General features: G+C 44.4%; 1 protein-coding gene across 1 annotated transcript; it reads left to right on the top strand.

The window, feature by feature from the left end:
• Window positions 1–10,597: 10,597 nt before the first annotated feature.
• LOC113489936 (metalloprotease TIKI1-like) lies at window positions 10,598–101,829 on the top strand. Its single transcript, XM_026866018.1, has 7 exons — window positions 10,598–10,666; window positions 10,767–11,327; window positions 67,551–67,697; window positions 69,860–70,034; window positions 84,295–84,385; window positions 91,813–92,082; window positions 101,185–101,829. Exons 1-7 carry the CDS (start codon window positions 10,598–10,600, stop codon window positions 101,363–101,365), a joined length of 1,494 nt encoding a protein of 497 aa, XP_026721819.1. The 3' UTR covers window positions 101,366–101,829.
• The last annotated feature ends 14,975 nt before the right edge of the window (window positions 101,830–116,804 follow it).

Below are 116,804 nucleotides of genomic sequence, written 5' to 3'. Positions count from 1 at the left end.
CGGGGCGGGAGGGAGGGACGGGAGGGCACAGCTCAGCTGTTTGTTGCCTCGGGGGACAGTGGCTTGAGAGTGCGGTGCGCGGAGCCGCCGTGGGCGCGGGGTGCAGATCTTGGGCAGCGGCCGCGTGTGGCTGCCGGGAGCGGAGCAAGGGAGCGGGGCGGGTAGGAGGGCGGTTTCTTGGGGCTGTGCGCCAGGTGGGTCGACCAGCGCTGGGTGCTGACGGAGGAGCGTGACGGAGGAGGAACACCCAGGGATGAACCCTTTTCCCCGCGCCGTGCGGGTTGAGCTACGCCGCTTGCAACAGGACGGGCTCGCCTGCAGTGACTTGCTGCCAGCACACCTCGCAGGGGGCGGCCTTGCTGCTGAACGCCGAGCGTGGTGGAGCAGGTTCGGACCAGAAAAATGGCCGTGCCCCTGAAGGGGGAACACGGCTATAAATTGTGTTAGGTTTTGCACGTCCTCTAACCTCGTCATCCTGACTGATAACCAGGAGCAGCATAGGCTGACCTGACTTCAGTGGGTGGGAAGCACAGCTGAGGGTCCCAGCTGCGAGTTAGGGGTGATGTTCTGGCCAGTGTGAAGCTTGCGAGCCGGGTGTCATTTCCACTAAAAATCAAACTGAGAAAAAGCAGTTCTCACTGAAGTTTCTGAGATAAAAGTACCAAAAATCACGCAGGAAAAGCCTTCCTGAACTTTGTGTTAATGCATCTCTTCGTGTTAACAAACCATCCGTGCTATCTGTAGGCATCTGCTTGGACCTGGAAGCAGCCTGACTGGAGGTGCTGTGCACCCAAGACACTCATTGGGACATGTGTCTTGCCATTTGTGTTCATCTCCTGCCCCAGGCAGGGTTACCTCCTCCAGCACAGCTGTTAAGGGAACTGGAAGCCCTTAGAATTAAATGCAGACTTAGTGCATTGGAAAGGTGCCAAAATCACCGTGGGCTCACTGCGGGGCAGGTGTGAGAATGCTTTGCAACTATGAAGAAGGTGTTGTGGATGATTGTTTTATGATCTTGCCAATTTGTTGCAGATCCTAATACATGGTCACTTAAAGTGACTTAGAGTTCGATGACAAGGTTCACTCTTATTACTTACTACCTGGAGAAAACATACAAAGGAAAATCGAGCTAAAATCTATTTAGAATGATTTACACAGAGATTGGAGGTGTAAAAAGGTAAGGGAGATCCTCCCATTGAGTGACAAGGTTCAGAGTGGATCCCCTAAACTACTGATGGAACCTAGGTGTGGCTGAATCCAGACTTAGTCACAGACTTGGTCAGTGGTTTCTGGCTAAAGGATCGTATGTGCACACCCAATTCTTTAGATCACTTGCGACTGAGATTTCAAAGTTTCATCATTCTTATTCCCAATTCAGTTGTCTTCTGTCTGGGCATCCGGTATTAGTTTGCACTGAAGTTCAAACCACTCAGTCTGGGCATCTGATGGTAGTAGTTTACTCCAAGGACTGAGATTTACCGGCACAGACAGAGGCATCAGATTTTATTAAAATAAGTAATTTAGTTGCTTCTGGAGCAGTACCTTTGAAGAGGGGGGACTCAAAGAAATCTCTGGGCAATTATTACCCTTATGGACTATTCACACCCCCCTCACTTTCACACTCCTTCCACACACCCTTTGGTCCAGTAGTGATTCTGGTCTAAGTTCTTCTGAGATCTTATTGGATTCCTTCACTGTCTTCAGACAGGCCGTTTTTTATATTGTTGAATTGCTGTTGATGATTGCAGCCTTGAAGCCTTCTTATCTTATGATTTATACTGGCTCTGGAGGCCCCTGTTTTGAGTAAGTAGGTACACATTCAGTAAATTGAAGTGAAAATTTTCAGCTTGCAGCCTAAGGTTTCAGCAAGTCTAGCAATTCATGCTAAGTAAGTAAGGCTAAGCAAACAGCACACTGATAGAGTCATCCCTGGTCAAGGGGAGAGTTGCCTGGTGTGCAGTTCAGTCGCTGTCCAGGGAGAACTCAAACTGGGCTTATCCAGTGATCTGTCACTGGTAAAAGATCTCTCTGTCTTGAGAAGGAACCTTGAAAGGTGTCCCGGCTCAAGGGGAGATCACCACCATGCAGCCACATTGCCTAGCAGGGAGAGCTCAAAAAAGGCTCACTCAGGATGTCATATTTATGGGATAAAGTGGCTGGCTGGTAGTCAAATTGCATATAGTGGGAGAGGTATGTGCAAGACCTCTTGTTGCTCTGCTCCTTTGTGGGTTTCCTACTGGAGTTCTTGGCCTGGCTACAGCTCAGGACTTTATCTTCTGTGGAGCTTGTACCAAACTGATGCTGGTTTGGGTTAAGCAGGGGGCAGGTTGAGTGCATCTGTTACAGGTCTGCACTGTGACCTTCTCTTTCTCAGCTGCACATGCACATGTAGCCCCTGGTCTAGGGGCCTTGCTGCATCCAGCTGAGCATGGCAGCCCTACTGCAGTTGTAGAGGCTGAGATGTCTCCTCCTAGGGTTTAAGGCACTGCTGATTCAACCATATGCTAAGCTACATGTGCCTCACTAGAGGTGTCTGCCTGACACAGCTGTGGGTTTGACACAGCTAAACTCTACTTTGGGGAACAGTACTTACCAATTTGCTTGTGCCTGGAACCAGTTTGTCAACTGGATTTGTAGGCAGCCAGCTGTGACACTGCCGTAAAGCCAGGTAAAGCCTCACCCCCTTCCTCTTGAGGGCATGAAGTGCAAAAGCTGTGGGCTGGCCTTAATCTACTGCAAGGAGCTACTGAGAGCAAGAAGGAAGGGGATGGCTGCTGAGAACCTGAGCAGAAGTCAAACTTGTGGACATTGGGTAATTCACTGATTTGGTGGGACCCAGGAAGTTTTTCTCAGGAGGCATTGACTGGACTTCTGCCAGTTATCAGCAAAACTGGAGGTGAAATGTGTTAATGGTACTTCATTATCTGTTAATTACTCTGTCATTAAAATGTGAGACTACTTGTAGTTCTGGGTCATAAGGACAGTGGTGGTAACCACACTGTCTAGGAATGGCTCTGCCTTATTTGCAAAGCTGTTGAGTGTATCCTTATGAATATTTACCTGACCACTTGGGAAAAAATATTCCTCTTTGCCCCTGCATCAGGGAAGGTTTTTTTGTTTATCTTAATTCTTTATGTGATCTCTTTTCTTACCTCTCTAGATGACAGGTATATCATTCTTCTTTTTGTCCAATTGCCTAAAGCTTCTGAGGTGAAAGAAATATATGTATCAGTACCTGAAAGAGAGAAGCTGCTATTTCAAGGAATGACCGTACAATAGGGCTCTCTCATCATCACTCCAAATTATAGTTAAAGCTGCAACTAATAATGTGCCCCATCATTTTTTTTTTAATAGGAAGAACAAAAGACTTTGAAAACAGTTAATCTAAAATAAAGTATGCTGGAATTCATATGCAAAATGCTTGTGGCTGTAGCTTGTTAGTATTTTATGTATATATATGTATATATTAGGCTAGTTAGTATTTCCTGATGGGGAGCCAATTCATTTAAATGGGTACCTTTCCCCATATACCAGATGCTCAGGCCCAGTCAGCATGTGTTTATGAAAGGCAGGTCCTGCTTGACAAACCTGATCTCCTTCTATGACAGGGTGACCTGCTTATTGGAGGAAGGAAAGGCTGTGGATGTTCTTTACCTTGACTTTAGAAAGGCCTTTGAAACCATTTCCCACAGCATTCTGACAAACCTGGCTGCTCGTGGCTTGGAGGGCACAGGCTTTACTGGGTAAAAAACTGTCTGGATGGCCGGGCCCAAAGAGTTGTGGTGAATGGAGTTAAATCCAGTTGGCGGCCGGTCACGAGTGGTGTCCCCCAGGGCTCGGTTTTGGGGCCACTCCTGTTTAACATCTTAATTGATGATCTAGATGAGGGGATCGAGTGCACCCTCAGTCAGTTTGCAGATGACACCCAGTTGATCTGCTCGAGGGTAGGGAGGCTCTGCAGAGAGACCTGGACAGGCTGGAGCCATGGGCTGAGGCCAACTGGAGAAGTTTCCATAAGGCCAAATGCCAGGGGCTGCCCTTGGTCCACAACAACCCCCAGCAGCGCTACAGGCTTGGGGAGGAGTGGCTGGAGAGCTGCCAGTCAGAGAGGGACCTGGGGTCTTGATTGATAGCCGGCTGAACAGGAGCCAGCAGTGTGCCCAGGGGGCCAAGAAGGCCAACAGCATCCTGGCTTGTGTCAGCAATAGCGTGGCCAGCAGGGACAGGGAAGGGATCTTACCCCTGTACTCGGCACTGGTGAGGCCGCACCTCGATTCCTGTGTTCAGTTTTGGGCCCCTCACTACACAAAGGACATTGAATGACTTGAACATGTCCAGAGAAGGGCAACGAAGCTGGTGCAGGGTCTGGAGCACAGGTCATAAGGGGAGCAGCTGAGGGAACTGGGGGTGTTTAGTCTGGAGAAGAGGAGGCTGAGGCCTCATGGCCCTCTACAGCTACCTGAAAGGAGGGTGCAGAGAGGTGGGAATGAGTCTCCCTGATGAAGTAACAAGTGATAGGACAAGAGGGAATGGCCTCAAGCTGCGCCAGGGAAGGTTTAGACTGGATATTAGGAAGCATTTCTTTACAGATGTGTTGTTGGGTGTTGGTATGGGCTGCCGCACTGCCCAGGGCAGTGGTGGAGACTCCATCCCTGGAGGTGTTTAAGAGTAGATTCGACACAGTGCTGAGGGATTTGGTGTAATGGGGAACTGTCAATGTTAGGTTAATGGTTGGACTAGATGATCTTCAAAGTCTTTTCCAACATAGACAATTCTGTGTGATATATGCACTTCATCAGAGCTAGTAACCTGCCTGCTCTCAACCCTTGGCTTTTTAGTTAAAAATTCGATTTTTTTTTTAATTTCTTGTAAATGGAGACTGAATGTATGTTCTTTTAATAGTTGTAGCCAGTGCAGTGTTTATCCCCAGGTGAATTCTGCTTACAATCTTAAGCTGAGTTTGAGCTGTCAGTAATTCAGGTGGTCAAAAGCTCAAGGAATGACTACTGAAAATTTCTGTGTGCATTACCATAGATGCCTGGGGCATTTTACTTGGTGACTAAAGGCACAATACCTCAATTACATATAAATGAACATGACAAGGTACAACACCAAGATAGATAAGAGGGAGGGAGTAAGGCATATAGGGAGTGTTATAGGGCACCCTCCTTGGTGAAATATTGTGTGCCACATGCTCTAGATTCCATAGGAAGCAAAACATTTTAAGAGAATTTTTGGATTGAGAAACAGTGCAATCCTGAGCTGAGGTTTGGAAGATGTGGCTGTGGGGCCAAGTGGTGAGTATGATGGTTAGGGGTCCTGAAGGACACTGAAGCCACAGAGCTCACCTAGGTGCATAGCAAGTTATACACTTTGTGCTGCAAAATATATAGTCTACAGTGATGGGACTGACAAGAAGGAAGGAAGCAGAGTGATGTAGAAGAAAGAAGACCAGGGTAGGTTTCTCATGTCTGGAGTTCACACCTGGTTCCTCAGTCATTGGACAGCAGTTTTCCTTTCCCTCTGAGTCTCTGTTCCCCATATTGTTACTGATTGTTACTGATTGTTACTGATTTATTATTTGAGTTGATGATTTTTGGTGATTTTGATAAGGAGACGTTAGGAGTAATCGGTTAAATTGAATTCCATAGGAATATCATTTTTATAGAATATAGTGTGTAATATTTTAAGTAGTCATAGAGATATTGTATTTAGTTTAAAGTAACCATACAGCCAGTTATGCTGCTAGATGAGGTACCATTGTTAAGAGTGTTTAGTAAGGATGATTTATTGCCCTGTAGACGAGGTGTTTTAAGAGTTGCTTTGTGAAAGGGCCTTAAAGCATGTTTAAATCACAATGTGAGCCAAAGTCCTTGAGTCAGGGGCATCGGAGGGTCTTTCTTTTAGGTCAGTAGTCCGTGGTGGTTGCAAAAGCACCCCCCAACTCATTTCAGGACTCAAGTGTGGGAATAAGAAAATAAGTGACAAGAATTATTATGTTTATGTATGAGAACTTGTTTATTATGTATTATATATGTTTATTATGTATCCGATATAATCAGCATCCTGCATGAGTTAGGTGTGTGTTGATGGTGAGACAACTCCCCTACACACCCAGCCATTAATAAAGGAGTGTCTGCTTATCTACATCACATTGGTGTCAACAGGTTCTTCTATCCTGTTTTGGCTGACAATATCACTATGACATTCTCGATTTTTTTTGTTTTTAAACTCCCATGCTCTTCTGGATGTTCAGAGTGCTGCCACTAGATGCATTCTTTGTTCCTCCTGTTATTTGCTGCATTATTTTCTGGATGTTTACCATAATTTTACTCTTGACAGCCAGTACATCATTTGGCCCAATTTGATCTAGTTTCTCAGAAGAAAGACAACGCTTTCTCTGATCCTCTTTGGCACCGCTCTTCCAGCAGAATCATTTCTGCCTCACCTGAAATGATGCATGATGTCTGACAGATGTGGTAGTATTTGTGTATTTGAAGACTACAGGTTGCAGTCTATGTTGGACCTGTAAGTACTGCTGGAAAAGCAAGCTTCTAGGGGTAGTTAAAATGAATAGAATCTGAGGCTTGTTTCTTTTTTTTTAATCTTAAAAGAAGAAACCTGTTGGAAGGATAAAGAAAATGCCTCTCAGTCAGAGTCTGTGTTCTGCTGAAGCAGATAGAAGGAAGGCAGGAGATCATGGGAGTTCCTAGTGCCACCTGTGGACAACCAGCTAGCTATGTGATTAGAGTGGAGATGTTGGATTATGGGTCTAGCATGCTCAGGTTTCAGCTATGATCTGTGATACATCACTTTCCCTTTCTTCAATTTTTTTTTTGTTCTTGCATAGACTCTCCCCCAGCTCCTGATGTGCATCATGCTTTTGCAGGATTTCTGCAATGCCTGGCACTGTTGTCCGTTCATTTTGGGGAAGCATTGTCTGGCCTTAGATGCCTCCATTGCATCTCACAATGGGCAGTGGAGTTTGCTCCTGTGCAGCCCTGGGTTTCCCAGTCTCATGACATGGAGTATAGATCCCACAGTGTGTTGTCTCTGTGACAGTGTCAGCTTGAGCAGACCCTTTTCCTTCTTACTCATTCCTCTGCTGGCTAGAGAAAAGCTTCTCTTTCTCCTTTTTTGTTCCAAGCAATTTTTTGGCTGTTCTGATACCCTGAATCTGTTCACAACCAGCTGTTGTTCACCTGGGGAGGTGAAGCAGGGGAGGGGTTACTGTGCCGTAGTGCTGAGCACTCAGAAATGCCTTGATCTGGGACTATGTAGTGGGAAGTTAAACTTGAGGCACAGAGAAGTTGTGGCATGGCTAGTGTGATGCTGCCTCAGATCTTGGTGTGGCAGCAGATTGGGAGACCTGTGTTCTCATGTGGGACTGCTGCTCTCTTTTTAGGCTCGCCTTCCATTCTTATCCCTTGCTCCTATTTTTCCCATCATGAGTAATGCACTGAGTACCACCTGTAAACTGGGGAGTGGAGGCAGAAATATGCCTCTTGATCTATATGTGAACCTGACTTTTTGTTGTTATGCTGCTGAAAGTGAAATTCCTGGAGGTATACAAGTCACCTGTCTTAAGTCCGCAGGACACGCCTTTGACTGTAATTTATGTTTGTTTTAAGCACCCCTTTCTAATGTAACAGTTGTGTAGGAGGATCCTGCTGCAAAGGAAAATTGGGTTGTAACACCTTTATCCACTGAATATTCTCAGGGAAGTAAGGTGAGAGAAAGGTGCTGTCGGTGACTGTGTACTGAGATGCTGAACAAGCCTTGGTGCTGCTCCTGTGCTATCTCACAGCCACCTAGAGCACTTTTTAACAGATCCCATTTTATGGTCTTGGGGAGAGATTATACCCTTGCTTTTAGCTCTTTAAAGCTGCAGTGAGACATGTGTGAGCTCTAGGAGGTGCACAGGGGCAGGAGAGTGCCAGAAGGTACTGCAGGGGAAGCACAGACCTGTTCAGGCACACCAAGGGCTTTGCTCCATCTCTTACGCAGAGTAGTAGCGGGCTGTTTGCAGGGGTCAAGCGTGGAAGCAGAGCAGTGCTGGGACCTCAGTCTCCACCTCCTGAAGGTAAAGGAGCCGCTGAATGAGTGTGAGGCACTATCATGTCCCGAACAGCTGTAATGCTGCCTTTTGGCTGAAGGTGTGAGCTCCTGTTGTAAGATCACTTGGTGATCATACTCAACTGCTGGTGCCCAGAAACTGGCTCTGCAGGGTCTGGAGAGGTTTTCCCAAGTGGGAAACTAAGGCCTCTTTCTCTGGCCCCTATGCTGGCTCAAGCAGTTCTGAGAAGGGAGGTCTGAATGGTGCTTGGAGTGAGTTGCCAAGTTCATGACCACTTCTGTTTGCCAACAAGAGCGCTCAGCCACTTTGCTTTATAAGGTTTCAATCTCCAGGACTGTGTGAGAAGTTTTGTTACGTTTCAGCCTGCTTTCTTCTGCCTGTGCTGCAGGCTATTTAAAGGAAGACTTTATGCCTGATGGCCTGTGTGGTTTCCTCAGTAGTACCACTAATAACTGGCAGTATTACTCTGCTTTCAGCATCAGACTGTGAAAGCTGGGGGGATTTACAGAGTGAAAAAAGTGAGAGTGCAGTTCCAAACACCTTTCTGGCTTGGCTGTGTGCAGTAGTCTGGAGCAGTGCTGATGATCCATGTTAAAGCCCGGTACTATCTTTCTGGTCTTGAGTCTTCTGACTAGGTTTATTCAGGCGCTGAATTGAAGTTTTAAGCTGGCTGATGACCACTTGTTCCTTATGATTCCTTGCAGCTGCGTGTGTTCTTGTGCATTGCCATGTACATGATCAGACTTGTGTTAAGTGAAGGAGTGTTGACCTCCTGACCTTGTGTCTGTCCTAGGTGCATCTTCTGTCTTTTTGCTTGCTTGTAGATAGAAGACAGAACTGGTCCTTCCTCCTTGTTCTCTGATGACTATTTCTAGTTCTCACTTCAGTGGTGTATCCTTCAACTTTTCCTTCCTATCATTTGTCAGGAGGGAACCCTGTCTCATTTTCTTTCTTGTTTTACTTTGTGTATTCATTTTCCTATGTTCTTCCTGAGTCTGTGTCAGATTCATACTCACTTTTTGCTCTGTATCTTCTTTAAGTGCTGCATCATGTTTGTTGTCCATTCTTACTGTGGTCTTCAGAAGAGTTTTTATGGTCTGTAATTTAGGAGTGCATTCTAGGGCTGTCCTAGGACTGTCCTGGAGTTGTAGCATGGCATTACGGAGTTCTGAGGTATCCTTCAGACTCTAGACATGCTGCAGAAGTATCTGAAGAGCTCTTTGGAGTATACACAGTTTGTTGGTTTGTGCTGGTAAGCTGGACTAGTGGTAGCACTTTGCTGAAGTGCTGCTCCATCTGTGGCCTGGGTTTGATGTAGAGAGCTGTTGGAGAAGGTTGTTCAGGATGAGCCACCACAGAGCAGTCTTTAAGATTAACCTTTCTGACCCTCGGTGTTTAGTGTCAGAAAGTTACAGGCCATGTGGTTCCAACAAATTCCTCCAAGCAGCATGTTCTGCATTTGGCAGTCAGGCAGGCCTCTTGGACCAGCATACATGCACACTTTTCCTCAGAGCTGAGATTAGAGTTATCTGCTGGCTGAAAGCTGACCAGATGTTTGATTGCATCTGGAAACCTGTCCTCTTACTTAGACATACAAGGACTACTTCTTCCTGTCTGTGCAGACAGATAGAAACTGTTTTGTCCATTGCTCTAGTAAGGACCACTGTAGCAGTGGGGTGCATGCTGTTGGTGATGGAGGTCATGCCTGCTGCTGGTCTAAAGTGACTTGGCAGGATCCAAGCAGGATCCATTTTGCCCCATCTGTTCTCCTGTCCTGTGGGATTGCTTAGGGCTTGAGTACAGCCCTGTGCTCAGGCATTCCTGAGGATGCTGTGAGGCACATTTTGCAGCAGAACAAACTTAAAAGTCTGATTCTGACTTCCTTATGACTGTGTTTTTTGAGAGATTAAAAAAACCTTAATTTAAAGAAATAAGATTTTTCCTCCTCTGTGTTTAAAAGAGCGTGCCCTGGAACCACAGGCCAAGTTCAGCCTGCAGAATTTCCTCCCTTATTGTCCAAAGTATTGCATGCACTTCTCTGCTCCTTAAGAAGGGGGACAACTGAGCTGTGAGGGGTCTTGACTGTGTGTCTGTCTGCTCTCTGCTACTTCCATGTAAAATTGTATTTCCGCCTGCTCCAGGAAGTCTGCCAGCTGTGTTTTATATTTTTCGGTGTCTTGCTCAGAGTGGAAAGTTCTCCCAAGATGCTGCAGTACCATCTAAGTGTCACAGCAATTTCTTTGACAAAAGGTGCCTTACTGTGCTGAAGTGAGAGGCATCAAGGTGAAGGTGATTGAGACTCTGCTGTCCTGTACTTCAGCAAAGTGATGACAGCTTTTGACTTGATAAAAGGTGAAAGCTGGTAAAGTGTCTTGCATGGACCATGGGCTGCTTGGGCTGTGGTTTTGGCTGAAGACCCAGTGTTGCATTTCAGGAGGAGAAACCCAAGGCCAATCTTCTTGTGCTTTTAATCAAATTTTTTTTTTAATTGAATTTTTACCTCAAGACCTGAGAAAAAAGATGGTCAAAGAGGATTCTGTGTCCAAAGACACTTTAGGAAAAGTCTGTGCTGGCAAGCTGCTGAGCCAGGTGACCTGCTGGCTTGGCACCATATTTTTCTTAAGCCCTGTACTGCAGTGGCCTGGTGTAAATGTTTGTGCTTACTCAGCTGTGTCTCCCTCTCCCCCAGCAAAGTGAGCTGAACTCTTTCTTGTGGACCATCAAGAGAGATCCCCCGTCTTACTTCTTTGGCACCATCCATGTCCCATACACACGGGTCTGGGATTTCATCCCAGAGAACTCCAAGAAGGCCTTCCAGCAGAGCCACATCATATACTTCGAGCTGGACCTCACTGACCCCTACACCATCTCAGCTCTCAACAGCTGCCAGCTCCTACCACAGGGAGAGAACCTCCAGGACGTGCTGCCCCACGACATCTACCACCGGCTTAAGCGACACTTGGAGTATGTTAAACTCATGATGCCGTCCTGGATGACACCAGACCAGCGGGGCAAAGGGCTGTACGCAGACTACCTTTTCAACGCCATTGCTGGCAACTGGGAGCGGAAGAGGCCAGTGTGGGTGATGCTGATGGTGAACTCTCTGACAGAGGTAGATGTCAAGTCACGAGGTGTCCCCGTTCTGGATCTGTACCTGGCCCAGGAAGCAGAGCGGCTGAAGAAGCAAACAGGTGCTGTGGAGAAAGTGGAGGAGCAGTGCCACCCGCTCAATGGTCTGAACTTTTCCCAGGTGAGATGGAGTGGTGTGCAGGGTGCCAATCTGGCTGCTTGGGTGGATATCACAGCAGCAAGAGCATGGGCTGGGACATGGAGTAAGTGCTGTCTGCTCAGAGTCTCGTGTTTGCTCTCAGCAACCCATGTTTTGCATGTGCCCCCAGGAAGGTTTGCTATCTGTAGTTTAGGCCATGTCTTAAATTCATTTAGACCTGGCCTGGGGAGACCCCTGTCTTCTTCCCTGGTCATCCTTGAGCAGGCTCCACCCTAAGAGACACTGGACCTTTGGATGGCTGCTCTCTTACCCTGACTGGGCTGCCCTGAAGAAGCCTGAGGCAGGCTTGGGCTCAATGTCTAAACTTGCTTTTGTAATAGATAGTTAAGAAAGGTGTAATCACTGGGGGGAAGCAGGGGTGCTGTGAGTAAAGCTGAAAAGTAAGTACTGGTTGGAAAAGTATCCCTGTGGACCTGTCAGTGCCCTCAGAAATAGGGTCCTATCCTCTGCATTGAGAGAAGTGTTTTTTGGGTTGGTTTGTTGGTGGTTTTTTTGTTGTTTTTTTTTTTCTCTTCCTTTGAGACCTGGTTTTGGCCAGCACAGCAAAGCTTACTGCAGGGAGCTCTGCAGACTAGTTAGTGCAGGCCCTTGTGTGAGTGTCTGTGTTTGCAAACCAGACGGAGTTTAGCACAGTTGTTTATGCAGTGTCAAACCAGACAAGTAGAACAACCTCTGTGTTGTCCATGTGTTGGGTGGGGCAGTCATGGGCTCTACTCTCTGAACTAAATACACCAGGGAGCAGCATCTGTTGCTGTCTCTGCCTGCCTGGTGGGATCACAAGCAGTCATAAACTTGCTCTTGGTGTGGAGTACCTTTGCTGACGGGAGGTGCTAGTTTGGGGCAAGGAAATGGCATTGTTTAGCAATAGGTGAGACCTGCTGATGCAGCATTCCCTGGTAGCCCAAGGTGGGAAGGCTTTTAGCCATGAGGCTGGGGAGTTTTGAATGATGTCTGACCCTTTCCCCTGCATCCTGAAGCTTGTCCAGTCACTGATGCAGAGTTTACACTGCAGAAGGGGAGGCGCAGACCAGCAAGGGCAGGGACAGCAGTTTAGGGCAGGTGTCAGAAGTGCTTCTATCCCAACCAATCTTGGTGGGGGACCACAGTGTGGGGAATAGCACGTTAGCCCAGGGTGCAGTTCTTAATGGCAGGCAGGGCATCTGTGTGCCTCTCTTCCCTTGTTTGGAGCTGGGCAGCCTCATTTGTATCTCTAAGGTTTTGCTTGACTGTTCTTTGAATACTTGTGCTTTTGCTGTTTGCTTGCAGCCTCCCTAGGAATGGGCTGGGAAGTTCTACCTCCTCCATCTCTTAGCTGGTTGGGGCTTTATTAACATTATTGCCCATGTTTTTATTTGGCTGATGCTGCCTCTCTGGTTTAGCATGATAGAAGGTAGGGGTGTGGGGGAGGGCATGTGCTTTCTCCACTGTCCTGTGAGAAAGTGATTGGGAAACTGAGAAATATATGTTGCAAATCATGTCTCTCTTAAGCTCATGCAACTGTTGACACTTACTTTAGGCCTTCGCACAGCTTTCTTCTAAGAAGGGTTGTTGCTGTGCTGTTTTGCAAGTGGAATAAATACCATATAAACCAGGAAGCTGCATGAGGTGGGGGGACAGAGCTACAACATCCAGAGTTACCCAACCAGGGGACATTTATGTTGAGAGCCCAGCTGAGGGGGTCAGGGTAACCAGAACTACAGGAGAAATTTAGCTCTAGTCAGGAAAATTGCAGCCCTTGGTTATCCCACAGTGGGTGGAGATGTGCAAGTGCATCATGCGTGCTGTGACTCTTCCCATGCCTGCTCACTTCCAGGGGAAAATAGCACACTGTCCCTTGTGGGAAGAGGTCTGGAGCAGCTACTGCACCACAAATTCACACCCTCACTTCTGCCCTTCTAGATTTGCGATACAGGCATCTCGAGGAAAAGGAGATCCAGAGGCAGATGATTTTTATGTTTCTAAGCCAATTTCATGGTTGTTTCAGAACCTGACTTGTGAAATTTCATGGTTGACAATTCTGTAAATCTTTGATTTCAGAGCTTTCTTCACAGTTTGTTCAGGCAATTCAGTTAGTTATGTGTTTAATATAAAACAAAGACTTAAAATAGTCTGTCTGAAAATTATTTCCTTTGGTATTGTGCCGTTGTCTGGGAACCCCCAGTATCAGACCACTTCTGTGTCTGACTTTCAAGTGAGCAAACAGACAGGGATGACTTAAAAACTTCTGCTGGGAAAAATGGGGACACAAAACCATGAATAGTCTAATCCTGTGAAAGAAATGCCTTTTTTTGTTTCAGTAGAGTCTCAGAGAGATGATTATGTGGTACAGAAGCAAGTTGAGTGCTCTCAGTTTATGTTTCTGCATAGAGTTTGCTCTTTCTTTCACTTAGGACATGGTTGTACTACCTGTTGAGGGGGACTTCCTGGCTACTTAAAAGCAATACATTGTTATTAGTTAGGTCCCTCTTCTGATCTATACTATTGGACAAGGCCTGGCTGGTGTTGAGTATGTTAATGAAGGAGAAGATCTGTAACAGTTTATCACCGATTGTCTCCATGGAGTTGCACAATGCTCAGTAACTGTAAAGTGCAGACAAACCCAAGCTAGGGATTTTCTTCTTCTCCTGTAAGGAGAAAATAAAATAAGCAACTCCCACTCTTCCACATATAACAGCTAAACACTGCCTGTCATGGACTTCTGTGTTGGCATGTATTTGTTCAAGTTTCCTCTTTATCTTTTGTTTTATGACTCTCTCATTTTACCTGCCACATCTCCCTGTTCTTGCTCAACTCAGGCTGGCTGCCCACATAGCCAGGCCTTAAAAGTATCATTTCTGTATGATACACAATGGTGTGTACATGATCTGTCAAATAGTTTACTGCCTCTGCAATCACCCTCTCTTGTTCCAAGATCTGTGCAACATTAGGGAGTATGGAAAGATTAGCCTGTCTCCATACCAGGGCCATAGTGTTACTTTGCCTGTTTTGTGCTGTTTCTGTCCTAGTTTCTCGTAAAGACTTTTTTTTCACACCCCACCTTCTTTCACCGGTAGTGCCTCTCTTGTTGCAGTACCCTATAAGGATGCATGTTTCATTCCTAGCAGCATCTGGGCTTCTAGAAGATAACAGGCTTTGTCGCTATACACAATCTGACTTCCAGCATTGGAGTCAGTCCTTCAAACCTTCCAGTTGTTCCTCTGAAGTTATGCATGTGCTTACATGTTTGCTGGATTAGAGGCATTAGTGCTCTGGCCAAAAGCCCATGCAGCTTTGCTGTTGACTCAAGCAGTAGTGTCATGAACATCAGTTTGTTATTAGCTCAGAATATGAGCTGGCCTTGGCTTGTAACATGCCATGCACTTGTACACAGACTGTGCTTTCGCACGCTTGCATGGTGTCCAGGTTGTGTTTCTCACAGACTAGTTTAAGCTTGAACACAAAAAGTCTGGACTTGTGTCCACCCTCTGCATGGGATTAAGCTTTAAGTGTATAAACACTGTCCAACCATCACCCTTCCTAGCTAAGACCCTGGCCAATTTGACTTGTCCAAGCTTGGGAGACTTGATGGAAGACTTTACCTGTTAGCTGTTCTTGATTTGAGAATTGTTTTACCCATGTACTTCCCTGTGTTCAGACCTTGCCACAACACACTTCCTATCTGAGCACCTGAATACATGGCTACATCTTCAAAGTAATCTTCAAAGCTGCTTGGGTGGCAGTAGAAAGCAGGGAGCCACTAAGGACTAACTGCTCCTGAAATCCTGGCTCCAGCTCTGGGACTGAGCACTTGGAAATCTTGTCTTTTCCATCTCTCAACAACTTCCTCATACAGTTAGATGCAGATAGAAAATGAAGCAAAGGCTTATGGAATTGATCATTTTCTGTTAATTATGATATGAATTTTTTTCATGGTTCTACTCAAAGAGCAACATCTGCAAACAACAAAGCACTGAGAAATTCTGCTTGACAGGATCCCTTGGGAGACAATCCTGAAGGGTATAGGGATCCAGGAAGGCTGGGAAATCTTTAAGAAGAGAGTCTTAATGGTACAGGAGCAGGCTGTCCCCAGGTGCTGTAAGGGAAGCCGACACCAGAGACAACCACCCTGGCTGAAGAGGGAGCTTGGAAGGGGCTAGCTACTCATAATTACAAACACACGATTACACACGATTACAAAGATGCTGTGAAGCTATGCAGGGTAGAAATCAGGAGGTCTAAAGCCCAACTAGTAATTAATCTGGCTTCAGCAATCAAGGAGAAAAAAAATGTTTCTATAAGTATGTGAGCAGAAAAAGAAAGGTGAGGGAGAGCCTCCATCCCCTGCTAGATGCAGGAGGAAACATGGTAACAAGTGATGAGGAAAAGGCTAAGGTGATTAATGCCTTCTTTGCCTCAGTCTTTAATAACAAGACTAGTTATACTGAGGGAATCCAGCCTCCTCAGCCAGAAGACAGAGACTGGGAGAACGACCCCCCTGCAGTCCAGGAGGAGACAGTCAGTGACCTGCTGCATCACATAGGCACACACAAGTCTGTGGGACAAGATGGGATCCAACCGAGGGTGCTGAAGGAGCTGGCTGGGGTGCTCACCAAGCTGCTTTCTATCATTTGCCAGCAGTCCTGGCTGACCAGGGGAGGTCCCATCAGATTGGAAATTGGCCAGTGTGATGCCCATATATAAGAATAGTTGGAAGGATGATCTGGGAAATTACAGGCCTGTCAGCTTGACTTTGGTGCCCGGGATGCTGATGGAGCAGCTCACCCTGAGTACCATCACACAGCACACGAGGGACAAGCAGATGCTCAGGCCCAGTCAGCATGGGTTTATGAAAGGCAGGTCCTGCCTGACAAACCTGATCTCTTCTACAACAATGCGACCTCCTTACTGGATGGGGGAAAGGCTGTCGATATTGCTTACCTTGATATTAGTAAGGCCTTTAAAACTGTTTCCCACAGCATTCTCCTGGTGAAACTGACTGATCATGGCTTGGATGGGCACACGCTTTACTGGGTAAAAAACTGTCTGGATGGCCGGGCCCAAAGAGTTGTGGTGAATGGAGTTAAATCCAGTTGGCGGCCGGTCACGAGTGGTGTCCCCCAGGGCTCGGTTTTGGGGCCACTCCTGTTTAACATCTTAATTGATGATCTAGATGAGGGGATCGAGTGCACCCTCAGTCAGTTTGCAGATGACACCCAGTTGGGTGGGAGTGTTGATCTGCTCGAGGGTAGGGAGGCTCTGCAGAGAGACCTGGACAGGCTGGAGCCATGGGCTGAGGCCAACTGGAGGAGTTTCCATAAGGCCAAATGCCAGGGGCTGCCCTTGGTCCACAACAACCCCCAGCAGCGCTACAGGCTTGGGGAGGAGTGGCTGGAGAGCTGTCAGTCAGAGAGGGACCTGGGGGTGCTGATTGACAGCCGGCTGAACAGGAGCCAGCAGTGTGCCCAGGTGGCCAAGAAGGCCAATGGCATCCTAGCTTGTGTCAGCAATAGCATGGCCAGCAGGGACAGGGAAGGGATCTTACCCCTGTACTTGGCACTGGTGAGGCTGCACCTTGATTTCTGTGTTCAGTTTTGGGCCCCTCACTACACAAAGGACATTGAATGACTTGAGCATGTCCAGAGAAGGGCAAAAAAGCTGGTGCAGGGTCTGGAGCACAAGTTGTACGGGGAGCAGCTGAGGGAACTGGGGGTGTTTAGTCTGGAGAAGAGGAGGCTGAGGGGAGACCTCATCACCCTCTACAGCTACCTGAAAGGAGGGTACAGAGAGGTGGGAGTGAATCTCCCTGATGAAGTAACAAGTGATAGGACAAGAGGGAATGGCCTCAAGTTGCGCCAGGGAAGGTTTAGACTAGATATTAGGAAGTATTTCTTTACAGAACGGGTTGTTGGGTGTTGGAATGGGCTGCCCAGGGAGGTGGTGGAGTCCCCATCCCTGGAAGCGTTTAAGAGTTGGGTTGACATAGCACTGAGGGATATGGTGTAGTGGGGAAGTGTCAGTGTTAGGTTAGTGGTTGGACTGGATGATCTTCAAGGTCTTTTCCAACCTAGGTGATTCTGTGTTTCTTGCTTTTCACTAAAGGGTTTCCAGTTCTTCATTGTTCTGGACCACTAATACAACTCTGAGAGCTGTAGGGTCCTGCTTAGCAAATACAACTCTCCTGACATAACAGCAGCATCATTTTTCTTGCTTCATCTGTGTATCTTCTTGGGTGAAAGGGCCACCCTTGGTAGCCTTTGGTATAAAATTGTTATTTAGGAGAAGTCCACATCTGTGCGTAAAGTAGGAAGAGAAGACACCACTGCCTTGTTATATGTGGAGGTGTTATAAAATGGTAGAAGTGAAAAAAAATGGCAAAAGACAAAAAAGCAGTGCTTCTTATATGATATGCAGCTCAGAATTTAAGTTTTGTTTTGTAACCAGGATCACTATTGCAATAAAAAAATTTATGGTTGCCTAGTTCTAGGGTAGAACTATTGTATTGTGAAGGTTTATGGCCAACAGAATGGTGATTTGAAACCGTGCTGTGGAAAGTACCCATTTATATGTCCTTTACATGAACTTAGCTCATATAATATGAAAACTGCACCTCTATAGCTTAAGTTACGCACCTTCATGAAGCCCCTCACTCTTTGAGCATGCATATATTAAGAGGTAGATACTGTGATTTTAAATTAAAGAGAGGAATAAAAGTAGCTAATAGATGATAGTGTGATGAAATCTAAGCAATAGTTTTGTATATGTGCGCTTGTGTGTTTAGAATCAAATAAATATGGTGTGTGCTGGTCATTTGTGATGCCTAGCACCCTTTCCTGCACAGAGCTATAATCAATACAGGTATCTTGATTCTCTGTGTTAATTGGCTCTTTGCACACAGGGCGCAGAACCCTTTTTTGGGAACAACACGGTAGAGGGTGCTGTGTTGGTTGATCTGTTTTCCCCTTCTAGTGGAGTTAGAGAATACCGCGGTTTGGGCCGGGATGGCATTAACTCTCCGTGGGCTGGGCGGGAGCGTGTGTCCTGTGATGGTAGAGCCCCGCACCCCAGCACACACTCCCTGCTGTGGTTTGGTATGTTTTCAGTTTACGGATCGGCGGGGTGCTCTGGGGATCACCTCTGTGCCAGTCGCCATTCGGGGAGCCACTACTGCACTTTACCCATTTTAGACTACTATCGTTACTGTTCTTTGTTTGCTAAGTAAATTTTTGTTTTTTCACCTAAAAATGTTTAAATTTTTTTTTTCTGTCCCTCCCCTATTTCACCAGGGGGCAGGGGTGAAGCTTAGTAAACAACTGGCCACAGGGCAATTTGGTACTGGCTGAGTTGAAACCATAACAGAAAAACAACAGTGATGGCTTGAAATTAGGCCTAAAAGATATGGTATGAAATTGGAGAGAATTGTGCTAGTCTCCTCATTTCAAATAAAGGGCACTTTTTTTTAATACATTAAGTTGATCAATTATAATGTTTGTCTTTAATTGCCCGGGTGATGAAATCAGATCTGTCAGTGTTTCCATTCATGACACCCCAGTTCAGGTTCACCTTTGACAACAGCAGTAACAGAGAACCTCAGAGAAAGAGAGAGCAAGGAGGGGCATGTGGTGGGAGCTTTGCAAGGAGTGGTTCAGATCCAAGCTTGGAGCAAAGGGAAAAGCAGCTGCTTGATGAAGGAGCTAACAGAGAAGCACAGCTGAACAAGTTGGACGGGACACTACTTTCAGTAACCTGGTTGCGTCTTCTGCCCCAAGGGTGTAACTTCAGTAACAGCCCTCCCTCTTCAGGTGATGGGAATGTCAGGGTTTTCTGCACATCAGCTGGAGCTGAAACAACTGAATTGATCCTATTTGCATCTTTGGCTGCTGGAGTCTGTGACCTAGATTTGGTTTTGTTTTCAGTTTGTGTGTAGGCACATCTGTAGCCTCCACATCTGTACATCAGGGATGACAAATGGCCTGGCTGCTGGGAACTAAAATAGCTAAGGCTTTGCATTTCTATTGTCATAATTAAGATTTTATCAACTACCTGCGGAGTTCAGGGTTCTTCCGTCAGTGAAAGTCAAAGGGAAATTCAGTTGTTGATCTGCTGTCAGTGCATTTAGAAGTGTGGACACTTTGTTTCAAACAGCCTGGACTCTGCAGTAGGGCTTTGAAATCCCAAATGGTGGATTTTTCTGTGGCACTGGTTTGCACTGGTCATATATGGCATTTTAAGCTTCTATACTCTGTACACCTATCAACTAGCTGGATTTTTCCATTAAAAATGTCTTTTGCTTGGCATATTACACAGCAGAAACAGAAGACATCAGGTGCTAAATGTGTCTTGGTCTCTCCTTGTGTCTTCTGTAGACAGCCCCTTATCTGTGGCTGGCTCCCAGTGTTACAATGGGATCATGCCAATACACTTTCCTCTTTTCCCAGTTAGTGAGGGGTGGGCAATGACTTGTGTACAATGTTCTGAGTGCTCACAACTGGGTTATCCCACTCCCTTCTGGCAAGTCAGTAATAGGCTGGTGGGCTGGTTGACACACTTTGTGACACTTGAGATCCTCTAGTTTTGGGTGAGAGTACTGTGGTCCTGGGCATCAGAGGCCCCTCAAGGAAGCACAGAGAAGCTCTGGGTTGGATGCTTTTTGAAGCAACTGAAACAACAGTGAAGAGTGTGGTTCAGGGAGGGGATGTGGGCTTGGCTTATTCAGCTGTTCAGGCAGTTGGGTGCCTTCGTGCTAAGCTTTGGTGTCATGGTTTGAACTTGGCTGGTAGCCAATCACCACGTGGCCAGTCTTGTATTTCCCACCTCCTACACCCTTTGATGAATTACGAGAGGGACAAAAAAGAATTTCATATGTTGAATTAAAAAAAAAAAAAAGTAACTAAACAACAGTAACAATAGTAAGTCCAAACAGGTAAAAATACAGCAATGGCTCACCAACCAGCAACTGGTACGCAGCCTGTTCCCAGCAGCAATCTGACTGCACCAGAAATCCTGCCATGCTGACCAGGAAACCGAAACCAAAAAAGGGTGTGAGAGAGCATGTGTCCACCTATACTCTGAGCATTATGTCATATGATATGGAATACTCCAGTGACCAATCCGGGCCTGGCCCTCTAGCTGCCATCCTTCTTAGCTCACGGAAAGTTAACTCTATCCTGGCTGAAAGCAGGACATTTGGTCTGCACATTCTCAGATCTTGGTGCACAGTAATCGGTCACAGTGGCCTGATGCTATGGCTCCATCTGATGCCTGATTCTGAGGGCCTGCTATGTTTTGACCATTACTAAACCCAAAGTGTGAGACTTTTCCCTTAGACAGCAAGGTTCCAACTTCTCTGGACAGTGCCTGCATAGTTGTAGAAGACAACTTCCTTTCAAGTCTAAGAACTGGAGTGCACAGCTGTCACCTTCTTGTCTAGCAGCTGTAGGACAGTTACTTTTCGGCCCAGGCTGGATTGTGAGGTCCATGGGACCCCACATGGCTCTCATGTCTTGGTGACAGGATTTCTGTTCCATGGCAGTGGTTCTGAAGACTAATTTTTAGTTTTCTTCAACAAACCCAGACACATTCAGACTGAGAATATAGCCTAGCTTCAGCTTTCAGCTGTTTGGCAAGTGCCTCTGCTGTCAACTTTCTCTACCTTGTGTGGGTACTACAACTGCAATCAGTTTGTCCTTTAATTTTTTTTTGTTGTTGTTGTTAAATGAAGCTAAAAGGAGCCTGTTAAACCTTTCCCACTGGGACATGTTTTCTATGTGTTAACTATTCCTTCAGCTCTTCCAGGGCTTAACAGAATCTGTCTTGTGTTGTGGCAGTCATGTGCATGCTTGGTGCAGTGGTATTGTTGCTATCCTCATCTTTCTGAGTTTGTCAGTGGTTCTTCCATGCTTGCAGGATTAAAGACCTTTTTACTCTCACTGCTTCCCAGGAAAGAGAGGGTGATACCTTGTTGTGATGCAGTCCCTGTCTGCTTTATGGTCAAGATGAACTGCAAGCCAGCAGACAATACTTGTTTTGACAAGAGATCCAGATTACACAGCACCTGTGCTCTTTCCCTAATAATTTTGCTCCTCTGACCTTTGTTTTATCTGCAAAATGCATTAATGATAGAATTGGGGTTTGTTGGGGTTTTTTTGCCCTCTGGGCTGTTGACATGTATGTTGAATGCTGTATGGCAAAGAACTACCCCTGCAGAGGTCTTCAGTAATTTACACAGTTGTTTCTCCTCTGTGTTCACATTTTCAGGTCTACTAACTACCTTTCCCATGTCTTCAGTACGTGATGTGTTGGGTTTGTATTTCTCTAAATTCCTACTGCCATACACTGTATTCAGAGGTCTGTTTACTGATGCTATTGCCTTTACAGAGTAAACTTAAAAGCTCACAAAAAGTGATCAGGATTTTTGGAAAGGGTATATTTTCCATTATCCTTGTTGACTTGCATTTTTTTTTTTAATCCTATAATTATTTTCTATAATCTTCATGAAGGTTTTTACTAGCTAGTTAGAAAAGTTGATTGTAAGTAGGATGAGGGGGCTAAAACACAACTTTAAGATGTCTATTGCTTTATCTGGCCTAATGTAGAAAGGGAGCATCAGGAACAAGTCATTGTTTTTGAGAACAGAGGAAAGATTGGGTCCCTCAATAAAATTATTATCAGACAGCAGGCTTAGCAGGTAAATACACATCCACACAAGATATCATTAATTTCCAGCATGCCTGAATGAAGGATGCTTGGACATCAAGATGTGTGAACAGTTTCAAAGGGATTAGAAAGGTGGATGAAGGATAACTATCCAGGCAATCTCATACATGTCCCAAGTGCCACCTTTGGCTCAAGTTACCCCTCGGCCCCTGAGAGCTTGAATTGAGGGCAGGTGCCAGGGGAAGAACCACTCTGTAGGTGCTCTGCTGTCATTGGAGATAGGGTGTTGGGTTTCTGCCCCACTGGGCAGGTGTGGGAAGGTCTTTCCTAAAACTTAACTGAAACTGCATGCTTGGAGATTCAACCTGAGACAAGTGGTAGTAAAAGTTGATGCTTAGACACAATGGCCTTCAAGATTCCTTGGCTCACTGGGAACAGGAAGGAGGTGGGCTTTGAAGTTGATAAGGAACAGGTCAGCCGACCTACACCTGGCACTGTCCCTGCTGGAGCACTCAGATGTCCGCATTTGCCTCTTTTTTGTGACACTTATCTTTTTTGAGCATGCAGAGGTCAAATGTGAACAAACAAATTGTAGGGAGCAGTTGACTGTGAAGTCTGAAACCAGGGAGGTTTAATGAAGGTATCCATCCATGCTACTTAAGTAATTGTTACTGTCAATTAAAACCAGTAACAGTAACAATAACAGTGTAACAGTCTTTAGTCTGCACTATAGTGTGATCACAATTCTGTCATATAACTGTAAGGGAAGATTCAGGTAGCAAGCTTTGTGCATTTCTCAGTCTCTTTACTCTGCTCTAACAAGATTAGTAGGATTGCTAGTTTTGGTCAGAACTCAAATTAATCGTTGGCAGAAAAAGATACACTGTTTCAAGACTTGATTTACCTGAAGCATCTGGTAAATGCATTACAAGAACATTCTATTTTTTTTTTTTTTTCCTTTTTAATGGCTGCTTTTATGTGGTTTTGTGTTGAACTGTTTTGCTTTCTGAGCATGTTCTTTTTGCACAGAGGCTTCATCATCAGCAGACTCAGAGCTAGAGTCTAATTTTCATCTTATTTACTCAAACTTGTAATTTCTGTGTGGATTAGTTAAAATTTATCAGTGTCTCAATCCCCTCGTGTCCCCCATACAGTACCATGTGAGAAAAATGTTTGTAAATCTTTATGGACCATCAGGCTGTCAAAGCTCAAATCAACTGGGTTTACAGCAGTGCATAAAATCTGGCTGATTTTACTGCAGATAAATTGGTGCTACCTAGTGCTACTCGATCCAAACAATAAGCATCATCCCATGGATGTTCCTGTCTCCCAAAGCTAAAAGCTGAGGAGCTAGCTGCCTTTGCTGGGTATGTCTGGTGGTCAGGTATCCCCCTGCTGGCCGCCTGCAGTAGCTGTAGTGAGAGACCCCTCTGAGATGCATGGCTCATGGGGAGAACATTGTGTCTTGATAACATCCAAAGAACAGTTAGCCCCATCCACCTCTCAGAAGTGGCAGTTGTTGGCTTACTGGGATGTCACACACTACAAGCCATCCTACGCCCACCAAAGAGATAGGTTTCATGGTGTGCTCCACTTGGCTGAGCAAGGAGCCTACTCCAAGCATGGCTCATCTATTTTAACTCATGCTTGAGGCAAGGCAGTACAGGACTGCATCACTACAACTCCCTGGCTTTGCTTTTCTGGCACTTGGTGGCATTTTGAAGACCTTCTTGCAAGCTCAGAGAAGTTTTTGGACTTCTTGTGGGAACCCATTATATAAATAACACCAGAAGCTCTAAACTAGCAGGAGAGGTGCATCTCTTCAGTAATGTGCTGCAGGTTGTGTCCCAGCACAGGGTATTGTCAAGGACCCTCCTGCTGATGCTACAGCCCTGGATTCCTCTGGTTTGGGGTAGGCCAAATTTTCAATTGCTTCAAGTAAAAGCTTTACCTTTACTGGGGGTCTTGGATTAACTGCTTTAAAGATTTCAACTGCTGAGAAATTTTGAACTTTGATTTGGACATTGTCCTAAGCATCCTCCTGCATGTACCTGCAAACCTTTCATCAGACCCTTGAATTCTGGCTTACCTGAAGAAACAGGGTGAAAAGCAGGTTCTGTTATTACTTTGGGATTCTCTTCTTGTTTTGCAGGGGGAAGCTGGCTAAATCACTCAGGTGCTTAAAATCCACTGGTCTCTTCCCACAGTTTTACTCCTTCTGCTGTGCCCCCAGAAGGACAGGTTAAGTTATGTCAGAATCTAATAGTAAAGAAGGCTAAAACAGCTTAGCTTTCCACAGTTGCACAGGATCAGCACAAAACTAACTCTCCTAGGTCTTTCACAAGATATTTGAGCGTTTGTTACGGATGCTCTCAAATAAACAACCAACCACCAAAAATAATATAAAAATTATTATTAACACAGATAACTAGCTCTCCATAAATTACAGGTTTGAATGTCTGTGAGAACAGAACAGCTTTCTAGGGTTTAACGGCAACCCAAAACACAGACAAAGCCCCGCTCCCTGGAGTTTAACGACAACCCCAAACGCTTCACAAAGCCGTGCTACCTAGGGTTTAACGACAACCCAAAACGCTTTATTACTCACCTGATAAGTGAGGGCTCTCAACCTTGAGGACCTGCTCAGGGCAGCATCCCGACCCAAGGCATCTCGAGGAGTTTCCTTGGGCAGCGTCCTGATCCAAGGGGAGAGTCCTCGACCACAGTGTGCTGCTCCAGGGGACGAGCTCCAAGTAGCCCCCCCAGGGGACTCCAGTGATCCCCAGGCTGAATCTGACCTGTAGTCTATAGCGGCTCTCATTGGCCAAAAGCCCCAATTGCTACAAGGCCCTGAGAACAAAGGCAGCCCAAAGCTGCTACACTTCAGCAGCCAAGAAGCTCTGCTTTCATTGGGCGGATGCACCTGCCACAGGGTTGTGCAGCTTCAGGAAGGGTTGACACTGTGATTGCTAGCCCTCTTGACCAGAGCTGCCCCAGCAGGGAAGACATGCCCTTAGCCAGCACTAGACAGACAGAGGTTTGCTGCTGAAGTTCTGAGGTCAGTTCTGAGGCTCTTACCTTATTCTGACTAAAGCAACCCATTATGCTGAGAATATTCAGCACTTAGACCACCTGTGTGTATTGATTAACCTCAACTTTGTGATATCCCATGCCTATAATCATACAAGAACTTCCCCCAGCTTCCATGCATGCCTGGGGAAATTCCTGCTCGTGGAGTGTCAGGGTATGCCCAAAAGTGCAAACATAACAAATTCCTATGTGGCTATTTGAGAGAGGAACTGAAGTCCTGTCACTGTTGGTATGTCTGGTAAAATGGTCTCTGGGGATTTTTAGGGCTGAGATTTCTATACTCAAGCAGTTGCAGACATCCTGAGGTGAGGTATATCTGTACTTGACATCATGGTGGGTATCTGGTAGTAGTGTACCTTTCAGTCTTGCATTGGTGACAGATGACTAAGCAGACCCATTCCTCCAAGTCTGGCTGCTTGCCTCCAGTGTCTCACCAGTCTGTGCTCTGTGACTGAGTGTTTCATCAAATTGCTCTGGGCACTGCAGTTCCAGTCTCTCAAATGAATTTCCAGTTTCCCAAATGCCTGCAAAAAAGCTTGACCCTGCAAAATGCAGGCATGTAAGGAGTGGTTGGGAGCTGCTCATGAAGGCATTACTGCTAAAATGATTCATGCAGTATGGCCTAAATATGGACTCCTCACAAGTCTGTGCTGATCAGCCAGTGTAGAATTACTTGTTAGGCTAGGGTAATGTGATCACAATTCTCATCTGTCCTGATTCAGCTAGGATGTGGTTAAGTTTGCCTAGCACAGGGAAGGGATCTACAGCCCGGTTATTCATACCATACTGACATCAGGTCCGGCGTGGCAGCGCGGGAAGCTTTCCTTTGTGGCTTTGGTCACAGGAAGCATGTGCGGTGGGCTAGATGTGTTCACTGTGGCATTTCTCTGTATATATTTTGTCTTGTTTACTGTTATTACTGTTTATTGTAGTTATTATTGCTATTGTTGTTGTTCAGATTGTTTATTACACTGTTGTATTAAATCTTGTCTTATTTCAACCCCGGGGTTTGTGCCTCACTTCCAACCTGACCGGCTGAGGGTGGGAGAGGGACAACAGCAACGTGGTCTCCAGTCCCGGCAGGACCTAAACCAGCACAGCCTTCTTTGGCGCAACAGTGTGGGGCACAAGAGGGTTGAAATAAGGCTAAAAAAGGGACAGACCCGGACCAGAGTGTGTTGGAGCAATCTGTTGGGTGTAATTTTTCTGTTTGTATTTGTACTGTTTGATAAGAAAATGCTTGCAATTGCGTAGTGGGGCTGGATTATTCCTTATATCCAGTGTATGATCCCAGTGCTGATGTTTGTTGTTGGTGGAAAATGTATAAAGGGGCTTGTTTTGCTGTACTGGCTCCTGACTGTTCATAAAGTGTTTGTATCACTGTTTGTGGGGGCAGGCCAGTACCTGTCTGCTGCCTGGGCTTTTGTTAGGGGTCTCACCCCTGCTATGGGTGAGCCAGGGGAAGAGATCCTCTCGGTTTTTGAGACTTTCAGTTATGCTTGGAGCATGCAGGGCAATGTATTTGTGGAACAATGCTTTCTGGGTGTCTGCCAGAACTTGTTTTGGGCAATGTGGCACTTCTCTAACAATAGCAGTATGTGGAAAACTGCCCCGAGGTCAGATAATACTGAGTCTCAAGGTGTGTGTGAAAAATGGGCAGTGGCCCATTTGGAATTTCACTTCAGAGCAAATGCAGAGCCCTCATAAACTGGCGGAATGCTTAGAAAGGGTGTGTTACCAAGCTGGAAAAACCCAGGAGACACAAATCACTGCAATGTGCTGGGGACTTGCCCATGCCTACCGTGTCCTCTTTAATACCACTCACTGCCCTCCAGGGGGAGAAAAGGCTGCAGGATCTGAGAGTGACCTTACTTGTACAGCAGCTGGGCCGGGGGGACAGGCAGACCCAGTATCAGTTGCATCCACCAGCACAGCAGCTGAGCCAGAGAGACAGCCAGTGCCGGTATCAGTCGTCATGATACAGAAAACAAAATATACCAGAAAGTCAGCTTGCAAAAGAGGGGATGGGGATGAGCCAGACCCAGCATGAGAACAGGAGGAAGGGACAGAGGTGATCATCCGATCTCTATACCCGACTGAGCTGTGAGATATGTGGAGAGATTTCAGCCGCCTGGGAGGTGAGCAGATTTGGACCTGGCTACTCCGATGCTGGGACAATGGAGCCAGTGCTTTTGAAACAGAAGGGAGAGAGGCCAAGCAGCTGGGATCTTTGGCAAAGGAGGCTGGCATTGGTAGGGAAATAGTGAACAGACTCAAACACTCAACCTTTGGAGGTGACTCCTGCTCAGTATAAGGGAGAGGTATCCCTGCAAGGATGATATCCTATGTCAGCTGGGCAAATGGACCAACATTGAGAAGGGCATTCAGAACCTCAGGGAACTGGCTGTGTTTTAGATGATCTATGGTGATCTGAATGATGAGCAGTCACCCATGGACCCAGATCAGGCCCCTTACACACACCTGATGTGGCAAAAGTTCCTGGAGAGTGCACCAGAAGCACACTCAAAAGCATTGGCAATAGTGTCCTGGTGGACAGACACCCCCACTCTAACAGTGGATGGAGTGGTTGGCAAGCTCCGGCAATATGAGGGAAATCTCCCTTCTTCCCAACATTCTTGGGTTTCAGCTGTAAATGAGCTGTCTCAGAGGCTCCAAAAAATGGAGGAGGACATCTACATTCCACCTGCACAGGCTGATGTCTCAGGCATTAGAAGTAAACGTTTCCCCGCCCTAGAGAAAGGCAGCAGAAGGTACACACCACAAGGTACCCTGTGTTTTTTCCTCCGTTGGAAAAAATCTCCTACCATGGAGAAAACATGAGGAGGTGGGATGGACAGCCCACTGCTGCCCTAGCTGCACAAGTAGAGCAACTGAAAGGGAAGGCCATCGCAGAAAGGGAGTCCTCCAAGAAGAGCACAGCTCAAGCGTCCAGTCAGAAATTCCCCAAGACAGAATAGAATGTCCAATGTTATGTCTGACCCTCTTGAGGGGATCAGTAAATCATTCTTACAAGAAGTGAGTGATGATGATCAAGATTAGAGGGGCCCTGCCTCCAGCCAGGTGGAGGAAAGGGATAATTGGATTTACTGGACAGTGTGGATCCAATGGCCTGGCACATCAGACCCACAAGAATATAAGGCTTTGGTGGATACTGGCGCACAGTGCACCCTGATGCCATCGAGCTACAGTGGGGTTGAATCCATTTGCATCTCCGGAGTGACAGGGGGATCCCAAAAGCTGACCCTATTGGAAGCTGAAGCGAGCCTGACTGGGAAGGACTGGCATAAGCACCCCATTGTGACTGGCCCAGATGCCCCGTGCATCCTGGGCATAGGCTATCTCAGGAGAGGATACTTCAAAGAGCCAAAAAGGGTACCAGTGGGCTTTTGGTGTAGCTGCCCTGGAGGAGGTTGAACAGTTGTCCACCTTACCTCTCTTCTCAGAGGATCCCTCAGTGGTGGGGCGGCTTAAGGTTGAGGAGCAGCGAGTGCCGATTGCTACCAGGACGGTGCAGCGGCGGCAGTACCGCACCAACCGAGATTCCCTGGTCCCCATCCATCAGCTGATCCGTCAACTAGAAAGCCAGAAGGTGATCAGCAAAACTCACTCACCCTTCAACAGCCCTATATGGCCAGTGAGAAAGCCTAATGGTGAATGGAGGCTAACTGTGGGTTACCATGGCCTGAATGAAGTTACACCAGCAATGAGTGCTGCAGTGCCAGACATGCTAGAGCTCCAGTATGAACTGGAGTCGAAGGCAACCATGTGGTACGCCACAACTGACACAGCACCCCAGAGAGAATTGAGTCAGACAACGGGACCCACTTCCGAAACAACCTCATAAATGCCTGGGCAGAAGAACAAGGCATCAAGTGGGTCTACCATATCCCCTAACACGCACCAGCTTCTGGGAAGATCAAGCGCTACAATGGACTGTTAAAAAGCACCTTGAAAGCACTGGGAGGTGGGACCTTCAAAGACTGGGACATGCATCTAGCAAAGGCCACATGGCTAGTCAACACAAGTGGATCTGCCAGTTGAGTTGGCCTGGCTCAGTCGAAACTTCCACATGCTGTAGATGAGGATAGATTCCCTGTGGTGCGCATGAGGAATATCTTGGGAAAAATGGTCTGGTTTAGTCCTGCGCCAGGCAAAATAAAGATCAGCCCATCCACGGGACTGCTTTTGCTCAAGGACCTGGGTGTACCTGATGGGTGATGCTGGACAATGGAGGCATCTGATGCGTACCACAGGGGGACTTGATTCTGTTTGAGAACACACCATGAATTATGTTGTGCCTTTGTAAATTGTTTTTTTTGTTATTTTTAACTGCTAAATAGCAGCTGGACGTGATGCAGATCGTCTAGAATAACGAGGTGGATTATGTCCTGGTTCAACTAGGATAGGGTTAAGTTTCTCTCCAGCAGGGGGAAGGGATCTCCAGACGGGTTATTCCTACTATGCTGGTGTCAGGTCCGGCATGGCAGTGCAGGAAGCTTTCCTTTGTGGCTTTGGTCACAGGAAGCACGCATGGTGGGCTGGCTGTGTTCACCGTAGTATATATTTTGTCTTGTTTACTCTTACTATTGTTTACTCTTTTTATTATTGTAATTGTTGTTGTTCGGATTGTTTATTACACTGTTGTATTAAATCTTTTCTTATTTCAACCTTGGGGTTTGTGCCTAACATCCAGCCCTGACCGGCTGAGTGTGGGGGAGGGACAACGCCAATGTGGTCTCTGGTCTCGGCAGGGCCTAAACTATCACATCATCCCTGTGTGAATCTCTGTTTATTAAGATGAATGGGCTGTTGCTACATCTGAAATCTGGTGGCATGAGTTGCATGTTTGGAATATTTAAAAAAGTAGCTTTAGTCATGCTTTCTAGGAAGGATGAAATGGAGAAAGAAAAGAGGGTGATACCACACATCTTTTTATTTGCTGTGAAACCATTGGTAAGTCAAAAGAAGAGGACATGGGAAGTTCCAGGTTATAGCTGACCAACACCACCACAGGGGATTGAAGTATTTATTACCAGTATTGCACAATGCTTGGGTGAACAGCTCCTTGAAACTCTTCTAGAGGAGAAGAAAGAGAAAAATTATACTTCCATTTAGGTATTTCAGGTGTGTTTTTGCAACACTGGAAGAAACCTATTCACCTAAACCAATCAGGTGTATAATGCTGTATCTAGAAGTTATGGCATCACAGCTGATAAAAATGAATTACTGAACTGAAAAGAGTATTTGCATAAGTACAAATAATTGTGACTGAACTTAATTTGCTATGTGAAAAGGGAATACATAATCTCAACTAATAGTACATATGATTGTTGCTTTAAGGAGCCCAATTTCCCCAAACTGAAAATAATTATAGGCCAAATAAAGTGGGAGTATCAGGGATTCTTGAAATCCTAGCAATGGTACAGGCTTCATACTGAACAGGGTTGCAAAATTGTTGCTTATGAAAAAGAAAATGCAGAAATAACCAGTCACTATTTCTTGGTGTTTGGAAAGGAGAAAACTGTACATTCATAGCTTGGTCATAAAGGAGTATTTTCTGCTCCAGTGAGAAATAACTTCCAGGAATTAGGAAAAATGTTAAATGTCACTGGTTTTAAATGTGCAAAACATTAACAATGGTTAATTTACAATCAGAATATTTAGAGACTAAGCCAAGGAGCAATTTGAATCATTAATGTAGGCACTTGAAAAACTTCAGGGGAATGGAAAAAACCTACTGTATCAGCATTATTCTGGGACAGTGAGTGAGGAGCAAACTTCAGTTTGCTTAAAGCATAAAAAGGCTGATAGGCTCTGCAACTGGTAAAGAGCTGAGAGAAGACAGGATGATGCTATCCAAGTTCCCTTGAATGGAAAACTGGCATTGTCAAACAAATGTGATCCTACTTCTTGATAAAAGTATGATTTTTGGTGATAAAAGTCATTATGTTGACATAATTGTATATAGATCTAAAGGCTTCTGACTTTGTTCCTGGTGATAACTCTGATATAGGAGTACACACTAGACAAAATCAAGTGCCTTATTATAAGCAGTCCCAGGAAGTGATCATTCTCATAAAATGGTTGCAGATGGTGAGTCATCCTCCACTAGGGAGGAGGGAGGCTAGAAGATGCTTGTAAAGAAGTAACTGAAGGTATCTGTTCATGGCCCTGCATTACCCAGTGGCATTCTCAGTGATGTAAATACCAGAACATGGAGATCCTTCAGACGGAGGGGAGATAAGCAATGGGTCAGTTGTGGGAGCACAGCTGAGTCACCTGGAAAGCTGTGCTTTAGTTCTATTAAATGCAAGGCTGTACATATAGGACGAAAGCATGGAGGTCAAGCTAGCACAGCTGGAGGACTTATCTGGAATACATTGGTGATACAGAGAGCTTGGAAGATAACTAGCTAACATGACTGCCAAGGCCAGTACTGCAGCTGAGAGAGAGATTGCAGTCCTTGGTTGAGTGGTAGGAACAGGGGAGAAATGTGCTGGGGAGTCCACTACAGGAACACTGCTTAGTTCTGGTGTCAGCACTTCAGAGGGCATTGAAGAATTGGAGCAAGGTTGTACAAGAGCTACACAATTTATGTGGGATGTGAAGACCATGCCTCTACATCAGGAGAGTAAAGAAACTTGGTGTACAAAGCTATAAACAAACTGATTAGTCATTTCATGAGCATGCTCAGGTATCTGTCAGAGAAAGAGGGACAATATAGCAAAAGCCCCAGGTCCAGTGGCCTCACTGCTGATTCACTATCAGAGTCAATATAATTGGTTTCTAGTGAAGGCAATCAGCCAGTTGAACAAATTTCTTTAGGACCTGGTCGAATTGCCATCATTCAGGCTTTGAATTGTTGCCAAATAGCTCTCTGAAACAGAAAAGATTGCTAGGTAGTGTTCAAGGGCTGCTGATTCATGCATGGAATCAATGTACATTTTGTTCTGTCTTATAAAATACCAGTTTGAGGCATTTAGACATCTACAATTAAAGCTAAACAAGCAGTTACAAGCAGCTTCCATATGTATTTTTTTTTAATCTTTGCCATAGATCAGGTTGAAGCTCCATAAGTTTGTTGTCAATGCCAGTGTGACTTTCTTTAGAATTTCTTTAATTCTTTCAGATTAGCATTGAAAACAGACTTTTTTATTATTTGACAGTTAGACATAGGACAAGAAATTATTATAAAAGAGAGGTACTGTGACTTTAGCGGGGGGGGGGAGGCAGGAGGGGGTGGTGCAGCTGCAGGTGAAAGCTGTGTGGTTTCTGCTGCACATTCTCTGCAAACAGAAGCCGTGAAACAGCAGTACCAATCAGAGGCTTCTGTTGTGTGCTTGAGGTCCTGGAGGCCTTTGCTAGACAGTTCCAAATGTCCTCAGGTATCAGCCAGATGTGTGTGTACATGTGAAAGGGACAAAGAGACGTGTAGGGCTGCATTCGTTATTTCAGTACCTGCAGAGTAAGATCCTTAAGGAGCAGGTACCAGCTCTTCTGGGCTCTGTTTACCTGCTTAACAAGGAGTGAAGTGGGATCATAAAGCCTTAACTCTGCCTGGAAGCCACATTCCTGCTCAGGCTAGTCAGGAGTGAGTAAAGTTCAATGCCTTCTTCATTTCACACATTTGGGCTTAACCTTTGTGGTTTATGTCTGTTCCAGGAGACTGTAAAGGGCAGGGACAGCTGTCCCTTCCTGGTGCAGGGCAGGGGATGGTCTCCAGGCCGTGGCTGCTCTGGGGATGCATGGTAGATAGGCACTGAGCTCCTTGCCCTGCAAGATTGCAGTATGGTGGTTGCCATACCCTGTGCTGTCAGGTGGAGGGCTGGGGTTTTGGTAAGTGATGGCAGCCCTTGCTGTTGGCTCCATCAGCTTGCCATTGTTTTGTGTCACCAAGCACAAGGAGCACCAGTCAGATGAAGAACCTTTTAAAAAGCACTTGTGTTGCCAGGTCCCTTTAGTCCGAGGCTATCCTGGAATGCAAGACGCTTTTCTGGGTGTTCCTGTGAAGATGGCTTGAGTTGGTCCCCGGAACAGTGTTTTGCAGTAGTTACTGTGATGCATACAGGTGGGAAACTGAGGCGTCAATGATGCTGGTAAGTAGAAGTCACCTCTCTTGTTCATGCTGTCTGGGAATGCTATGATATGTCTGCACAGTAGCATTATAATGAATTCTCTGGGAATAGTCTAGTTTCCTTTGCCTAAAATTTCTATCTTATTTTAGGCTAGTCCAGTTTGACATTAAGAGCTAAAATTTCCAGTCTTCACTAAATCCTGGCCAGCTGGCCAAAGCAAGAGTTGGACTTCATTACCACTATTGCAAAACTGCTTCCGAAATATCATTTTGGTGTCACTGTTAGAGATAACATCATGGATAGGTGGCAATGTCATCCCCATATTCAGTGAGGATTGGGAACCTAGCTAAATGCACCACCTTGCTCAGGCATTTTTCAGGGGAGTGGAATTGCAAGGCCATTAACAGTGTTTTGAAGACATGTCTTGAATGTATCCATTTCCTGTCATGCTGGATTAGGGAAGCTGGGTTTGTGGCTGCTGGAGTGTAATGTTTTTGTAACTTCCAGAAGTCATGGGCTTGCTGGGGAAAGTCCTTGAGAGAAGACACTGTTTTTCCAGTGCCATCATGTGTGATTGTGCATATGCAGTAGCTAACCAGACATCTAAAATTTAGAGGAACTGAATCCTTTGGCAGGTCAGGAATCTAAGTGAATCAGAGGCTGTGTGAATGTGAGACAGAGAAACAGAGGTGATTCCAAACATGGTTGTCCTTAAGAGGTGCTCTGGTCCATAATTCCAGATATCTTTCTGGAAGGAGCCACCATGCAGGCTCTTTGAGCTCAGTGCTGGTGGCTGTGGTTTGGAAGGGTGTGTGCAGGTCTGTATGCTGGCATATAGCACCTTCCCAGGCAATACAGTGGAGTGATGGTGGTGACTTGATGGTATCTGCCTAGCCTGCACAGCTGTGATCCCATGTGCCCCATGCTTTTCTGGTTTTGCTCTTTAGATCAAGGTGCTGGAGATCTCTTGAGAGGCTGTTTGTCCACATCTGTGGAAATTGATCAAGTGGCTGTAGAACTGCTGCATGGTGATAGATCTCCTTAAATAAGGGGATTTGTAATGTGGTACATCTACCAGAGTGGTGGATCCAGAATATGTCCCCCATGCCACAATAGGCGTGGCTTAGGGAAGACTGAAAAAGGAAACCTGCAGCTCTCAGGGCATCCTTGGAGGGTCCTGTGTAGCCAGACAGAAGGTTAGTTGCTTCAGATCTATTCTAAATTTTGCAGGGAAGCTGCCCTAGTCTGTTGTACCATTTTCCTTTTCCTTTGTGACTAGCCTTGGTGAAGCTCAGAGCCTGGCAAAGAGCTCCCTCTGCATGCAGACCAAGTTGGCCAAGGGTGGAAATTGGAATGGTAGTGATAGTCTTGTCTTAATGGATTTTGTGAAAAATCAGCTGCTGTTTCATGATGCAAAGCTTGCGTAAATCAGGAAATGATCTGCAGACGTCGGTGATTTTCTGCTTCAGTACTAAGTTCCTAAAGGAAGAAATGGGAAAAGTCCTAGGAATAAATTCTGATGTTAGATCTCTGTATGGGACCCATTTGCCTCACGGAGATTACCTCTCTCTGGAGAACACTGCAAGAGTATACTGAGTTTACAGCTGCTCCTCAGTGCAGGTGGTAGGGTTGACCTTCACTTTTTCTCCCTCCCTGCACACTGCCTTCCAGACATGTGTCCCAGCCAAGGGAAAGCACTGATTTCCTGCATCAAGCATGTTACACACATTTATGTAGTGTAACACTGCAGGGTATTAGTTCTGTGGTCACATGCTTTAGTCACACAGCCTTACATCAAGAAAACTACCTACTTATTCAAATGTTCAGGGGTTGCAAATCAGCACAGATTATTTGACTTTATTAGAAATATAGAAGTTTTTCACAGTCATCTCTTTTTAGTCTTTATATGGGCATGCATGCATGCAGTGCCTGAGTTTTGAAGGGGGGCTCAGTGACTATGTTATATGGGCTAGAATCATCCCAAATGATCTCAGCTCATTAGGAAACTGTTCAAGTGACCCTTTCCAGCTTCCTGTTGTTTCAGTCAATCAGCTTTTCCCTGCTGTTCCTAAAACTTCACTCATTCAGTTTATGTGGTTAAAACCTTTAGGCATAGCATCAAGAGAAATGGTCTACACTCAGTTCTTTTCTCTTGGCTTGTGTATTTTTCTTCTTGCTCTCACCCCATCTTAATATAAATGTGGTCTAGGGCAGACTTTGCTGCTCATGCAGAAGCTAAATGAAACGTTCCTTTACACTCATATGGTCCTATGCACAGCACCAGCCCCCAAGGTGTGTGTGCAACAAAAGGAGGGGCGAGGCAAAGGACTGGGGAATTGTGTTACTCCCAGTCTCTGCCTCAGACTGACATTCTGCTCTTTGTGCCACATCCAGCGTTTGGTTTTCCAGAAACTCTCATGTCTGGCTTGCCTGATACCTTATTACTGTGGCACTGTGTACAATTTTGCTGCTGTAGCTTTTCCTACTGCCTCTGAACTGCACAGGACTGGGAATTTCAGTCCTATGCCCCTTCATGGTAAGCAGACTTGTTACCCGTCCCTCCCTGTTCCCCCCCCAATATTGACCTCATGCCCTTTTTTGGAGTATGCACAAAGGGGCAGAGCTAGAACTGGTTTTTAACTGCATTCTTGCCAGACTCCTTTTCCCAGTTTAGTATCAACACTTGGCCAGCATTTTGGATTTTTTCCTTTTTTTTTTTTTTACACAGACACATTTGTTCCCAAGACAGTTAGGTCTAATGCAAACATGAGCAGGAGTACATGAGGACTGACTGCAAGCAAACAATCACTTTGGCCTCTACCAGGGTTCGTGTTTAAAACCAAAAACAACCATTAAACAAACTTTGCTGGACCTGGGAATGACATGAATCAGCTCTGCCAGAAGCATCGCTACTCAAACCAAGATGCTTCAGTTCTGTGCTGGAGCACCACAGGCCTCCTGGGAGTTGGGTGTGTGTTGGAGGTTTCCTCCTCCAGCATTGAGTGCAAGCATGTGTGATGTCACCACAATTGTGTGCAGAGCTGGGGGCAGCAAGGCCTCACTGCTATACTCCTGCCCTCAGCATGCATGCACCTGATGGTGGTCCTAGCTGCCAGGAGCTGACCAAGAGCAGATTCCTGTCAGTCCAACTACCTGTCTCCCATGATCTTGTTACATGCTTCATTGAAAAATGCCCTCTGGGCAGCACTGTGTTCCTGACTGGCTTCATATATCTGCATACTCCGCAGATTGCCCAGCCAGAGCTGCAAGGAGGCATCAAGAGGGTGAGGGTAGGGGCAGGATAAGGCTTAGGTTTCCACTCACTGGCCCTCCCATTGTTCTTTCCTCCAACTGGGAAACAGAACAGAGCATGAGGAGGTGAAATGGGTTCAGCAGGGCATGTACTGTACATAGACAATGCCATCCCACAGAGGCTTAAAGATTTTCCCAGGCTCTGCAGTGTGGGAGCTGCACAGGCAGATAATCAACTTCTACCTAGGGAAGAGAGCAAAAACGTAATTTGTTGCAAGGCTGGGAACAAGGCAGCTGCTCTGGTACTGCTGCATTTCCTCTGCATTTCCCCCCCAGCTCAGTTTTCTGGTTTCTGTTCCCACCTGCCTTTCTCAAGAATTTCCACAATGAACCAGGGGTGGTCCACCTTGCCTTTTTGTCCCTGGGGACAACACAGTGCTTGTGTTCAGAGCCTGTCTGTAAACACTTTCCTTCTTTTGTCATCCACGCCAGGCAGAGGTGCAAGTACTGCTGAATTAGGAGGAACATCTGCTTCAAAGCCGATTGAGAAAGATTTTCTTCAGCCCCAGCTTCTCTACTTGCAAATGCCTGCCCCTACAGTGCCAGAGCATGTGTGCTTCAGCACTGCTGGTCTGCTTGAACTCTAGTTTGTTTTCTGTTACCGCTGCTTCTTAATCCTGGCTTCCCTAGAAACTAGTCAATTTATCATCCAGGTCATGTAATGGAAACCTGGAGACCCACCAATGTATGAGTCTTCACCTTAAGTATTGTAAGTATTATGTGGGGCTTTCAAACATCCTGTAGACAACTGTTTCTAATTGCATTTGCCCTGGCGAAGATATTTTCCTCTATCCATTTCAGTCTCTAGAGGAGAGTAATGGCAGATTAGTTAGCTGATAACAAGAACTTTATCTGGACCACAGAAGGTTCCAGCAGAGCATTTTATTGATGGGCTTTCAGAGATGAAATTTAATGCTGTTGGGAAAGCATATTTCTGAAAGCTGTGCTGCATTTACTTTTGGTGAGGGCAGAAACTGTACTTGCTTCAGACTGATCTGAGTAGAAGCAGTTGTCTCTTCTCTCTGTGATGATTTCTAATACGTTTGGCAGGGGAAATTAAGGTACTATCTTGTTGCTAAGAGTCACAGGAATGAAAATCGGGTAAAGTCTCTAGGTCTCAAATAGTGATATCTGAAGCCAATCCATTTCTCAGCCTTAGCTCCTACTAGAAAGATGATATTATTTTCAGTCAATGCCATCTTATTATTGAGGAGCAGCAGAACTGCGGTAGGAAACAGCTCTTTCCCAGTGTGAGTCAAACAGCAAAGGGATTGTTGGGTTAGTCTTCAAAACTGCACAGCATGAGCAGCCATGGGAATATGGGTTATGAAAGGGTTGGTGAAGGAGTGGAGAAGTGACACGTGGAAACAAACTCTAAAATTCAGAGTTATAAAGCAGGTATGTTTATTGTGGCTGGGGTGCAAGGGGATTTCTTCACGAAGCTTGCACACCATCTCTGGCAAGTAGCCAAATATTTATTACACCAAAGCATACGTATTCATTAGGAAAGTCTGGGTAATTACAGTTAGTTTGAGGAATAGTTGTGATTATTATAATTATTTGTCAGAACTCCTTTGCATACTCTGAGCATGCGTAGTAGAAATAGGGTGAGGGTCTTTGGTGGTCAAGGGGGGAAGTATATGGTCTTCTTCACTGTGTCTGCTCTTTCCAGGACACACGCTATGAGGCAAAGTCCAGGTGTCTTCTTCCTAAATTGGTGAGATCATCCTCCCTAGATTGTATCTCTGTATCCTTTTGTTCAAGTTTAAGTTTGCCTAAGTGCCCATGGAGGGCTTTGAGTAAGTGCTTTGTGTCTGCTATCAGTGAGTTGTCTTTTTAATTCATACCCCAGGATTACCTGCTACTTTCTCCTCATAGCCAATCCCCAAGCTATCTGGTAAGCTACACTGAATCCACAAAATAGTGTGGGCAAGCAGGATACTTAGGCAGTGTTCAGAAATTATCATATGTTGCTATAAGTAAATAATTTGCAAGGGAAGTGGTCATTTCTCTGTATCAATTCCACTCTTTTCTTTCACCTGTGCAAATTCTTTTGCTATATCATGCCATTCCCTTTAAGGGTTTTGGCAAAGTATGCACCACTCTCCACCTTTTGGTGTAGCTGATGTCTTTTTCAGTCTTCAGAATGGTTGCAGGTATACTTGCATATCCACGTAAAACACATGCAACATAGCAATATTCCTAGAATAATTATTAAGATGCAGGCTATAAAGAGCTGCTTTAACCATGTTAGGTCTGGTAGCCAAGATGTGAGTTTCTCCTGTAGGTTTGTAAATCCTAATGATGTATTGTCCTGAGTTACTTGGTGTAGTATTTTTGACTGCTTCCATATTTGGGTCATATCTATTTCAATTCTTTTATCTTGGTTGATGTATGAGCAGCAACTTTGAATTACTGTCAAACATAGTCCTCCCTCTTTAGCCAATATTAAATCTAAACCTATATGGTTTTGTAAGACTACTTTCCTGAGGAAATTTCCACTTGTAGCCCCTGGATGGCATCTACAGTGAAATTTATTATTTGGCCAAAATATTTACTATGGCCTTTTCTAATTCACTGACTGCTAATTGAGGAAAGAACCATCTTACAAAACTGTGATAAGCTGTCGGTCTTTTTATAAGGGGATTTTCTAGAGCCCTACGCATCTTCTGCCAAAGGCTCTGTATAAATCCAGGTGGGGGATGTGAGTGGTTATATATTTTGTCCTGGGGAATCACATATGTCCTGGGCAATCCCCATCCCAATATTTAGTCAAGAGATTTCCTGGCCCTTCCATCCCCATACAAACACCAGTTACCATCAGGGATACAGTCATAAGAACAGTTGAACCGCAGTCCTTTCAGTATAGTTGGTGGACAACTGCTGTTAAGGTTGTCATGGAGGGTTTCTCTTATTTTACATTTGGTTATTTTTTCTAAAGGAAATCTTCCAAACTTCAGAGCAGTCTTATCATTTTGTCTGATGATGATTGGGTTTTCTAATATTTGCAAATCAAATTTAAGTGGATAGCCATTTTTGTTCCCACAAGAATGATTGAGAACTGATTCCTTGGGGGCACTGGGCTCTGGGAACCTCAATACATGGTTTCTCCTGAGGGTGATGGGCTCTCCTGTTGGTCAGGGCCACAACTAGTACCCACGTTCCAGATTATGTTATCCCCTGAGAGCAGAGTGGATTTATTTAAGCTATCGTGGGGCCAATTTATTTGTTATAAGACACAGGAATTCCAAGGAGTGGAATCTCTAAATTTCCTCTGGGGAGAGCAGTGCATACCCAGCAGTCAGAGAGGTTAAATCTTTCTGTGATTGTTTGAGTCATTTTCACATTCCATACCCGTAGTCCCTACCCGTAGTCCAGTCATGTTGATAATCAGTGTCCATCCTTTTGTTGGATTCAGAGTCTTAGGCGCTGTGTTGGTTTAAGCCCTGCTGGGACCGGAAACCACATGTCTGTTGCCCCTCCTCCACCTTCAGCCGGTTGGGCTGGAAGTGAGGCACAAACCCCTGGTTAAAATAAAAAGAAATTTAATACAACAGTTTGATAAACAATCTGAACAACAACAGTGGCAATGATAGCAACAATGAACAGTAATAACAGTAAACAAGACAAAACATATACAGAGGAATACTGCAATGGTTACAAACAGCCCCGTGCTCCCCGCGACCAAGGCCACAAAGGAAAAAATTCCTGTGCTCGCGCGCCCAGACCTGATATCAGCATGGTGTGAATAACCTGGCTGGAGATCCCTCGCCCCTCTCTGCTGGGGAAATTTAACCCTATCCTAGCTGAACCAGGACATAATCCACCCCTTTATTCTATACCATCTGTGTCATGTCCAGATGCCATTTAGCAGTTAACAATAACACAACTATAGTTAACAAAGGCACAGCATAATTCATGGCATGTTCTCACCAAGAATCAAGTCCCCCTGTGGTACACATCGGACCTCTCCATTGTCCAGCATCACCCACCAGGTACAACCAGGTCTTTGAGCAAAAGCAATCTCGTGGATGGGTTTGCCTTTATGTTTGCCTGGCACAGGACTAAACCAGACCATATTCCCCAATATATTCCTCATGCGCACCACAGGGACTTTATCCCCATCTACAGCACATGGAGGTTTCGACTGAGCCGGGCCAGCTCAACTGGCAGATCCTCTTGTGTTGACTAGCCAGGTGGCCTTTGCTAGATGCATGTCCCAGTCTCTGAAGGTACCACCTCCCAGTGCTTTCAAGGTGGTTTTTAACAGTCCATTGTAGCGCTTGATCTTCCCAGAGGCTGGTGCGTGGTAGAGGATATGGTAGACCCACTTGATGCCGTGTTCTTCTGCCCAGGCATTTATGAGGTTGTTTCAGAAGTGGGTCCCGTTGTCTGACTCAATTCTCTCTGGGGTGCCGTGTCGCCACAGGACTTGGGTTTCAAGGCCCAGGATGGTGTTTCAGGCGGTGGTGTGGGGCGCTGGGTAAGTTTCAAGCCATCCAGTGGTTACTTCCTCCATTGTGAGCACATGGCACTTCCTGTGGCGGGTCTGTGGCAGTGTGATGTAGTTGATCTGCCAGGCCTCTCCAAATCTATATTTCAGACATCGCTCTCCATTTCGCTGGGGCTTCACCCACTTGGCATGTTTGATTGTAGCACGTGTCTCACATCCGTGGATGATCTCTGCAATGGTGTCAATGGTGAGGTCCACCCCTCGATCTCGAGCCCACCTGTATGTTGCATCTCTACCTTGGTGCCCCGAGGTCTCATGGGCCCACCGGGCTATGAAAAGTTCACCTTTGCACTTCCAGTCCAAGTCCACCTGAGCCACTCTAATCTTAGCAGCTTGGTCTGCCTGTTGGTTGTGTCGATGTTCATCAGTGGCCCGACTCTTGGGTATATGGGCATCCACATGGCGCACCTTCACAACAAGGCTCTCAACACGGGCTGCAATGCCCTGCCACACCTCAGCAGCCCAGATGGTTTTACCCTTACGTTGCAAGTTGTTCTGTTTCCATTGCTGCAACCATTTCCATAGGGTATTCACCACCGCCCACAAGTCATGTGGAGCCTTGGCCACTTTTCCCGCTCAGCAATATCCAAATGAAGCTGACTGGCTTTCACCTCTGCAAACTGGCTCGATTCACCCTGTCCCTCAGCAGCTTCAGTGACCCATCATCTGGGACTCCATACAGCAGCCTTCCATCATCGATGTTTAGTCACAATGTAACAAGACCCATCAGTGAACAGGGCATATAGGTTGTCCTCATCTGGCAGCTCGTTATATGGTGGGGCCTCCTTAGCATGTGTCACCTCCTGTTCTTGTGACATCGCAGAATCTTTGATCTCTGGCCAGTTCGTGATCACCTCTAGTATCCCTGGGCGGCTGGGGTTCCCTATTCGAGCCCGTTGTGTTATCAACACAACCCATTTACTCCACGTGGCATCTGTTGCATGATGTGTGGAGGAGGCCTTTCCTTTGAACATCCATCCTAGCACCAGCAGTTGGGGTGCCAGGAGGAGCTGTGTTTCAGTGCTGACCACTTCTGAGGCATCCTGAACTCCATCATACGCTGCCAGTATTGTAACAAGACAAAAGATATACAGAGAAATACTGCAATGGTTGCGGACAGCCCGCTGTGTGCTCCCTTTCACCAAATCCACAAAGGAAAAAGTTCCCCCCCTCCCTGTGCTGGACCTGACATCAGCATGGTATGTATAACCCGGCTGTTGATCCCTTCCCCCTCTCTGCTGGGGAAACTTATACCCTATCCTAGCTGAACCAGGACACCGCCCAGTGGAACTTGATTCCCAGCGCTGTTTAAGGGCTCATTTGACTTGTGCTTTATCCACGATGATTGTTCTTTGCTGGGCTGATATAACACCTGAAATAGACCCCCCCACTTTGGTTCCAGAGGTGAATCTGAAAAATATCTATATATCATCACCCGGTTTAATATTGTGTACAGGCCCATCCAGACCTTGAGCTCTGGTCCCTAGGACCAATTTATCTATTTCCCACAAATGCTTTTGTAGGCTTATAACATAAGCAGTTAGTATTTCATTCCCAATGCGTGTTGATGTCCCCGCCTGTATCATATATGGTCTTCCATATACTATTTCAAAAGCACTTAATAATCCCTTCTTAGTTCTGGGTTCGGTTCTGATTCTCAAAAGTGCTAAAGCAATGATTGGGGCCAAGGCAATCTGGCATCCTGGCCTAGTTTTACTATTTGTAATTTAATTAAATGATTCATTTTTTTCTACTTGACCACTTGCTTGTGGATTATATGGGGTATGTAATCGCTAGTCCATTCCTAAAAGTTTACTGCTGGACAATTTTTGCCACAAAATGTAATCCCTGATTTGATGACATTGTTGCTGGAACTCCAAACCTTGGTATTATTTTTTGTAACAATACTTTAGTTATTTCCCTAGCTTTATTAGTTTGGCCAGGGAATGCTTCTGGCCACCCAGAAAAGGTATCTGACAGGACCAAAAGGTACCAAAATACCCCTTTTTTTGGAAGTCCAGAAAAGTCAATGTGACGTTGTTGTCCTGGGTAATTTCCTTTTCTGATCCGCCCGGGGTTGGGTCTTCAGTCGTGTTTTAGGATTATTTTTTAAACAGATTTTTCATTGCTGTGTCACCTGCTTGATGGTGGTATACAGATTTAGATACTTATATGAGATCTCTACACCTCAATGGGATTTTCTGTGTTCAGCTATAACTACAGCCCATAATAATGCAAATGGTACTATTATTTTACCTTGAGGAGTCTTTGCCCACCTGCCCTTTTCTCTCCTCCCACCTAAATCTTCAATAAGTTTTTGATCCTCTCTAGAATATTGAGGCTTACAATCAGTTTTTATTTTACCGTCTGGAACCAAAGACTGCACTTCTACCTCGCCTTCTTCAGCCACTCTTTTGCCCTCATGATCTGCCATAGTGTTGCCGAGTTCAAGGGTGGAGTTTTCTTTTTGGTGAGCCTTATGGCCATCTTTTCAGGCAGTTGCACTGCTTCCAGGAGTTCGAGGATTTCTTCAGCATGCTTTCTATATTTTCCTTTTGCGGGCAAGAGTTCTCTCTCTTTCCATACTGCCCCATGAGCATGGACCACTCTGAAAGCATATTTAGAGTCTGTCCATACATTGATTTTCATGCCCATGGCCATTTCCAGTGCCTGTGTTAGAGCTATTATTTCTGCCTTTTGTGCTGAGGTATTTGGAGGAAGGGCTTTAGATTCTGCTACCGGATCTTCAGTGGTTATCACATATCTTGCCTTGCAGATACCTTGTCGGACAAAGCTGCTCCCATCTGTAGACCAGGATTCATCATCTTCCCCTAATGATTCCTCTTTGAGGTCTGGCCAGCTGGAATAGACGGCTTCAATCGTTTCCAGGCGGTTGTGCATCACAGATTCTCCTGTGATCCCACTGAGGAAAGAAGCTGGGTTGACAATATTAGTAACTTCTATTTTTATATCATCCTGTTCCACTAGGATGGCTTGGTATTTCAGGTACGCATGAGGTGAAAGCCAGTGTCCTCCTTTCACATCTAGTACTGTAGGCACTGTGTGAGTTACTAATATTGTGATTTTCTGCCCCAGTGTGAATTTCCATGCTTTCTGGATATTTAAAACTACTGCTGCTGCTTCTCTTAAGCAACTAGACCATCCTTTGCTTACTTCATCAAGTGTTTTAAAGACACTGTTTCCCACAGCATTCTCCTGGTGAAACTGGCTGCCCATGGCTTGGATAGCACATGCTTTGCTGGGTAAAAACTGGCTGGATAGCCAGGCCCAAAGAGTTGTGGTGAGTGGAGTTAAATCCAGTTGGCGGCCGGTCACAAGTGGTGTTCCCCAGGGCTCAGTTTTGGGGCCACTCCAGTTCAACATCTTCTGTCCCCATCTGACCACTTTTTAAAATTTTCACACTAAAAATCATTCCCAAACCCAACCCAAACGTAACTGTCACAAGTAAAATACTCAAACAAATATTGGGTGACATGAAAAATCCCGACAACCATGTATAGGACACCAGCAGTTGACAATAGGTTCAGTTAACACCATTACAGAGTCTGCCCTGTGCTTCATTCATCTCCAGCTGCTTCCCTATCAGGATAACTGAACTGCGGGTCAGAACTTCACACTCGCTTTGCAGCTGGGCTGTGTCTCACACAGGCAAAACAATCACACAAAGAGAGGTGTGTGTTGTAAAGAAGCAGTTTGGTAGTGGTGTTGAGAGATGGGGATGGAGCATACTTCAGAAACAGATACAAGAGGTAGCCCATTATGCTTTCTATTTGAGTGCAAGCTTATAATGCTGTACAGCAAGCTGGCTGGAGAGGTGGGCCAAAGATTGCCTACTCTTTCATCAGTAATTATTAGGGGTGTGGCCTGTGACAGCAGAGAGTCCTCTTACTGTGTGGATGGCAAAAGTCTCTCTCACCTTTTCAGGCTCGTGTTTTGTGCTGAAACAACTCATCTGGCTGTCACTGATTTGTAGCCTGCTACCCTGTGGACTCACCTGAATGTAACATGTAGTCCACACAGTTCCCTTCTTTGGGGATAGGATTGTTTGCAGCTGTGCTAGGACTGTTTGCACTGCAAATTGTGCAACAATACAAATTTTATTCCTTTGCATTCTTTCCAGTGAGCAGTGAAACATGAAATTTCTGGTCAGAGAGTGAACATAGCAGTTTCCACTGTCCCAGCTTGGCTGGACTCTTTAATGACAGCTTTACATTCACTGCTTAACTATAAAAATTAGGAATCATGGTTTCAGCTAGATTTCACCCACGGGGTATTTAGGGAATGCCAACACATCCAGTTTAACTGTTCGCATATAATCTAGGCTGGCCTGGGCCCTGCACTGCAGTGTATCATATTTAGCAAGTGTCCTACTTATGCAAAACGCATCTTCCCTTGCAAAGAGCATAGAGCACCTGTGCTGTTGTAGGAGTGGGGTATGTGAAGTGGGGGAGGAGAGATCAGATGCTCCAAACACATACTCTAGGTGTCAGGACATCCAGTTGCGTGGCTTCTTCTCCCTTACCTTGCTCTGTGTTTGTCTCCTCAGAGTGAGTAGTTCTCACATACACCAGAGTTGTCACCAGATATAAATGAAAGGAGGCAGACCCCAGAGGTCATGTACAAGGATGCCAAGCAGAGCTTGCAAGACAAGGTCTGGAGTAGAGGCAGGCTTTGATAATCAGGAGGAGATGGAAAGCCTTACTTGCAAGGGGTGGGTGGAGTTTCTTCTGCAAGAAACTACCGCAAATTTATGCAAACAGGTCCTGTGGGCTAGAGGGGAAGCAGTTGCTGTTGTGCTCCTGTGACCTTCCATATATCTTGTTCAGGATGGTAATGTGGTGTAGTGCCCTCCACATCTCACCCATGACTGTTTTCTGAGCCAGCTCTGTGGTAGCACTAATTCCTCATTGGCAGTTCTGTAGACAGCATTGACTATGTTTGCTCTGAGGATTTGTGGTGGACTGTTTTCTACCAAAAGCTTTGTCAAAAGTTCAGGGAGTCTTCAGTTTGAAAAAAAACCCTTCAAATATATTCTTGATGATGGTTTGAAAGAGAGAATTTCTAGGACTGTTACTTGGGGTTTTTTTGGCAAAAGCATTCTTGTCCTTTGAAAGATGCCATGGCTTGCTATGTGTTGGAAAAAGCCTGGTTTCTCTAGGCTGAAACCTTATAATCTGCCTCTTCTGTGTCTTTTGTTCCTTGTATAACATCAGGATTAACAGTACTGTGCAGAGCCTTTATGAACATGTTGCAGTGTTCCAGTACTTCAAAACAGCAGTAGCAGAAGAGTTTACAGGAAGCGGGGGTCGTAGCACACTGCTGCTGCTGTTAGCTTTCCAAAACAGGATAGCTTGTTGACATGCTTTAGTCACACTCTTAAAATTCATTTTTTTAAGGAATCCTGAGAAGCTGATCCTTTCCTATCTTGAGAATTCAATTTCCTGAGGAGTAATGAGCCATTTCAGTAGCTGTGTAGAGCGGTGGAAGTGGGGTTGTTACAGCAAAGCAAGCTAAGGAGAGGTGAGGTAGTCTGACTACTTTGAATGAAGGTGGATTTAACCACCCAGTAAGTCTACATTTTTCATATCCATTGAAGCTATGTTAATAAAATAATTCCAAATCTTTTCTTTCAGGTGCTAAGAATGTCTTTTTGGAATGAGGAGAAGTAGAAAACATGCATCAGAATTACAAGAGTGAATGGATACAAAATCTGTTGTGTAAACAACCACATAATTGCCTAGGAGAAAAGGAAGTACCAGGATAGGGTCGTTTTTCTTTCTCCACTATGCTGTATATGTGCCTCATCACTCTTCAGGTGATGTTGCTCTTGCTTGTGATGTTTCTATTTAAAAAAATATTTTCCAGTTAAATTATTTACTGAAGGTGGATTTTATTAATTTCTGATTGTTAAATTTTAGCACAGACTTTATTAGGATTAACAGTGACCCAGCATTGCAGAGAGCCAGCTGTAGCATGTATTTGTTGTGTTTTGCCTCTTAATAGATCTCTGTTCCTCTAGCAGGAATTAGATTGTCATGTCTGAGAGGATTATCTTCTAAAGCATAATTACTTGAGAGCACAGTGCTGCACCAGAGTGATTTTCTGCATACTTTGGGGAGGGGGAAGGGTAGGTGATATCTTAGGATTTCTCTATTTTCAGGGCTCTGATCAGCGTGAATTGAATTGTTTTGGAGACTGGAACTGAGACTGGCTCTACCAGTCCTTTCCAGCAGGAGCCTTTTTTCCTTCAAACTGATGGTTGCTGCTGACAGCATCAAGCTTCTTGCCACTGAGCTTGTGTGTTGGAGCTGGCTTTGTGGCAATGTGGCAAAATGTGGGCAAACTGCTGGTTACTATTATTTCTTCTGCTGTTCAACCTGTTGCCTAGGTTCCATGACACATGAAAACACTGGCATCCAGGTGCTTGGGTGGTGTACACATTGATATCCTGCTTTTTAGCTGTCTCCAAGTAAAAACCTCAGGCAGCCCTTTTGCTTTAGGGATGCAGTTTCAGGTGCTGCTGTTGGTGCTGCAGTTGTGGATTTTTGTATGTGTGCATGTAAGTAAGCTTGCTAGTGTGGGTGAAGTCTTTGCAGCTGCTGTTCTGCCTCAGCAGCATTAGGACTGGCTATCAGTGCTGGGTGTGTTGTACCATGCCTGAGTCTCAGTGGGAAGGTGAATGCACGATGTCCATATCTTTTGGAGCTGTCCTGTCCTGGGGAGCAGCTTCAGCTGCTCTGTAACACTGCTCTGAAATGGCATTCAGACTTCCCTTGATGGTGCATGTTAAAGTGGATGCACACCAGCATGCTAAGGCGAAGCAGTGGTACGATGGGAGGTCAGATGTGTGAAGAGGAGCTGAGAAAGACACAGAATTGAGGGACATGGTTTGGCAGAGAGATGATTTCTCAGGAGGAATTGGAGTACTTGGAAATTGTAACTTTTCTTGTGAGACTTGTTTTTTTCTGTTTGGTTTTGTTTTATTTTTTTTTTCCTCTGCCATAAAGACTTGTGGATGGGACCTGTTGTGTGGGAGAGACTGATGCAGTCTTTTAGCTGCAGTCACACTTTCAGCAACCTTCTGTCACTTTCTTTCACAGACCTTCTGTCTGTGCCAAAGGAACAAGTCGTGTCCTGTGAGCTCTGTGGATATGCATGAATGGTTTCTGTTCAGTAACTAAACTAATTTTTTAAAAGTTAAGCTAATTTAACAATGATAGTATGTTAAGTAGGTTTACAAATAAACTGGTTTATTTAATTTATATATATATATTAATTAAATAATATAAATTTTTAAAAATGAAATTCAAAGACCAATTAACTGCCTACAATTAGCAGTTTCTAAAATTCCTGGCTGAGTTGGTTTGCAGACCAGTTCTGTGGGTAGTGAACTCATATGATGCAGATGATTTGATTGTCATCGGGTGTCATGATCCAGAGAAAATGCTAACTACCACTATATAGAAAATCTCCAAAATGAAATTATTGTGTCATGTAACACATTTCAGATCTTATGGATTTACCAAGTTTAACAAATTTACCAGGGAAGATATGTTTTTTCATAACCTGTCTTCTTGGAAGTTAATCTTTGGGAATATGATTTTATTATGTTGAACACTGACTTCCTCTTTACATACATTTATTTCTCCCATTCTAGATGGCTGTTAATTAATTATTGTGCATACAATACTATTATGTTCTTTAGTCAATTTCAGTTTCTTATTACAGCAGCATTTGGAACTTTTTAGACACAAATATACAGGAAGGACTAGAGATTGGAGAATCTGTCAATGAATACTGACTGTTGGCTTCATTTCAGTGCTCAGTTTTTCAGTCTGGAAAGATCCAATATTCTGGTATCATTTGCAGTAAGAAAGTTCCGGGCAAAGTAGCTAGGCCTAGAAGTAGGAAACGTTGCAGAGATAACTTGAAAAATAAAGCAACAAACATTTTAAAAAGAGATCCTCAAGTATTATGTCAGTTCAAAATGGAGATGGACTTCAACAATTCAATTGATAATACTATAGTAGGAAATGTCAGTTTGAGGGACCTTGCTTGTTTTTGTCTGTGCTTTCTAACATGGTTTATAAAAACAGAGCTTGCTTCCTTTTTGCCTTTATTTGGCTGGACGCAGGCAGCATCTAGTATTTTACTTACTTTACTGTCTGAAATAAGATATTTTTTAAGCATCCTTTCCTTAAGAATATAGCCTGAGGAGGATGGTAAGCATATGACGGTTTAGGCGTCAAAGGCTGAAGAACTATCACACGTGCTTTGTGACACAGAAATGGCACATCAAAACATCCCATTTTTACTGGGTCCTAAAGACAGGAGGCAGCCAGGACCCTTAACCTTGTGTCTATCAGGGAAACCATTCCAGTGGTTCACAGGGAGCTACAAAGTGTGGTGGGAGCTCCATGGCAGGAGGACCAGGTGTGTTCTGCATCCAAACTCTGCAGAGCGCACTCAGCCTTTCCTAACAGCAGTGTGTCTCTGTCTCCAGTTACTGTCTTCTTACCTGAAGAAACAGTTACTTGTAGTGCATGAGCATTTGGTTATGACAGCTAAAAAGACTTGCTGAAGCTGTGGAAACCTAATTCATCTTCTTGTTCCAAGGCAGGAGAAGTACACCAAAATGATGCATGGGAAAGGAGACTAAAAGTCTTAAATCCAGTGGTGGAGACTGCACAGTGACCCTGGAGAATCCATCCCTGCTTCATTCCGTCTCAGCTTCTCCTTATACTTAAAACACTTGCTGTTGCAAGCTGAACTTATGTTTTCCTGTTGTCCCCAAGCTGTGTACCACAACTGGATGGCCTTTTCCTTTGTTAACTGCCTTTTGTAGGCAGGGTTAACCATGGTGATACCTGTCTTCTTCCTTGGGCTTCTCTTTTCTGAATTCATTAAGCCAGTTTCTTGATCCTTTCTTTTAGCATATGTTTCCAAACCTTTAAATAGTCTTCCTTTTCTTCTCTGGACTCTGAATTTGTTTCTGACTCAGCAGTGTCCAAAACTGGTTGCAGGAGTCTGGCAGATGCCTCAAAGGGCTGAATAGGACAGGTTAATTACTTCCCCATTACATATTACACTCTTGGAAACTGCCTTTTTGCGAAAGCATCATGTTGTTGACTCATAAATTTTCTGGTGCCTTGCCACCCACAGATCCTGTGTGATAGTATGGCTACCTTCCCAATAGTTCCTCACGTTTTTGTATCAGTTTTGATTTTCTCCTCCCATATTTTCCTTTCATCTATCTGAGATTATCCTTTCATTTTACCATAATGCTTGTGAAATACTGCTCTGTTTCCAAAGAAGTTCTGAGGATCTTTTTGAACTTGAAATTAAAAAAAACAACCACAAAATCAAAAAAAGTATTTGCTGTAATAAATCTCCATGCACTAAGATAAAGAGTCAGGAGTTCACAATCCATTTTGTTATTTTAAGGTCCTTAGCCTGTTACAGAAATGCACATTCAGTTTGCAGTGAGAGCCCCTGTCCTGGGAAGACCTAATGAATTAGCTTGCTTAAGCTTTTGATTTCAGTACCCTTTTGATTTGGAAGCTCAAGAGATGTGAGACTTGAGACCCAGATTTGTCAGAAATGTTACAAATGAATTGTAATTACCCATTCATTCCCTTAATGAAGTAAATCCCAGAAGCTTTTGCTGGATAAGTAATACTCATTAAATAGTGTTAGAACATATCAGGAATAAAACAGTATGTGGAAGAATTTTGACATTTTAGTGCACTCAGCTGTACGAGTTTGTGCTGTCATCCTGGACAGACTGCTTGGATCGTGTTATCTGACTTTTTGCAGTGCTGCTCAGGTGACAAGCCATGCATGACTACAGAGTCCCCAAGCAGCATTACAGCCATGCCTAATAGCACATAGTGGTACGTGTACTCCAGGTAGACTCCATGTTTGGTGTGCATTGCTATATGTAAAGAGTAGTGGCAAATGTTTTGGGAGCTCTGCCCTACACAGCTGTAGTGGTGTATCTGACTTTGTGATATTTCTCATCTGCGGGGGAGGAGGAGGACCTTTGCAGTTAGAAGTGTTAGTGCCAGCAGCCAGCCCATAGTCGAAGTTTCTGGTAGTTCCTGGTGAGCTGTTTCAGGAGGCTTAGTGCATCTGTCTGGTCACTGTGAAAAGGAAACCTGATGGTAGCATTTGGGTTCTTTGTGGGTTTTTTTCCCCTCCAGAGTGTGTGCTTTCTGCAAAGGCTTCTTTTGTGTGTTAGCTGTAATGCTTGCCGACACCTTTGAAAGATATCCTCTTCTCCATTACGGGATTTTTAAGAAGAACAGGACTGAAGATGAAGGCCCTCTTGACAAAAGCCGTGGTATTTCCTTGTCTCAGCAGTTAGGAATTTAAGACTAAAAAAACTTTGTGGAAGCAAATGTGGGACTTCCCTTCTACTGCCCCCTTCCACCCACCTTAAGTAGCCTGTCTAGCTGCCAGTCAAAACCATGGAAAAGTTTCAGAGGACTTTCTGGGTTTAACCAACATAGTTATTGCTGCAGCTGATGCTTTGTTGCTTATGTTTCTTTCCAAATGAAGAAAATTGACTGTACAGATTTCTTCTCATTTAAATCCAACAGTTTTTATTTGACTTGTTAAAGAAAGAATTTGCTTCTAGGGTAGATAAAGCCATGTAGTCTAGTGAGTGTAATAAGAAAATGGAGTTGGCAGAAGCAAGAAGCCTTTTAAAATGGATTTTCTGGTGGCCAGATTTTTTGAGAACTCTCCACCATCAGATCATCACGGGTACAAAGTCTCTTGTGATGCAGAAATACTCATTGCACCATTTTGCAGCAGAGCAAGAGCAGTGGAGGTAGGAAATGAAAATAAAGAGAGAAGCTCTTGAAAGAACAGCTTTGGTGTATCTGAGGATGGCAGAAAGGCTGAAGCAAACAAATATTTTAGTTAAAAAACAGTGCTGTTAGGGACCATCAGGAGAAGAATAGAAATGATGTTCGTTTAGCCAGCAAGTTATTGATGAAGGGATGTTGAGAAGATACCTGATAAAACTAACCATTTTAAAACCATCAGGACCAGATGACACACAGCCCAGGCTTCTAGAGGAACTGGCAGAGGCTACCATGAACTGCTCACCAGCATTTTTGGACACTCATGGAGAACAAGTGAGATCCAAGAAAAGTGGACTAGGAAAGTGTAGTAACAGCCTTTAACAGGATAAAAGCATGTCCTTGGAAACTGTTAAGGAGAAAGTTTGAATTAAAGCCATTTTGAAATGTAACAAAAGGTCAAACATAACAACACTTATATCAAACAGTATGTTTAAGCTATTTTAGATTGAATTAGCCTTTTCTGATGGTGGAGAATTGTTGCAATGATTCCATCAGCAGAGAAAAATTATGCTAGGCTTAAAGTGTTAATTATTTTTATTTTATGATTGCTTGGGTCTGGTTTTTGATGATGGCTTTTTTATGTGCAATCATTTAATGGACCATCATCTGGTGTCCTTGGATGACTGGTCTGTTTGACCACAATTTAAATAAACACTGAGCTGCACCAAATACATCCTTGACATAATGTACTGAGGGCTGGCCCTGTGGCTTTTGAGACTCATGAGGTCATTCAAGATAAAAGATTGTGTTGACAAAACTTTGACAGCCTCTGAAGCAGAATTATGTGATTGCCGAGTAAACTGAAAACACAGGGCTGGATTAACTGGACCATAAGTAAAATTGTATTTTCCTTCCTGGATGCAAAGTAAAGGTGCTAATAATATTACTTAAGGACCTCTGCAGAGGGGTCATATAATCCCACCAGAGGCTGGCTAGCAGACAGACTCAGAAAGGAATTATGATTTAGATCGAGATTTATTTACAAAAAGAGACCTTGTTGGAATTTCCATGTCCCAGAGCTGGATGGCTTGTCAGTTTCCATAGCCAAGGATACATAATGAGGGAGTTATTTGCCAGGGTCTACAGCCTTCAAGTTTTGTTTTACTTGATTTGAAATGTTTAAGAATATATATGCAATTGGACATACTAGCTGGATGATTCAGGTTTGCACCTCTTAACCAGTGGTGCTGCTATTATTACAATTGTAAACTCACACTGTCCTGGTGTGCACATTAGACAGATAGGACACTTGTCACATAGCAGTGCTGTCTGCTTCATTTGAAGGTCTCCTGGAAGGGAATGTACAAGGGGGTGCAGTAGAGGCTGCAAAGGGTTCTGGGTTTGGTACTATGCTTTGATGCTGACCAGAGGACATACCAATGGAGTGAATTGTCTCCCTTGGATCTCACTCGCAGCTTTTAAGGTTAGGTATGGAAGCACTTCTTTCCTCAGTGCTTATGTCACCTGGCAGAGCATCAATACTGTTGCAACTCAAGTTTGATACTGAAACATCGACACACACCTATTGCTGTTGATTCTGGAAGGTACAGACAACCTCATTATAAAAAGCAAATATGATGGTAGTTATCATATGAGATTGAGCACTGAACATGTGACTGTCAAGAATGGACACTAGCCTTCTCTTCCTCACCTTTGAAGCAGCAAAAACTGGGAGCATTGAAATGAGTGAGCTTGACAGGTCTCCAGCCCACCAAGGATACTTTGACTCCGGGGCTTATTTGGATAGGCATGCAATGAAGTTGAATGTCATCAGGTCACACACAAAGAAGCAGAAAGGGAAGACTTAAGTCTGGAAGAGGGGGCTTAGAATGGTAAATGAAGGGAATTAATAGATTGCTCAGGTTTGTGCAATAGGAAGAGGGGCTTTAGTCAACGTATCAGAACCAGCTCAGTGTGCTTATATGGTGTGAAATCCTATTTCTGAGTGCAAGAAGGACAGTAGAAGAAATGAAGTGAGACCTGAGCAAGAGTGTGTGCAAGGTTTAAGCCTTGCGGGATCTGAGAGCACGTTGCTGTTGCCCCTCCCCCACCCGCGCCAGTTGGGCTGGAAGTTAGACACAGACCTCGGCTAATATAACAAGAAATTTAATACAACAGAGTGATAGAACAATCTGAATAACAACAGTATTAAGAGTAATAACAATAAACAGCAATAACAGTGAACAAGACAAACGATATACAGAGAAATACCGCTAAACAGTCAAGGAGCAAGCTCGCCGCCAACCAGAAGCGAAAATAAAAAGGCTCCGCCCCTGGACATGACATCAGCATGGTCTGAATAAACCGGCTGGAGATCCCTTACCCCTCTCTCTCTGCTGAGGAAAACTGAGCCTGGACAGAGTGTTACATTTAATCTGTACAATTGCTCAGCTGGGACACTGTAGCCAGTTACCACTGAATTTTTTGGACAGTAGTGTGCATGCACATGACAAAAGCTTTTAATGTCCTCTGTCTTTGGAATTTATAGATCTCCACTGCTCTCACAGAGATCATGGGAGTTTGATGTGCAAAATTTCCAGGGGCCTCTGAAACGTCTTGAGAAACTTAAAATTCTTTTTGGCATTAATTACAAATTGCTCAGCAGCTTCTGGCGTTTTTACCCCATTTCTGATTTTTTTTATTTATACAAGAGTTTGAAATGCTGTTTAAATGGATGGTTGTTTCAGTTCTTGTTTTATCTGTCACAAACAGATGTTCTTCTATGTAAGGTTCCCTAATTAAATGTTTGTAAATTTACTTTTCAACACCGAGTATGTTTGATGACATAGTAAATATAACATGTTCTGAACAGGAAATCGTTGTTGTTCTGGCAGGTTTGTGTTTAGTTGTATTTAATCAGTAATGGTCAGAGCCTGAAAAACTGGCATCATTGAGAACAACTCATGTCTGCTATTGATTGATGAGTGGGTTTGGATGAATGTTCTTAGGACAATGTCTAGGAAGATTCCTACACCAGCAGGGCTCATGTGGACTTTTCTTCCAAGCTGAAATATTGCTGTGTCTGGAAAAATTAAGGAAGAGGTAATATTGACATTTCTCTGTCTTCAGTGAGTTTCTTCTCCTGCTCATCTGTAAGGAGGCAAAAAACCCCAAAGATGAGCTTCAGTAAAAAAGCAATCTAATGCCCCTGTGAAAAGAGTATCTACTAGAAAGGAAGGCAAGGTTTGGAGATAGGATTGCTTTGAAGGACAAATGAGCACCAATCTGGAAACAAAACCCTGATAGAGTGTGGTGGAAAAACACACCAACATAGGGACGCATTGTGTATTGTGGTGTACTGGTATGTGTAGTCTTTGAAGAAGAGCTGCATTGAGCTACCTTTGAGCTTCAATAAGAGACAGTCCAGTGAGGTCCATCACTGTTAATGACTGTGGTAAAAGAATTGTTGCCTCACTGTTTGGGGATCACACATGAGAGGATAGCAAATACCTGATGTCCCGTTCTTAAAGAGGCAACTTTTTTCTCAAGAATTGTTTCTAGTTAGATTAAAGATGGAGACTGAATCAGAAATACCAACAAGACAGCATTTTTCCCAAGATAATAAATGAGGAATTTATAGGAGTTCATGAACATAAGAGATTGTTTCTTCTGTCTGCTGGCTTTTGACACAAGTTTCTGAATGCTAACTTTATTTTCCTTGTATATGAGTTTGGGGGTAGCATTTTAATCCCTTCATGTATATAAATATTTTTTTAAAACCTATAGGAGCTTTATGGGAGGATATGTAGTGTATTTGAAGGGATGGATAGCTGCTCTTTGTTACCTATTCTGTATTACCATCCAGAATGAGGTAATCTCTGAACTCTTATTCTAATCCATTGTCACAGCACTTCATAGACACAAGGCTTGTGGACCTGCATCTCAGATTTTAACTGAAGAGACATGAGCATAAGGAGTTGCAGTAGATGTCGCCTGACATAGAAAATATGCACATTAGTAATGATGTGTAAATATGTAATGATGTAAGAGGGAGGCATCCTTGTGCAGATATTTGGGGCGAATAGTAGTAATGTAGCTTAACCCAAGACTTTGTATATGGTGTGCTCATTCAAACTTGGTTCAGTCTAGACTTTTTGGAGTGCAAGCCTCATGCCTATGCTGTACAACTTCCTTGAGGGTTTCTGGTCAAAAAAAAAAAAAAAATTGAATCACCTGGGAAAGATCCTGTTAGTCTAAAAGTATAGCTTGATAGAATTTACCCAGCTTCAGGAGGATAAACAGTTCAGACACTTGAATTTTGTTGCTTTGATTGCCTGCTTATTGTTTTGTTTCTGTCACAGTTTTAGCAGATATTCACCAAGCAACTGCTGTTGTACAATATTGCTTCTCTATTATTTACAAAACTGGATTTGGAGAATGATGATTCACATCCCATTATGGCTTTACATTTGCACAGTTCTGAGTGCACCAGAGATTTTTTCTTTGGTACTGAAAGTAACAGACCTTAAGTCAATATATTCTTGCATTTTTCCATACATGGAGTTGCTGGTTGAGTTGCCAACAGCTGCGTTACAGCTTTTCCACATACCTTCTGAAAAAGCATTTCCCTCCCTAGCCCAGGAAAACTACCCAAGTGTTCCCTTCCAAGGCCATAACATGCCTATGAGATAATTCTTGCCATGCTTTGTTCTTGTTTTACCACCACGTTTCATCACACCACAGAGCCTTCCTGCTTTTCTTAGGCTATTTTAATCTTAACAGCCACATTTTTGTAATCCTGGTGCTCTGCGACAATGATGAGCTCTGGGCAGATACCTCCACTTTTCTCAGGGATCCTTGAGTAAATGTTTATCTATGACATTTACCCTGATAGTGAATGTGTGTGATCATATGCTGGAACTGCTGTGGGGAAGGTGACCTGCCCTGACCTTTAACAAAATTATTTTACTATCTAGAGCTCAAAAGTGCTAAAGAAGATTGGGTTAGCTCATTGTTGGGACTGCTGTCAACCCTGTTGTAGTGTTTTAAGCCCAGAGGGCAACTGAGCACCACACAGCCACTCAGGCATGGAAAGGAGAAAATTAAACAAAAGGCTCAGGAATAAGGAGATAAGGACAGGAGAGGGATAACTTAACTGTTATGGTCAATAGATTGTTAGGGGAAGAAAACCCATGAATTTAATTTAAATGTCTCCACCATCACCACTTAATTTTCTAATCAAATAGAGCAGGACAGTGAGAAATAAAACCACATCTTAAAAAAACCTTCTCCCCCACCCCTCCTTTCTTCCTGGGCTCAGCTTTGCTCCTGATTTCTCTACCTCTTCCTCTCCAGTGGAAGAGCGGAGCAGGGGATGGGGGTTGTGGTCAGTTCATCACCTGTTGTCTCTGCCGCTCCTTCCTCCTCAGGGGGAGGACTCTTCATACTCATCCCCTGCTCCAATGTGGGGTCCCTCTCAGGAGATACAGTCCTCCATGAACTTTCTCCAGTATGAGTCCTTCCCACAGCCTGTGGCTCTTTACAAACTGCTCCAGCATGGGTCCCACCCACTGGCTGTAGTTCTTGATTAACTGCTCCAACTTGGGTCCCCCCCCACCTGTTGCAATCTTCCCAAAAATGAACTGCTCCAGGGTGGGCTTCCTTCAGTTCCAGCCTTATTTGAGTGCAGCCACCTGCTCTGGTGTGAAGTCCTCCATGGTCTGCAGGTGGGCATCTGCTCCACTGTGGACCTCCATGGGCTGTAGGGGGACAGCCTGCCCTCCCATCATCACAGGCAGCAGGGGAGCCTCTGCTCCAGAGGACTTCCCCCCCTACTCCTTCTCCTTTCTTCTGCTGACCTCAGTGTGTGCATATGTATCCCCTCACAACTCCTCCTCCTCTTGAGTTCCACTTATTAAATATGTTATCACAGAGGCATGGCCACCATCACCAGTTGAGTCAGCCTTGGCCAGATGCAGGTCTGAATTGGAGCTAGGGGAACTTTGAGAAGCTTCTTACAGGGGCCACCACTGTAGCCTTCTCCTGCTACCAAAACCCCCGCCACACACAAACCCAACACATGCTGCCCCTGCCTCTGTGAATCACATATTTAAGAATTGTCATTGAAATAAATCTACATCAATCCCACAATATTCACGAACTTCATTCACATCAACAAAAAAAGCTTCCCCACACCAAAATAACATTATCACAATACCGAATGCCAGTACATGGTGCCGTGTGTGAAGAATGAACTCACAACCTTCAGATTATGAGATGATATCACTGAGATGATATCACTGAGATGACTAAGAAATCTCTATTCAGTTGGTATAAAATGTGTGAGTTCAGAGATACTCCATGGTTTTCTTGCCTGACAAATCATGCCTGCCTTCAGATAATTTTTCTGTGATGCTTCTTGTTCTGATCCATTCCAAGTGGCAGTGTTGATAGATGCCTGTTACAAAACTACTGTGATCCAATTTGAACTAACATCCTTCTGTCTTCATATTTTGATGGACTGCACTTACTTTTTTCTGATTTAACATCCTTTTTTTTTTTTTAATATATATAATCAGTAGGGGAAGGAAAGTAATAAAGGCCTGATGTACAGTGGATAAATCTTGCAGTTAGCAGGGGAATTAAGAATCCTTTCTTCTGGCTTTGGATGCATTGCAACTGGCACAGAAGTCCACAGGTTAAAATCTTTCATTCTTTGAGAGCAATAGCTTACTTGATCTGTGAGATTTCTTATTGAATTTAGACAGTAACTTAAAATTCCTGAGGGGTCCTTGTTGGCATGCAGCAATCTCTTTCAAGACCAGAACTGAAAGGGAAAAAAAAAAAAAAACAAAACCCAGATACTTTTTAACAATAAGTAGCCTATCTTTCAGAAGTGCCAAATGCCCAGCAGTTCCCTGATTGCATTGGCAGCAGGTGGGTTTTCAGGGGTCTGAAAATCAGAGTATTTTAAATTTTCCCACAAAGGCAGCTTGGTGTGTTTTCCAAAGTTGTGCTGGCCATACTGGTCAGATCCTAATGTGGACAGCCAGGGAGGTGAGGGGAGGTGCCATCTGGCAGTGGAGCCAGCTGGCTCATTCCAAGAACATCCTCTCAGGGGCTTCTCACAGCATAGCTCGTGGCTTGTAAATTCCCACCCTACCCTGGGATACAATAATTCTTCTATGTATGTGACTGAGCTCACCGTTACAATGGAGAGCACAGCTTTAGGCCTGTATTTCACTATGTGTAAATTTCCTCTTGCTATTCCTCTTGTAAAAGCTTTTGCACTGAGAACCAGTCAGCCTCTGATCTGTCTGAAACCAGCTAGGGACCATTTCAGCAGTTCTTGTTTGAGGTTTTTCTTGGCAAGTTTACCACTAGTATAAACTCTTCCTTTTACCCTTGTACCTTGAAAAGGCCATATTACTCTTCTGTGCTCCATTTGGAAGCCAGAGGCTTCTCTTAAATATGCTCCAAGTTGCTTTTGACATTAGCACTGGTTCAAAGTTGTTGTTTGGAACAGCAGCCAGTCCTGTTGCTCTTTTGTTCTTTTGAGTGGAAAAATATTTCATCAGTGCTGAGTGTTTTATATGGAACAAGGTTTCCCAGCTGGCAGAACTTCAAGAAAATCCAAAGCATTTCCTTGCATGGTTACCAGAAGGCATACGACAACTGTCTGAGCTTGTTCATCCCATTGCAACGCTAGATTGTTTACTCCATTAACCTTATAGTCTTGATATGCTCATGTTTACATTAATTATGCAAGTAATTTATTCAAGGAAGAGGGGGAAGCACTCAAGCCAATGAAAAGTTTCTTTTCTGAATTCTTCCATTCTGCCAAAGAGCTGCACAAGAACTGGTGAGAGTTGTTTCAAAATTCAGTATTTTGCATTTCTAAGACATGCTACTTCTAGTAGTCTTCTAAACTGTTGTCAGCCTTAGTCCTAAGCTATTCATGGCGTATGAGAGGACAAGCAAAAAAATAGTCAGTGCAGGCAAGAAGGGACCTGTAGGACTTTTTCTTTCATCTAGCAGCACTCCAAAGAGCATCTGTGGTTGAGTAAAAGAAAACTGAAGGCCAAATCCCAGGTCATCAGTATCAAGTTTGTTTAGTTTCAGTAACTGCATTTTAGGAAGATAAAAATTACTGCTAAATGTTGTCCTTGAAGATGTGGAGATAGGTTGGGCTTTGGCAAACTAGTTTACTCCTTACAGTGGCAGCACAGTCATGGCTTCATGATTTCTACATTTTTTACATAATTTTTACAGTTTAGAATAAGAAATAGTTCCTTTCTAAGGGAATTTTCCTGTAAAGTTGTTTTAAGAAGTTAGGGGTTTTTTTTAAGACATTTGGTTTTTTAATCTCAGTGTTTCCATTTTGCTTCCACTACATTTAAGAGTATCCAGTGGAAAAGAAGAAAAGAGGAGATGGACTAAAGCAACTCCTGTTTTAGTAGAAGGATTTTTTTCAAAAAAACCCAAAACAACAAAAAACCAAACCCAAATAAAACATTAATTGCAGGTGCTGAATTTTAAAATTATAGCCTGTCTCAACCCAAGGAATCTTAGTTTCAGATTTTTCACTTTGAAATTTTGTTGTTCTTTTAATACAATTTTGGGATGGCTGTTCTTTAGTGTCTTGTAAAATAAATAAATATGCAAAAGAAAGAAACCATTACTACTAGCACAGTGGTTAGACAGTTCTATAAATTTGAAAGTGGGTATACCCTAAGAGAAATGTGGATTGCTAGTAATTCCTTTTCATTTGGTTGATTGTTCCTAAGTCTGATCTTGACCTGAGTTTAGGAGCTATGTGGCAATGCTAATCCGAAACGAGCTGGATTGCTAACAAGAAATGCTGAGTAGGAGACAGGCGGGACTTTTAATTATAATATTTAAAAGTCCATCTTTTTGCTTTGAATTTTGGTTCAGGACAGTTGCAACTTGAAAATTGTACAAATGGCTAGTCCCTACTACTGTCTGATGAGTTTAAAATGTATCTGATCAAGGTTTGATTTGTGAAGGTTTTAAAAAACAAACTGCTAATGTTTACAAAATCCTTAACAAAGATGGAATTAAAAAAAAAAATTAATTCATCTCTATTAGTGTGCAAACACGCATCACCAGTTCATTTCTAGCACAGAGCAAAGATTTTCTACACAAGGATGAACTTCACGACAGCTTGAGGCATTCCTGCAGCACAAGGAGGAACCGCAGTGACCACTTAGATGGAGAATTCTCAGGTATGATGTGCAGCAGCAGGTTCATAGCCATCCTATTACCCCTATAGAAAGATAGAAGCAAGTCTCAGCAAGATCATGGAGGTATCCAACTGTGAACTGCAAGCTGACCTGTGAAATGGGAACTATCTATTCCACTGCTGGTCTTATTCCACATTCAGCATGTAGTGGGGTGTTTATTTCTCCTGCTATCAGTGGAAACATAAAAGTCTGTAAATCAGTGTAAATTACTTGGACAAAAGACTACGTATTAATATGGTCTGTTACAAGTAAATGAGTTGCATTTCTTCCAGCAGTGCTGTAAGCAGTGTTCCTCTGATTCAGCATTATCTACCATCCTTCTGCATCAAGAGGAGGATGATAAATTCATTCACTGCTTTAAAAATGCCAGATAAATTATTGGGCTTTATAGCTCCTAGTTGGAGAAGGAGTGGCTTGTGTGTTCCTGTATAAATCTCAGATAACAACCAAAAACTTTAAAGTGTCTTTTTGATCAGTTTTGAAAAGACAACACTGCAAGAATCTGGCACTAGATGTGCCAGGGTGAATTTGTTGGCAGCAGACCAAAGATCTAATTCTTCAGTGCCATTACCTCTGTCGGCATATGTGTATCTGATTTGAGGTAAACAGTGTCATCTAAATGCCTTGGATGATTGTGCTAGAGAAGAGGTGGTCTCTCTGCTTGCCATACTGGCTTTTAAGAAAAAAAGCCATAAATAAAACCAAGCCTTTGGGAAATTTGTAGCTCGTAGGTAACCTAGAATAGTTTCCATTTCCTTTTGTTTCAGTGACTTGTACTGTTCGTCTCTTGTCCTCTGGGTGAGTCTGTCTCCTGACTCCTAGTTACCTTAATCTGATCTTTCTCACAATAGTGGTTCAAGCTTGAGAAGTTGCTTTCTTTTCCTCTCTTCTTTACAAAAGCTTGTTGCAGAGTCCACAGGGAGCATCTCATCTGGTGCAACATCCTTGAAAGTGACTTAGGCTCCTTTGAAGGCTGCAGATGATGGGTTAAATCTCCTATTGGTATCCTCAGCCTCTGCCAAAATCAGACTTCTGCTTGCATGCGCAGGCTGCTGTTTGCAGGGCTCCTCATGACAGGTGGGTTCAGGCTTCCAGGCTCTGAGAATGCCAGTCCCAACTTTCTGCATCAAAGGCAGCTTGAGGTATGAGCACCAGACATCCAAGGATCTACATCACATTGGAGTGAGGAGTCCAGCTTTCTTCTCATCGCTTGGCCTGCTGGACCATTACCATTACAAAAGAGGATTAGTGATTTTCATACTCACTATGCCTTTGATTTGAGGCTCGCTTTGATTTGAGGCACTAGTGTTCACTGGCCCAGAGAAGCAGTGGTCTCCTCCAGGTGAAGAACAAGGAGAGAAACATGCTTTTGAGGAGGAAGAGGGAAAGAATTGGCTGAAGAGGCTGAATGGAAGCTGAAATGGATGTAGTTAGTCACTGGGAAGGGCCCAAAGCAGCCCATGATTCCTTAAGACAATTAAAAGCAAATGGTCCCAGAGCAAGGAAGATGCTCCCCCAGACAATAATTCAAGGGGCTGAATGGCCCTCAAAAACTGAGAGCAGAGTGAAAAAAAAAAGAAAGAGAAGATGAGGCAAATGATGGAACAGATATGAGCCGTTTTGTTGGGAAGACTTGGAGTCTAGTGGGATGGCAATAGGCTAATTTGAGGAGCATAATGCCAGGTTCTTTTCATATGCAGAATAACACTTTGATCCAATGTGAAAGTGCTGAAAAGTGGCAGGGGGTCTTTGACAAAAAAGGCATCTGTCGGGCTCTAAACCCCTTTTCCCCACACCCTTGGCCTAGCAGGCCACTCCAACAATGCTAGCAAAGGGGACAAGTGTCTCCTGACTGCTGAAGAAATCTCCGGGAGGAGAATGAGGCTTGCAGTAATATGTATACCAGAGAGCTTAACTGATTTTCTCCACAGTACAAAGAGAGAAGAGAGTTGGGGAAAGACAGAGAGATCACAGTGGAAATGGGAGGTAAGAGGAAAAAAATCCCTTTCTAATAAACTTCCTACTTTTGTTCTCTGAATACATCTTTTCAGGAGATGCTTTGATGCTAGTATGATTATACTTACTGGAGCAAAGTAGAATAGAGTTGCTGGTAGGGGGGAAGGTATGAAGTAAGAAAGAATAGTTTTGCAAGGATGAAAATGGAATAATTTTTGTGAATTCCAACACAGGAAAGATTCTGAAATTAATAAACCAGTGCAATGCAAGAGATACCTGGAAGACAAATGGGTACTTCCTGTACCACCTGTTGGAAGAGCTCAGCTCAGCACAAATTCTTGGTTTTGATTTCTAAGCAAAATTGACAATTTTTCTTCAACCTTTTCTTCTTTTCTCTTGTCTTCTTAGCTCCTTGGATTTGCTAGAAATGAAAGAACTGCAGGATTGAATGGAGCACTAGGAGGATGAGCATTATTTGTGCCAAGCAAATAAAGCAGTTGCAGATCTGCTGCTGATCTGGTCATTGCTTCTCATGCTCTGTTGACATTCTTAAGCTTTTCACATCTGGTAAACAAGACTTGGGTCTGATCTGTAGAGTTTGATGGTTGTGGTCTTAAGTATCTCTTTGCACCTAGTCTGTTTTCTTTGAGAAGTAATGACAGATAAGAGTTATCAACCTCTGAGCGAGACCCACCGCAGCAAATTAAATCTGTTAATAACAATAGGTTTAGGAATCTTCCTTCTCTCAAGATCCTAACAGTGTTTATCCATTACTATTTATTGAAGATAACATTCTCACCAGGGCACAGCTTTAAACAACACATGGTACTGCAAACAGCTCCTTCCTCTTTAATCCCACACCCCTTCTCTCTCTGCCAGGAAGTTACAATTACCCTTCTCTTTCTGCCAGGGAGTTACAATTCCCCCAAGATGGTATGAGTGATACAGAAGTGGAGAGAAGCTATCCCATTCATTTGAGAGGCTCTGCACATACACTGACACCAAATCATAATCCTGTGTAGTTGTTAAGTAGGTGTGCCATGATTCCTCTCCAGCAGATGCCACCATTCTGTTCAGACCAACTGATGTAGAGAGTATTTTTGGCAAAAGCATCTCCTGCCCTCCAGCTGTGCCAAGCCTGACTAAATGAGTTACCATAATTCATTAGGGAGGGCTGATTGTCAAGGACATTGATGCATTGATGCTCTTTTGATTTCTGCCCATTTGTCATATTTTGACATTTCTTGCTCCCAGTGCTTGGACTGCGATTGAGAATGATGCAGAAGGACTTGAGCTGCAGTTGCTGTCGTCAAAGGAGCTGAGACCACCTCTGTCCCTCACAACACCAACATGAAAGTTCCTTCTCTTGGTGGGCTTCAGGTAGCTCTTGTGTGACCTCTCTCAGGTTGAGCCTGGACACTTTGTTCTTTTAAGGTGCAACATGAATCGCCTCATTGTGAAAGATCTTTTGTTCTTCTCCAGCTGGGCAAGCAAGTCCTTCAGCTGCTTCCATTCTGAGATTTTTCAACATGTCCCACCTCCACACCAGGAAGAGGTACTCTTAGTGAAGACCAGAGAGTTGCCCAAGCCTCCTCACCGGGGCAGCTTTGTGTCATGCCAGCAGTAAGGTTAGAGATGTGAAAGCAGGGGGGGGCCTCTATTCCTGTGTAAACATGTGCATTAATTCCCCATACTCATTGTGGTTTTAAACTCTGCTTTTGAGACAAACTTTTTTTAGCCATTGGCAGTTACTATTTGCTAGTTTCCTATGGTTGGTGGGTAGGCACGAGGAAGGAAGATGCCACTGTGGCTTGACCTGGCTGCTACAGTCCAGGGCAGGTCTGTTCGGAGAAGCGACTGAATCTGTTTCACTTGAAGCACACTGAAAGAGAAGAGGAAAGAGGTGCATGAAGCACAGGGTAGCATGCAGAGCAGGTGACAGCAGAAGTGCAGGCTATGTGAGGAAGATTTGATTTGTTCTCATGTCTTGCCCAGCAGACTGGTGTTTTCTCCACAGAAGTCAGTTACTCTCCACTAGTTCATGTTCAGATAAAAATCAAAGGGTTAAGAGTGCAAAGCCTCTTTGATGTGCTTACTCTACACTGAGGCAGAGCTTGACCAACTCAGGAGACAGTCACAGGTCTTAACCCCTGCTCTGTGGTCAGGGACTGTCTGGCCATTGTTTCAGAGTCTGGTGAGTCTAGAAAGGGCCATACTGCTTTAACGATAAATTATCCAAACAAATGCTGGTATGGTAGTCAAATAACTTTCAAAATAAGCCATTCCTATGGAAGTGCTTTTGGTTGTACCGATTGTACATACAAGATTTTCCTGGCATAACGTCGCAGTCCTAGCTGTAGAAATCCTTCATTCTCAGGATTCATTTGGCTTGTTTCTCAGCGAATATTGTCTGGTCATTAACATCCATTAGGGATTCTCTGGGAAGCAAAGCCAAACAAATGGAAAATGATGGCTTCAGAATGCAATAAACCCCAGTCTGCATGCAAACATTTGTTCAGATTTAAAGTGGTTTCAATTCGGTTTTGTTTAATTTACTTCCAAATTAAACAGAGGTCCTTTGCAAGATGGCCACTGGTTAGTTTGATGTAACTTTCTTGAGCGTTTAGCTGCAGGTATTCTTTTAATCAGGTGCAGTTTGTACCAACAAAGTGAATTCTTCCCTTTTTAAAAACATGAGATGGGAGTGAATGTTGCTATTCGTGAACACTCTTCCAGAACTAATGCTAAGTTACGTGCTTTCATATTTGGCTAAAAATAGAGTGATTTGGATACAGAGAGACAGCTCTAATTGTAGTGGGAACAGGGGGATTTCAAGTTTGATGGGACCTGATCATTTCTGTAGGATTTACTGTGCTGGGGAGGGCAAATTGCACCTGTTCATTCCCAGATCTGCTCTGTTCTCTAGATTTGTTTCACATAATACCAGTGTGTTAGGAGTATGCTTATTCATGTGTGTGAGTTTCACAGTGTTGGTGAATACCTCCAGTTCCAGACTGCTTTTGATGGTGTTTGAGGCAAATATCCAGGAGGTGTTAATTACACAGAGCCCTCATCAGTCTGCAGAGTCACCAGAGCTTGGAAAATAACCCTTCGAAGAGTAAATTTTGAGATGTGTTTCAAGACCTCAGCAATATCTCTTACTTTACTTCATTTAGAAATTAAAAAAAAAAAAAAAAGCCAGCAGATAGTAGGAAGACTTGTTACAGTTGTCTAGTCTTGTTGTGCAAACCAACAGTAGCTTGAGTAAGTGCTGTGTTCAGGAGAGGTGAGTGTTTTACTTGCCACATGCTGAGAGAGTGCTGCTGTCTATGCAGGTGAGTAGCCAGCTCCACACCCCACCAGTGTGCCCACTGGCTTCCCATGCTCAGCTTGTGGAGTTTCTGCCCCAAGCCCTCCTTCCTTGGCTCCCTGCCTCTCTGGGGCTCAGTGGCTGCCTGCTGCAGTGGTTGAAGCAGTTAGGGAGAGGTATAGAGGTGCTACATCATCTGTTTAGCTTCAGAGGCCCCTGCCAAGTGTTGCCTCAAACTGTTCTCTTGTGCCTTTTAAGTGGTGACCATCGTGGGTTGTGCGTGTCTGTAGGCAGGCGGCAGCTGGAGTGGCAGCTCTCTCTGGGTCAGGCCCTGAGGTCACAACCCTGGGAGAGCCATACTGTGCTGCAGGTGGGGAAGCAGCAACAGCTGGAGGAGACTCTGCTGATCTTCTCCCTTTCCAGTCAAGGGAGAAGCTCCCTGGAGATACGAGCTGTGGCAGACATGCTGGTTCAGCCTGAGGCAAAGGGAATGGGAGTGTTTGCATTCCCAGGTGAACACCAAGAAGGAGGAGGGAGCATGGGCAGTGACAGCCCCCATGCTTGCAGAGGCAGTCAACCAGGGTAGAGCGCGGGTGCATTGCCCTCAAACTTCGCCTGAGGGGCAGGTGGCTTCCTGAGTCCCCTGACAACTACCATCCTTCCCTCATCTGCTCCAGAGAACCATTCCTACCTGAAGTAAATGGGGTGTGTGGGAGAAGGAGATATGAAGCAGGAAACAACAGCATTAATGTTCCTTGTGGATGAGGAAGAAAGGGCAAACAAGGTGAAGAATTTAAGTAGGTAGCTGAGGAGCTGTGGGGAGAGGAGCCCATCAGGCCCTAGGGCTCTATGGTGGTCAGGCAGACTGTTGTTAGGGGAGCAAGACTGCCCCTATTTCAGTCTTCCCCTTTGTACCTTCTGTATTAATCACATTGTGGGCAAAACCTCCTGGAGTTACGTGTGGTGAGTCAGTTCCCTTTGAGCAGGCCCATGGGACCTGATGTGTGTATATCTGCGACCCGGAGGAGGTGTGGGTTGGCAATGCATGGACTGGCATGCTCAGAGCAGGAGCAGCTTCAGACGGCCCTTGGCAGGTAGCTCTATGTCAGTGACCTTCTCAAGGGGCAAGATGAGAACTCACTGGGAACTCTGTCTTTTCCTCCCTTTCCCCCTCCCTCAGGTGGTCTTTGCTTTGAATCAGACTCTCTTGCAGCAGGAGAGTCTCCGAGCAGGCAGTTTCCAGATTCCCTATACGACAGAAGACCTTATCAAGCATTACAACTGTGGGGATCTCAGCTCCATCATCTTCAACCATGACACTTCTCAAGTGAGTCTTGCCACCACAGCCCTTGTACTATGCACATGTCCCTGTAGCACTAACCCCTGTCTCACTCATGCTCATCTCTTCTCGGGCAGGCCCTTTGCAGGTGAGGGCCAAGGGCACCTTGCTGGCTCACTGGCATGTCCTCTTTCCTGTGCCTCCTGTCCCAGGAGTCTGCACCAACTCAGCTACGTCTTGCTGCACGCAAGCAGGGCAGGTGCACCTGGCTTTCCCTTTTCGATGAATATCATGTTTGCTTTAGCATTTAATCCTTTATTTTCTTAAAGACCCTGTGGAATTACACTAGCTTGGGTATGAGTGAACAGTGCCAACAGAGAGCAGCAGCAGGCTCTTTTGTGCAAATAGTGACAGAAATGCACATGTGACTTGGATGCTTGTAAGGCTGGGCAAGTTGCAAGCTTTTTAATGTCCCCCATCATTATGATTGTGTATTGTGCACAAGGTCCAAAGAAGAGAAATGGAGTGAAACAAAGAAAAGATAAATTTAGACTGATTAAGGACAAGAAAATCTTCTGAGGCCTCACAGACTTGGTTTATGGACATGGTTTCCTAAGTGGCATGGTAGAATGCAATGCTCTGATCTTTAAACCACAACAAAATGCCCATCAGGGACCAATTTGGTCTGTTTGGGCTGTTAGATTAGCCAACTTCAGACTCAGACATCAGGCCTCACTATTCTTGTCCATGAGGTACTGCCTGGCAGTCATGCACATCTAGGAAAACATGGGCTCTAGCCTCACAGTGCTGAGCAAGTGGGTGGTGGTACCTGGGCTTTCCCTGATGAATAACCATTTTCCTATGGCCTTTTGTCTGCAGTGCTGTGGAGCTGGAAATACTGTCATACTAATCTTTGCTTCTCTGGCACTAAGCTTTGTGTGCGTGTTGTTACCTTCTTGTCATGCACACGCCCTTCAGCCTGCAGGTGCAGACAACCTGGTCATTAACACTGCTTAGCTCTTACACAGTGCACTTCATTCATAGATTTCAAAGGGCTTCTCAAAGGAGGCCAGCACTGTAAGAGCATACAGATACTGCATCACTATTCTGCTGAGGTGTTACAGACTGCAGACAGCTGGTATTGCCTTGAGGTCTTTGAAAAGAACAGCTCTTGCTCAGACATGCATGTCTCTTGAGGGAGCAACTGCCCTTTACTTACATGAAGGGCTCCACTGCAGAGCACTCTCCCTTACAGCAGACCTGAGTAGTAATAGTCTGCAACACTATCAGCTTATGTTTTTAAGCAGAACTTCTGTGTAAATTTTATTTGACCCCATGCTTGTCCAGTAGATGACCCACTGTGGGCTAAGACCCCTTTGGAAACAGTCCATAATAATCTCTGAGTGACTCCAGAGCCTCTTCACCTGCTGCAGTCTTGCAAGAGAAATCACTGGCTTAGCGGCTCTGCTCCCCAGGAACCACCACTTGCAGACCCCTTCTTTAGCAGTCCCTGTTGCTGCAGTGCCCAAAGCTACTTGTCAAGAAGCCAGAATGGTTGCAACTCCAGACCTGTGTTTCTCTCTGCTAGCAAGAGGTCATGTTAGTGTGCAGCCACATCTGTCCTGGGGGCCCTAGGGGAGGAAGCCAGTATTTTAAAAGATACCTTGAGGACAGGGGAACTGGAGGTGGTAATATCTTTTATTCCTGGCAAAATCTGGCCCTCTTTCTTTTGGGAAGTTTGGAGATGTTTTTGTTAACTAGTTCAAATTGCACAGTTGACAGCCTTGAGGGCTCTGATACCAGTCAAACACTCTTAAAAGAGTGTAATTCACCTTACAGTTATGTCATACCTGTGGCAATTTAAGGAAGAGGTTTGTAGCTAAAGATAGCCAGGAGCAAATATTAACTTTTTTTCAGCTGAGTAATCAGTATTTGGGAGCTACAGTGTGGCAAACTGAGAGTATTCGTTGACTTTGTATCAACACCCCCCAGCTAGCTGGCTTAAGAAATGATGTGTTGAGAGAAATGAAGCACTATGCATATAGGAGTTTGCTGTTATTTTTTAGCTTTCTTTGTGTTTTGTTCTACTGGATGTGCCTTGAGAGACAAAGCAATTGCCACATTCAATGACGAAGCAAAATGCCTGTGCATGATGGTTGCTTGAGAAATAAATGCCCCTTTCATGAAGACCTTTTTTTTTCCTACCTTAGGTTCCAAATTTCATTAATGCTACGCTTCCAGCCCATGAACACATTACTGCCCAAGAAATAGACAGCTACTTCCGTCAGGAGCTCATCTACAAGCGAAATGAGCGAATGGGCAGAAGGGTGAAGAACCTCCTGGAAGAGCACCCAGAGAAGACTTTCTTCTTTGCATTTGGAGCTGGTATGTGATTGAGGTGCCCTTCAACCTGAACATACTCTTCCCACATCTGTTAGAAGCTTTTTACAAATGCTTGCCACAGTTAAGAGAAGGGTCAATACTTTTACCATGGTGGACACAGAATGCATTTTTGCCCTGATAGTTGTACCCTAGTAGGTAAACTTTTTCAGTGTAGTCTGTTTTTCTTCAGTATGCAAAGAGCTCACAGTGTATGCACTGATTGCAATATTTATTAGTTACAGACTTATTTGTTAAATGCATAGCCAAAGATACTGAACCAACATTTTGTACAAACACAAAAGAAACAGCTCTTAGACATACATGTTTATGGTCTGCCCAACCAAAGCAGAAGGATAGGAGAAAGGGAGTTGAGATGAAAGATAGCAAGTTGGAGGTTGCACCAGTGCTTGAATAACCTTTCAAGAACACATTCAGAAGAAAAATACACCAAATTGTATGTCTAAGGGGCTCAATAACTGCAAGGGAAGAGGCAAGGCACATTTTCATTGTTCTATTCCTCCTGCAGCTCCTTACCTCTTTTACTGCACTTCTACAATGACAAGGACATTGTATCTGCCACTATTTTGGAGCACTGGGCCCAGCTGGGGAAAACTACTCCCATTTCCTGCCTCTCAGCAGTCAGCAGCAATCTATATGCACATCCAGCAGCACATCCAACCCAGTGAGGTTAACACCCACACTTTCAGACTAGGGCTGGGTGGTGGGTGTAAACAGTATTGGTTTGCCATGACTCCTGTCATTCCTCTAGCTCCAAGGAAGGGAACAAGTGAGTTGTAGTTGAAAAGACAAGTTCTAATTACCAGAGAAGTATCACATTCCCTCCACCATGAACCATATTGGCCTTGAGAAATGGGAAGAACTGAAACTGGTGTCAGAATCTATGTGATATTTTCTGGTCTTATTGGCTACTGCTTTAGTGAGGATGGAAGATCTGGACAAGACAAGGAAATATTTACTTAAACACTCTAAAAGCATTGGTATTCGAAGTCTGTGAGAATCTCCTCACTTGCAGCAGGGAGTTGTGGTTACAAACTTAACAGGGTCCTGTGTGTGAGGGCAGGGAGGTAACAAAAGGTGGCTGCTAATGTTAATACTAATGCTAATGCAGGCATACATGAAGATTGGAACATGGTATCCTCCTACAGTATCACTGCTCTGTGCAACTCCCTGTCATGAAGGACAGTAAAGCAGGTGCAGGTTATGTAGATTTGGTCATGTCTGTCTGTAAGCTAAGACCAGGCCTTTTTTGTACTCTGCTACTGGTGTTCTGATTGCACTTGTCCCCACTGGACTGATGTTCCTGACCAGAGAGTATGTCAGCCCTGAGTGCCAATTTTGTCAGTTGCAGGTAGCTAGTCTTCTATCGGAAGACTAGTCACAGATATTGGGGCTCCAGTAACTGGGTCACAACTGAGTGATGAGCAGCACATGCAAATGGACAGATGTGGTTGCAAGTATCACTCTGAGTCTGCCCTGTTCCAGGAGCAGGATTCTTTGAGAGAAGAGAGCCTCTTCCCCTTTTCACATGCACACCCTGCATCCTAGCAGCTGCACTGGACAAATCACATGTCTTCAAGATGCTTTGGTGCCATATGTCTCCCCTCCCATCAACTTCCTTCTCTTCCTTCTCTGCCCCAGTCTGACTGCATTGTCATAGCTCTGCCCCACAACCCAGAAGCACTGCAGGATCAGGACAGATCCCTGTCCCTCCCAGTCTCTCTTGTTTTCAACCTTCATGACAGTCCTAAAATTCTTCCCCGGGTTTTTGGATTTGTGCTTGCCTCTTCCAGTAGAGCAGAGTTAGGATTCACCCAGCACCACTATACTGCAGAACTTCTGGAGCACTGAGCTTGTGTGAACACCCTTGATCTGTGGCTTATATGCACACAGTTTGATGTCCAAGCACCAGGCATGCTCTTCTCGTGCTTTTCCATCATACTTTTGAATCCAGATAGGTTCCCTGTTTTCTCTGGGGACACTAGATCGACTTCAAAATTGTATCTAATTACACTCTGGCTTTGATACCAGTCCAGCATCTGTTCTCATGTGCTTTTCCAAAAGAGCTCTATTCGACAGTGCCAGCCTCGCACTTCTAGCAGCACAATTCCTCATTATCCCCTTGTTTGACTGCATGGGGGTTTCCTTTTTTAAAGATTTGTTTCATATTAATTTGTCTAAATGAGAAGTAACATCACAGGATATCATACAGAAAACAGATTGATTTCTACACAGTTCTGACGTTTTCTGTGCACATAACAAATAAGAGTGCAGGCTTTTATTGTTTCACAGCAAGCTAATTTAACCTTTTGCATATCCAGATTAATGTATGTGATAGATGATTATGTGGAAGATTTGTTTTTATGCCAGCAGGCAGTGAAGACAAACAAATGTCCTGTATTCAGTTTTGAGCATTGTTTGAGTATTATACTGCTGTTAATTACTGAAAAAGGTTTCCAGGAAAGTGCTTGCACACGGCATTCTAAAACATTAGAATGCGCTGTAGAAGAAGAGAAAAAGAAAGGCTACAGGAGTGGGACTCAATAATTATTTGTGGTTTTCCCTCTTCTGGCATCAGTGAAAAAAGTATCTCCTGGCTGTGGCTGATAAACTGCATGAGGTTGTATTAAAATGATGGTCAGATATTGGAGATTCTGCAGGTTAGAAGGGGGAGAAGACTTTAATTCCAGATTTTTTCACCCTGTATTTTTAAAAGCACTAAGTTTTTTGTAAAGAAAGTTCCATTTTTTCCCATTAACCTAACACCACTGAAAAAACACTTTTATCACGTTACAGCCAAACAAAGTCATGGTTTGTGGGTGACTGCAGTATTACAAATAGCCCCTCTTGTTATTTAAACTATTCTTTGTATTTTCATTTTAAGTGGGGGAAAATCAGAAAAGGTTGTTGATTTGTTTTTCTTCCAAGTGGATTGATTTGGTTTAGAGATGTGTAATACATTCTGCAAAAAAAGCTCCTGTCCAGGTCTTAATACAGCTGCAAGACTTTAGAAGTTGATTTCTTACATGGAACTACAGGTATTAATTTGGTCTGTAATAGATTTGATCATTAGATCCAGCGTACATTATGCTTTTACTGCATTTTAACAGATCAGGCAAAGTCCCCCTATATTCTGTTAAATATAGTTTCACAGTGAGAGCTCCTTTGTAGATCTATTTTTGTTTGGAAGTAATTTAAGCTTGCACAAAAGCGGAGAGCCAAAAAAATACAGATTTTTCTGAAATTATCCGAAAAGCTTTGCTTCTGACCAAAGTTCAAATATGGAAAGTTTCAAGCCAAAATAAGTCTATTTGAGGGAGAGGAAGGTACAGAAAAGAAGAAATGGTAGTGCCAACAGCATTCCAGTAGATTCAGTCAGGATTCTGTCTTAATAGTGGACAGGCCTTTTTGTATGGTGCCACTAGAGGTACAAGCCAGACATACTTCCTGTAGCTAGTGAAAGAACTTGTGAAGCAAAGCCAGCTATAATCTTTCACAAACAGTCTTCTTTCTATATGCATTTTTAATTTCTGTGAGCTGTAATTGAGCGTTTAGGATCTGAATTGTAAGCCAAAGTAAGTGATGGTGAATGTGATTCCACAGACTGATATAGAGAAATGATTACTTGTTTTGAGACTTATTTACTTACTTATAGCGACTTACAGTATTACTTATAGTATTTTTGAACATTGCTAAGAATCCTGCTTGCCCTGACTGTTCTGTGGAATTTTACCAAGGACTCCTGTGTTCATCAAAACAAAGCAGTTCACTGTGAAAATCTACCAAGAACTGCAGAGTTCAGCAAAATATTATGTTTTTGTCAGCAAAATATTATGTTTTTGTCCTTGGGAAACAGGTTGCTCTAACTAGTTGGGTCTTGGTAATGAATAGAGATAGCTATTGGTACTTTTAGATAAGATAGAATGAGTAAACTGTCTGAAAAAACATTTGTTATTCAAGAAACTGGCCAAGAGAATCTGTGCATGCTCTGAGGAAAAGTACAAGGTGAGGAGGACTGTGAGCCTTCCTCCCAAAGACCCCCGAGGACACCCACCAGGAGGCAATGCGCAGGTGCAAAGAGAACATAAAGTGCTGACACCAGCCTCTAGAACTAACCCAGCCTTACTCGTGCGTATGTGTGTTTGTGTTATGTAATCCAATGAATATGGATATCCACACTCTATCAGTTTCTGGTAAAATGTGCGGTGGGAGTGCAAGCTTTGTGGAGAAATCCCCTTGCACCCTGACGCTGGAGTAAACATACCTTCTTTATAACTCTGTTTGAGTTGTAGAGTTTGTTTCCACAAATCAAGACAGCCAGCTAGATAACACTATAGGTTTCTGGTTTATCTAAGAGGTACACATTGACATAAAGAGGGCTGCATTGTCCTGCTGTGCTGTAGAGTTTTACCACTTGTACAGGTGTTTCAAAGGTGCTGCCTGCTCACTAAACCTTCACAGAATCATGGGAAAGTTGAGGCTGCAGGCACCTCTGGAGACCTGCTCAGAGCAGGATCATATAGAACAGTTTTCCTAGGACTGAATCTGGTCAGGTTCTGAGTATCTGCAAGGATGGAGACTGCATCCTTCTCTGGGCAACCTGTTCTAGTGTTTAACCGCTCTCACACTAAAGAAGCTTTTTCTTATGTTTAAGTGCAATTTCCTGTATATCAATTTGTGATCATTGCTTCTTGTTTTTTCATGGGTAATCACTGAGAAAAATTCTGCTCCATCTACTTTACAGCCTCTTAGCAGGTCATCAATTATACTCCCCCAAGCTTTCTCTTCTCCAGGCTGAACACTCCTAGCCCTCTGAGCCTCTCCTCTTATAACAGATGTTTTAATTGTTCATCGCCTTTGTGGCCCTTTGCTGGACTCCCTCCAGCATGTCCACACCTCTTTTGATATGGGAAGCCCAGGGCTAGACACTGTACCCCGATATATGTCACCAGGGCTGAAGGGTAGGGAAGGATCACCTCCTTCAGTCTGCTGGCAGTGCTGTTCCTAATGCAGCCAAAGAGGTCATTGCCCTTCTTTGCCACAGGGGCGCGTTGTTGGCTCAACTGGTTGATCACCAGGATGCAACATCCTGTTGTGCCATGCTGCTTTTCAGTCAGCAGGTGCCCAGTCTGTCCTAGTGTCTGGAGTTGTTCCAGCACAGGTGCAGGACTTGGTTTGCTGAACTTCATAAGACAAGATTGTCTCATCATAATCCAAATCATTTGCTTATGCCTAACATATTTAGAAATGGTTCGCAGGATAATTTGCTCCATTGCCTTCTCCAGGAATAGAATTGTGGCTGACCAGTTTGTAGTTCCCCAGATCCTTCTTATGCCCTTCTTGAAGATAGGAGTTATACTTGTTTTCTTCCAGTCCTCAGGGACTGTCCCCAGTTGCCATGACCTTTTAAGGATAAACAGGAGAGGCCTTGCAGCGATATCAGCAAACTCCCACAGTTCCTCTCGGTGTATCCTCTTGGAACTTGTACATGTCCGGTCTGTTTGAATGTTCCTTATCCTGAGCCTTCTCCACCTAGGGTGAACCTTCTTTGCCCTGGACTTTCCCTCCAGTCATAGGAACATGAGATTCCTGAAGGCTAGTTATACCAGTAAAGAAAGTGACAATGGCACTAGGTACCTTGTCCTTTCCCATATTCTTTGTCATCAGGTCTCCTGCCCCCGTCAGCACTGGGATGACATTTATCTAGTCTATGTTTTACTGCTGAGGTATCAGTAGAAGCATTCCATATTTCCCTTGATGTGTATCACCAGATTCAACTCTAGATGGGCTTTCCTACATGATCACTTTTATTCCAGGATGATCATGGCTTGTTTGCTTTAGCTTACAGTTTCTGTTGAAGGGCCTAAAGAATAAGAGAAAGAAAAAAGAGTGGTTGAGGGGGTTTTTTATGCAGGAGGAAGCACACTTACTGGCATGAGATCCTGACTTTTTATTATGACAGGCAAGGCTTCAGGTGAAGCCAGAGTTTTTAAGAGCCATGTTTAGATTCCTTCCAGGCTCTCCTGCCTCTTTGAACAGCTGAGAAACTCCAGAAGTGCCAGCTCATGAATAAGAAGTACAGGGGGATCTAAGGTGCCTTATATCCCTGTGGATGAAATGATTGACTTCACTGAGAGATGCTGACTGATAAGACAACTTCAGAAGTTGGTCCTCTTTTAATCTTGTGAGCACTGCCAAATGCCATTTTCTCTCAGAGCTCTTTTTTTTTTGCTGCTCCTGAAAAAAGCATTATTCTGAGACTTTAAAATATAGTGGATGTTGGCAAGCCACCATTAACACCAAGAAAAGAAGGATGATGGTGAAAACTTCTTCAGCTACCATTTATTCTAATTGCTAAAAGAAATAATGAATGTGTTTATTTAGCATTACTCAGACTTTATGGATTCAGACCGGCAGGAACTCTGTTTTTTTCCCAGTCTTTACTCCCCCATACTCCCAAGACCCCTCAGAAAGAAGAAGTGTTATGAGCAGACTGATGAACCAATATCTGAATTAGCAATCCAGCTAAGAGCTTCAGATCTTAGTTGTCTTCCTCCCAGCAGCTGAGTCAAATGATACTGCTAAACTAAAATTAACTCTTGGATAGTTGACATGTGATCCAAAAACATGCAGAAGGATTTCGACACTGTAGAAGTGTAATTGACCCTGTCTAAGCTAAAGATGGGTGTGTAGCCTACCATTTTAGCCACCTGGACAAGGAAAAGAGTGAACACACTACAAGCTATGGTTACCCGAGTCTGCCATAGTCCACCAAATGGTTTCCTCCAACTTCTATAGATTTTGAGGCAGGGATGTGGGGGACTGATTAGTTGTGTCAGGTGCCAAGTGGGCATGTCTGATGCCTTTTCCCTTGCCCCTTATGTCATTAAAAAAAAAAAAACAAAAACCAAAAACCAAAAAAAACCCAGATTTCCAGGGGAAACTGGAATTGTGCTGAGTCTCTGTCCTGTATATTGTGTTAGGTGGTGTTTGTTCCCATGTAGAGGTGTTCGCTGTTGCCTCTTGAAATTTGCTGTTCCATCTGGCATTTTTGGATGGGAAATTATGCAAGAGGAACAATTTCTATTGTCTCTGGAAAAGAAAAGATTGGAGAAAGGACCTGTCACCAGTGTTTGTGAAAATAATCAACAGTGCTAAGCCCAGGATGTCTCTGTCCATTTTGTGTAGGTGTTTATAGCTGTAAAAAAAAATCAAACAAAAACCTGCCATGGGAATATGAAAGTTACACAGGTAAATGAGGTAACAATTGGCCCTTGAAATTCAGCAGGAATTCCGCACCCAGCTTGGAAGCTTTGAACCTGCCATCAGTACAGCTGGGACTGGAGGTGTGGGTGTTACAGGGAATGTAAATTTATCTATGTCTTATATAAAGGATTTGAAATGTGTAATGAAGAAGGTTATGAAAAATCCCCAAGAAGCTGAATCTTGGCAGATTCAGGAAGAGAACAAAAAGGCAGGGGGGAGGGGCAGGAAGATAGCAAAATGATAAAACAGATTAAATGAGTTTGTAGTGCTACTTCAGTTCTCCCTGGGCACAGAGGGCTTGCTTCTTCTGTCTTTGGAATGCAGCATCATTTTAGCCTTTTTGGGTGGGAGGAAGGACTGAGTTCCTGAAGGTGTGCCTGTACCTCTGTAATCTGAGAGTGCCAGATAGAACCCAGCAGTTTTGAGACTGTTTTCCTTAGTAGCCTCTCTGTGTCTGCAGAATGCTAGTGACAGGGTTTATCAGAACAAGAACCCCCAAAGGGGATAAATAAAATTGTGTGGAGTCAGGACCCGCTTCCAAAGCCCTAGGGTTCACATGAAGGGCACTCCTTCTGACACATCTCTGGCATATGAAATGAGGAAAGCTTTGCATTTCTGATTTAGAGGCAGAAAACTTTGTTCCTTTGTATTAGTGCAACTGTCAAAATCAGCCAGGTCAGACAACTGTGCTGTTTCTGTTCAGGTACTGACAGTCTGGTGACCATCAGCTTCTCAGCAGTGCTGGGGTTTACCTAAACATTGTTACCTTTATTGGGCAGCTACAGTAAGAAAACTTTCGTCTTGTATGTTTTAAGGTAGTGGAATTTCAAGTCCTTGATTCCTGTTTTCTGGAAAGGAAGTCAGTAGTGTGGAATGGGAGCAGGTCCAGCAGCAGAGGTGGCTGTGAATACTGCAGCTCAGACACGAGACTGGTATTTCCTTCCCTTAGCAGTAAAATAATACTGGCTGCTAGCATAGGCTCCTGTGGGAGGGACTCCTTGCCTAATGAGCCTAGGGCTTCAACAATGGAAAACTCTCAGTAAATGCCAATTGAATATGAAGCCCCAGTGACTGAGACTGCCTGAACAGAAGCTGTTTCTTTTAACTCAGTGTTTACAAAATAAGTGATATGGGGTTGCAAACCCTTTCCTTTTGTTGAATTTGCTATAAATTTGGACATAATCAGTGGAAAACCTTTTTCTAGCTTCAATCTGTGTAGTTATCAGGAGGTTTGACTTTGCCCCAAGGTAAAAATGGGAACCCTGGGACCAAAAATACTGAGGTCATACATTTAAGAGAAAAGTTTTTGACAGAAGTTTTTGACAGAAACTGGTAAACAAATATCTTGTTATCTTTTGCAAAAAAATAATGCCTTCATTTTGGCTCATGCAAATTGTAACTTCATATGGTTCTTTTCTGTGGTATTAGGCAATTTTTCCCATGTTGTGCAAGGCCTTCATCATCATCTATTTTGAGGAGGATTTAATGTTTACGTGATTCTGTTACAAACAAATGTGGAAAATGAATCCTAGTAATTCCATATAAGTGAGTACATTAGCAAACCACACCACTTTTAAAAAAAATGGAAGGTAATTTTTTGTTTCCTCCTGAGTGAATGCAGGTTTGAGGCCCTTTCTTTGAGTCTCTCCATGTCTAGTGAAAATATTTTCTTGGGCACAGAGAATGCCACTGTTCCACAGTCTTGCCCACCAGATTTTTCCCCATTTGTTTGAGAGTGGTGAAGTATGATCCACTAAGATTTTATATGAAAAAAGAAATTTTAAGAAAATAATGTTTTTTGAAGACGAACATTTGTCCTGGTCTTAGTGGCGTAAAACCTCAAGTTCAATGTTTATGGAGTAATAGTTCATTAATATTTCATCTTACAGGTAATCACAGGAAGGAGTACATTTTGAAGTGTGCAGTCTCAAAAAGATTGGAGGGCATGGGAAATCTGCTTGTAGGGGATTTGACCTACATGCATGCACAAGTATTGTAATGCAACATTGTTATACCCCCATACATAATGTGAATTCGGGGGATCTTTAAGCTGTTTTACAACACCCCTAGGGCTGCTCCTATCCCCTTCAATTTTTGGAATTTCCTTCTGGCAGCATTAAATCTGTGCGACTATCATGCTCTTGGTCCTTTGGTTTGTGTTCTGATACCTCAGCTTTTCCTGATTTGGAAATACTGTTAGAAGCAAGAAGATTTTATTAAATTTAGTATTACATGTTTTCTGTCTGATAAGCTGTTTTAATTTAGGTGTCAAATAGGGAATCCCAACTACTTTATCAATGACACCTGTTTTCCATCTTTGGATTATTTAGTGTAACTGCACAGGACTTGCTCCCTCTGGGAGAAGTGAAGTGCAAGCTTACTGCACCTGGGTGTACAGTGCTCATGCTTGAAAGCAGCGTATTCCTCTTGTGAACGTATGCAGAAAACATGCATCTAAAGGAAACTAATCTGTAACTTTTTGATCACATCACCTGTTTACCTTGTTTTGCTTTGGATCATATTAAATATTTTGTCTGGCTTTTTTTTTTCCTCCATAATTGTACTGAGTTAAAATGACTTCGTGTTCTGCATCCCAAAATATACTGAAAAGTATAACAATGTGTATGCATGAGGCAAACTCATGATATTTGCCACTGGATTTCTGAGTCCCAAGTACAGATTCCTTCAAGGGTGATCGGTTGGGAATGTTTGCCACTGCTGGTGTTCTCAGCCCAGTTTTGCAGAGGATCTTTTGCAAACAAAGTTTGGTAGTAAGTTCAGTACACAAAGCTGAAGGCTCTCTCAGTGCTTGCTATGGTATGACAGCCTCCAGTATGGCTTGCCAAGCTCTGCAAGTAAGACATGGTTAGGTTTATCTTTCTCTGCTCACTTAGTACTATATTGGGGCAGGGCAAGGTCATTTTGTGATACATGTGAGAAATGAACTTTGCCTGTTACTCACAGATGATGGGCTGTCCCTTGTCCTTGTGCCAAAAGGTTAACTAACCTAAGTAGAGATATGGGGATAGGGAAGAGCATCCTTTTCTTTCCAGAGGTTGCTTCTGTTTCACTCATTTCAGCTCCTTTCAGGAAAAAACAGACCATGGAGTGGAATGAAGAAAATTCCTCTGTAAGGGTTCTTGCCTGTGGGGACAGGTTACCACATGAGTTCTTTCTGTGTCTCCATTCTTAATCGTTTCCTTAGCACTGTGCTTTCTGGGAACTCATTTTGGCCTCATGAGGTACCTGATGTCAGTGAGGATCACTTTGTCCACTTCATGGAGTGATGGACTCTCACATGATCTGGAACTGTAGGAGGAGTAGGATATCTGTTTTGCAGTTTGGCTTCCATCCAATGAAATTATTTAAGACAGTACTCTGCATTCTCTATGTCATTGACTGGATCTGCCACACACTGAACTTTTAGCTCTTCACTGCAGATACATGTGGGACTGACTTGAGCCATGCATGTCCCTACTCTCCAAGACATGAGGAATTCTCCTTTGCTTGTGTTTGCATCCTTTGAGGGAGCACTGCCAGTTTTGAACCCTTCTTCATGGGTTTTTATTTCTCACAAACTGCTATTGGAGGATACTTTGATTATTGAAAGGGTAGGATAAGAACTCTGCCATGGGAGGCACATAGAGGGGGATGACTGTCCTTTGTGCCTCACTGTTAAGTGATAATTTTTGCTGAAGTTTTTATTTTTTGTTCATGGGTAGTCTAGTTAGCAGCTTCATGTCATGCCTTTTTTATAGGCCAGTAACTCTAATCCAGTCACCTACAGGTGTCCTGTTCACCCTTCTGGGACATGTTATATGATTTTATCTACATAATTCTTGGAAACAGTCTAGGAAGAATGATGGCAGTTGATCATTGCCATGGGCATTTCCAGAACATTTTTAAGTAATAGTAAGATCTGTACCTCTAAAACATTCTTGAAAATATTTGTTTCAGTGACCCATAGAGTCCAAACCAAAAGTGCATTTCAGCGCTACCAGCCCAGTTAGGAATAAACATCCTGCTTTATCATGTCCCCAGTTGCTTGAATCATTTGGACTATTTTGTGGTTGGATTGTTATGATCGTGTGCTGTAGCTGTTCCAACAACTTCTTGGAGGTCAGCAGTCCTGATCAGGTTTCCTAACAAACAGTTTTGTTTCTTTACATGTACATCCAGTGATTCATTATCTTGGGATATTTGTAGATGGTAAGGTCCTGGTATGTTTCTGGGGCAGATGGAAAGTGACATCTTTCTACCAAGGATAACACAGCAGAAATAAAGAATTACGTGGGCTTGGGCGTTTCCTTTTACATGATAAGAGAGGGTCAAGGAAATTTGTGTATCAGCTTGGAATCATGGATTTTGTTGAAATTCAGAGAGAAACATATTTTTCTTCAGTCTTACAATCTTTCTTTATATGAAAAATAAAAATTCAGGACAAGAAACAGAACTCTGTTGTGCAGTATTTCCTTGTTCATTTTGTTAGATGAAGAAAGTTTTCAGCCTCGTGATGGCTCAAACTTGAGTTCAGGAGCTTTTGATGAAACCCACAGTCCTAGCACAGTTACCTAGATGAAAACACCTCTGTGTACACTGGCAGTAAAAGCTGCAAGCAGGAGACATGGATTTCATGGCAATAATAGTAGCTTGTGTTCTGCAAGATTGGGTATTGCTCTGAGGAAGGTCGGGAGTACTCAACGCATGTCCAAGGGTGTGGACTAGTCTGCAAGTGCACAAGTCAAACAGCATTGTTTGAGCATATGGCCTGTTGCGGTCCCTGTACACCACCATCTCCTTTCAGTGCAGATTAAAGGCTGGGGTCTTATTTACTCTCCAGTAGAGTGCTTGGCTGGTGCACACAACAGCTTCTTAGTTTCTCTTTGAGCTTCAACACAGAAGAATAGGTTCATGGGTCCCTACCCCCTGCCAGAGTAAACGTCTCAGAGGCATCTATTCACCTAGTGGCGTGAGGATAATGCAGGACTATGTACAGAAAGAAAAGAGCAAGCTTTCTGATGGGACAGGGCCTGGGGCTTTTCTTTTAGAGGGCACTCAGATATATTAGACTAAAATAGAAAACAGGTGAAAGAGGCCTGCTCTCTGTCATGTGACTTCAGGCTAAGCTTTCCTTGCAGTATAGCTGCTTGATCATAAACCCTGGAGAGTGAATCTTTCTCATGTTTCTTACAGTTGCTTTTGGTGATTAGGTCTCTTGCATACCACCAAGCTCTTTCTGTGACAGTTCCCAGAAAAGAGGCAAAAGTGCTACAGGACTCTGGCTCCTGGTGGCATCCTGTGCCTCAAACCTTTACCCTTTTGTCTGTTTTTTCATTTTTCACCTAGCTCAGGTTGAGCCTGTAGGTTGTCTGGGCCTCAGGCCATCTCTGTCTCATGAAGCATATGTGGCCTACCTTTTGGATAGCAAAACACTGACATCTTTATGTACCTAGCCTGAGCAGCTTTCTGATTGATCACATCTTGTGAACAATCTAATATCACATGCCTGTTCATATGGGCATGAATCTGTTTCATACATATCTATTCATTTGGTCTGTTCTCTCTTGCACAATATTCGCACACCATTTTTCTTTCACATGCAGAAATAATTCACTGCAGTTGCTACAGGGAGGAAAGGCCTGTACATGAGACTGTGATATAAAAAATATTCTTATCTCTCCATCAAATTAAAAGATTAAGGGCCAGCTTCAGGAAATCACTCAGAGCAGGTTGACTGATTGAAATGGGATTCATCCATGTGCTACAGTGGTTTCCTACATATGTCTGAATCTCAGCTCTGAGCAAGGGTAACTGAAGGTTGATGGGGAACAGTGTGCTTGGTGGTGTGATGTGAGCAACTATTCAATAGCTCACTCTTGAAATGTGTGAGACTCTAAGATCTTAAACTGGCACAAGGAAAATTATTTTAACACTGTAGATTGCCCTATAGATTGCTTATTTTTATGTCTTCTCTCTTTCCTCCTGAAGGATGTGGATTAGGAAAATATGAGTTCAGAGCCTTGACACTGCTTTTCAGAAAACAGGTTTTCTGTTTATCAGTTTTAGCACTGTTGACATCTACAGAGGCAAGGGAACACTCTAATAAGTGATTTGCTCAAGCCTAATTTTAATTCACATAGGCTGTTAATAAACAAAAGTTTTCAAGGAAGCTAGATCTATGAGCGACTGTATAAGGCCTCTGTTCATCTGCTTCTCAGCAGCCTTGTCTGATGAGGTGTTAGAGGGACGGTGGAAGTCAGTCAGCATGCAGCGCCGGCAGTCCTTCAGGAATAACTCCTGCACCCTATTTATTCACCATGATGCCAAATTGTGGGCTGACCAGTCACCACATCTGTTTGAAAATCAAGTGGACACATGAATCACAGAATTAGGGCAGAGCTCTCTAAGTCCTTTTGAAACTTGTCAACACCACTGAAGTGGAGTCTCTGTCCCTGGTGACTTTACTGAAGGAATGAAAGAGATTGATCTGAATCATCGGCTTTCAGAGCTATTTTCTGTTTTCTGCAGTTGCATGATTCTTAATCTTTTAAAATCAGATAGTGCTTTTGTGATGCCAGAAGATGTTAAAATGATGTGCACACTGCAGTCAGATTCTGACCTAGTTTGCACCACCACGACTTGTAGACTAAGTGGTGCTCCTGAACATCCTCTCGACTTCATCTTTTATTGTCCCAAGAAATGCACAGTGGCCTGATAATGCAACAAGCTGCAGAACCAGAGTAATTTCAGTCACATCTGCATTTTAGAAAGGTACAATATGGTAATTGAAGTGACTTTGGGAAAGTGGAGCAATCATTTGTTAGAGATTCTGTGTTTCTGGTGCATGATGGTAGGGTGTGATAAAGCACTGACTGCCCTGAGTGTAGCACACTTCCTGTGATGAGGAAGGACTTTGTTGTTCTTCTCTCTCTTTCCCTGTGCTCACTGAGTTCTGATCTAATTTTTCTCTTAACTGCAGGTCACTTCATGGGCAACAACACAGTGATTGATGTTTTGAGGAGAGAAGGGTACGAGGTAGAACATACTCCAGCTGGACAAGCCATCAACAAGTAATGCATGCTTTTATCTAGCTGAGCAGCCATTAGGAGGATCAGTTTGTAAACAATCATGAAGAGGCTGTGGCAGCTAGAACTATACCTAACAATGAGCCAGTTTGGAAACAGGATTTTATTTGGTTTAGGTTTGTTTTTTCGGTGTTTTGTTTGGGGGATTTTTTTGTTGTTTAGTTTTTGTTTTGTTTAATAAAATAAAAATATTTCCCTCCTTCTAAGTTTTAACAAATTAACAACCATAGAGTACGCATGCTTGGTTCATCAGATCTGCATGCTGTCTCATACCACACAGGTTTTCAGGCTCCTTCCTCCCTTTTAGATGTTTGACTGCCCTGCCTTTTAACACTCTTCTCTTACACTGCTATTTTTTATTCCTTCTGAGTACTCTCTCAGCCAGGAATCTGACTGCCAAGAATCCACCTAGCCTCTTTGCAAGCTGTCCCCATGACTAATTGCTCTCATGTTCCCTGCTCTCTTTGGCATTTTTAAGACAAAGTACTTGCTGTTCTGGTTCATCTTGCAGCTGTCCTTCGGGACATGCCCTTATTGCCTCTTTCTATCTCCACTGGATGCCTTTATCCATCTCCATGGTTTCAGTAACTACAGAATGCCAAATAACCTCCTCCTCTACACTCTGCTGAGATTTACATGTGCTCTTGACACTTCCTGGACTTCTTGCCACCAGCTTAGAATATACAATCCTTGTCTCCCCCTTCTTCAGACTCTTGCCAAACATGTACTCTTGTGTCTTCTCAGGTGTCTCCACTCTTCCTTATAGTCACTACTAGAAGACCACAGTGGAAAAAAGGTTTGATCCTAATTATGGTAGTTTCTCTTTTATGCTCTGTGCCAGGCACACTGTCCCTTACTGTTTACATCTCTTTTCTTACTCCTCTACATTTCTGATATAGGGCTTTCAGGCAGGACGATAAGCTTTTGTGCAGGGGACACACAGTGCAGAGTCTTAGTCTGTGCCAGGGGCTTCACAGATGTGGTGCAAAATAATAACAGATGTTTCTCTCATACTCCATTTGCTTCACCTTTCTCTTTGTACTAGTTTTGCTGCCTTTTTCAGACCATGAAATTAAAATTGTAGGTCATGCTTTTTCTATTATTCTTTATATGGACATACTTCATTAACTCAACATGCAGTGAAAAAGAGCCAAGAATCATCCCCATGGGTATGTGAATGTAACCCCTAATCCTGTTGCCACCAATGGCCAGGTAGTCTAACATGGAGAAGCCCCCTGTGCTTAAGCACAGGACTTAATGATCCTGTAAGACTTAAGTCATGATAGACAATCCAGTGTATCAGTGTTTACAGTAAACACCTGCCTGCACTGCTATTTTTTGGGGGAGTGGTGTTTCCCCCCCAGAACATTCTTAGTTTAGGTATTTCTAAAAACAGATATAGCAGCTTCTTAATGTTTAAAGAGAGAGATCTTAATATGTACTTGAGAATAAACAAAATCTGATGCTGCTCTGTAAAGATGTAGCTGTAAGGAAATTAAGGGCAGACAAATGTGCAAAGGAAGGATAGATCTTCACTCATCAAGAAGGTAGGTAACAGTGAGACTCAGGGTAGCTGGGCACCCAGTTCTCTCACCACATCATGGGAGTTCATTGTCCAGCCAGTGACTCTTGCGCCTTTGAAAGCCCTAGTTTGGCATTGGTTGCATCTCAAATCTTTCATTAGGATTACTGGACAGAAAATCCTTCCTGAGTCTTGATTTTAAAGCTGAGTGGAGGAGCTAAAGAAAATGGAACATAAATGGGTTTTTTTTGAGAAAAATGTTAACATTTCTGGATGACTTGGGAACAGATTTAAAAATATGAAACAATTCTCAAGAAAAATGTGAGTTCTGAAGGAGACCTTTGGAGGTGATGGAAAGACCTGCAGCAAAAGTTGGTCAGATTCCTGGGGGTTGGATGGAGGGTTTCACTTGATTGCTATCCTGGTCTTATTCTAGCAGCAAATACCAGGGTAGTCTGTGTCAATAAACCCAGTCGAGCCCACGTAAATGTGGAACAATATCTAGCTACTGTCCTAGATAGAAGTGCTGCATACAGTCCAGTCAGTATCCATGGACTATTTCACAGGACAAAATTGAGAGAGAAAGAAAATGGCAAGTGGTTGAACCAAGAGTGTTCAAATGGCTGTTCTACTGTCAGGTACAGTAAGGGATATTAGCTGAGTGGTCCTAAAACAAGAGGATGAGGAAGTCTGCAGTTTTCTCCCTTCCCTGCAACATAACACTGTGCAGCAGCAGCACAGTCTGCTGCTTCCCTGTGCTCTGGCTAAACAGAAAAGTTCCTTATGAGGTATCTTGTAGGTCTCTGTGTGTAGCAACACAAAAAAATGTGGGATCATTATGCATGTTTTCTTGTAACAGGCAAACTGCTGGGTGCTGTCACACAATTTCATCTGCAGACAGGACTGCCTGAGGTGTCCTGCCCGACTGCAGGGGAATGAATTCCTGTAGTGGAGTGTGGAGGCAGGAGAGCTCTTTATTAGCGGTGTTGCCAAAGCAAGGAAGGCAAAGAGGTGCTCCAACCATTCAGCAGCACAAAGGACATTTTATAAATAGTGCCACAAGTTCAATCAAGCTCCTACTGTCTTATTTTGGACTTAACTGTTTCTGATTTTAGAATATATATATATATATATATATATAAATATTCATCACATAATCACAGATGTAATTAAGGTGCTTCCTGACTTCTCCTTAAGCTGCTGTGCTGGGAGGGAACTTGCCTTGAGAAAGAAGGAGGACTTTTTGCATCTCTATGCCTTTTCCTGTGGTTGCTCAGCCAGTCCCTGGAAGAATTACCTCTGGAAAGTGTTGCAAAGGAGGTTATGTATATGAGTGTCTGTTGTTAGTAGTGTCCTGAGGCTGCAGGTATCAGAATTAAATGTCTGGCCATGCAGGATGGAGGTCATCCAGGCTGTGCCTGTAGCAATGCTGAGCTACAGCATGGTATCATCATGGGTTTGGTAGGGAAGGCTGCAGGAAGCAATGCACTCTAATCTACCAGGGAGGACTGGTGCTCACTCTGACTTTCACAGTTAAGGAACAGACATGATGAAGAGTAATTGGGGCAAAAGGAACCATAAGCAGAAGACCTTCAAAGAGATCAAATCTGGTCACTGGAGACAACTGGGGGGGTCATTTTGTAAAGTGGAGTTAAAGAGTGGGTGATGTGAAGATGTTGTGGAGGAGAGCCAAAGGGTTGTGACACTTCAGAGGTGATAAAGTGAGAGTTTGACAATCACAAGGATTTTGAAAGAGATTGATAGCCTAAGACCCATCCCACGCCAGTCTCTGTCACATGAAGTTCACCACATGATCAGTCTGTGATTTTCCTTGCAGGAAATAAGATCACATTGTCTTCATTTTCCATCTACTTCCTCCCTCATGTTCCAGTCCACAACTTCATTTCCTCTTCTCCAGGATGGACCCCCTTTATTCTCCATCAGAGAGATGTGCCCACAGTGATGGGCGAGCTTGAAAACTGCACCCACACTGAAAGACATCTTATTCTGGACACCCTCCTTTTGATGCCATTGCAAGGCACAAAGAAAACACTATAGCTCTGGGAAGATTTCACCGATTGAAGCCAGGTTTCTGCACAGTGGTCTGTGGTCTTCTACTACCTTTCTGAATTTCAGCCCAAGCCAGTCTCCAGTTTTCTCTTGTTACACAAGACTACTTCATCTCTTCTCTATGAAGTAGCCATAAAGATCAGTTGGATATTTGTGTTGTGCTCTGTGTATCCAGTGTGGATTTTGTGAGTTTGTCCAAGATGCTCATGAACAAGTAAAGAGAGGGTATTGATTTGTTCCAAACAATGAGAAGTGTGTCTCACTTGGACACAGATGAGATGTTAGAAGTTCATTCTAATGAAACAGAGCTTGAGTAATCAGGGTGGAGCTGATTGTTTCTTCAGTATAACACCTTTGCATGAAGCTAGGTAAGCATAGCCTTAGAGCTTTTTCTGGAGTTTTGGCTAAGTGGTCTTTTGGGCTTCCAAGATTTGCCTTGTGAGAGGCTTTGTGCATGCACACAGTCTCACTGCAGTATCTCACTTGCTGGAGCCACTCTGAAATTCCAGCTAATGCTGCCAGACTAATACAGGATTCATGCAGCCAGAAAGCTGAAGGCCTGACTCCTGCTCTCATTACTTGCTATAAATGTGTGCAAAGCCCATTTCCATGTTGTGAGATGTGCAATTGCTCAGTCTCCTTCCCTCTATGTAGACTTCCATACTTGTCTGATACAACCCTTAAAAACCACCATTTCATGCTCCTTAATGTGCTTCACTGAGTGGCAGGACAGCATTATCTCCTTTCACAGATCAGCATGGAGACAGTAAATGTTTACACTAGAAGTCAGTATTAAAATAGTGAGTTGAGCTCTGGTCTCTTTTGTGTCAGATACGTCACAGAATCATTCAGGTTGGAAAAGACCCTTGGGATCATGGAGTCCAACCACCAGCCCTACTCTACAAGTTCTTCCCTACACCATATCCCCCAGCATCTCATCTAAACCACCCTTAAACACATCCAGGGATGGTGACTCCACCCCCTCCCTGGTCAGCCTATCCGACCACTCTTTCTCTGAAAAATTTTGTCCAGTCTGAACCTCCCCTGTTGCAATTTAAAGCCATTCCTTCCTGTTCTATCGCTAATCACCTGTGAGAAGAGACCAGCACCAACCTCTCTACAATGTCCTTTCAGGTAGCTGTAGAGAGTGATGAGGTCTCCCCTCAGCCTTCTCTTCCTCAGACTAAACAGTCCCAGCTCCTTCAATCGCTCCTCATAGGATTTGTTCTCCAGGCCCTTCACCAGCTTCGTTGCCCTCCTCTGCACTCGCTCCAGCACCTCGATATCTCTCTTGTATTGAGGTGCCCAAAACTGGACACAACACACCAGATGTGGCCTCATCAGTGCAGAGTACAGGGGGACTATCACCTCCCTACTTCTGCTCGTCACACTGTTTCTGATACAAGCCAGGATGCCGTTGGCTTTCTTGGCCACCTGGGGACACTGCCGACTCATGTTCAGCTGCTTGTCAATTAGAACCCCCAGATCTTTCTCTCCCAGACAGCTCCAGCCACACCTCCCCAAGCCTGTAGCCATGCATGGGGCTGTTGTGGCCCAAGTGCAGGACATGGCACTTGGCCTTGTTGAAGCTCATCCCGTTGACATTGGCCACCGATCCAATCTATCCAAGTCTCTCTGCAGAACCTCCCTATCCTCATGCAGATCGACACTCCCGCTTAACTTGGTGTCATCTGAGAACTTACTGATGATACACTCTGTGTCCTTATCAAGATCATCAATGAAGATGTTGAACAGAAATGGTCCCAACACTGAGCCCTGAGGAACGGCACCTGTGACAGGCCGCCAGCCGGATTTAGCTCCACTGACCACCACTCTCTGGGAGTGTCCAGCCAGCCAGTGCTTGACCCAGCAGACAGTACGCTTATCCAGGCCATGGGCAGACAGTTTTTCTATGGGAATTCTGTGGGGAACTGTGTCAAATGCTTTTTGAAAATCCAGGTAGAAAATATCCACAGCTTTTCCCTCGTCCAGTATCGGGTCATCTTGTCATAGAAGGAGATCAGGTTTGTCAGGCAGGACCTGCCTTTCATAAACCCATGCTGACTGGGCCTAATCCCCTGGTTGTCCATTATATGACTTGTAATGGCACTTGAGATGACCTGCTCCATGACCTTCCCTGGCACCGAGGTCAGACTGACAGGTCTATAGTTTCCTGGATCCTCCTTTCTGCCTCTCTTGTAGATGGGTGTCACATTTGCCACTCTCCAGTCCAGTGGGACCTCCCCAGTTAGCCACGACTTCAGGTAAATCATGGAAAGCAGCTTGGCGAGCACATCTGCCAACTCTTTCAGCACCCTTGGGTGTAACCCATCTGGTCCCACAGACCTGTGTGCATCCAGGTGGTGTAGCAAGTCTCTGACCACCTCCTCTTCAATTGTGATGACCTTGTTCTGCTTCCCCTCCCCATCTCCCAGCTATGATGAGGCTGGGTGTCCAGGGAACAGCCAGTTCCACTGCTAAAGGCTGAGGCAAAGTAGGCATTGAGCACCTCAGCCTTTTCCTCATCCTTAATTACCATGTTTCCCTCTGCATCCAATAAAGGAGGGAGATTTTCCCTAATCCTCCTTTTGCTGTTAATGAATTTATAGAAACATTTTTTATTACTTTTAACAGCTGTAGCCAGGTTGAGCTCTAGCTGTGCTTTGGCTGTTTTAATGTTCTCCCTGCATAGCTTCACTACATCTTTATAGTCTTCATGAGAGACCTGCCCCCTCTTCCAAAGGCAGTAGATTCTCCTTTTGTTCTTGAGATCCAGCCGAAGGTCCCTGTTTAACCAGGCCTGTCTCCTGCCCCACCTGCTTGTTTTTTGGCACGTGGGAACAGCCTGCTCCTGTGCCTCTAAGACTTCTCTCCTGAAGTATGTCCAGCCTTCCTGGACTCCCATATCCTTCAGGGCAGCCTGCCAAGGGATTTTGTCAATCAGCCTTTTGAGCAGGTCAAAGTTTGCCCTCTGGATGTCTCAGGTGGCAGTTTTACTAACCTCTCTCTTTGTTTCTTGATCACTGCACCCCAGACAGCCTCCAACCTTTACTTCCCCCACTAGCTCTCCCCTGTTTACAAACAGGTCCCCTGACCTGATATTTTATAAAGGCCATGCATTCACTGCTCTGTACCATCTGGCTTCATGAAACAGCAGATGAGATGAGTGAACTTAGCATTGCCATAGCTATTCTGCTTCCAGTTGCTGCAGACTAGATGGCCCAAAGGATTGCTTAATGATGCATTGAGCCATTGCCTTCAAAGACAATAAATTGCAAGATACTTCTGCATCCATGCCCACAGTCTGTGGCCTAGCCCATGGACTGACCTTCTCCACCAGTGAGAGTTGTTGAACTAGGACTGGCTCCTTCAGCTAGTGTGTCTTAGTTTTCATGTCTGTTCCTCCTGCCCCCAAGTTAGTTTGCTCTGGGCAGTAATTGCTGAAAGGAATGATCTGGTCTGTGTTCTGCCATACATCAGACTAGAGGAGTGTGGTTTGACCTCCTCTGACTTTGAGGGTGATTCCTTTTTTGCCTCTTTCTAGATATGCAAGGTTATTCCCAAGAGTTATTCCATGAGCCACACTGCGTTCTTTCCTCAGTTCCAGATTACCTCTTTTCCAAATCTTTTTTCCATTAAAGAGAACTATTTTGATCAGAATATTTACTTATGGAGGAGGGGACAGGAACACAAGGTAAAGAAATAAGTATTCAGCCAATATGTTAGGGAGAAACACCTGTTTTATATGTGCCTTGATGGTGTCTCTACCAGTATTTTGCCTCAGAGCCCTTTCAAATATTGTGTTCCCTCCTCCTTCCAGCAGAAAACCCACAAAAACCTTGTTAGCCTTTTCATCATCATCACTGGCACAGAGCCCCTACGTTGCATCCCAGGAGCTCCCACTGCCGTTGCACCACCGAAAGGAGCAAGAGGAGGAGGAGGAGGAGGAGGAAGAGCTCTTGCCTCACCTGCTGCTCCCTGACAGCATCAAAGTGCTGGAGAAGGTAGACAGGAAGTACAAAAAGAAGAAGCAGCAGAAGAAGCAAAGACTTCGACAGTTTAATGACCTCTGGGTTCACCTTGAGCAAAGGTACCTAACAGCTGGGGAGGAAGGAGGGTTTGTCATGCAAACTAGACTTTAACTTAGACTGATTATTCCAGTACACCAAACTTTACAGGGGCTAGTAGATGCTGAGGGAAGGATGTGACCTTCTCCCTCACTGTGATTCTTATGAAACAATTACTGTAGGCTGTTTATGCTTTTAGTGACAATATAGATTCTTCTGCATGGTTAGGTTTGTGGAAAATTAGGCATAAAACAAGTGGAAGTCTTCTATAGACCATTTTGCATTTGAGCTTGAGGGACTGTGGTAGTCCTCTTTATCACAGAAGGCTGGGTCCAGTGGTAGATGGTATAGTTTCTGTATTCTTCTAATCTTAAAAAGCATGTAAGCCCCATGGCATTACTGGAAATCTGGAAAGGTGGATTACAACCTAATGGATGATGGAATTAATATAAAACTGGAATGTGTTGTAGGGCAAAGATTCACACAGAACCCTGGTTTTCATCCAGAAGAACTTACTCACCTACAAGAACTACAGCAGCCTGCAAAAAAAGAGCCAGATTCTCATTCATGAGCTGTACTTAGGCCTGTAACTGAGCGTGTACCTTAATGTTTCCCTCCTGTCAGATAACACAACAGACTTGAGTCTGCTCTCTTTTTGTACTTTGTGTTTCTGTTTGTATCTCTGCCATACTCAGGTTGAAAGCATTTTATTTATTATAAATAACCAGACAGGTCAGATGATAGAGAAAAGCCTGCAGTTTTTGAAATTAAACCTCTACATTTTTTTTTTTTTTTCTGAAAAATTATCTCTTCCTCTCCCTGAGGTACTGGGTATATCAGGGTTCTCCTATGCCTTCCCTATCAAATCCCTGTGTGTGCCAGTTTAAGCCCTGCTGGGACCGGAGAGCATGTTGCTGTTGCGCCTCCCCCACTCGCAGCTGGTCGGGCTGGAAGTTAAGAACAGACCCCGGGCTAAAATAAGAAGAAATTTAATACAACAGTGTGATAAACAATCTGACCAGCAAGAGTAGCAATGATAACAACAATAAACAGCAATAACAGTGAACAAGACAAAAGATATACAGAGAAATACCGCAAAATAGTCAGGGAACAAGCCCACTGCGTGAGCCGCAACCCCAAACCCAAAAGCGAAAGTAAAAAAGCTCCGCCCCTGGACCTGATGTCAGCATGGTATGAATAACCCGGCTGAAGATCCCTTCCTCCTCTCTCTCTGCTGGGGAAAACTTGACCCTATCCTAGCGGAACCAGGACATAATCCACCTCTTTATTCTATACCATCTGCGTCATGTCCAGCTGCTATTTAGCAGTTAACAATAACAAAAAAACAATTTACAAAGGCACAACATAATTCACGGTGTGTTCTCAACCAGAATCAAGTCCCCCTGTGCTATGCATCAGACGTCTCCATTGTCCAGCATCACCCACCAGGTACACCCAGGTCCTTGGGCAAAAGCAATCCCGTGGATGGGCTTGTCTTTACCTTTGCTGGCGCAGGACAAACCAGTCCATTTTCCCCAAGATATTCCTCATGCGCACCACAGGGACTTTATCCCCATCTACAGCACGTGGAGGTTTTGACTGAGCCGGGCCAGCTCGACTGGCAGATCCCCTTGTGTTGACTAGCCAGGTGGCCTTTGCTAGATGCATGTCCCAGTCTTTGAAGGTCCCACCTCCCAGTGCTTTCAAGGTGGTTTTTAACAGTCCATTGTAGCACTCGATCTTCCCAGAAGCTGGTGCATGGTAGGGGATATGATAGACCCACTCGATGCCGTGTTCTTCTGCCCAGGCAGTTATGAGGTTGTTTCGGAAGCGGATCCCATTGTTTGACTCAATTCTCTCTGGGGTGCCGTGTCGCCACAGGACTTGGGTCTCAAGGTCCCAGGATGGTGTTCCGGGTGGTGGTGTGGGGCGCTGAGTAAGCTTCCACCCATCCAAGTGGTAAATTCCACCATTGTGAGCACATGGCGCTTCCTGTGGTGAGCCTGTGGCAGTGTGATGTAGTCGATCTGCCAGGCCTCTCCAAATCTATATTTCAGCCATCACTCTCCATTTCACTGGGGCTTCACCCACATGGCATGTTTGATTGTAGCACATGTCTCACATCCATGGATGATCTCTGCAATGGTGTCAATGGTGAGGTCCACCCCTCGATCTCGAGCCCACCTGTATGTTGCATCCCTACCTTGGTCACCCGAGGTCTCATGGGCCCACCGGGCTATGAACAGTTCACCTTTGTGCTGCCAGTCCAAGTCCACCTGAGCCACTCTAATCTTAGCAGCTTGATCTGCCTGCTGGTTGTGTCGATGTTCATCAGTGGCCCGACTCTTGCGTACATGGGCATCCACATGGCGCACCTTCACAACGAGGTTTTCCACCCGGGCTGCAATGTCCTGCCATACTTCAGCAGCCCAGACGGTTTTACCCTTATGTTACCAGTTACTCTGGTTCCATTGCTGCAGCCATTTCCACAGGGTATTAGCCACTGCCCACAAGTCAGTGTAAAAGTAGAGCCTCGGCCACTTTTCGTGCTCAGCAATATGCAAAGCAAGCTGGATGGCTTTCACCTCTGCAAACTGGCTCGATTCACCCTGTCCCTCAGCAGCTTCAGTGACCCGTTGTATGGGACTTCATACATCAGACTTCCATCGTCGATGTTTTCCCACAATACGACAAGACCCATCAGTGAACAGGGCATATCTCTTCTCCTCATCCAGCAGCTCGTTATATGGTGGGGCCTCCTTAGCATGTGTCACCTCCTGTTCCGATGACATCCCGGAATCTTTGCTCTCTGGCCAGTTTGTAATCACCTTTAGTATCCCAGAACGGCTGGGGTTCCCCATTCGAGCCCGTTGTGTTATCAACGCAACCCATTTACTCCACTTGGCATCTGTTGTACGATGTGTGGTGGAGGCCTTTCCTTTGAACATCCACCCCTGCACTGGTAGTTGGGGTGCCAGGAGGAGCTGTGTTTCAGTGCCGACCACTTCTGAGGCAGCAAAAACTCCTTCATATGCTGCCAGTATCTCCTTCTCAGTTGGTATCTAATTAGCTTCAGAGCCTTTGTATCCCCGGCTCCAAAAGCCTGGAGGTCGGCCTCGGGTTTCCCCAGGTGCTCTCTGCCAGAGGCTCCAGGTAGGGCCATTCTCCCCGGCTGCGGTGTAGAGCATGTTCTTAACCTCCTGCCCTTCCCAGACTGGCCCGAGCGCTACTGCTTGGGTAATCTCCCATTTAATCTATTCAAAGGATTGTTGTTGCTCAGGGCCCCATTCAAAATCGTTCTTCTTACAGGTTACGTGGTAGAGAGGGCTCACAATCAGGCTGCAGTTCGGGATATGCATCCTCCATAATCCCACAGCACCCAGGAAAGACTGAGTCTACTTTTTAGAGGTTGGTGGGGCCATGGCTGTTATCTTGTTTATCACCTGCACTGGGATGTAGCAAAACATCTTGCAATTTTATTCCTGGGAATTGAATTTCCCTTGCAGACCCCTAAACTTTCTTTTGCTTAATTGCAAAGCTGGCCTTCAGGAGGATTTCAATTATCTTCCTCCCTTTCTCAAAGACTTCCTCAGCTGTGTCCCCCCATACAATGATGTCATCAATGTACTGCAGGTGTTCTGGAGCCCCACCTTTCTCCAGTGCAGTATGGACCAGTCCATGGCAACTGGTGGAGCTGTGGTTCCACCCCTGGGGCAATCGATTCCAGGTGTACTGGATGCCTCTCCAAGCGAACGCAAATTGTGGCCTGCACTCTGGCGCTATCGGAATGGAGACGCACGCGCTAGCAATGTCAATCGTGGAGTACCACTTGGCTGCCTTCAACTTCAGTTCATACTGGAGCATACTCCAGTATGTCCGGCACTGCAGCACTCATTGCTGGCGTAACTTCATTCAGGCCACGGTAGTCCATAGATAGCCTCCATTCACCATTAGGCTTTCTCACTGGCCAGATAGGGCTGTTGAAGGGTGAGTGAGTTTTGCTAATCAGCTTCTGGCTTCCTAGTTGACGATCAGCTGATGGATGGGGACCAGGGAATCTTGGTTGGTGCGGTACCGCTGCCAGTGCACCGTCCTGGTAGCAATCGGCACTCGCTGCTCCTCAACCTTAAGCCACCCCACCACTGAGGGATCCTCTGGAAGCCGGGTAAGGTGGACAACTGTTAAACCTCCTCCAGGGCGGCGACACCAAAAGCCCACCAGTACTCTTTTGGGTCTTTGAAGTACCCTCTCCTGAGATAGTCTATGCCCAGGATGCACGGGGCATCTGGGCCAGTCACAATGGGGTGCTTATGCCAGTCCTTCCCAGTCAGGCTCACTTCAGCAGTAGGGTCAGCTGTTGGGATCTCCCTGTCACTCCGAAGATGCAGATGGATTCAACTGCACTGTAGCTCGATGGCATCAGGGTGCACTGTGCACCAGTGTCCACCAAAGTGTTCTACTCTTGTGGGTCTGATGTGCCAGGCCATAGGATCCACACTGTCCAGTAAATCTGATTATCCCTTTCCTCCACCTGGCTGCAGGCAGGGCCCCTCTAATCCTGCTCATCATCACTCACTTCTTTTAAGAATGATTTACTGATCCCCTCAAGAGGGTCAGACATAATGTTCACCATTGTGTTCGGTCTTGGGGGATTTCTGACTGGACACTGGAGCTGCGCTTTTCTTGGAGGACTCCCCTTTTGTGATGGTCTTCCCTTTCAGCTGCTCTACTCATGCAGCTAGGGCAGCAGTGGGCTGTCCATCCCACCTCCTCATGTTTTCTCCATGATCGCAGAGGAAAAACCACAGGGTGCCTCGTGGTGTGTACCTTCTGCTGCCTTTCTGTTGGGTGGGGAAACATTTACTTCTAATGCCTGAGACATTAGCCTGTGTAGGTGGAACATAGGACATGTCCTTCTCCACTTTTTGGATCCTCTGAGACAATTCCGCCACAGCTGAGACCTAGGAATGCTGAGATGAAGGGAGATTTCCCTCATATTGCCAGAGCTTGCCAACCAGTCCATCCACTCTTAGAGTGTGGGTGTCTGTCCACCAGGACACTATTGCCAATGCTTTTGAGTGTGCTTCTCGTGCACTCTTCAGGAACTTTTGCCACATCAGGTGTGTGCAAGGGGCCTGATCTGGGTCCATGGGTGACTGCTCATTATTCAGATCACCATAGATCATCTCAAACACAGCCAGTTCCCTGAGGCTCTGGATGCCTTTCTCAGTGTTGGTCCTTTTGCTTAGCTGACATAGAATATCATCCTTGTAGGGGTGCCTCTCCCTTACACTGAGCAGGAGTCGCTTCCAAAGGCTGGGGGTTTGAGTCTGTTTCCCTATTTCCCTATCAATGCCAGCATCCTTGGACAAAGATCCCAGCTGCTTGGCCTCTCTCCCCTCCATTTCAAAAGCACTGGCTCCATTGTCCCAGCATCAGAGCAGCCAAGTGCAAATCTGCTTGCCTCCCAGGCGGCCGAAATCTCTCCACATATCTCGCAGCTCAGATGGGGATAGAGATCAGATGATCACCTCTGTTCCCTTCCTCTTGTTCCTGTGATGGGCCTGGCTCTTCCCGATCCCTCACTCTGCGAACTGACTTTCTGGGTATATTTTGTTTTCTGTATCGGGGCCACTGATACCAGCACTGGCAGTCTCTCTGGCTCAGCTGCTGTGCTGGTGGAGGCGACTTAGACTGGCTCAGTATCTGGACTGGGGAGACAGACAGTTTCAGACAGACAGTTCACTCTCAGGTTCTGTAACCTTTTCTTCCCCATGAGGGCAGTGGGTGGTATTAAGGAGGACACTGTAGGCATGGGCAAGTCCCCAACACATTGCAGCAATTTGTGTCTCCTGGGTTTTGCCCGCTTGGTAACACAGCCTTTCTAACACTTCGTCAGCTTTTCAGGGCTCTACACCTTCTCAGGAGTGAAATTCCAAAGAACTGGGGTTGCCCACCGGCTCAGGCCTTTGCCCATCTTTTCCCACACCCCTTGCCACTCACTATTATCTGACCTCGGGGCAGGTTTCCGGGCACTGCTAGTGTTGGAGAAGTGCCGCATGGCCAAAACTGAAATCAGGCAGGCATTCAGAAGGCATTGTGCCACAAACACACTGTCCTGCAGGCTCCAAGGATAACTGAAACTCCCCAAAGCTGAGAGGATCTCTTCCCCTGGCTCACCCATAGCAGGGGTGAGACCCCCTAACAAAAGCCCAACGTCAAACAGGTACTGGCCCACCCACACACACAGCGATACAAAGGCAGCATAAACATTCAATAGCCAGTATAACAACATAAGACCCTTTATACATTTTCCACCCATAACAAACGCCACCACAGGGGTCATACACTGGATATAAGGATTAATCCAGCCCCACCACGCAAGCAAGTGGGCCAGCATTGCAAACATTTTCTTATCAAACAAATACAAATACAAACAGAAAAATTACACCCAACAGATTGCTCTACCACACTCCAGTCAGGGTCTAGTCCTTGAGCACCACGTTGGTGCGCCAACTAAAAATATGCTGGTTTAAGCCCTGCCAGGACCGGAAAGCACGTTGCTGTTGCCCCTCCCCCACCCTCAGCCGGCTGGGCTGGAAGTTAAACACAGACCCCGGGCTAAAATAAGAAGAAATTTAATACAGCAGTGTGATGAACAATCTGACCAACAAGAGTAGCAATGATAACAACAATAAACAGCAATAACAGTGAACAAGACAAAAGATATACAGAGAAATACCGACAAATGGTCAGGGAACAAGCCTGCTGCATGAGTCACAACCCCAAAACCAAAAGTGAAAATAAAATGACTCCGCCCCTGGACCTGACGTCAGCATGGTATGAATAACCCAGCTGGAGATCCCTTCCCCCTCTCTCTCTGCTGGGGAAAACTTGACCCTATCCTAGTTGAACCAGGACAATGTGTCCCAGCTCTACCGCTGCTTTGAGTAATACGTTGCTCAGGCTATCTGCAAGCAGGTCCAGCAGCTGTTGTTCTGTTCCAAGCATTCATCCATTGCTAAACTTTTTAGACCAAACTTCTTTTCCTCTTTTCTAGAGTAGTTTTGTGCTCTCTTTCTGTTCTTCCTTCCAAACTAAGTGTTAGCAGTTTGGAGAGAAAGGGAGACAAAAGTACGTGGAGGTTTGCATGCCCACCGACAGACCTACACACAGTCCAAGATTCACCAGTACAACAAATCCAAATCCTTATCCTGATCACATTTGATATTGTCTTTTAGTGTATCATTTACTTTGTATTAATGTAGTTGATACCAGCTGTTTGTGAATGGGGTTTTGGAGTTTCTCATGACAGTCTGTTCAGTTGCAATGCTAAGGAATGATTTGGTGTCTTTATGATCTAAAGCTTCTACCCTGCCTGCACGCCATCACATTCAGTTTTTCACATGTAGCTATTCCCATGAAGTTCAGGGAAGTCAGTGGGTGCCTTGGTGTGAGATACACATGCACTTGCAGCATCCAGTGCCTTCAGAAGAAGAGGGAAGAAGGGAGGAGGTGCTACTTTGACTAAATTGGAGGTACTTTAGGACTACACACTGGATTGCAAGTACTGCAAGGCAATAGTTAGGTAAACCCAAAGCCTGTGGTCCGGCTGCGATGTGTCCTCATGGAAATCCAGTTCCTCTGGGCTCAAGCTCACACATGTGCAGGGCAGTCTCAGCCCTTGCTATAAGCATTCCCCAGAGTGCCCAGGCACCAGTAGAGCTGTCAGGTTTCTTATGTGTGCGCCATTCACAGCTCTTCTCCTATGAGCCTAGAAATGTGAAAGGCACAGCTGAAGTGTTTAATAGTCTTGTAGTGGGCTTGGCAGAATTGCTTTGGTTTGTGCTCCTGCATGCATCAGCTGTCAGCTGTATTTGTTTGAAGTGGTGCCAGCTGGCTTCTCTCCAGTTACCGTTCAAACCTTCTGTGGGGACCTTTGGGTATGGAAGGGTAAGCATTTTTAAAAAGGATGCTAATTGCCTTCAATTTACCAAAGTTTTTGCTTAATGCATCTAGCCAAAATAAGACAAGAATGGTATACACCAGCTGGGGGTTGGGTGCAGAAGAAATTACTCTGCTTTTGTACTTGGCAGGTAGACTTGCTTTTAATTTTGTCTGAATTTGTCTTCTGGTTCCACACAGCACATGAGGCCCTGGTTGTATGTCAGCCTTACAGCTGTGGGGGCAAACATGGCTTTCAATCCACCGCCAAAGAGAACACCACCTGTGTAGTATCTGATCCCTCTGACTCTTAACCTGCCATGATGTGGGAGCTCCCCCCATGCAGAACAACTGGTGTTAGCAGCCTGGAGCACACAAATTTCTCTCCTCCATGATGTGTTGCCATAATGGGGATTCAGCATCCTGTAGGGTCTGACTCAGTTCTTGTTCATCACCACGTCAGAGTCCTCACTACCAGTGGGAAATACTCTGGGATGTGGTGATCTTTTCCCAGTGACTCTAGGATGTGTTTCTGGAAGTGGCTGCTCTTCTCCTTAAACCATGTCATGTAAACCCTTTTTAATTCCTGACCTGCAGAAGGGAACATGCAGTACAGGAACAAGTTTGGTCCACATTAAGATGCATGTACAGAAGCATGGCTGGGGAAGATGGATTCAGATGAAAGCAGGTGTCTCACTCTCGCTGTGCTCAGCAAGTGTTGCTGCAGTGACACTCCTCTGCTTGTTTTGTTCTTCTTACATATTTTTTGCTTAGCTGAAAGGCACTAGGAATATGGTCATCCTACCCACCTGATTGACTGTGTGGGAGCAATGGGCAGGCTGGCTGGATAGACCCAAGTACAGGGCAGGTGTTCTGGTGCTGTCTCCACCCTTCTCAATCTCTTTCCTGTTTCCCCTCGAGATTGCTTTGTTGTTCAGCTGGGCAGTGCCTTCAGCCCTGTGGGCTGGCATGGGACCTGTCCACACCTGTGAGGATGTGATGAGGCAGTGTTCTGCAATTAGGAGACACATGCCTGTGTTGAGCATGGAACCTGTACAAGAAAGCATTCTCAGGAACTCAGAAGACTGACAGTGGGGCACAGAAGCTGATCACCTCCTGCTCTGTGGGCATCGGGCAGTTCTGGGCTGGGTCTGGACTGATGTTTTTCTCTTGCCTTGCAGTGCTACCGACCCTCCTCCCCGGATCCGCATCATTAATGGCTACATCACAGTTGAACCCCAGTCCCAAGACCACGGACGGTCTAGTCATGCTCACACAGACACTGGCAGCACTCACCAGCTTTCCCATTCTCTCTTCCTCCAACTACTGACTCTGACTTTGCATATGATAAGGCTGCATTGAAACACAGGGAAAGGCAAGCTGTAGGGCTCTCATCTTGAAAATCAAGAAAGAAACTTATATGAAAAAAACAAAAATACAAGACTGAGTGGGACAGCTGTTCTTTGGGGTGTTCTTAAACTGCCTCCTTTTCCTGACTCTGGATCATTACACTATTAACTGGTTTGACCTCCCCAATACAGGAAAAGGTGTTTTCTTGAAAGTGTTATTTATCCTTCTCTTGCAGAAGAATGATTTAATGTTATCCCATAATGCTTTGGGGAGATTATAATGTTGCTATAACACAGCTGTTGTTTAGCTGTATGAGCCCAACTAAATTACACTTTTTTTCACCTTCAGTGCCTTGTAAGAAGATTTAAAAACCACTAACTTGTTTATTAGAACAGAGTATTCTGATCATATGAACACAGATGGGAAAGAGAGGTTGGTATTTTATGTCTCTACTGGTAATGCTTTTAATTCTTGCTTGTTAGGGCACCAGATTACATGTAAAGGTAAAGGTTCATGACAACACCTTGTACAACAGAATAAAATAGTAAAGACCTGTGAACAGAATGTTTCTGCTGTCTGGTCCTGCTGTATGATGGGTACACCTGAATCTCCAATGGCTAGACAAGTCTGTCTCATAAGCACAAATTAAGGTAAAAAAAAAAAAAAAAAAAAAAGCGTAGGTAGCTTCACAATTCTACTGTTGGACACTTCCAAAATAAGTTTTCAATAATTGATTTTGAGAAGCTCAGACACAGTTTTTCCCTCTTTCTAATTCACACATATAATGTTATTTTATAGGTGGATTCACTTTTGGGGAGAAAGGGCTTTCTTTTCTGCACAGTTAAGACTTCACTCTAGGAAATCCTTGCAAGCTTTCTACCAGTTTCAGTGGAAATTCTCAAACTTTCCAAATTGTCTTAAGTCCTTCACTGTCTGCTTAAAATGGACGTTACTGTCTAATTAAAATTGCATGTACGAAGCTTGGAAGTGGAGATGAATGCTTTTCTGTGTTTGTACAGGACATTATCTTGTGATCACACTGACTCATTTAGTGAGCAATATATCCCTGTCTCCTCTTGAGAGGGCTTCATTGGCTAGAAATGTCTTATAAGATTCATGCATGGGAGGACTTGGAGCCAGTGTGATGAGCTGGTACACTAGAAACACAGCAGTCACCTGCCCAAGCGAGACAACAAACCCTCAGGTTTCCCTTCCTATGCAGGTACCTGTGCTTTGCTACTTTTTTCATTGCCTATACCTTTTTCTCATCCTCTTACTGCACATTGGAGGAGGAGGAGGAGCAAATGGTTCCCACTTTCGTAACAGACTTTTCATCTCTTGATCTCAAACTTCAGTTTGAGTTCTTCAGAAGAAGAACAAAACCTGAACAAAGCCTCAGTTTGCTGAGGAAAACAGAGAAAGAAGCTAAATATTGCAATTTGCAGCAGCGCTGTGGGGAACAAAATACACAAAAAACATCTGGACCAAGGTAGAAGACAGCACCATCTCATTGTATATTCCTTCTCATAGGGAATGCTACAAGACCTCAGGGTCCTGAATACATTTGGGTTTCCTTGGCTTTACACAGCCGCCAGTCTGGTCATGTGCTCTCCCAGCTCTCTCTCTGGTTGGTCTTCTACTGGTGTAAGCTGTCACAGAGGGGATGGCTCTGGAGCTGTTTTCCTTGACTGGAATATGACCTGAGGGAAGCAAATCAAATGGGGTATAGCTTAGTCACAAAGATGAACTGCAGACCTGACAAAATTGAGCACATGCTTGTGTGTTTACCAGTGCATCTCAGGAGGCCACCAAAAACATTACATCAGAGTGTGTTCTGCCACTTGCTAGCCTATGCATTGGTATTGCTTCTCCTACCCCTGTCCTCTGTCTGTCCTTCAGAAGTTCACAATGAGGTGTGACAGGTTCAAAGGGCTCTGAAGCAATGGGAAAGGGGCTGAGGCAGATTGTCCATTCTGTTCCTCCATTATAAGACAAAGGCTGCTATGTAAACTAGCCCTGGGCTGACTTTTCAGTTTGTTCCCTCGTCCATGGTTGCTCAGAAGCTTTGCCTCTGTGAGGGAAACAGAGGCAAGCGGAACAGCCACCAATGTTTTTCTTAGGCTGCATGAGGAAATAGTAGTTAAAACCACTCAGAAATAAGAGACACCTGAAGTAGCACTACAGATAATTCAGTTCTGGAGGTGTAATTCATTCTGTTCCCAAGTGCCTGACTATGTCAGGGAAATAGACATGTCCTTAAACTGTGATGGATTGTGTGCCTACAGAGGCTGCATCCTGTGAGTCTTTCTGCAAAGTAATCAAATTATTTCAAGGTATTTTTGAGGGTATCATGGGCTTGAGTTGATACCTGTGAACTATACTAGTGGTTCCTACCTGTCACTTTTTCTTCCAGACCAGTCATTACTGACTGGCCATGGGACACCAAAATCTTGAAACTGTGACTGGTATGGAGAGCAGAGCCTGACTCCAGCTGCACATGCTATTCAGCTGTTTACAGTGACCCCTGGGAAGTGCTAGGTTTATTTCTTCCTAGTTCAGAACAGAAAAAGTTTGCCAGAATCAGAGCAGCTATCCTAATGGCCAAGGTCTGCTCAGGTACCACACTTCTCTCGGCTACAGAGCATCAGGAAAGCAAGCATTCTCATCATATGCCTGGAAGACTTCACTATCCCTCTATCTGTCCCTCTCAAGCAGCTGAGGTAGCTTTTGTTGCCTTGCAATTGAGATTCAGCCAGGCTTGTGATGAATAGCAGACTTAATTCAGAAAAGACTATGAAGGTGCAGTACTTCCTTCTTTGGTGCAGGAGCTGAAATCTCCTGTTGTCTCCTAAGCTAGGTGCCTCCATGTCCTCCAAGTGCTGTAACAAAGTGTTCTTTGTTGTATCTGAACATCTTGGTCTCAATTTTCTATTCTCTTTCCTTTGTACTTACTAATTAGCCTGTGCACTTTGCTGTTCCCCTCCTTGCTTAAATTGTTTTGATAAATCATCTCTCCAGTGTTCTGTGAACAGATCTATTTTGAGATTATTTTGACTTTTGCCATGGGTTCCTTGTGGTCAAGCTTCCTCTTTCTCTGTTGGGAGTCTGATATCTGTGAAGTTATTAGCGCAAATTAAAACCTCCTCACTTCAGAATGTACTGGTTTGATAATATAATGCCACACACACCCTGGATTAAATTGTAATGTTGGAGAATACAGATTATCACCATCACTGACATTCAGCAGTGTATTATAAATTCTTGTGAATATCTGTTACTTGACTAAGCTTGAGACACAGATGCTTTTTAATTATTATAAAACTTCACATTTACATATATAGCTTTTTTTTTTTTTTTAAAAAAAAAGGCAGACAGTCATCCTCCTTGGGAAAAAGGGCTTGCTTATAAATTGTAATTTCCTGAGATAGTCAGCACTTGCACTTGTATTTCTACCTGCTGATGAAATGCACCAGGCATTAGACACCATTTATTTTAAACTTTGTTGACCTCTCAACAGATATGTCCTGCAATTTCACAGCTTCTCCTTTCTGCTGCTGGTTGCTTTTAACACACTGAAGCTTTATTTTCTGATATGATACTTGGTTAGCAACTCGGATTTTTTGCAAAGCATTGCAGGAGGCATGACTTTACTTGTTTTCATACACAGTAATGTGTATCTGACACAGCTTTTCTCTGAACTGCGAATGCCCCTTAACGAGCTGACAATATAGTGCTGGCTTACTTTCAAACCCTTTCAGATTAGGATGTGAAAAATAAAATTACTGAGACAAAAAAAAGGTCTTATTCTTCAGATAAGGTCTAAAAATGTACACGTCCCTCATAAGCAATAATTTTAACAGTGTGAAAGGGGATGTATAAACTGTGATGATTACCTCACTCTAACTTCTGACACAGCATAAGGAACTTGCGTGGTTTTGTTATTTTAAAGGTTCAGTAACATGAAAGAACACAGAGTAATGCAAAAAAACCTTGCTAAGTGATTCACATTTCTTTCTTTTCATTTTGGAACTTCAGAAAGGGGGCATTTTCTCTGTTAGAATCACAGAATTATCTAGGTTGGAAAGGACCCTGGAGATGATCTAGTCCAACCGTTCACCTAGCACAGTTCCCACCTACAGCATATACTTAATATCTAAATCGACCCTACTCTTGAACACCTCCAGGGATGGGGACTCCACCACCTCCCTGGGCAGCCCATTCCAACCCCTAACAACCCCTTCGGGAAAGAAATGCTTCCTAATATCTAGTCTAAACCTTCCCTGGCACAACTTGAGGCCATTTCCTCTTGTCCTGTCGCTTTCTACTAGGCTAAAGAGGCTCAAATCCAGCTCTCTGCAACCTCCTTTCAGGTAACTGCAGAGGGCCATGAGGTCTCACCTCAGCCTCCTCTTCTCCAGACTAAACACCCCCAGTTCCCCCAGCCGCTCCCCGTACGATCTGTGCACCAGCTTCGTTGCCCTTCTCTGGACATGCTCGAGTCATTCAATGTCCTTTCTGTAGTGAGGGGCCCAACACTGAACGCAGGAATTGAGGTGTGGCCTCACCAGTGCTGAGTACAGGGGCAAGATCACTTCCCTGTCCCTGTTGGCCACGCTATCGCTGACACAAGCCAGGATGCCACTGGCCTTCTTGGCCACCTGGGCACACTGCTGGCTCCTGTTCATCGGGCTGTCAATCAGCACCCCCAGGTCCTTCTCTGACTGGCAGCTCTCCAGCCACTCCTCCCCAAGCCTGTAGCACTGCTGGGGGTTGTTGTGGCCCAAGGGCAGCCCCCGGCATTTGGCCTTATAGAAACTCCTCCAGTTGGCCTGAGCCCATCGCTCCAGCCTGTCCAGGTCTCTCTGCAGAGCCTCCCTACCCTCGAGCAGATCAACACTCCCACCCAACTTGGTGTCATCTGCAAACTGACTGAGGGTGCACTCGATCCCCTCATCTAGATCATCAATAAAGATGTTAAACAGGAGTGGCCCCAAAACCGATCCCTGGGGTACACCACTTGTGACCGGCTGCCAACTGGATTTAACTCCATTTACCACAACTCTTTGGGCCCAGTCATCCCAACAGTTTTTTACCCAGCGAAGTGTGTGATTGTCCAAACCTCGAGCAGCCATTTTTGCCAGGAGAATGCTGTGGGAAACGGTGTCAAAAACCTTGCTAAAGTCACCTTAAATTACATCCACAGCCTTTCCCTCATCCAATAAGCAAGTCGCCCTTTCATAGAAGGAGATCAGGTTTGTCAGGCAGGACCTGCCTTTCATAAACCCATGCTGACTGGGCCTGAGCATCTGATAGTCCTGCATGTGCTGTGTGATGGTACTCAGGATGAGCTGTTCCATCAGCTTCCCAGGCACCGATGTCAAGCTGACAGGCCTGTAATTTCCTGGATCATCCTTCTGACCCTTCTTATATCTGTGCGTCACACTGGCCTATTTCCAATCTTTTGGGATCTTCCTGGTCAGCCAGGACTGCTGGTAAATGATGGAAAGTGGCCTGGCAAGCACCCCAGCCAGCTCCTTCAGGACCCTCGGGTGTATCCCATCTCATCCAATAGACTTGTATATGTCTATGTTATGCAGCAGGTCACTGACTGTCTCATGGATTGCAGGGGGGTCATTCTCCCAGTCTCTACTCTGGCTGTGGAGGCTGGATTTCATCCACAACTAACCTTGCTATTAAAGACTGAGGCAAAAATGGCATTAATCACCTCAGCCTTCTCCTCATCACTTGTTACCAAATTTCCTCCTGCATCTAGCAGGAGATGGAGACTCTCCCTGGACTTTCTTTTGCTACTGACATACTTATAGAAACTTTTCTTGTTATCCTTGATTGCAGAGGCAAAATTAATTTCCAGTTGGGCTTTAGCCCTCTTGATTTACACCCTGCATAGCCTCACAGCCTCTCTGTAATCACTGTGAGTGTCTAGCCCCTTCTTCCAAAGGCTGTAAACTCTCCTTTTCTCCTCGAGTTGCAGCCAAAGCTCCCTGTTCAGCCAGGGTGGTCTTTCTGGCATCAGCTTCTCTTAGAGCACCTGGGGACCGCCTGCTCCTTCTTAATCATCCATATAGCAAAATTATACTTCTAAAACAGATTAGAGGGGAAAAGTGCAGGGCATACAGAAGGCAGGTAAATAATTAGAATTTAAGAAATACAAGCATTTTGACTTTTTCTTTCTCTGTGTTTCTTTTGTACCCTCTGAAACAAGCTTCAGGGAAAAAGTGCTGAAAAAAAGTACAGTGCTCTTCAACTGGGGAAAAAAGGAGCCAGGCTCTGGTAGAGCAGATCCCTCTCTTCAAACACCAGGATAGTCTTGTGGTGGGTCTGTTCTCTTCCCAGTAAAATTGAAACTGAAGTTACTTTAAAAGTAAGAAAACAAGCTTGTATAGGTCAGTGGGATGTTTGTGACAGTGAGTGTGTAAGAATCAGGCTAAAATCTCTTAGTTAAATAACCAAGGAATGTGCTTTTGAAGATGTATTTCTCCAGTAGCTTTCTGTCTAGAAAATCACAGAATCATTCAGGTTGGAAAAGAACCTTGGGATCTACAACTCTACAAGTTCTCCCCTACACATCCCCCAGCATCTCATCTAAACCACCCTTAAACACATCCAGGGATGGTGACTCCACCCCCTCCCTGGGCAGCCTATTACACTGTCTGACCATCCTTTCCTGAAAAATTTTTTCCTAATGTCCACTCTGAACCTCCCTGTTGCAGTTTAAAGCCATTCCCTCCTGTTCTATCGCTAATCACCTGTGAGTGAGACTAGCACCAGCCTCTCTACAATGTCCTTTCAAGTAGCTGTAGAGAGTGATGAGGTCTCCCCTCAGCCTTCTCTTCCTCAGACTAAACAGTCCCAGCTCCTTCAATCGCTCCTCATAGGATTTGTTCTCCAGGCCCTTCACCAGCTTCGTTGCCCTCCTCTGCACTCGCTCCAGCACCTCGATATCTCTCTCGTACTGAGGTGCCCGAAACTGGACACAACACTCCAGGTGTGGACTCACCAGTGCAGAGTACAGGGGGACTATCACCTCCCTACTTCTGCTGGTCACACTGTTTCTGATACAAGCCAGGATGCCGTTGGCTTTCTTGGCCACCTGGGGACACTGCCGACTCATGTTCAGCTGCTTGTCAATTAGAACCCCCAGATCTTTCTCTCCCAGACAGCTCCAGCCACACCTCCCCAAGCCTGTAGCCATGCATGGGGCTGTTGTGGCCCAAGTGCAGGACATGGCACTTGGCCTTGTTGAAACTCACCCCGTTGACGTTGGCCACCGATCCAATCTATCCAAGTCTCTCTGCAGAACCTCCCTATCCTCATGCAGATCGACACTCCCACTTAACTTGGTGTCATCTGAGAACTTACTGATGATACACTCTGTGTCCTTATCAAGATCATCAATGAAGATGTTGAACAGAAATGGTCCCAACACTGAGCCCTGAGGAACGGCACCTGTGACAGGCCGCCAGCCGGATTTAGCTCCACTGACCACCACTCTCTGGGAGTGTCCAGCCAGCCAGTGCTTGACCCAGCAGACAGTACGCTTATCTAGGCCATGGGCAGACAGTTTTTCTATGGGAATTCTGTGGGGAACTGTGTCAAATGCTTTTTGAAAATCCAGGTAGAAAATATCCACAGCTTTTCCCTCGTCCAGTATCGGGTCATCTTGTCATAGAAGGAGATCAGGTTTGTCAGGCAGGACCTGCCTTTCATAAACCCATGCTGACTGGGCCTAATCCCCTGGTTGTCCATTATATGACTTGTAATGGCACTTGAGATGACCTGCTCCATGACCTTCCCTGGCACCGAGGTCAGACTGACAGGTCTATAGTTTCCTGGATCCTCCTTTCTGCCTCTCTTGTAGATGGGTGTCACATTTGCCACTCTCCAGTCCAGTGGGACCTCCCCAGTTAGCCACGACTTCAGGTAAATCATGGAAAGCAGCTTGGCGAGCACATCTGCCAACTCTTTCAGCACCCTTGGGTGTAACCCATCTGGTCCCACAGACCTGTGTGCATCCAGGTGGTGTAGCAAGTCTCTGACCACCTCCTCTTCAATTGTGATGACCTTGTTCTGCTTCCCCTCCCCATCTCCCAGCTATGATGAGGCTGGGTGTCCAGGGAACAGCCAGTTCCACTGCTAAAGGCTGAGGCAAAGTAGGCATTGAGCACCTCAGCCTTTTCCTCATCCTTAATTACCATGTTTCCCTCTGCATCCAATAAAGGAGGGAGATTTTCCCTAATCCTCCTTTTGCTGTTAATGAATTTATAGAAACATTTTTTATTACTTTTAACAGCTGTAGCCAGGTTGAGCTCTAGCTGTGCTTTGGCTGTTTTAATGTTCTCCCTGCATAGCTTCACTACATCTTTATAGTCTTCATGAGAGACCTGCCCCCTCTTCCAAAGGCAGTAGATTCTCCTTTTGTTCTTGAGATCCAGCCGAAGGTCCCTGTTTAACCAGGCCTGTCTCCTGCCCCACCTGCTTGTTTTTTGGCACGTGGGAACAGCCTGCTCCTGTGCCTCTAAGACTTCTCTCCTGAAGTATGTCCAGCCTTCCTGGACTCCCATATCCTTCAGGGCAGCCTGCCAAGGGATTTTGTCAATCAGCCTTTTGAGCAGGTCAAAGTTTGCCCTCTGGAAGTCTAAGGTGGCATTTACTAACTATTCCTCTAAATATGGATATTGTTTCTCAAAATGTGGACAAAATTGTCATTTACCCTTTATCACATAAAATAAAATCTAAGCCATAACAAAAGGTGATCTTATTATATCCGTGGTGAAACTGATTACCATTTTCTACCCTTCCACTCTGCTTCATTCAGACTGCTATCCTGTAACCACCAATGAATGCACATGAGGTTTATTCAGGTCAGGTCTCATGCTGAAATTAATTTACCTTTCTAGATCACAGTCCTGTTATTAGTGAAGGCTTGTCCTTATTGAGAAAACTGTATGGATCAGTAAAGTCTGGAAAAAGTCTCTGTCACAATTTATTAACACTCCTGCCTGCAAGCAGGGCACATCTAGACTGAGTGGCTTAAAAGGTGTAAAATGAAAAGCACACAGTGTTGCTGGGTGTTTCCTGTGCTTCAGAATAGTAACAGCCATCCAGCATTTATACTCTGAAGATACCTATGGTCTAGGCAGAGAATTGAGTCTCCTGTCTTTGGTCCCCTGAATCTTTCTGAGGTATGTATCTTTTCACATGAGTATTTCCAGCAGTGTTCAGCTATACTTTATCTGAGAGCTACGTTTTCCAGCACTCAAGCATCCAGCTATTTCCTGTTGGTGTCCAGGGAACTGGGCATTAAAGAGTTCAGAAAACCTCCACCTCACAAACACTCTGTCTGGCCATGGCTAAACTACCTCTGATTATACAGCTTGTATCTCAAGTCACTTAAGCCTTCAGGTCAAAAAACCCATGGAGAGTTTATTCCCTCATACACTGCAAGAAGTGAAAGCTTTGGATTTTAAAATGTTGTTTGTATGTGTCTTGATATCACTTGACTGTAGATGCATGAATAATTGAATAGGCAGAATGACAAATACTTTGTTGTCACAGCTGTGTCTGATGCTTGTGACAAATGACTACAAGTCTTTTGTGTGTTACATTTGTTAACATCCTCCCACCAAGTCACTAGAAGTTTATGCAGCTGAAGCAAGAAACAGTATTTTGCCTTTATTTCCTGACAAATGTGACTATTTGTGCATTGTCTCAGTTCTTCCTACTCGTCCTCTCTGCAGTCCCCATCCTGGCTCTGCATTACTTTGTGCAATTTTAGGCAGTACCACCAGAAGGTCAGGGGATCTGCTTTCTACATGTAAACAACTAGTGTGGGAACCCCCTCTGGAGTCCCCACAAAACAAGTTGCAGACCTAATGCTTTCTTGCTGTCAGGTAGCTCTATGATTAAAATATTGGGTAAGACCTGTTTTAAGCTCGCTCTCTGCTGGAGGGGATTTGAAGCCACAGCTTCTCCAGGTGCAGGCTAGTACTCACTCAGAAGTTAACTGGGGGAAAATAGATCCTCTTTGTTTAGGGTGCACAGAATATATGTTTCTTAAGCAGTGGTTGACCTCAATTTAAGAGCTTAAGAGATGATTAGCCACATCTGGCAGGGATCACTGTGGTCAGCTGCTAGAAGGCCACCTTCCGGCATCTATTTCTATCAAATGGGTATTCTATCAAATACTGTGTATTTGATATTGGATTCAACATGTAAACATTCCTCATGTTTGAGGGTATCAAGTTGTAGCAGAGTATCTCAAAAGATGCACACAACACTGATGATCAGCCCTCTGAATGATTCAGACCTTGCATACTCACAATACTTATCATTCAGGGTTAATGCACATGACACAATGTACACTAGGAATATTTATCAACTCTGGTTGAGATGGTTTTGCATAGTGTGTCTTCTCAGTACAGCACAGTGGGCCAGGTTGACGCTGGTCTGATTACCTGCCTGTGGAGCCAGAGTCCTTGAGGACTGAGAGCTGGTGCTCGCTTTGTGGAGTTGCACCAAATGATACAGACATACTTTGAGAGACAAAGCAGCTGTGACCCTGTGATTAATAGGGAAATAGAGCTCTTAATAAAGCTGCACTGAACACTTCAGATAAAAAAATCCACAGAGTGTTCATCTCCTCTCCCCCCTTCTAGATAACAAAGCTTTGAATTTTTAAAGCCCCTCATTAATTTAGTATTAACTGCAATCTTATAAACATTTGTATAGAGTTCAGTGGAAGGAGGTGGCCCTTTCAAAAGAAATGGTAGAAATCAGATATTTTTATTATGTTCAAGTTAGCAATAAGAAAATAAGCCCCTGTCTTTTCAAGTTGCGCTGCCATAGATGTGTTGCTGCACACAGTCACACTTTTATGTTACTCTGATTGTCCATCTGGCATGTGGCTTTTGAAAGGGATATGAAGTTTTGTGCTGGACTTCTGTTAACATACTGGTTAATTATTTGCAAATACAGCTTCAAAGATATAAACTCACACCTAAATGGATGAAATTGACAAAGGCTATTAAAAGAATTGGAGCAACAAGGATCTTGAATATCAGGCTCTTACCCTGTCATGAAAGGTAAAAAGATGTGTAACATAAGTACAGTGGTTACATATCTGTGCTTAGCAGGCCACATAAAACAGGCATCTGTCTTGGAGCTTTAATGTTTCGAAGCACTTGCTACTGTGCAAACACCCCATCCATTCAGAACTCAGGCATTTCTATTACTGAGTAGATAACAGATATCCAGGCTCCTGTGAGACATGCATGTACACAGGCTGGTTTCCCCACATTAGACTTATGTTGAAATGTTAGCTTCTTAAATGCCATGCAGCACTATTTTTTTTTCTGCACTGTTGTGTACTTCTGTACCTTACACTGTCACCAGTAAATTTGTGCTGCCTATGGCTTTAGAATAAGTGCTTTGCGAAGGAACTTTTTCTCTAGGAGATAACTTTGGACCAGTGTCACTGTGGTGAAGTTTCTTCATAGTAACAACGATACAAGAAAATATGAAGTCCTTGCCACCAGAAATCACCAAATGTGGCCTAGGATCCATTGATATTCTGCTGAAGAATCATGGGCTAGCAGGAGAGCCTCTTCAGGCTTGCTCAAGCTTTTTCAAGCTTGATCCTTCAATTGTCCGCATGTGTGGGAGTTAAAACAATACAAGTACTCCACTCAGCTGAATTCACAGCACTGTTTATTTATTGATTATTGTGGGTGCAATTGTCCATTATCTGCTTGGGAACTAAAGCCATTATGCTGGAATTATTTTACATGGTAAGACTCAGATTTGAGGAAAATCTGTTGTGTTGAGAATTCTGAAACCGTCACTTATGGTTAGCCCAAGTACTCAATAGCTAGAAGGGAAATAAGACAAATAAAGCAGTTTACAGAAGAGCTGACAATATCTGTTTCAACAGTTCAGATGATACAAGGAAATGATCACCTTCTTTGCAACTTATTTACTTATAGCAACTTATAATGATTTATGAATATTGCTTAATAATCCTGCTTGCCCTGACTGTTCTGTGGAATTTTACCAAGGACTACTGTGTTCATCAAAACAAAGCAGTTTACTGTGAAAATATACCAAGAACTGCAGTGTTCAGCAAAATTTTATGGTTTTGTCCTTGGGAAACAGATGTGTTCTAACTAGTTTGGTCTTGAATAGAATACTCAGCTGGCTGGTACAGCTTGAAGTTTGACAGTGATGTACACCCCACCCCTGCACACAGCAGGTTTGCAGAAGGTACAGATGCTCTTCTGCACCACAGCAACTGGTGCTAGGCAGTCATCTGCTTCATTCTCCCCAGTTCTTCACAGTTACTTTTTTTTTTTTGGACACACACTGTTCCCATCCCAGTGGTTGAGTGGACAAGACTCCTACCTGCTGTAGTTAAGAAAATATTTAATAAGAAGATAGGACCATCTTCAGTGATCACGCACAGAGAAGCGTACTGACCAGCAATATTTTACACAAAACCAGCCCCTTTTATGCTACTTTCTGTCTATTCCTCCACTTTGTTTCTCCCCAATCCCCTTCCACTAAATATTCCCTTGTAAATTTTGCTAGTTCCTCAGACCCTCCCTCAAATATCTCAAATCCTCACATTCCTCTTTTTTGCCTTTTCTTATCATTCAGAAAGTCCAGGTGGCCATATTCAAAGCTATACATGGGAGTTTCTTTCAATCATCCATCTATTAGTAGCTAGAGACTTCTAATCCTTGGCATAATCTCTTTTTGTGGCAATTGAGGCACGGACTCTCCATGAAGTGCGAAAGGAAATAAACTTTCTTATTACAACAGTAAATATTTATGCTATGGATAAAGCTCTTACTTCATTATGAGCAAATCAGCAATTAGACAGCTATCTACCTTTTCTCCTATCAGCATAGGACCACTCTAACACGTACTGTGCAGACCAGTCAACTCCTTGTTCACGTGCTATTCTTGCAGCAGTGACTTCTCACGGTTCAGGACTTTTCCACAGTTCAGTGTTGTAGCTGTCTGTTGTATTTCCCTGCCACATTGGCACAACTCATCAGTTTCTTATCTTTCTTCCAAGGCCTGTTTCTCATCAAAGCCTTGCTGCTTGTCAGGGGCTGTGCAGAGCTGACAGGCCGATGTCAACTTTCCTCTCTCCCACATCTCCCCCTTCTTTCTTTTGCAGTCGCACCTGCAAGACTTGTTTCAAAGCTTTATCAATTAAGGTTTGGACAAACTTCAAAAAACACCGTATACTTAAAACAATTCCACAAAAGGCTAAAAACAGTACAGCAGCTACAGTTACTAGTTGAAAAGAGTAGGCTGGTTTCACTGCCAATAATTAAAAGATATGACCAAGTACTACAAAATAAACAGAAAGAAAATACAGAATAGTACACTTACTTAATGGGGTACTAATATTCAGATCCACAATTGCTGGGGTACCCTGGATGTAGTGAGGATTTGGAGTACCTTTCCTTGCAAATTGGAAATCCTCTGCGATGTGTCCATCCATGAGGCATCCAAAGTTGCTGCAAGCAGGTCCAGCCTCATATATCTAAATCAACAGGCCAAAATAACTGGCACTTTTCTTTGAGTGGAAGCATCTGATTTCATCCTCCTGTTGAGTTCCACCTAGAGCCTGGCCAACACTCAAGGGGGGAAAACCAAGGGAGTTTCTAATAAAGTCAAACACTTGGGGTTTTAATTCTTAATGAGACAGGGAGTCTAAACAATCTTAGATTGATAGTGCAAGGCCTGCGCAAAAACAAGGGGAGGCGTATGGGACTGTTCGAAAAGACATACCAAGTACTGATAACGTTGCTAGGAGATTAACTCCTAGCCCAAAGAGAAGTCCCTCCTAGTCTTTGAAAAACAGACAACCCCAAAACATTGGTCTGGAAGAAAGCCAGAGAACAACTGAGGCTGCGCAGAGCGATAAGGAGAAAAGTTCATCAGCGAAGAAGAAGAGGAGACCTGATTACCCTGAGAAGCGAGGGGAGGCGGGGGTAGACTATGTATATGTATAGGCATTTTATGAATATGCACTACTTTGTAACATATAAGCCGGACGGGAGCTGCAAACGATGAGCATGCTTGTGGTGGAGCGATCCCCCATGCGCCCAGCGCTGAATAAACATACCCACTTTATAACCCCAAAAGTTATAGAGTGATTTCTCCGCAAAACAACTTGGCACCCCAGATGGGACCATCTCTGCTCGGCTGCCGGGACACTGCTGGAGGGTGGACGTCCTAGGTGCACCCCGAGCTCTTCTCGGAGGAACTCCGCTCCCAGCTGTCCACTGCGGGAGCAGACAAGGACCATCTGGTTCGCGGACAGAGGTATGTTTACAAGGGTAACGGGCTGCTGGTAAGACGCACAGAGACATCTGGCGCACAGCTCAGTCCCGAGGAGGGGGTATACCCATTTGGTTTTGGCTTTGGGAATCCGCGGGAAAGTAAGATCTTTTGGGGCAAACTACCGATGACTGGTATATAAGAGGCAGTTTGCATTTTGGCCAGGGTACTGGTAATTACCGTCACCTGCAGGATCTTGCTTTAGGTCATTGTATAGTGCACAAACGATGGATATACTGGCTTTGAACCGACTGCTAATTGTTAATGGTTTATGATATATGTTACAAACGGATTTGGTGATTGTTTAAACTTGGTATATTTTGTGGTATGAGTGAAAAGTGTGATGGGCCCTTTAAGTGTCTGTGTTCCTGTGTGCTGTGAGTGAGAGCAGCCGCTGCTGTGTGTCTATGTGTCTGTGTGCCTGCGTGCCCTGCCTGCAGGGGCAGGGTGTGAGTGAGACGCCGCTGCCGCTGTGTGAGTGAGGCAGCTGCTGCAAGATAAATGAGAAGTTTATGAGAAGTTTATGTTTGTTTAAATAATACACTGTTCTTGTATGTCTTGTGAAAACATTGTATGAGCTGGAGATGAGAAAGTGAATCCCTTCTCTGTCGGTTTGGGTTAGACTTGGTTGGATTATTTGTGTAGAAGGAGTGAATGGTTGGCACAGGGAAATGATTTATACCTGCTAGAAGGATTGTACACAGCTCCTTCTGGGCAACTGGTAGTACCAGACCGGGTTCGTGATCGAATTCCCTGCTTTCTCTGTGCTCCTATGCTCCTATTTTTGGTAATTTTCATCAAGCTTGGGTATTAGCAGAGTGCGTAGATTGTCGATGTAAGTGGTATTATGAGTCTGATAAGAGGAGGTCGAGGTGTGCGGAGTGCTGAGAAGAAGCGGTGTCGTTAGACCTCTCGGTTGAAAGACAGGAGTTGATAAATATTGTGTGGAAGAAGTCATAAGATACTGGAACTTTTGGAAGTGAAGGAGGAAGAGTGGGAGAAGGTTGAAAGACAGTGTAGAAACTGCTATAAGTGGAGAGAAAGGATTTTGGGAAGAAGGAACAATTATGGGAAATAA

The sequence above is a fragment of the Athene cunicularia genome (genome assembly GCF_003259725.1).
Source record: "Athene cunicularia isolate RWA chromosome Z unlocalized genomic scaffold, athCun1 chrZ_part2, whole genome shotgun sequence".
Classification (NCBI taxonomy): domain Eukaryota; kingdom Metazoa; phylum Chordata; class Aves; order Strigiformes; family Strigidae; genus Athene; species Athene cunicularia.
This window is presented reverse-complemented; position numbering and strand designations above follow the sequence as displayed.

Bases quoted from the DNA above. Each gene is read 5' to 3' on its own strand.
- LOC113489936 (XM_026866018.1), top strand. From the start codon at position 10,598: ATGGTCAAAGAGGATTCTGTGTCCAAAGACACTTTAGGAAAAGTCTGT. The intron at 11,328-67,550 runs GTGAGATGGAGT...CCCCTCCCTCAG, and splicing joins ATGGTCTGAACTTTTCCCAG to GTGGTCTTTGCTTTGAATCA. The intron at 92,083-101,184 runs GTACCTAACAGC...CTTGCCTTGCAG, and splicing joins TGGGTTCACCTTGAGCAAAG to TGCTACCGACCCTCCTCCCC.